This window comes from Phaseolus vulgaris, chromosome 7 (assembly GCF_000499845.2).
Source record: "Phaseolus vulgaris cultivar G19833 chromosome 7, P. vulgaris v2.0, whole genome shotgun sequence".
In the NCBI taxonomy this organism is placed as follows: Eukaryota; Viridiplantae; Streptophyta; class Magnoliopsida; order Fabales; family Fabaceae; genus Phaseolus; species Phaseolus vulgaris.
This window is the reverse complement of record NC_023753.2, coordinates 29,994,373-30,102,518: the sequence shown is the minus strand read 5'-3', so window position 1 is coordinate 30,102,518 and position 108,146 is coordinate 29,994,373. Positions and strand designations below refer to the sequence as shown.

Here is a 108,146-nt window from a genome sequence, read left to right as displayed (position 1 = left end):
ACATGCTATACAAATTAAAACTAGCACTGGATTGAGCTACCCAAATAAAGCAATTACTTACAAGTTTTTATAACTATTTTTTCCTTTAATATATAATGTCAACAAGATTAATTTCCTTTACTCTTGATTTGTGGGATTTTACCTACTTAAAATATGAAACACTCAAATCATATTTTATATATAGCCATGATATTATATATATATTGGTTATTATTAATAAATTAGTTCTATAACGATAAAGAGATAAAATATAACAACTTAACTATCTCTAATTATATCTTAATTATACTCTACTAAGTTACAAAAAAACATCAAATAACTTAATTCGATAAAAAAAACATATAATTTGATTAGAAGAGAGTATCGTATAAACATATGTAATAACGTGCCCACACTTCAACTCTATATCAATACTCATATTTACTTTTTTTTTCATCTTTATTTTCTTATTCTCTCACTAATTTGATAATGTGATAAGGCATGCCCACAAGCTACATTGAGTATTGTATTCTATCAGAGTCACACACTTCTCTTAAATGACATGTATACACGTATCGAACACCGACACTCGTACGACATGTATTGATAAAGTGTCCAATTAAAAAAAAATATTGGATTTATGACAATTCTAACACAATTTTAAAAATGAGAAATACATTAATTTTTATTATCAATTTATACAATTCATAATTATATAATATATATATTCGTGTTCCCATGTCCTACATTTTAGAAATGATACGTATCTCCATGTTCGTATCCGTGTCATATCAATGTCTGTGTCGGTGTCTGTACTACATAGATTGTATTCAACCTTGTTACTATTCACATCTCAACTCAAGCTCAAAAATATCAAATAATCTTCAAATGTGAAGTGTGAGAAAAGAAATAAAGGTAAAAGATTAGGAAAAAAAATTGGAGATTAAAAGCAAAGAGGGAGTTCTAGTTTTGGAATTTAATTAGAATGAAAAAAACAAGAAGTTTTCCAAATCATGGGTGCCTATCTCGTTGATACTAGTTTTCCTTGAAGCAAAAAGAATAATAGGGTAGAAGCACCCAACACCACAAGCAAGGTAGCCCAAAAGTAAGGAGAATTTCCCTATCTGTTAATAAAGCATAAGGAATTATCCAATCTGGACACACTCCTTTACTCATTCTATTTCTCTTAAATGTCTCTCCATGCTTAAAACTTTACAACTAGCTTTAAATTTAAAAAAACTTCTTTGATACATTGACAACCAAATAATAAATTATTTTAGATTATGGTTCAAAGTAAAAAGAGAAATAGTTTTCTACTAATATGTAAATCGATATGAAAGATGGAGAAATTTTGACTAAAAGTAGAAAAACAAATAATCTTCTTCTACTAAAATGTGTACTCATGTGAAGTAAATTTATTTGATAACATCTTTTAACCTAATCATTGAAGTATTGTGTCATTGAATCTTTTCATTCATATTCCATTATCTTTTTAATTCTAATTCATCCCTCTTTGGGGACTTGTTTATTTATTACAGCCTATATCATAATGACATGAACACACAGTGAGTTACAATTCTCTTGAGAGCATTCTCCATAAGAAGTTCTGTTTTTGCCTCTTGTCACACTCCATTAACTCAATCATGCTCTCTTTCAAGATTGGTCTCCACCTTCTGATTGCCTCTCTCGTTGCCTTCCACCTGCTTCCTAGTCCAGTAGCCTGTGATGGTGAGTCTCTTTCATTGTCTCTCTCTTGGAAATTGTATATAGGTGGGTGCAAACCTCAACCCTTTGAGCCGGTTTTATAGGGTTGAGTTAGGCTTAAAGTCCACTTTGTAACATGGTATCAGAGCCATTTTTGAGTCTATCCTAGCGAGTATTTGTTGGGTTTATCAAGCCACCATCTATAATATGTTATCCCCACGCACGAGTTGTTATCACTCTCGGCGTGAGGAAGTGTGTTGGAGATCCCATTGTATATAAGTGGGTGAAAACCTCAACCCTATGAGCCGGTTTTATGAGATTGAGTTAGGCTTAATCGAAACCACAAATGTATGTTCAGACATTCTTTCTCATGTTACTGATGATGTCCTTCTGCTTTGGTTTGTGTGGTTTCCATTGCAGACGAGGGGAAGAATCTGCTTCATGACGTCAACATTTACAGAAAAGTTATGAACCTTCCTGTTCTGGATGAGAGTGCCAAGGCTTCTTGCTTAGCTGAGGAGATCGCAGAAGATCTAGCAGACATGCACTGTGAAACCTTTCGTGACTACTACCCCACGCCTGGTAACAACTCCAAAATTCCCAACTTCCAGAAGAACTTAGCCAAATGCAGCATCGAAATCAACACCACCACAGATGGGGTCATCATGCCTCTCTGTGTCCCCAAGTTGAACCACGATGTTCTCTTTTCCAACTACACCAAATCTAATCGCTTCACAAAGTACCTCAATAACTCCAAGTACAACATTGCAGGGGTTGGCACAGAAGATGATTGGATGGTTTTTATTGTTGGCACCAACTCTTCTTCTGCAAATTTCTCCTCTTCATCTTCTCGGCTTGCTCATCTTTCCAAACCCCACTTGCTCATGCTCGCATTCTTCTTCACCACGCTTCTTCTCTTCTTCAACTAAATCGATTCTTTCCTTTCTTTCTCCTTTGCTTCATTCATTTCGTGGATTTTTCTTTCCCCTTTCTTCTTTTCTTTTTCTTGGTTGTTTGGAACAATTATTTTACTGTGATTTTGTGTATACGGGACTGTACTTTGTCACAAGTTCTTCATAAGCATGTGACCTTGCACTTCCTTGTAATTGTAACATGTATATTGGGATTTGACATGTTCCAAAAATAAAGTTTAAACTATGCATTTCATAAACATCTTTAATTTTGCAGTCTTAAATATACTAACCGAAGTAAAAGGACAAAGAAGAAGAACAAGGATGAATTTGATTGGCGTTTTTACAATGTGATGTTGAATGTAACTTTGAACAAGTTGTTGAAGTAGGAGTGTCACAACTTATAAGACTAGTTGTGGTTTGGAAGTGTTGAGGTTTGGTTTGAGAACATTGAAAAACTTGCACCTTTCATTTCACCATGTAAACCATCAAAAGTTGTTTAAATTCCCAATTTTAAAAACCCCTTTTTATATTTGAGGTATGAGGCTATAGAGAAGCGCCACATATCCACATCACACGATAGGTGCAGTAGTGCCACTGGCATTACATAATTCACACGTCATACTTAACCGCACCATTTTTCTTTTTGCAACACAAACGCGAAAACGTTATTAACATCCAACGCAAGAAACGGAATTGATAGCGAGTTTGTGAGCTATGGCGGAGGAGGACGACGACGACGAGAGCTTTGGCGACTTCACCTTCGCGTCGTTTCCGAGTCAAACCTTCCCATCCACCGCAAACGACAATAATCGCGTCCTCGTCGACAACGATTGGGGCGACTTCGTTAACCATTCCAGCCAGATCAACAACGACCTGTTAAAACCCTTCCCGGATCCCACGACCAAACACGTAAATGAGAATAACGGCGTCGCCGTTCAAGACGAGGCGGCGAAAAAGCCCAAGGGAGCTATTCCGCTCTCGATCTTTGGCGAGGAGGAGGAAGAGGAGGAGGAGCGCACTTCTGCTAATGATTTCCCCAACGGCGGGGTTGTCAAAAGGGGATCTGGTTCCAACGGGTCCGTTGGAATCAGTGATTTGATTTCCAGTTTGTATAATCACCAGCTTCCTCAGATGGATTCTCACAACGGATCGGTTTCGGTGTCCAATGTTGCTGCTCCCAATCCCTCGAACTCCAAGGGAAGCAAATTGAATTCCAATGAGGATGAGGAGGATGAGGAGGATGAGGATGGGTGGGAATTCAAGTCTGCGGAATGGGAAACTGGAATCAAGAGCCAGGATGTTAAGGTAATTGAGCGAATTTATTTAAGGTAGGGGATTATTGAAATTGAAGCTGAAGAGAATGCTGGAATTCATAAGTATGATTGAATTTTCTTTCCTTAGTCTCAGAACTATCGGTGGATATTTTCTATTGCTTGTACTGTGGAAACGAGGTTTACGATACGAAAGCTATAGTACCATGTAGATCTTGTGATTGCTTTTTATTTTTGCTAGTGATATGTGATTATTTTTTGTAGTTTCCATGTGAGAAGCAAGAGTTGATTCCCTAGATGAGGACAAAACAGGGTTGGAAAATAGTGCTAGTGGGTATCGATGAATTGTTATGTATGCTTAAATTTTGTGTTTTGGGTCGTTTTTTCAATTGCCGGTCAGCATCTATGATTTAAAGTGCATTAAGGGGCTATTTTCTTGGGCTAGAGATTGATTACATCACAGAAATACATACTTGCTCATTCATGTAATGAATTTTGTTTCCCTGATAATTTGTATTATATTTTAAAGGCTGAAGTGCAAAAGCATGATAATGGTGCTCTTGATGTTGGTACTGTGTTTGATTCGTCCAATGGGATTTCGGACAAAGCTGGCGGGTGGCACCTGGACTTTGAATTGAGTCCACAATTTTCTTCGCAAAATCATATTAACCCACAACCAGGTCTGAATAGTGAATCAAAAGATGTTGGAACTGGTTTTGCCATGCTCAGCCAAAGTTTTGGGGAGTTGAATTCAGGGTCAGGATCAAATCAAAATTTGGTCAGTTGTTTTCACATAATTTCCTCATTTTGTGTTACATTGTTCATTCATATTATTGAGGAATGTCCATTAACACCATCTGATTGTGGTTTTGTGGTATTAGAAAGCATCGGAGAAGGCTGACATTTATCCCACTAATATGGAATTACTCAATGACGGTACAATTGGTTCATCTCTTGCGTCAGTATCTCATCAATCTGATGAATGGAACTTCGGATTTAATTTCAATTCTAGTTTTGTGGGTGAAGACAATCAGAGTTCAGAGTCACACTTCAAAAGAATCGAAACCAAAAATAATCAGGCTGATAACAGCATAAACAATGCTTCCCCAACTAATATAAATGTTGATTCAGATGTCAATTTTTTTGAATCAGATGATGCTGTTACAAAACATGAGGTACTGAATCGGTATGATGTCATATTTTATATATCATGTGGCATTGTATAGGGTTTAATTTCTTGAAGGATTTTCAATCTTGATTTTTGAGTTACTTTGGTTTTATGAAAAAATTTCACGAGTTTGTCTTATGACTCATTCTTTTGTTTATTATTCATTTAAGTGTTCATACATTTTAAACATAATGTTATTGTTACTATTCTTTCTATTTGCAGAAGCCCCTAACAGGCTCAGAGAATCGTAGGGAAGCCTTGCCTCTGTCAATTTTTGGTGATGAGACACCAGATACTGATGAACAATCTGAGCCTCAAGATCTGTCTCACTATACACCAACATCCCCAATAAAGAACAACTGTAATAGCCATGTATCCAACTTATCTATCAATGACTTATGGAATTTGTATAATCAATCTCAAAGCGTAACTTCTCCAAATGTGACTCCAAAAGCAAGTGGAAATCAGATTCTTGCCTCGCCTGAAGTATCAGGCTCCAGTTTGGTTACTGGTAATGATGGTTTAGATGATGACTTCTGGGACTTTAAGGATGCTTCAACTGGATCAGGATTTACCCATGAATCTTCACAGCAAACTTCTTTTAGTCACGCATCACAAGTCAATGAGAATGGGTTGCATTCTTCCCCAACAGTTCTAAATTCTGCTTTGGCCAACGGCGATGATGATTTTGTGGATGATTCATGGGAATTTAAGGATGCCGTCTCTGAAACAAAAAGTCAAGATCACGCATCTACTCTAGATCACACAGATTTACCGCCAACCCAGTTATCAACGAAGTTAGAGCAGATTGACTATGCAGAGTTTTATGGCAAATTGAAGGATGAATTGTGCAATTATGTTCTGTCACATCTTCAGAATCTCAAGGTAGCTAATCTTCTGTGGTCTTTCTTTGTATATAATACTAAAATTTACTGACACTGAAATTACTCAAATTAATGTTCTTAGAAAACTCTAAATGTTGTTGCTCTTTCGGGTGAAGATGCTAAAGCAAAAGCTCTTCAGGAACAAATTCAGGTCAGTATATGAACTATTTTGTTATCTATTTCCTGTCTAATGTTTTGTACTTTTTGCTTATTTTTCCCTTACTATAGTAAATGTAAAAACTCTGGGAAAGGGATAGGTGAGTGGGTTTCTCTCCATGGGGGAAATGGGAGAATCCGGAGGTAGGTCTGGAAGGATTTGGCACAAAGCTAGCGGAACCCCAGACCTAATGCCTTTGCTTGTGACTGTGTACATTGGGTCAAAGGCCCCCCATCAAACATTATCGAGTTGAGCTATTAGCATTTTGTTATTGTGAATTTGGTTTTCTTCTGCTTTTGAATTTGTGTATGGATATTTTTTTCTTTGTTAGTCAAATGCACAAGCTATTAATAGATTCAGCACCGTTTCTACTCTCTTTTCTTCTTTTATAGGAATTATCCGAGATACTGCATCAGGATAATATGGGTGTCCCTACTGAATATCTCTCTGAGGATTATTGCCCAACAAATGTCTGCTTTAATGAACTTCTTGAAGTTTTGAAGGAACCTAAGTTCCAACCTTTGGAGTCCGAATACCAACTAGCATCAAGGTTGTTGAAGGTATGTCTATTTCTTGAAAATATTTTGTTGTATTTTTAAAGTTTGTTCTGTTGCATGTGCAAATAGTACTGACACTGTATCTGCTGAATGATTTTGATAGTTTCAAACAGAATATATGATTGAATGTCTGATTTAGCCATTTCTGTCAGTAGTGATGCACTGATATTTGTCTCAATTTTCCTTGAGATTAATTTAATGGATAAATAGTTAATATTTTCTTATTTTATTTATTGATAACATTCTTTCTTACCAGACCATTCAGCTTAACAACACTTGTACATTTGTATTTTAATAGGCTGAGAAGGATATAAAATCTGCTATTGAACTTCTGAAAGATACAGTATCCACAATAAGGCTTCTCAAGTTGGGATCAAGAGAAGAACAGTCTAATTATCTTACCATATGGTCCAAAATAGCTCTTGTTTGTTCTCAAGAGCTGAAGCATGGTGCTTATGTTTGGAAGCAAGCTGTTCTACAGAATGTCCATGACCAAATATTATCGAACCGAAAAGGTAAGCTACATGATTATGTCAAGCCTAATATATATGCTTCTGATGTAGATGAACTTAAGGAGTCTGGAATAACCTTTGTTTTCTGGGGTGGTGGGTTCACATAGGTGTTCAGTATATCATTGCACTCGGGGAAATATATAGAGTTGCAGAAATTATTGGAGCTTCAATCAAACTTCACCAACCTTGGATGTTATCACGTTCCATAGATCATAAAAATTTATGTTTCCTTTTGAACGAGTGTTATAGCATATGGTTGGCTTCAGGACTTCAAGAAGCTCTTTTGAATATATCAAATCAGAATAATTTTGAGCCAGATGAGATTTCAAGGGAATTAGTTGAATCCATTAAGTATATTCACGAGCTTGATGAACATGCACTTCGTAGCTATGTTATCACTGGAGAACAAACTACTTGCCAGTTGTCAGCCTTGCCAGCTGATTGCATACCAGGTATACGCACTATAATCTTGACTTTCTTTGAATGTAAGTGATTAAAATTGATTTAAAATGAATTTGGATCCTGTCCTGTTCATGCTTAATAGGAGAAGTCCTGTTAATAAATTTTAACCATTTATTGTGTTTATCACTTAATATATACGGTTAAAATAAAAACTAACCAATTATCTCACTAAAAGTAAACACTCACGTTCCCCATTCTTTTATAGTTTTAGTTGGCTTTTATTTCAACTGTTAAATTTTGAAATAAATATAATTAATGGTTAGGATTTTATTAGACAATATCTCCTGTTAACGCCAGACATGAGAGGATCGAAATCCATTTAAAATTACTTTTGGATAGAATCTTTTCCTTGCTGTTTGTTACGGTGCATAAAGGTGTCCAAATGCCCATTATTTATGATTAGGAAAAATATAGTGTGAAAATTTCTTAGCTCCTTTGGCATTTGCCGCATGGAGCTCCTTCAGCGAAATCTTGTTAGCTATAAACAATGATAGCAATTGAGCAGTTGAACTTATTCTCCGTTGATATTATCATGGAGTGAACCTGCAGAACTAAAGTACTGAAAAAAAACACTTCACATACCCAAAAAGAAGTGAAAATAAGGTGCACGTGCTGCAGGATCAATGTTGGAAAGAGTCTTTCTGTATTATGTTCGAATAGTTTATATCTTTTTAACACCAATTTTACATTTGCATTTAGTATCTGTTATGATCAATAGATAAAATGTGTGGAAATAACAACTACCTACCACTTTGGCCTTGTAATTTATTGTGGATCAGGGTTGAATTTGGTGACATGGAACGGGAAGCCTTACATAGTCAAGCTTGCAAACTTGTGGGTCAACCTAATAAGTTCAGATTCACCCCAGAAGTGACATCTGCCAATTCAAATACGTCTCTTCACAACGTGTGGACTATTTTACTTTTTCAGTGGTTGTTTTGAGTTTTGAGTTGCAATGAGTGAGATTGTGGCGGGATCCATTGTTTTGTTAGTGGGGGTGAGACCTTTGGTGCACTGACCGCAGCTGTAGTGAAGGGAGATTATGTATGGGATGAAAATCATCATTCTATGGAGTCGGACCAGGCAAAGTTACCAATTAAGTTCATTCTTTCTTCAGTAGGTTACCATTCTTTCCGGGAAAGCTTTAGAACAATAGCCGGATTTGTTACAGGTGTAAGATGTATTACTAGAGATAACAAAGAATTATATACTACGACAGAGTATAATTTTGGATACAATCCAGTTATGCAGATGGAATGATATTGCATAGTTATCAAATGATTCTGGTGTTGAAAAGTAACTGGGATTCTTCCCTTCACAATTTTACACAATAGTTTTTGGCATGATTTAAATTATGATTAGTTTTATTTAAATTTGAAAACCAAGTGTAATAATTGTCTCTTGTCCACACCTGCACTTACCGAATCAGCTCAATTGGAAAGGCAACCGCAGCAAATAATACGCTGTGTAACTGCTCTTCATCAAGGGCCACAATACTAAGTCGGTGGCAAAGAAAGTTAAAGTTGAAGATGGAACCAATCATTTGGGGATCAATTGACACATAGCTTGGATGGATGTATGTCCAAAATAATTTTTCAAACGTTGAACTTCAAATGCCATGTAGAACTGGTCAAAAACAGTACATGGTGGTTGTAATGAAAAAAGTAACATAACAAACTAAATGCAAAATGTTGTTACGCAAAGGAGGAATTCTAGTTTAGATTTTTTGTTTTAAATTCAAAATTCTTATTATTATTTGTTATTAGAATCTTAGAGAGAATATTTGGTGAAAGTTTACTCGGAAATGATATATTGTGAAGAATTTTTTAAAATATTTTAAATATTATTTTAAAAATTTATCTTTATTTTAAAATTATTTAGATAATAAAATATGAGATGTTTTAGTATGTTAATTAAAAATTTATAAATTATTTACGATACTCTTATATTAAAAATAATTAAAAAAATATATTTTATTATTTATGTATTTTAGTAGTTTATAATTAAAATATTATCCCTGATACTATGAAATAGTAGACTTCATAGAAAATACAAAATATGAAAGATTGTACAAATAGTAGACTACATAGAAAATACAAAAATATGAAAAATTGTCAAAAAAAAGTGTGTAATATCAGTTTAAAAAATACAAATTGTTAGATAAAATAAATAATCTTTAAATATTTATAATTATAAAAAATTTAATAATTTTTTATATTAAATTTAAATAATAATAGCTTTTATAGTTATTTTTTATACTAATATTATTATATAAATTTATTTATTTTATAGAAAATTGTATTTATTTTTATTATACATTATTATTTTTATTATTAATTATTATTGTTTTTTATAAAATATGATTACAAAATTGTAGCCTAATTAATTCAGAACTTGCATGAAATAAAATAATGAAACAATTTCCATGAAATATAATAAAGAAATAATTTCCAGAACAAATATAGGGTCATATTCGTAATATATTCCTATGTTAGCTGGTTTTTCCACTTCTTTCTTCTCACAACTTCCAAGAACTCCAATCCAATACCCCTTTCTCTACAAATCCTCTTCTTCATTTCTTCACAAATCAACAAATACAAACAACTCACTCATTCTCTTTTCTATCGTACTTACAGAGAAACAAACACAAGCTTAGAGTTAAAGTGGACACACGTAAATGTAGAATAATGGGAATATAACTAAAGAGTTGGCCAAGGTTCCAACCAGAAGAGGTGCAACAAATGCAAGTGCTCATGTTGCCACTAATCTCTCTTTCTCTCTTCACTTAACTTAAACCTAAGACTCAACCCTAACCTAATATTAGGTGGTTGCCACTAAACAATATGTTTTTATTAACAAGATAGTAAATGTTAATATACTTTTGGGTAAAATATTTTTAAATGAAGTGAATATTTGTTTGTAAATTTTATATTTTAATGTCAAAATTCATCATAATAAAGAATCATAGAAGTCTAATCTATACGTGATAGTAAAACAAGTTTAAATAATAAGAAAAAAAAAGGAGAGAATTGAAAAAAAAAATGATAAGTTGAAAATATAACCCCCCAATACTTAATATAAAACACTTTTAAAATAATCATACATATAATAAAATAATCAATGTTTTATTTTCAAAAATAATAGTATCAAATAAAACGCAAATATTCATATTTAATATCATCGTTATTAATCACTTAAGAAAGTTCTTTCTCATTGTTGATTAATAAAACACAAATATTCATATTTAATATCATCAAATAGAGAAAAAAATGTTTAATAGAAACTATATAATGCCTTATGATGGGTATTTTGGTAAATCTTATGAATCACTTACTTGTAGGAGTGACAATGTAGGGCGGGTTAAGCAGAACAATCTGCAAGCTGTTATGAAAAACGTGAGGCAGATCCATTATTTTGGCTTGCTCACTTGTTTAGACCCGTCTCGCATAATCTATAATCTTTGTGGGTCAAATATGAAACCGGGTGAGCCAACTCGCCTACCCACATAATAATAAAAATGATGTTTTTTCTTGGATCCCCTCAAATTTCTTCATGCACCCCATCAATTCCAAAAATTGAATTTCGAACACCAAAATATCTCTTATAGATTAAGGAAGGTAGAATGGTTGTTATGGAAAGGTTATTTCATAAATTTTTTTTTCTAAATTTTCATTTCTAGAATTGACTTTTATGTTATTGAAATTAAATTCCAAAATTGATTAGTGCAGGAAGTAATTTTATGGGGTGCAAGAAGAAACACCTTAATAAAAAATACAAAATTGTCTCCTCTAGTTTTTTTTGTTCTATATATATTACAAGTGCATTAATACTTTTTTTAATAAAAAACTATTTTTCTTATGCATACTAGTCCGAAGGCCTCTGAGTTATTCTTCATGTAGACTAGCCCGCAAGTTTGTGAGTCATCCTTTATGCGGGGCAGATGACCCACATTTTGTGAACTAATGCTGGCGGGCTAGTCCGTATTGTCACCCCTACTTACTTAACCTGCAACAAGTGTGATACCTTGGAAAGAACCCACACTTATACGGATTTTTAGGTAAATTTTTTGAATACATATATTTGTATATATTAAGGAATATATCAGTTATATGATATTACTAGTTATTAAAGAAATTATATATCAGTTATCATATGATATAATTAGTTATTATGTGATATAATTAGTTGATTAAATAGACATAATTAAGTTTTATATTCCTTTTCGGTAGTTACAATTTGTTTATATATATATATATATATATATATATATATTACAACATTTAATAATAATTCATCCAATTTGAAACCAATTTCTTTATTCTTGACAATATACCTAACCTACGTTTTATTTGTGGTTACCTATAACTCATGTCGTAAAACTCAGTCCAACTCAAAAATATAATATATCTTACTTCTCTTAGTTCATGTGAGTTACTTCATCTAGTTTGTAGGTTTTGTAAGAAGGATGTGATTTATAGAAATTAAAACTTATTTAAAATATAAACTATACATTTTTTAGTGTAGATTTATGAAGGTTAGAAATTAAGATAGATTTATGAAGGTTAGAAATTAAGATAGACAGGTCCATTCACATACCTTATTTTACTTAAAATTAAAAATATATTTGTAGTGTATGGTCGAGATCACGATTAGGCTTAGAATGACCTTATTACATGATTGAACATTTTTCCGATGTACTAAAAATACATCTATATAATCACAAAGTTTAACATAATTAACAACATGTTAGACTAATACTATAGTTTAACAATGATATATGTGTTAATAAGGTCCAATAATTCACAAATACAACTCCCATCTATAAATAAGTTGACTATGTAAATCAATATATGTATTTAATAACATTTAACACCTAACCATCAAATACTGAATATTAACTTAAATGTCCAAAAATATTTTATAAATACTCCTTTTACTCCCATCAAAATATAAACGTAAAAAAAACTATTAAAAATTGATAATAAGAAGTCCAACAAATAAAGAGTCTAATAAATATAAAAAAAAACATTCTCACTTGTTCATATAAAAGAGCATTATCTTATATTAAAAATTAGATAAAATAATTGATTATGTGTCTTAATTCCAATCCTAATATTTTTATTATTAACAATACTATTTTGTTAATAATAAAATGATTGCATCTTAAACCGAACACATGAATATAATCAATTACATTAATTTCTTTATAATTTGTTTTTCTATGATAATAATAAATATGATTACTAGACAGTAAAAAAATACTTGAGTTAATTTGATAGCTTTTTATTTCATAAAATTTAAATAGTGTAACTTCTTAAAAACTAAATTTCTATCTAAATACACACTGTATTATCAAATAAAATTCGTGCTACTCCTAATTACTTTAATGGTGTGCAGTTTACCGAATTAAAAATAATAATATTTACGAAATTGTTTTTATTACCAACCATACATCTATTGGAGTTTTATAACAGAGTTAATTATTCTACGAATTGGAAATAAAAATAATTTACATTGCCATAAAAAAAAGTGTTATGATAACTTTTTCTGGAGTGAAGAAATTAGAATAGAAAAACCCTCTTTGTTGAAGTCGTGAAACCCTTCTTCTCATTTCTTACATTCGGTGGTGGCGGCGTGAGAAAGAGTCATGTTGGACATCAACCTATTCAGGGAGGAGAAGGGCCATAACCCTGAACTCATCCGCGAATCGCAACGCCGTCGTTTCGCCTCCGTCGAAGCCGTCGACGAGGTCATCGATCTCGACAAAGAATGGCGAAAACGTACTCTCTCTCTTCACAGTAGCAATGTAACTAATCGATTCTCGCACCAATGTTATCTCTTATGTGCGCTTTTTTCAGGTCAATTCGAGTTCGAGAATCTCCGCAAGGAATTTAACAAGATCAATAAGGAAGTCTCCAAACTCAAGCGTGTATGTATCTTATTTTCCACTTTTCTATAATTTTCGTTTAATTAGGATTCTGATTCTGAATAGTTTCATTTCAATGCTGTTCTGCGTGTCAGGCTGGTGAGGATGCTTCTAAGTTCATTGCTGAATCGGAGGAGACCAAGAAACTGATAGCGGAGAAAGAGGTTGAAGTTCGGGAAACTCTAAATCTCTTGAATTCCAAGTTGGAAACTATTGGAAATCTCGTCCACGATTCGGTTCCAATAAGCAACGATGAGGTTTGTTTATTTTTTTCTTTTGTAATACTTGTTGTTAGTATTATTTTTCTTCTGTTTGTGTTTATTGGTCATATTAAAATTCCGGAGTCTTTTATGTTTAGGCCAACAATGCTGTGGTTAGATCCTGGGGGGAGAAAAGAGTGGAGCCTAAACTAAAGAATCACGTGGATCTAGTTGAGCTTCTCGGGATAGCAGATACAAAGAAAGGTGTGAATTTATTCTTATAGTGGTCAAGTGATGAGTTCTTTCTTTATTTTACTTATTTTGATGGGGCAACAAGCATTTTGGTTTTACTTTTTGAAGTAATGTTTTTTCACCCTACACTTTTTCTCCTCTTAGTAATCTACTTTCTGAACTATAGCTGTTCGTATGATTGGTTTAGCTATTGGACTAGTTCATGTTTTGTGTCTTGCTGACACGTTCTTGATTGCGAAAGTTAGGAGTATTTTGGTCTGTAACACAGTTTTGCATGTGGCAAAAAAATCTAATACTGCAGAATACGAACACTGTTAGATTTCAACTGTGGTAGCCAATGTTTTCCCTAGTTTGTGCATTCTGCTCCTGTTGTTCACATGCGTCCTAATCTTTTATATCAATTTGCTTGATACATAACAGGAGCTGATGTAGCTGGAGGTAGAGGTTTCTATCTCAAAGGAGATGGTGTTCGTCTTAATCAAGCTCTTATCAACTTTGGGCTTGATTTTTTGGATAAAAGGGAGTATACTTTATTGCAGACTCCTTTCTTCATGAGAAAAGATATAATGTCAAAGTGTGCTCAGTTAGCCCAATTTGATGAAGAACTGTACAAGGTAAAACTTGGTGAATTTCGACATCTGCCTATATCCACATGCAATTTGTGATTTTTAAGACCTCGAAAAATACTTTTGTATATAATTCTTTATATGTTGTGACAAATAAATATGTGCCTATTTGCTTTGTTGAATAATATCCATAATCTTTTAATGCCAAACTGCCAATATCCTTTTTGTACTGTATCGTTTAAAGTTTTAATGCTTACATGATGTTTGGTTTGGTCTGTTTTCTCCTTTCCATTTCAGTTGAAATGTTTTCATTTATAATCACAAAATGCGACCTTGTTTTTATTATATTTTCATTTGAAGAAAAATGGAAAAACAAGACCATTTTCTCCTTAAAACGTTTAGATCAGGCAGCAGAGTAAAAGAAACACAGTGTTTTTGTAGTTGTTATTAAGGTAGATAATAATAGATATAAAAAACAAATACCACCTTAACTGTTTTTTGAGTTTATCTAAAAATTTATAATGTTAGGTAACTGGTGAAGGAGATGACAAATATCTGATTGCTACAGCAGAACAGCCACTCTGTGCGTATCACTTAGATGATTGGATCCATCCATCCCAGCTACCGTTAAGGTAATATGATTTTTTTGCCACATGTTAACATTGGAACCTAGAAGACTATGTTACCTTTAACTCTGAAAATATGCTTTCTGCAGATATGGTGGATATTCATCCTGCTTTCGCAAAGAAGCTGGATCTCATGGTCGAGACACTTTAGGAATATTCCGAGTTCACCAATTTGAGAAAGTGGAGCAATTTTGCCTCACTAGCCCAAATGACAATGACTCGTGGAACATGCATGAGGAAATGCTGAAGAACTCCGAGGAATTCTACAAAGCGGTATGATACAGCTATAGTGCTCATCATTAAGCAAATAATGTTTTAAGTCAATTCTGTGAATGAGTTCAAATTTCAAATAAATATGTAATTCAATTTGGAAACAGAAACTGAATCCCAGGGTACCATTAATTAATGGGAATATATGCCGTTTGTCCGTGCTAAATATATCTAACCATGGGAAAGTTTAGTGCATCCCTTTATTTCTTTCTAAATTTTTTATATCTACAACTTCATTGTACATGGATGATTGTTTTCCTTCTGTATTGGCCAAGTGATGACTTAATTTTTCCACGTTCTACTTTTTGTGGATATCATTGCATGTAGATTGATGTATTGGTTGGTCTGACTATAATTGACTTTTTACTTTCCTCAAGTTATTTTTGTTTCTCATGTGATTAAATTTTATTTACTGCAGTTAAACCTTCCATATCAAGTTGTTTCCATTGTATCTGGTGCTTTGAATGATGCTGCAGCAAAGAAGTATGATCTAGAAGCATGGTTTCCTTCCTCTCAAGTTTATAGAGAGCTAGTGTCCTGTTCAAACTGTACAGATTATCAGGCCAGAAGATTAGAAATTCGATATGGTCAGAAAAAGGTTAGTAATGCTTAAATCAACATTTTAATGGATTCAGTAAGCATTATTCATTAACATCACGAAAATTTTCATTTCCATTTTAAAAACGGGACCTTGCTTTTTGTAAAAATCTTGCAATCTGCTTTTCTTTTGGATGATCATTTGGTTCCCTATTGGTCATTAGCATGTCAGCTGACCAGGCTTAAGGGCTGTGTGTTTGTAAGGAGAAACAACAGGGGGTAGGAGAGAGTGTTGACGTGGCAGAGAGAGGGAATGACATAATTTGGGTGAGGGGGTTTCTATTACATTGGTATGGTGTAAGGAGAAAGAGTTTCTTTTGAGGATAATCAAATTAGTTATGGACAGAGAGCATTAGCCCTCTGTAGGAGCTCAGCTCTGGGGCTGTAGGAATTCATTCCACTGTAGCCCTTCTTTGTTATTATTCAGAAATAAATCATTAGTGACTTGCTCCTTTCACCGATTTGTTCATTACTTTTCCTTCTTTTTCTGTAGTTGGTTCTGGTTTTCTAATATTTATGAAATCCATTCTGTGTTGAAATCTCTAATTTCTTACTTTTCTCGCAAGTTCATTGAAATTTATTTGGTAGGCAAGTAAAAATTTATATTTTTGAGAATAATCATGAGCAATGATGATGCTTCTTTGTGTTAAGAGTCCATGAGCAATTAAACTTTTAATTGATCATAGTGTGATGCTGAAAATTTTCTGTGAGTAATGTTTTATTTTAGCTTTAACTGATTCCAATCCCCCCCCTATACATGAATATACTTTAACAAGTTTAACTATTGGACTTTGCATCGGTTTATCTGTTTCAGAGCAATGAGCAGATGAAGCAATATGTTCACTTGTTGAACTCTACTCTCACGGCTACTGAGAGGACCATTTGCTGCATTCTAGAGAACTACCAGAAGGAAGATGGGGTAGAGATACCAGAAGTTCTCAGGCCATTCATGGGGGGAAAGACTTTCCTGCCTTTCAAGAACCAACCGTCTAATGAAGCCAAAGGGAAGAAATCGAAGGCCTAATTGCATTTTAAGTCAGTGATATTTTTGAAGAGTTTGTTCAGAGTTGTAGGTTATGATGACCCTTTTATTATCCACCACACACTGTTTACAACTACCTTTTCTCTCCCTTATCTTATATGACTCAATAGTAAATTGATTTTTAGGAGCACGCACAAATTTTTGGTCGTAAGTTAAACAGCATGATACACTCTGTAATTCATACTCTAAAATATTTGTGCATTTTTAATTGCATTTTGGGTGTTTCTATTCATTTTGCGAAATGGTTAAAAAATATAGATCCTGATGCCTCTGGTTTTACTTGAAACACGTCAGAATGTGTTTATTTTCGTTGCTTGCTAAACTTTGGTTATTTTGAGAAGAGGTTATTATTTGATTCGACATAAATCTTTTTCTCCCATAGGGGTTACGGGAATAATTTGATCACCATAGCAGAATCATGTGAAATATGAATATCAAGCTCAATTTGAGTGCTGTGCTGTACAAGTGCGAGGAAAATTATGGGTGATGGGATTAGAATTCTGAAGTCTGCATTGGTTTGTCTTGCAGGGTTTTGAAACACGTTCAATTTAATCGAGCTGCTCATATACTAAATCCAATTACAAATTTCGTGGGAAAGAGGAATGCGATCTGGAAAATGGGGGCTAGAGTGTTTAACCTAGTCTTGTAATTGGGGGAGGGTGGACTTGTGGGTTTTGCCGGGCAACCAATCTTCTGGTTTCTTCTTTACTATGGCCCTTGACGTTTATAGGTTTTACGCTCTGGACTGATTTTGCATGTTTCTCAATCTCTTGCTCAAAGCTATCATTTTAATAAAAAAAAAATTCAGAACCTCCTACGTTTCCTTTTTATTCGTGTGTTCTGGCATGGATTTCCCAGTGGTATGAGAATAAAGAGACACCCCAATTCTACAAAAAATTGCAAAACAGAAAAATAATTATAATTAGAGGAAAATTGCTATATATATATATATATATATTCCATTGTCTATTATATTTATATGTAATAGATTAAATATATTAATTATTTATAAGAAATTATTATTACATCTTCATTCTTATTCAATTTTTTTCATTTCTATTTTTTTTGTCTTTAATTTTCTTTGATCAATGTCTATTTTTATTATATTTTTCACCTATTTTTATTGTTTTCTTTTTTGTCACCACACATTTTTTTCTCTTTACGCCTTGAAATTATTCCTCTTATTACCAATTTTAACATCATTTTCAGGCAAGCTAGGGATCTAAATATTTTTTGAAGTTTATAAACTCAATTAAAATTCCTAAAAAGTTCAAAAAACCTACTGATGTACTAAACTATAATTTATCTATAACTATTCTATCCAATTTTGACGAACAATTTTAATGGGGTATTTTTATTTTAGAATATGTAACCACTGCAAAGTTCATTTATCATCCCATTTTTTCTATTTTACATCTTTTTTTTCTTTTTAATTTTAAAAATAGTATTTTAGGATAATATTATATTAAAATATCAACTACATTGCTTCACTTGTTTTTTAATCCATCTCTTCCTCTCCCATTAGTGATTGTAAGTTTGTCATCTTCTATACTTTAATATAAAATAGAATAATTTTCCTTGGTAGAAAAATAGAACAGGGTTATACAGCAAGAAGTTACTTTATCAGAAGCTGCAAAACAAAACCTACTAGTTCACCATCAGAGTATGCCATTTTTATTCTATTTAATTCTTATTCTAGTAATTGGCAGAACCTCTGGTGTAAATAATGGGGCGATTTCTTGTTATTCCTTCACTTTTTAAAAATCAGTGGAATTTAGATACAATTCATTACATAATACTCCGCCACTATTTTGGTATTGAATTTTTTCCTCAGGTATTTTGGCACAAGATTGGTGAGCTTGTATCCACATTTCAAGACTAAATAGGGTTCTTGCTTGAGAGACATGTTATATATGTAGTACACTGAAGCAATTGCTTGTAGTTATTCAACATTCAAATCATATTTCTGAAAATTAAAAACAACAAAAATTCTCTTCATTATTTACACTTCATTGATGCTGATAGATAATGACACTACTTTCCTTTCATACTGTTATTTTGAAGAGGTAGACCTTTAGTGCAACAGATAAAGCCAACTGTAATAGAAAAATGCCAGCAACAATCAAAAGCCATCGTTCTCCAGCTGACAGAATATGAGCCCGAAGGTTAAGTGCTACAAAAGTTGCTGACATGAACCCAGCCACCCCAGCAATCACCCATCTGAATATCTCCCATGGCACAACAGACAAACACTGCACCAAACAAAGGGATTGGAAGGTGCAAAGAAAAATCTCAAATTTCATATTTTCTTGAATAGCAGTCACTTACCAGTGCTGGAATAAAGATAAACAGGGAATATCCATAAAGACAAAGTAGTTGGACAAGACCCGATGGTACAGAGAAGTATTTGAGGATTAAATACAAACCAAGAGGAACAAAGGTGACATAACCATAAAACAAGCCAGCAGACCAAGTCACCAGATTTATGTCATAGTTCCATTCCTGATGCTTCAATTTGTGAGATATGTATGTCACAAATGTACCAATAGAAGCCGCTACAAATATTAAGGTAGTGCAAATCCAGAATGGTCCGTACCTGTTGCACATTTATAGTGAAATTCAAATTGTGTGCTTCCTCGTATATAAATACCTTCTATGGCAAAATAAAGTGCTTGTTCTCCAAAGTTCTAAAATAGTAGTTTTCCTATGATCCTCTATATCAAACCTTGGTAATTAGGTAATAAGAAACTCAAGAACAGAAAAAAAACTACAGTGAAATAACATGAGAAATGAAGCAAAACTAACCCAATTAAGTGGAAGAACAACCAAACTATAATTATTGTGGAAGGATACTGGATCCCAAAACTGGGGAGATATGCTTCAATAAACTTAAAAAACCAAAATGAGATATTCTTCAACATACTCACACAGGTAACCACAATAACAGACTTGATATCATGTTCTAAAAACTTAAGGTTATGTTTGAATTGATGAAAAGGGTGAAATGAAATGATAATATGAGTTTGAACTTTGCACTGTTAAAAATGTAAAGAAATGGAATGGAATTGAATGCATTTCATTTCATCTAATAACTATATATCTTCTTCCCCTCCAGTTTGGAGAACATGAAATGGATTCACACTTTCTTATCCTATTTCAATATAAAAAAATAGTAGATTTTTCAAACAATGGAAACGTAACTTCTTTCTACCCCATTTCATTAGCCATTCCATTTGTTGCATTTTTTATCTATCAATATCGATTTATTACTTGGATTTTCCTAACTTTTAGAGGAATTCTGGAGTTCCTAGTTTATACCAAATAGAATAAGAACCAATAACATGAATCTAATAATAGTTGAACTTGAGAACTAAAAGTTCTTATTTCAAGTTAGAGGTTATTATCTTCTTCAGATAACCTAGCTTTATGGATCAAGTACCTTTATACTTCACAATCGAATGACTGACTGATGCTAATGTTAATCTTAACTTCACTCCTCCCTGTTATACAAAGTGTTCTCTTTCAAACATGAAACTTAAGAATTATTAAAGGATGAAACAACATCACATTATTTAACCTCTGTCATCCTTAAGAAAAGAGTCATCAATGAAGAACTGTAGAGTTGGTGGTGTAGTGTTAATAGCCAGTGATCTGTAATTTGTTAACTAAAGAAACAATCAGAGAGAATAAAGTAAGCTTACAAATCAGGATTGGAAGCAGTTTTTTCGTTAAAAGCTCCATTGAATGGATAGAGTGAATCTTTAATTCGTTCCAGAACATCTATAGTGTCAATATCAAAGTATGGTTTGTAAGTAGCGAGTGAAAAAGCCTGAAACCAACCACTCTGCTGGGATTCATCAGAACCAGATACTGGTTTTGAAAATGTATCTGTATAATGCAAATAAAACAATTACACATTCTTGTTCCAATGCAAGTAATAAATTGCAACATAGTTATACAGAAAATGAAAATACCATCACCATCACGTGGAGGCCCTGAGCCACCAGTGCCACCACCAATCTTTCCTTGTGTTCCAGAAGGAGGAAATGTTTGAAGATTTGAATCTACATCCATCAATACAAAAATACTTTACAAACTAAAAACAATAAAATTAATGCATGACACACTAAAAAAACGTAAGTTTCTATGATTGAAAGATTCATGCAAGGTAATTTAATGATTTTATTTATTCAATGGCAAGGAAAACATGAATGAACCTGAGAATTTGAAGGGTGGTGGATCTGGAACGGCCTGCATGAAATGAAAAATGAATAAAAAATGGAACATGAATTGAATTACAAGAAGATTTGATGATGATGATTGTAACTCACAGGTACAGATCCTGAAACCTTTTGATTTTCAATGGAGGTGTAATGTCCAGACATCATTTTTACAATACTTTTCTTTCACTCCAAAGTTTCTTTCTTTCAATGGAGGTGTAATGTACAGATACTGTTCATGTTCATTCTTTCTTATGTTCTTGTTGTGTATTTGTGAATCTGATTGTGCAACTGGGCCCACCTGCACAATTGGATTGGGTCATGATAACTCATCAATAAAATCTACTCTTTTGTTTCTGATTTAAAATTTTACTATTGTGTTCTTTTTATCCATTGATTACAGGTCCAAAGAAAGTATATAGTAAAATGAGTGATGATATTCTAATGCTTATTTATTTCTTCTACTACCATTGTCCTTCATTTTAAATATAATTTTGGTACTCTTAATGTTAATTTTTAGTAATGAGAAGATAATAAAAAAACGAAAATAATTTACAGCATCAAGATAATTTCAAATTATCAGCTTTACTTTCTAAATTTTGTTTGGAGCTTGTAACTTTACATTTTAGCATTCTAGTTTTAGAATAAGGTCGTGTTCTGGTTGTGTTTCTTTTTTAAGCATTAGCCGCATTTTTATAGATTTTTGGGAGTATTAGTATAATCTCATAATTTCTTTAAAAAGTAATTATTCTTTTAACTGGTCATCATATTATTTACAAAACATAAATAAATTTGTACCTTTTTATGTTAAATATATTGGATTTTATCTATGGATATCTTTACTTAAAAATTCATAGGTTTGACAATTGAAATTATGATGGGATGATTTTTTTTAGAAAAGATAGAGGGAGCCACCATTGTTTACGGAGAATTACGGAGAACTGTAAAAATAAAAAATATAGCTTCAAAAAATTTGAGTTCAAGAGTTGTGATTTATCTTTATTTAAATTGTAAAATTAATATCATTTTAAAATATTTATTTTTTCCTTAATAAAGATATGTATAAAAAATATTTTTACTTTTTAGAAGTTAGAAAATAATTTAAAAAAATATTTATGAGAGTTTGTATTTTAGTTTTTAAAGTTTTAATATTTAATGTTTTTATTGTTCACATTGATTTATATTAAACATATTTCTATGGATAACATACCTGTCTTCATTATATCAATTTGTTATTTTCATTAAGTACAGGGCTTGTAAGAGATGTGGTGTATTTGATGAATCAACGTGTTTGAAGATTGAATTTGATCATGAAGAGTTAGATGTGTTTCTAGAGTGTATTGTGTTGATTGGGATAATTGTTGTTTGAAATCTTTTTGTAATACTTTAGAACTTTTGGTGATAAGATATTTTTTAATGGATTAAATATGTTTTTAACCTGTTAAAATATTCTTATGAGTCTGCAATATCTAAAAAAAACATTTTAATCAATTAGATTATTGTTTTAATTTATTGTAATCACTTAAAATCATGAACAATTTTAAGGATTTTTGTTTTAATATGTTAAAAATATATTTTTAATAAATTAAATTCTCTTAAGCTATTGTGAGATTTTGAACTCTTATGTTTTAATCTATTAAAATAATAATTTAATCAATTAATTTCACAAAATTGCAAACAAATATTTTAATCAATTATATTATTATTCTAATTTATTATAATTACTTAGAACATATGAAGCTTAAACACTCTTCTTAAATGACGTGTCTGTGTCGGACACTATCGGACACCAACACTCGTATGACACTCATAGGACACATATCGGTGAAGTGTCAAATTCAAAAAATATTTGTTGAATTTCTAACAATAATCGATGTAATATGTCTCCTTTTACACAATTTAAAATTTTAATCGATGTATTATGTCCCTTATTACATCGGTTCCTCAACCAAAACCGTTGTAATAGGTACTTTCATGGTGGAAATTACGTCTTTTTGTGCTATTTAATCTGTTTTTTTTTTTAATTTGATTAATGTTATTTGTGGTGATCAACTACCAACCTTCTGCATAACAAAGTAATTTTAGAAATTTTGAGCTTTGTTTTTTTCTTGCACTAGCGCAGAAATGCTAATCAAATTCGGTTATTTTACATTTACAAATGCGGCTATAGAGCCGCATTTGATAAGCATGCATTCATAAATCAGAGAGATACAAATGCGGTTATAGAGCCGCATTTGTAAATGCGATTTACGTATGCGGTTATTTCAAATAACCGCATTTGTATATTCTTCTGAATGAGCTGGGGGTTTTAGGGGTTTAAGATTTACGAATGCAGCTCTGGTAATAGCCACATTCGTAAATCACATTTACAAATGCGACTTTGGTAAATAACCGCATTTGTAAATATTGTTTTTTTTAAAATGCAATTTGTATTGTTCCTAAACCATATAAATTAACTTGCATAATGATTAAACTCAGCCAGACAAATACAAAAATATAGAGATAAATTGAGAGAATCAAAATGTACATTTACAAGTAATCAAATTACATAATAAAACCTACACTATTGATTAACTATGCTAGAGTTATAAAAAATTATGAAATATGTGGACCAAGAATCTCTGACATATGAAATGCCTTCCGAATTCATTGGTGTTTCTTTCGTGAATAACTGCATTGCAAAATATAGTTGACATAATTTAGTTTATATATATATATATATATATATATTCAAGAATTATAAAAATAATTTAACATATCATGTTATTACCTCTTTCCAACCAGTTTTAACAGCTAGTTTTATAATGGTAATCATTCATTGCATAATGTAATAGCCACTCTCATAGCTTTATGATTGTTTATTACACTATAATTCAATAAACTAATATGTTAGTATATTGATAAACAATGATAATAGAGAAAGAAAAAAATCACTAACCTTTATTCTTATGTAGTTTAAATTATTTGAACTGGATCGACCTTTTAGGATGTTATAATCACACCATGAACTGGTTAATACAAAAAACCTCGTTAGTAGATGGTTAATTAGTAACATACAAAGTTAAGTTTATACTGTACTTACGTATAAATGATATCCTTAAATTTTTGTGGGAATCTTCTTGTGTAGGGAACAGAACCACACATCAGTCTTATCAACCATTGATAAGACAAGTAACTGCCAATTATGCTTATATCATCCATGAAAAGAGTTAGTAAATATTTAAAACATAAAATAGTAATAATTGATGACATATAATTAAACTTACTCATTAATATAAGGACATAAATAAATTTGTTTTCTCTCTTTTTCCAGGGTGTTAGTGATGTATGCTTGAGTCTCAAATGACCTTGGTCCAACGGGATTAGTATACGAATGTCACGCGTTGTTTACGAATGTGTTTAAGCGCAGAGCTGCATTAAATAAAGAACGTTTTTTTCTTCTTTTTGCACTAGTGTTGAGTTCGGCAGTGCAGTGCATGAGATGTGTGTAAAGTCACTCTAGTGGAAGACACGATGGTCAAGTTCTCTAATGTCAATGTTAATGTAGTTAGTCACAATCACATTAAGTGGTGATTGTGATCTGCTAAAGGATCCACACAACAACATAATTTCCTTTAAAGCTCAATCGAACAACCTGAAAAAAAATATAAGGTGTTCCTTAAGTTTGTTGTTAAGAATTATCAAACTCCTTAAACTTTTGTTGCAATGACTGACTATTGAATTTGATCACATTTTTTTCTTCAAACTACATCTCCATCTTATGTAAGACCTCTTGATTGTAAGAGACAACACTTTTCCATGATGGTGGACCAAAGGAATCACGAAGTCTATAAGAACCACTATTGCCACACACGTTGTAGGTGGTATATTCGATACATAGTCATCGTTAAAATATCATCTCAAGCACGAGAAATAAATGACCTCTGAATAATCTGCTCAACTATTAAATATTGCAACATATGAACAATAATTAAATATAAATCTAACTACTCGAAATGTGAATGTTAAAGAAATGAGAATGAAACTATGTATAATTGTATTTACGATTTTATCAACAATAATTTGTGTTAACTATGAAATTACCTCCCTATCAATTTCGTCCAAGTAACCTTAGACTAAAGTGTTTTCTCTTTTTCATAAGTTAAGTTATGTTATTACAAATTTATATTTTCATTAAATAATAATAATTTTTTTTTATAAAAGATAAAATAGTTTAATTGAAAAATTATTTGCGTGCGAACATGTGCACTCACATTTTTATTACATTAAATATATATTTATTATTTTTATGAGTAATTAATTAAAAATTAAAGACAATACAATTTAAAAATGTATAATTTTATAAAAGTAGTATTAAAAAATTACATAACTGTTATTTTTAAAAGAAAAAAATCATTTTGTTATTTTAAAATAAAAATAAGTTATTCAGTTATTTATTTTATTAAATAAATAAATTGTTTTTACTTATTAAAGGATAAATTTTTCTAATTAAAAAATGATATTAGAAGAATATTTCCTTATACAATGGTATAAATAATTTATATAAAACTATATGTTTATGATTATATAATAAATGATATAAAATTATTTTACATAAACATGTGATAAATTTTACAAACTGATAGAACTATAATAAATTTGATAAAAACTACATAAAATTGTAATAAAATGATTTAAATAAATTACATAACTGCATTATTTCAGTGTATTATAAATTTATATAACACAATCTATAATAAATGTTATGAATTTATTATGTGAAAAAATAAAAAGATATATTTGTTTTTGGTGATGATTTTGTGTATAAAGATGATATGATTAATTTGGGGGTAGAAAAGTATACAATTTATATGTAATAGAAATAAAATAACAAGTTAATTAAAAAGTTATACAAAAGAATACATTTGGAAGGTGTGTTGAGAGGAAGAGATAGCGTAGAAAGGTGTTTATGGAAAAAGCCAATTTCCGTTGGTAGTGTGGTACAGTAGTCTGAGGTGCAAGAGAAGTAAAGGTGTTACAAATATTAACGGCTGAAGAAGTGAAGGGCCCAGACGGCCACCTACAAGCACCGTCTACTCTAGGGCACACCACCATACTTTCCTTTGTTAGGGTTTTTTCTCACTCTTTGGTTGTTCTCGACTTTTGCTGCTCCCATCACCCATGGCAAAACCCTCTTCTGGAACCGTCAATCCTCACAGTCGCACCGGAGTTCGTATTGTCGTAGCGGGAGACCAAGGCACGGGAAAATCCAGCCTCATCATCACGGCAGCCGCCGATAACTTTCCAGTGAATGTGCCACCGGTATTGCCTCCCACACGTTTGCCTGAAGATCTTTATCCGGATCGCGTACCTATCACCATCATCGACACCTCCTCCCGGTACGACTTGATTTTCGTTAAGTAAAGTGATGACGCGGTTCTTGATTGGAATAACCTATGTGTGATTCGTTTGATTCTTTCTCTAGTTTTAGAGCCCAAGACCGTGTAAAGATGATTGAAGTGATGCTTTTCTCTTTTTAATTTAAGATTCGTAGGCCTTATAACAGGTGATTCAAGTGCTAGGTTTTGTTGTTATTGTTGTAATTGGCTGTTAAATCTCTTAACGTTTTGGTAGTATTGTGTTGCATTTTCTTCCTTGAACCCTAAGAGCCATGTTGTAATGATCCAAATAAATGTACTCTTATGCTTATAGATTTGACTTGGGTTCAGTTTATTTCAAAATGTTGTTTTTTCTCTCTTTTATTTTGGCCAGAGAGATAAAAAGGGCTATTATATCTCAAAAAGTAGTTTCCAGCTAAACATGCACAAATTATTTATTGTTGTGTAGATGTCTACCCTAAATCTGAATGTCTCCATTGGTTCATTCTATTGTTTGTTTTTGGTATTGTTGCTATTGCAGTGCTGAGGATAGTGATAAAGTTGCTGAAGAATTGCAGCGGGCTGACACAGTAGTCCTTACATATGCATGTGATCGACCCGAGACACTTGAAAATCTGAGCATATTTTGGCTTCCACATCTACGCAAGTTAGAGGTTCTGATCTTATTTTAATTTTTTCATCTCAAAGATATACAACCGGAGCTCCTTTTTATATTTCTTTAGGAATTAAGAGGAAAAAGGGAGGCAAGAAGTAAAATATTCATAAAGTACGGATGGGGAATGACCCAAACAAATTATTGCAAATTGTTAGAACCAGATATGTTCTTTTCTCTTATGAAAAGAACTTAACTTGCACATGCTTGCATACATCTGTTCATTTCACAGCTTAATCAGATTCGCATAATATATTGTCTCTTCAGTTTTGGTGTATGTATGCCTGGATGTTGATATTTGAATTTAATGAACAGGTAAAAGTCCCAGTTATAGTAGTTGGTTGTAGGCTTGATTTGAGGGATGAAAATCAACAGGTGAGCCTAGAACAGGTGATGTCGCCAATAATGCAACAGTTTCGAGAGATTGAAACTTGCATTGAGTGTTCAGCATGTAGGCATATTCAGGTATATTTTGTACCAACCATTGGCTTGACATATCTTAATATTAAGGTGCTGATCAATCGTATTTGGATTTTATTTCATGCATTGCCTATTAAATTTCCTTATTGAAGGTCCCCGAAGTTTTCTACTATGCACAAAAGGCTGTTCTTCATCCAACAGCTCCATTATTTGATCAAGAGTCGCAAACTCTAAAGCCTAGATGTGTGCGAGCCTTGAAGCGGATTTTTATCCTTTGTGACCATGACAGAGATGGTGCCCTTAGTGATGCTGAGCTGAATGATTTTCAGGTTGCATTTCCCTTTTAATATGACAATTTTAAGCACCAAAATTGAGTCATTTATTATCAAGTACTATAGTCTGCCACCTTAGAGTTTGATTATAAGCATTTTTCTATTATGTTTATGACAAGATAGCTAATATATATGAATTATGGAGAAGCTAACAAATCATTCAACAGGTTAAATGTTTCAACGCTCCTTTGCAACCATCTGAAATTGTGGGTGTAAAGAAGGTTGTACAAGAAAAAATGTCTGAAGGGGTGAATGAACGTGGGCTTACTTTGACTGGATTCCTATTTCTTCATGCCCTTTTTATTGAAAAGGGGCGTCTTGAGACAACATGGACTGTGCTAAGGAAGTTTGGATATAATGATGATATCAAACTTGCTGATGATCTAATTCCACCTGTAAAACGTGCTCCTGATCAGGTATTTCTTTGGATGAATTGTGATTTAACATGTATGTGTATTGGGCGTGACACAGGTTTATTTGTTATACCTGTCTGAAATCAATTTGTGGATGACTGGGTATATTTGTCTTGTTTTGATTAAGATTGACTTTAATGTCTGCAGAGTGTGGAGCTGACAAATGATGCACTTGATTTTTTAAAGGCAATTTTTGATGCATTTGATGGTGATAGGGTATGTTAATTCTTCTTTTCAATTATTTTATGAGATGATTCTATTATGATATAAGTTGCAAATGGTAACTTGCCTAACTCTTTTTGATTTTGGGCAATATTATTTTGTTCCCCTAGGATGGGATGTTACGACCTCGGGAACTTGAAGAATTGTTTTCTACTGCCCCTGAAAGGTAGATTGCTTTTTGTTGTATTATTGTCTACCATTCCATTATAGATTACTCTGCATTAGTTTTTTCTTGAATTGGTAATGGGGCACTATGATCTGTTTTTCAAAACTTAAGATGTAGAACTGATCACAAGTGGGGTAAATTGTATCCCGAGGTAAATTCAACAACCTGAAACTGTAATATGCTTCAGCAATCTCAAGTACTGAGAAGTTTGAGTCTTCTTAGGGTTGAATTAGCATGATATATTTAATATTTATAGTATTCTGAATCTTAGGATATATTTATACAATATAATCAAGAAACAAAATTTCTGAAACATAACATTTTAGTTGAACCAATGTTATACAAGAGCTTTCAAGTATTTTCAAATTATATTAGGAATAAGAAAATCAGATCAGCATATCCTTTGTATCTTCAAAGAGTAAAGGTTAGAAGATAAATACTTATAAGATTTTAATACTGAGTCTCCCTTGTCCACTTGAGCTATGTTCAACCCCCACCTACCTGATGGGGTTTTTCCTTGGACCTTGACTGGTGCGCTGACTACAGTTCACTTAGCCTGGCCATACTTTAGAGTAATGTTATATCAAGACAAATAAAAAAACAAGCTAGGAGAGCTACTGAAAATTTGGTAAGAGTCTACTTTGTAATCAGGACAATCCATATACTGATTCACCTGTGAAACCTATATATATATATATATACATACACACACACACATATATATATATCCATATCCAATTCAAATCTGATGAAATAGATTGAATTTGAAATCTAGATTCATTTAGTTGGATCAAGTTAATTTGTTTTTTTAATCTAGTTTGAATTTAGATTTAAATTAGATTCAATCAATATCCATTTTGTTTGGATAAAATTGAGACTATTATTTCTGTTAAATTCAAATTAAGTTTATTTGAGTTAGTTTAGTTATATTTTTCAATAAATACTTAATATATTTCTCAAGATTAAATTTTAAACTTTGAGAAATATTGGGGACTCCAAAAGCCCATTATGAAATTATAATGAAATCCATAATGGGTTTTTGGTGGAAGCATTGCGGTCAAAAGAAATATAATATGTATATATAGATAATTTTAAAAAAAGTAATATAATTGTAATGCAAAAGTAATGAAAGAGACAACCATAATTAAATTCACATAACAATAACATAAAATCAAAACACCACAAATTTCAAGTTCAAAACTTAATATAACAACAAAACATAAAATAAATGTCTTAAATTTCTATTTATCTGACTCTTCTTCAATCCCAACATAAGTGATGAACATTGTCCCTACAAGGGAGCTCACCAAAATGTTTAATCAAACATTGTTGCTTTTGGTTAGTCCATGCATCTGACATGATGTAATAACCGTGTTTGCTCCACTACAATTTATGATCTTTCAACAACTTTTTAGTGTATTCAACCTCCTTGTTGAGAAGTGAAACTCTAATTTCATGACAAGTAGAAGCTTGAAAATGAGGTCCATAAGAACCTATAGCACCAATCATATCTTGAAAAGTCTTCAATCTTACAAGGTTGCATGACAAGACTGCGTGGTACCAAAATTAAACAATATATGGATGAACTAATGCCTTTAAATTTTTGTGACATGCTTCTTTAATATTACCTTGCCTTAGCTTTTCTTTTTTTCTCATCTCTATTAGTAGCTAGATTTCTATAAAACATATTCGCTGGTCCTTTTTTTCCACCACTATTTCTCCCCTTATCATTACTAGCTGTGGAAATTTCAACTTCATTTTCCCTCATTATTATCATAAGTTGTAGCTAGCTACACATAGGATTGATGGAGGGGTGGCTGTTTTTTCTTTAAATAATTCCAAAGCTCTTCCCTCACATTTTTTGGAGTCTCAGTGCAAGTAGCATCATTGCCCTTCTTTGCCATAATATGTTCTTCGGCTCTAGTAATTCCTCTTTTCATAACTTTTCCACAATAATTACAAACAATTGTATTTAAGTTTGATCAGATGACAATGTTTCCAACCCAGGTCATTTCTATTGGATGTTCTTGAAGCGTTCTGTTCATTGGCCATTATTGTTGATGAAAAATAGGTATATTTTTCAGAAAATAATTATAGTGGAAGTGGAAAAGAACAAAATTTTTGGAACAAGGCTGGCGCTGAACAAGAATAATTTTGAAAAAAGAAAAAGACTTGCAATTGGAGGCAGCAGCGATGGTGGTGTTAGCGATAGTGTCAATGGCAGCAGTAGTGCGATCTTCAGCGGCGCCAAAAGGCAGCATTTGGTTAAATTATAAGGTTTGCATTGGGCCGGGTATGGCCCAAAACCTTTTAACAAATTGAATAATTTGGTTGATAACCCAACAGAATAATAAGAAAATATTAGGGTTGAACAAGACAACAAACAGATTGAATAAGAGATTAGGGTTTCTCATGCGTTGCCGCACTCCGTTGTTTTTGCCTCTCTGCCTTTTTCACAATCTATGTGCCACACCTGCATTTCGTGATACAAAAAGTTGCTGCCATGAGAAACCTGCATTGCCATTGCCATGTGGCGGCAAGCTGCAAATCCGCCATGGTGCCGCCATAACAAATTTTCGATAACACTGGATCATATACAGTGTCAAGTGGCAGTTTTCTGAGCTGCCATTCTCAAACAGTACGGGATCGACCTGCCTTGAGACTAATTTGGGAATGAAAATATGAGGCAATGATGTTTAAGAGAAAATGATCTCAGCTTATTTGTGTGTGTATATACAAGTTCTTACATTATTAGAGATACAATGGAAGATATAGAGTTGGACAGAAAATAAGTTAACCTATTCTGGCAAGTTAAACTATTCTAACATAAACATTGTGCAACCGTCAAAGAAAATGAAATATTTGTGTTTTTGTGAATTATGTTCAAGATTATATGTGATGACTATCAAGAGATTATGAGGCTTATATAAATGCTATGAATTTTAAGTTGTTATTATGCTGTTTCTAGATATATTTTTCATTTTTTTTCTTTCGGTTTATATATATATATATATATGTGTGTGTGTGTGTTAGAAAAATTGCCATGACTTCTGCCATAGGTAGTTATCCACTATTGATTTTCAAGTGCCTAGACCTTCTATAGTTTGAAGCTGCATATTCTTTTCAGTGATGGATTGTCATTATTTTGGCTTCTTCGGCATTGGTTTGTTATTCATTTGAGCTTGTACTTCCGTCTAGCTTGTGTCTTTATATTTTTGAAGATTATTCAGTCACCTTGCTTCAAGTGTCTTTTTAACTTGGGGCCCAAGTTTTTTTGAGTTTCTCTTGATTTCGTTCAGAACTTCTGAATTGTTCATAGTATTATTTTGTTTTAAATTTTTTATCTTCTCTACACTGATCCCTCTTTGGAGTCTACTTGATGCTCTGTCTATTTCTGTTGTCCTAATGGTTAGTGTTTTATCCAAATTTTCTTGGTTTAGTTCAGAACTTTTGAAGACTTCTGAATTGTTCATAGTATTATTTTGTTTAAAATTTCTTATCTTCTCAACACTGAACCCTCTAATGGTTAGAGTTTGATCTAAATTTTCCTCATTAAATGTTCTTCCTGTGAATTTGATCTCTAAACCTGGTATTTTACCTTATAACACTCAACAATCAGGTTAACTTAACATTGATAAAAATGCCGTTCAAAATAGCTTTGTTATTCAGTTAAACCAGGTCAGGAGTCATGAGAGAAATTGGAGTTGAAGTATTGCAGTGTTATATGATATTTTATTGTTTTAAATTGCAGTCCTTGGATTGGAATTCCATATGAGGATGCTGCAGAAAAAAATGCATTTGGAGGACTATCGCTAGATGCATTTTTATCAGAGGTGAGCAAGTCTTTTATCTTTATCTGTGTACCCTGCATTTTGTTGAATGTTAGTTTTAAAAAATTGTTGGCTGCTGTTGGGAGTTTTATCAATTCAATGAATTTGTATGCATTGAGAATCAAGGTTGCTTAGTTTTACTTGTTCCATTATTGATACATATTCCCTTAATTTATATAATTTAAACATGTATTCTACGACTATATATCTGGTGTGTGTGCCTTACTATTGCTGATAGCATTTTATTTGCATTGACATTGAATTTTTTTAACAAAATATTTACTTTTTCTGGACAGTGGGCACTTATGACACTTCTAAACCCAAATTTTAGTGTGGAGAATCTGATTTACATTGGTTATCCTGGTGATCCATCATCTGCTATCCGTGTGACCAGGAGGAGGCGTTTAGATCGCAAGAAGCAACATTCAGACAGAAATGTTTTGCAGTGCTTTGTTTTTGGGCCTAGGAAGGCCGGGAAATCTGCATTATTGAATTCTTTTATTGGAAGGTTTTTCCTTTTTTTGTGTTACCTTGAAGCTTATTGATGTTATAGTTTCCAAAACCTTATACCTTATTGTTGTTGAATCAATAATGCAGGCCATATTCTGAAAGTTACAATCCAACCAATGAAGATCGTTATGGTGTAAATGTTGTTGATATTTCGATGGTAAGATACTTGGTTGACATCTTTCGATAGCTACTACTTACAGGACAAAAAAATTGTCTTTCTCACCTGTTGCAGTACCTGCTACCTGCTCCTATTTTATTCATTTTATATATCTGAACCTTTGTTTTGTCTCTTGTAAATCTTATCTTTTGCAGGAAAACAAAAAATATGTTGTGCTGAGAGAGATTCCTGGAGATGGAGTTAGGAGGCTCCTGTCCAATAAGGAGTCTTTGGCCTCATGTGACATTGCAGTTTTTGTTCATGACAGGTGACACTGATATTAGAGATTAAAGTTATGGATTATCTTTGTTTACTTTTGTGAAGGTCCATTAATCCACATATCTATTTCCTGTTCTCTGTTAGTATATGCACCAGTAGAGGATAAATTTCACTGTTAAATAACTTATTTAGAAGAGGTCTTATAAAGTTTTCCAGGCATTACAACATGTTTCTGATATTTTTAGTTTATATGCTATTTTTAGCATCGTAAGCGCTTGGAATAATCTGCTATGCATTTGGATGAGCTTCGTAAAAAGAGATTATAAGCTGAAAAGGAAATAATTTCTGGTTAGCCATTAACATTTGTGACTTTCAAACATAAGTTTTAAAACAGCTTAGAAGTAAGATTCTCAAGATTTGCATGTTATGCATTAATCTCTGATTAAAATGGAAACTCGTAAACTGTATTTTAAATTAACTTTCATTTCGTGATCATGTTGTGTAGACAACTCATTAAATGCTTGCAAAATATGTGTATATAGCTGACAAGATATTCATTTCAGGTCTGATGAATCCTCATGGAGAACATCTTCTGAACTCCTGGTTGAAATTGCTAGTCATGGAGAAGATACTGGCTTTGAGGTGCCCTGCCTGATAGTTGCAGCTAAAGATGATCTGGATTCATTTCCAATGGCTATCCAGGAGTCAACTAGGGTATTTATATTCACTTGTTCATTTGCGTTGTTGTGTGTTTATAAACTTTATACTGTACATAATTATTGGATAAGGAACTTTTGAAGTGAATATGACAATTTTTCAAATTATGATTTCAATTAACCTCTAAAAAGCAACATAAGTGCGATATAGTCTTTTGTATATGTATCCTTTATCATCAATAATTGAAGTGCATAACTTTTCTCTTTATGGGCAACAATTGTATATGTAATGGATGGATAATCATAGTCATGAGCATGGTTATCAAACTTGCAAGTTAACTTAACTTGTTCGAGTTTGCGTTTTTACTCACCCTTTCCAAGAAGCAAACTTGGTGAACTCGGTTGAACTCGCGAGTTAGCAACCGAGTTGGCGAGTCAAAAGGGTATTATTTTTAACCCAAAATGACCTTGTTTTAGGCTTCAGAAAACTCACTTCGTGTTTGGGTTCACATTGAGGTAAAGTTTGATGTCTCCTCCGTTTGTGGTCGCCTCGCCTCTCTCGTCGCTGGTCTCAATTCTAATTGTTTGCACTGCCGGCAGTGCTGCTGAGTGGTGCACGCCCATATTCGTGTTCTGTGTTCTCTTCTCTCTGGTTTCAGTGGGTTTTGAGTTGCATTTTGTGAGTGAAATAAAACAAATCTCTACAGTTAGGTTTTCTTTTAATTGAAAATGAATGGGAATTTGGAAGATTAGAAAATTGTGAGGGAAGGGCACAACACATCTGCTGCATTTTTAGAAATTTTTTCTTTTCAATTGATTTTTTTTTAATTTCATTCTTTTTATAAATCCATGTTTTCTTAAAAGTATGTGTGGGAGTGGATCAAATTCAAGTGAGGGCAATCCTATAATATTTTGTAATATTTGTATGAACTTTGAATTTATATTATTCTTATTCACTATTAAATATAATTATTTTATTAGTATTTTGATATTTTGTTTTAAATACTTTGATTAATTTATTGTTGAAATATTTTTTTCATACAAAGTAAACTCTTATGAGTTTACGGGTCGAGTCTACTGTGCTCCCATGAGTCTGACAACCTTGGTCATGAGTGTTTGAACATATTATCAAGTAAATTTTGTATTCTCTTTATCTTAGCTTATGTAATTGTGATAATAAGCAATTTCAATCAATAGATTTATCAACTGCAATGGAACTTTTGACATGTCCATGTGTTTTGTAGGTTAGTCAAGATATGGGAGTAGAGGCTCCTATACCAATCAGTGTCAAGTTAGGAGATTTCAACGGTCTGTTCCGGAAAATTGTAACTGCTGCTGAGCATCCTCATTTAAGCATTCCAGAAACTGAAGCTGGAAGAAGCCGCAAGCAGTATCACAGGCTTATTAATCGATCTCTAATGGCTGTTTCAGGTATGCCAGTTTTAGGTTGACTAGCTCATTCCGAACATTATGTCTCAAGGTTGTTTGAGTTTCAGTCTTGTTTGCTAACTAACAAAAGTCTAAGTGAGGGTGGTCCAAAAGAATATAATTAGAATATTATTTGATTTTATTTTAATGTCCTAAAATTAGATTAGGACACTTCTAAGGTCATTATTCACTTATTGACATTTTAGGTAATGAAAGAACGAAGGATTTAAGTGTTTACCTTTTGAGTATATTTGGCTAAGCATTTTATCATTTTAGGTTATGTTGGTCCGGGTGTTGTGTAGTTGTTCACTTTAATTTCCATATGTTCTCTCATAATTTCAGTGGTTTTATGTTAAGCTTGTATTGTATCTGAACTGTTTTTTTTTATTTAATTATTATTATTTCCTTTTTTCTATCATTTTTCACTTGAGTTGATCTTACTTTGTGTCTCTTGTTGGTTGGGTGTTTGCTTGGAATTAATTTTCCAATGAATTATTGTCATTGAACAGAATGAAATGGTAGCGACTGTGACAATAGTAGTTTTCCATTATCATTATTATTCATTTTTTCATCTCGGGTGGTTTCTTCTCGGGTAGATTTTGCTTGGAATTTAGGGATGGATTAGCTGATGGATCATCAAAATCAATGGTGGTGAGAAGGAGTCGCTGAATCCATACATAACAAGCTCCTGTCTTCGGAGCTCCTTTTCGTGTTTTTGTAATTCTGGTTTCAGCATGTTTCGACCATTTTCGTTTGAGTTCTGAAGTTGTTTCTCATTGAGGCACATAAAGAAGTAGAGTAGACTTTATTTAGAGCTTTGATGTGATAAGCAAGCAATCATCTTTCGATTATATGCTTCCTCCATTTGTTTCAACATTTAATGATTTTTCATACTCATCATATTGCAGTTGGAGCTGCAGTGGTCGTAGTTGGCCTGGCAGCTTACAGGGTATATTCTGCAAGGAAGAACGCATCTGGTTGAAAGACACCTTTGTCAATGCAGCCTGCTCCTGGTTAGATATGTCAAGTTCAACATTCAGTTGGCTTTTTTATGCCACCTGTTGTAGAGTTTGCTATTTCTATTTTACTTCTTATAAAATCACTATCTTTAATTTTTGCTTGCCAAGGAGGAATTTAGCATTTTTTTTCTTCAAATTACGGTATGTTTCTTTTTTATTTGTTAGGGGCCTCATGGTAGTAGTAAAATACACAAATAATGAGATATCCTTTCAGGTCCAGTTAATCACTGGAAACTTGGAAAAAATGAAAGCATTGAAGATTGCAATTGAGATCCTTTTACCTCGTGCGGTATGGATTACAAATTATTTCTTTCCGTCTTGCAGGTTGTCAGATATTCTCAAAATCATGGTTATATTCAGTGTAATTATCGTTCACAGTATATACATTTAGTGTAAAAAATATTACAATAAAAAGTAGGAGAAAAAGTTAATATAGAAATGGTTTTAGTTTTTTTTAATAATCATTCAGACGGGAAAAAATGAATTAAGGAGGTGAAATAAATTTACTATTAAAGGTGAATTTGGTTTATGCCTTTCAAATTGAATAAACGTGAATAGATTTTTAGAATAAGTGTAAAATTATAAGTGAAGTTTGAGTTGTATTTTAAATGTGTTATTAAAATCCGCAGGTTTTGTCAATTTATTTCGTTAAAGCTGTAATGTATAAACGTCAAATTGAAGAATCATATGTTCCGTGTTTTAGATGATGCATAATATATAAATCTAGTGCAAAGATGAATTGGTTGTAACGAGTGGGTAAATGTTTTAAATTGAGCTGAGGTTTTTCTTCTGTTTGTTTCTTCATAAAAATAAAATAATTAGTTTAGATAAACTTGCTAATAAATACTTGTAGAAAAAATGGAAATAATTAGAAGAGCCACGTAAATTAAGTTGATTTTTTTAATTTATCTTTTTTAAATTAATTAATAAATTTCTAACTATGAAAATTGCTTTCAAGGATTTAAATTATAGACAAACAATTTAACTTTTCTGTTGTGTTTTTAACAAGTTGTTTTTATGATGTTTTACTTTATTAGTTTTGTAATGTTAAATTATTAGATTTTAGGTTTACAATTTTTTAAACTTTTAAAGGTATTTTTTTTTCTAAACAAACTTTATGATATAACGTTTTATTTTACTTGATCTTACTGTTTTCCTTTTATTATAATTTTTAATAAAGATATGTATTGAAAATCAAACTTAAATATTTTTATTTATTTATTTATACTTTAACTTTGTAAATTAAAGAATATTTTTTTATTTTTGTGATTCATAATCTTATTTAAAAGAATCCTAAATTTTGTGTTACACAAGTATATTTAAATAGAAATATCTTGTTAGACTCATTTAAAAGTTTATAAGAATGACTTTTGGTTTATAAACGTCCTAATACAAAGATAAAGTTTTTCTACTACAAAAACGAATCCTATTAACAATTTTGAAGAAATCAATTTTTCATATTTAAAAATCTGTTGGTTACTCTTGTAATAAAACTATAACAAACTTTCATTAAACAAGTTGTGTTCAATATGTAATATACTTATTAAAATATTTATTCAAAAGTTTGTTCAAATTGCCATGTCATACATAATATTCAACATTTGTAGTTGGATTTCTGAAGCGAAATTGGGTTGTTGGGTCAAGACAGTAATTTCGAATTAAATGTCAGAATTGTTCTTTAAAAATGTATTTTAGATTATATTTTAGAATATACAATTTAGAATACAAAATAAATAATATTTTTTAGAATATACATTTCAGATACAAAATATATTATTAATGGTATAATCTAAAATACAAATTTTAAAAAGATAAAATTGGAATTTAAATTTATATGAGAGTGCAGTTTAAATTTATGCGGGTGCATAATGCAGAGCCCACACATAAGATGCATACAAATTTTGCAACTGATTGGTTATCCGGTCGTATCAGCAACTTATAAATACAAACTATTCAAGCTTGACTCAAATTATTCCTAGAAATGGATGAAGGGTAGGGATGGTCTCCAATTTTTTTTAAATATATTTATTTTTTAATCTACCACAACTATTAATAAAGAGGATCTTTCTTTATATTGTATAATTTTTATTTCTTTTATTCTTATCAATATAACTCATTTATTAAATTTCTTATTCATAAAAATTATCTATAATAAATAATAAGTATTCTAAAATATTATATACTTATAACATTATAAAATTAAAGAAAAAAAATTATTTTGTAATTCTTTTCATAATAATTTTTATTTCAATAAATATTTTTATTTTTAATTTATAAAAAAATATTTTTTTTAATTATTTTTATAGTATACGTAAATCTTACTAAAAATAGGTAACTATTCTTTTAATCTCAATTAACTACACATAATGAAAAAAACTATTTATTTTGTAGTTATATTTTATGAACATTTTTTTCTTAATTTTACTACTTTTTTATTTTAATAATTACTATAAGATTTTTTATTTATTTTTTGTTGTCGTAAGAAAAAGTGAATACAGATAAACGTGGACAAACATGTTTTTACTAATTATTTATAATATTTTTTTATTTAAAATTATTTTTTAATATTAGATACGAACTAAAAATATACAGGGTTTATATGTTATAGAAGCTAAAAAGAGTTATGTAAAAGGCTTAATATGAAATACAAAAAATAAAATTAAAAAATTTGAATCCTTTTAAGGAATGGAATTAAATATAATTATATTTCAGAAAGAAAAACATATTTAAATCTAAAATTTATAATATAGAAATATTTAATAGTTGGTACGTAAAGAAGGAAATCTGAACGAACCCGACCCATATACCACAAAAGTGAAGACTGATCCGAGTTTAGTTATGTTGACCCGACCCGAGTATTTTTTTTCTTCGAACTCGCATTATTTAAACGCAAAAAAAAAATATCACAAATTTAGCCCTAAACCCTGAACTAAAACCCTTCAACTTCGCGTTTGGGCAGTTTCGCCGCCGTCGCAATCGCCCTCCCTCACAGCATCGGTAGGTTGGTTTTCGCTTTCTGATTCTGCTTTCGCTTTGCATACCTCACTTTTTCTTTCGATGTTCTGCGTTGGATTGGATGTGTTGTTCTTTTTTATTTTCAACTTATTTATGTTTTCTCTGATTATTACTAAATAGTGGCGTTGATGGAGTGGATTTCCCCAATCTTCTTGCCTATTTTTTTTCTGTTTAAATGATCAAAAGGGCAATCCTATGTGTATTTCCTGTTCTAAACAAAAGATTAAGGTTTGTTTAATTCTGTTTTTTTTTTTTTTTTATTTTATTTTTTTTTTATTTTTATATTAGCCTTTGTCATTCTAGACTAAAGTTTAGGTCTTGGGGGAGAAGGGAAAAAGAAGTACTCTTCTTCCCTCTCTTTTGAGAAGACAGGGCTTGCGGTTGCTGAATTTTATTTTTGGAACTTTGAAGGAAGCTCATCGGTTCTTCTGCTCTCTAGATTAACTTTTTAATGAAGTTTTGTTCTGAATGCTTGATTGAGATTTTACTGTTGAAAATCTTGGACTTTACTCCATTTGGGTTCTTTACTAAAATTTAATTCATCCCGCCTGCACACAACGGCCCTCTGTACAACTATTGCACTGTTCATGAACTAAGCCATTATATGCTAGTGACTAGTGTTTCTTTCATGCCCTTGCGCTTTGTGATACCATGTTTATTCTTATATTTCTATTTATTTTGTAAAACGTTGTTGTGAAGTAGTTCAGTAGTTGTGTTGTGAGATGCCAGTGACAGCAGATTAATGTTAAGTCAACAGGGCATTTAGGTGCTAGGTTCCAGTACCATGTAAAATTTTGAAACATCTTTTGCTACCTATTTTTTACTGAATGAACACTGGGCTTTTTTCTATTAAAATAAAAGGAGATTTATTTTCCTTTCTTGATCCAATGTCTGCTATTATTTGTTTGTCATTAGGCATACAATTATATCAAGTTATTTGAATTGAAATAAGAATTTTTTTTGTTATGGTTGATATGGTATTATGCGTGTTATTTATTTGTTATCATTTATGTAATTATGTTGATTTTGGTTAGGGTCTGCTTATAGCAATATTTCCGAATTATGGTTTATTTCGCCCATTGATTCTAGGGTTTTGTGTCAATTTGAGTTTAGTGCCTCCTCTCCATCTATTGGTTGTGAAAGCTTTGTCCCTTATATCTTAAATGACATTCTGTTTTGGTTATAAATGCTATACAATACGACACTTTGTTGGTTTAATTTGAACTTTCTTTTCCTTTTTCAATGCTTGTATAGGTTTAATGGTGATGCCGTCGGAAAATGATGATACAATGATTGAGAATGAAATTGAAGATATGGGTGAGGAAATGTCTTCTGAATCAGAACAGGAAGAGGATGTGAAATTAGCTGAACCATCTAAAAATGCTGTATATAACAGAGATGCTCTATTAGATAAACTTGGAGATATCAGTTGGCCTGAGAATGTGAATTGGATACACAAACTAACCATTGATGTTGATCAAGAGCAAGAAGTAGATGTCAATGATGATTTGGCACGAGAACTTGCATTTTACACACAGGCATTGGAGGGAACTAGGCAGGCCTTTGAGAAACTTCAATCAATGGGTCTACCTTTTCTGAGACCTGCAGACTATTATGCTGAAATGGTAAAGACAGATGTCCACATGGAAAAGGTGAAAGGTAGGCTATTAGCAGAGAAACGAAAGATGGAAGAGGCTGATGAGAGAAGAAAGGCCAGGGAGACCAAGAAATTGGCTAAAGCGATTCAGGCTCAGAAACTAAAAGAAAGGGCTAAGCAGAAAAAGCAAGATATAGAATCTGTAAAGAAATGGAGGAAGCAGAGGCAAAAAAGTGGGTTTGCTGACAATGGCAATGATGCAGATACGGCTTTTGACTTTGAGGATGGAAAAGTATTTGAGAGGTCAAATAAGAAAAGGCCAGGAGTGGCTCCGGGGGATCGATCAGGAGGTAAGGCAAAGCAAGCCTTTGGTAAAGGAAACAAACAAAAGAAAAGAGATGGTAAGAACTCCAAATTTGGTTTTGGAGGCAAAAAGGGGTTGAAAAAGCAGAATACAGCTGACACCACCAATGATTATGGTAAATTCAATAAGAGTGCTGCTCCTGGAAACAAGAAGAGAAAGAGGTAAAATGCAATCTTTTTTTGTTTTATTGAGGAAGTGATGTCTCGGTAGAGCCAATGACCGATTCCTAGGAAATTTCATCTGCTTTTTTAATTTTACATTTTGGATGGATTTATGTTAACTTGATATCGACAACCAGCGATTCTTAAATGTTTACTTCAATCTTTGACGTTTTGCTAAATGATTTGTTTCTTTATGTTGTAGTTACTGAGTGAAGCAATTTAGAGTAGACATATCTTGTGTACTGTTTTGTTTATCTATTTATTTTATTTCATATACTCATTCCTTGGTGGATGTCAGAAACTAAGGATATTCTACCATATGGATTCCATACCTAATGACTTCATCCATTGAACAAGGTTAAAAGTGAGTTAGGATGTTGTTTCGGCTATTGCGAGTTTAATCGAGTATTTAACAGTTGTTATACAATAAGTGTTGCTATGGCTGTATATGGGAGAGAATCCCTCTTGATGTCTTGGAGTGATGTATGCTAGAGTTTTCAGGTCGTTTAATCCTTTGATCTTAATCTGGCCCTTGTGGGCAAATTTATATGAAAAAAATCAGTGCCAATGCGATAAGAAGAGGCGCATTGGTATTGGATAAGGATTTGAAGCATGCTTTTACTATTCCTTGTTTCTATTCGTAATTGATAAAGCAATTTTTTTTGGCATTTAGCATGGTCCCAACGCTGCCTCTGATGCGTAGGTACTCCCTCTGATGCTTGGCCTGATGAGAGAGTACGAAGGGTCAACAACTGAATTAAAAAATTTAACTTTTTTTTACAAATCTTTTATAATTACAGACTCTTTAAAGATTAGTTTTTATTTTTTTAATTACTTTATTGGATGAACCTTGTTAGTGAGTAAACTTTTAAGTTTTAGTCTATGGTATAAATTATTACTTTTGGTGAAAGAAATTCTCAGTATTTTAGTTTAATTTTGATTCCAATATTTTTTTTTTTTTTTATGAATCTTCAATCAAAATCAAGTGATTTCTTCCTAATTTGTAATTGTTATGAATGTTTTTGGTGTTTTTCGTAATTCTAAAATAGAAACAGATAAGAAAAAACCATAGTTGCATTCCAAATTGATCCATATTTTATCACAAACAGAATTACAATTAGAATTTGCATATTTCTCTATTTTATCTCTCAAAATATATATATAAAATACAATTTTTCTTATTTTTAGTTATATTTTAAAATTAAAAAAGTAAGGGTGAATTGTTTAAATACGTACTATTTACTATTTTTTCTTTAAATATTATTATTAATTTTATTTTTTTAAATATAAAGACACATCTCTTTCCTGTTCCTATAAATAATGATAATTTGTTAGTACAGGAGTCTGAATAATTTTTTTTACGTATGTATTTAAAAAAATATTGAATTCATAAAAGCTAATTCACATGCAAGGAGGCAGTAAAATTCTAAGAATAAAAACCATAGTAAAATAAAATAAAAAAACCAAACCTCCCTATTACAATTACGATAAAAAAAGTTGCAGTTTATTAAATCAAATACACTTTCTGCATAAAAATTAAAAAAAAAGCTAGAAAAATACATGTTCACATTTTCATTATATTAAAATAATACAATTTTAAAAATAATACATAATTTTGTAAGAATGATGTTTAAAAACATTAAAAGGATTCAAAATTTAAAAAAATAAAAAAAGTACATATATATATATATATATTTGTAAGACTGATATTAAAAAAATGTATACAATAGTTGTTTTGAAGTGAAAAAATTATTTAATTAGTTTAAAGGAGAGAGTATTTTTTAATTACTTATTTCAGTAAATAAAAAATATTTTTTATTCATTAAAACATAAAATTACCTAGTTAAAAAATAATATGAAAATAAATTATAAAAAGAGGTATTGGTTAGTATAATGGTAAAGATAAAAATAACTCAATATTTCAGAATTTAATTTAAATAACTCACTCCAACTAAAAATTGGAATTTGAAGAGAAATAAATAAATGAATCAATTATGATAATATTACTTATTTTAGAAACTCTCTAATAAGAGTGGTTAGCATTAACTTCTTATTAATAAAATTAAGATTTTATTATGAGTCTTACAAATATTTGTTTTTAAAATTGGAACCAAAATAATAGAAGTAACCTTTTTGTGTTTGGTTACGTGGAAGATGAGGCAATGAGACGTGAAGAAAGTTAACTAAAGTAACGTAGTTGAAGAGCAGAATAACTGACACGTCTAATGTGTTTAGATTATTTTACATTGGAGTGAATGTATGATTTTTTTTTTTAAGGTATAAAATTTAAATTTACAAATTTACTTTTTGTTTTTTTTGAATAATAAAATATGCATTTTTTTTAATTTTGAATTAATTAAAATTTTGTAATTATTTTCAATATCATTGAATATATTTTTTTAAAATACGAATATCTTATCATTAAACATGAATTTTTTTCATAAAAATAATAAATTTGTGAGGGATTGAAATTTTATATTTTTAAGTTAATAAAAGATTAAGATTCTAATTAATTAATTTATATATTTATTTTTTATATAAATAATTATATTCATTTTTATATTATAATTATATTTTATTTTTATTATTAACAATAAATAATAATATTAAATATTTGATATAAGTAGAATAAAATAAAATTATTTATTAATAATAATATCATTATTTAATAATTTTATTTTATTTATATTTATTATCATTATTTGAAAAAATTATTTTATTAATAATATCATTAAATATTTGTAATAGTTAAATTTATGTAATAATTATTATTTATATTTAGATAAATTTAATATTATTTTATTTGTATTATGTTAAATATATTATTATACAATAAAAAAAAGTAATCTTTTACTTTCATGTAAAATGTAAAATAAAAAATGAGGTAAATGAGAAAAATACAACTGCTTGCGTAATTTGAGGAGAAGAATGAAAAATACTATTCACACTCCTCCTTCTTTCACTTTTCCGTGAATCCAAACGAAGAATATCACTGCATTTTCATCCACCTAAACTGTAAATCTCTTAAAATAAACAAACCTTAAGAATAGTCCGTATATAAGTGAAGAAAAAAGAAAATAACATATAATTAATTATTTTTAAAACATAATTGATTATACGTTATTTTTATGTAATTTAGTATATTATATAACATGTTTATAACTTATATATTAGTTATTAGTATATATTTTTTATATTATAATAAAATGAATAAAATTAAAATTATTAAATCATAAAATTATAATTTATTATTTAATTTAAATTAATTTATACTGACAAAGATTAATATTTTTTAAATATATTACTTATAATTTTTTTAAATTTATTTTATCGGTCAAACCATTCATAAATTTTAACAAAATTCCTTAATGTATGTTGTAATAAGTCTCTTATAATACATACTCATTTGCATGAGTCATGTCAAAACTTGTAAATTTTTATATATTAACCACATTTTGTGAGTGAGAAGTTTAAGACTCTAATAAATAATATTGAAAAATACTTTATTCTTATTTTATCATCATCCTCATCCACATATATTTAGTACTTATTACTACACATGATTTAAATACATCACACATTTATGGAAAAAATGATATTTTAATAATTATATTATCATTCCACAATTTATACTTAAGATTATTAAAAAGATAAATTTTTATGATAATTGTTTTTAATGGAGTGCTAAGATTAAGTCTGTATCATTATTTGTAATTTTTGATGAAATCATGATATATTGACACACTGGTAACACACATTTGATGTTGCAGACGTGACAATGACGTGATAGAGTGAGATTGCACTCGAATAAGCAGTGTCAGTGCGAGCTTCAAAATATGGTAAAAAAGAATATATTACATCGGTTCTTAATAACAACCGATGTAATATATATATTTTTTAATTCATATTATACTTGTTTAAACCTCTAACCGGTGTAATATATGACCCATATTAAAAAAAATTGATTTTTTTTCATAAAGAGTGGGTGGGTCATAAACGTCACATAGGTAACCACTTACAGATACACGGGTAACCAACGTGTGTCACATTGTCACATAAGTAACCACTTACAAACACACGAGTAACCAATTTTGCGTGTGTCAGTATATGTGGAGGAACCTGTGGCTGGGTAACCAGTTCTAGTAGGGTTATTACATCGGTTAAGACATTTAACCAATGTAATATATGGTTCTTATTAAAAAAATCATTTTTTTTCATGAAGAGTGGGTGACCATAAACATCACATAAGTAACCACTTATAGACACATGAGTAACCAATTTTGTGTGTGCTACGAGTCATATATTATAATATAGAGTCAGTGTCATATTCTCACCAAATATCACATCTACGCCGTCAATTAATGCCACATAAACAATGTGAAGTCAGTGTTAGTAGCTAAGAGTGTTAATAAAACTTATTTCTCCATGTCAATTTCTGATAATTTTCGGTATTGTATTCTTCTTTATCAAAAGTATATTCTTGATCAAGAGTGATAATACTGACAAAAGGTTATTTGACATTTTGAATGTCAGTACTAATTTATTAGTAAAAAATAATAAATATTTTAATTTCACATTAATCAATCTATCTATAAAAATAAATGGTATATTAGTCGTACATCACACTTAATTACCATATTAATATTAGTATGACATCAAATAATATGACATCAAATATGACATTAATATGACATCAAATAAAAACGATAATAACGCATTCACAATTTTTTACACAATTACATTATAATTTTAATATTTTTTATATATTAATTTTAAATTTATATTTTTATTATATATATTTATTTTTAGACTCATCACATAAAAATTATATTAATGTTGTAAAAGTATCATTTTCCAAAACAAAATTATGTGTAAAATTCATTCGCATCTCGAGCATATGCGGTACAATGATAATAATAGAAAGAAAAAAAAAATAATGGATATGACTTTTGTGTGTGAAACCGTTTTTACCATATTTATTACAAGTGATGGTGGATAAGAGAGAAGTGAATTTGTGTTGATATTTGTTTGTTTTTCCATTCCAAGTTTTGCTGGTAACAATGGCGAAGGTCACCCTTCATTCGGGATGGCTTGCAGCCAGGTCCACTGAGGTTCATTTCACAGGCACTCAACTCACCACCACGCACCCTCCCTCTGCTTCCGCCCAACCGTGGATGGAAGCCGTTGTCCCTGGAACGTAATCTCCCTCTCTCTCTCTCTCTCTCTCTGGATGCAATGCAATGCATGCACACTGTGCTTTCTTGGTGATACTGATTCTTAACTTGAAATGATGTTTAATGATTGGCAGTGTTCTGGCAACCTTAGTGAAAAACAAAGTGGTGCCTGATCCTTTTTATGGACTAGGAAATGAGGCAATCATAGATATTGCTGACTCTGGAAGAGAGTACTACACCTTCTGGTTCTTCACAACCTTTCAGTGTAAGCTGGTAAGGATTATTCTGCTCTCTCTTATAACGCAATTTTATATCTGAAATTTCGAAAGTGCTTTCATATTTATTTCAATTTTTATGGGCTGCTACTTGAGTGAGCTTAATTCAAATATGATGCTTTCTGGTTTGATTATTCATTTTTTTTTTGAGTTTGACGGACATTGCCTTTACAGTCAGGTAATCAGCACTGTGATCTGAATTTCCGAGGAATCAATTACTCTGCTGATGTTTATTTAAATGGGCACAAGATGGTACTCCCCAAAGGAATGTTTCGGAGACATTCTCTTGATGTCACTAATGTTATTCATTCTGATGGTACTAACCTGCTTGCGGTTCTTGTTCACCCTCCGGATCATCCTGGGAGAATTCCTCCTCAGGGAGGACAAGGTGGTGATCACGAGGTCAGAAACTAAATTTATAAATCATATTAGTTAATTTTGTCCTTTTCGATTATTTAATTTCCTGTTATATGACAGTGTGTCAATTGTAGATTCTAGTGGTCGATAACTTCTAAAGTTTATTGAATTTTAAGAAGTAAGACTAGGAAAGAAGAGTGAATGATGATGCATGCGGAATATACAATTTATCTTTTATTTTGTTCTTTTTGTGTAGATAGGAAAGGATGTGGCCACACAATATGTTCAAGGTTGGGATTGGATGGCTCCTATAAGGTGAAATTGTTACTACTTGAATGGGAAACCACCGGAGTTCTTTTCGGTTAGCTAGGTTACGGTAACAAACTAGCAATATCCTTGTCATTATAATCAATGAAATTGATATTTTTTATGTGATTGAAAAATCAGAATGTTCATTTTTTTAACAAAATGGAGACACTTTTACTTTGTCACTAAGCTGTATTCGCAGTTAAAGTTTGTATAGAAGAGAATTTAGACTGAAAAGGCAAAATAAGGCATCAATGTATAACATGTTTATCTAATATGACACTGGAATTTCCTTTGGATATGTTGTTTGTATTTTCCTTTTATGACTTTATGATGTCCTTCCATGCACTGAAAAGGAAAAGAAAGTGAAACAAAATATAGAGGAGTTTGGCATTGCTTGTCGACTGAAGATGCAATATAAAGCAAACTGTATATCAATAACTAATGCAAGTGTTAAATATGATTGCAGAGATAGGAATACCGGAATATGGGATGAGGTTTCCATTTCTATTACTGGGGTGAGTTGTATGTATTAATTGCTTTGGATCCTTTCATAAACGTATTTTTTTCCCCATGCACTTAAAATTTACCAACTATCAAATTTCTTTCATCTTCGTCATTTTTCTATTTTTTTTCTATGTACTGTCTTTTTCCTTTGCTCTTAACTCCAAAAGAAAAAGAGTTTTGGTTTTCATATATTCTTCAATTCATGATTAAATACCTCTGAACTCCTGTAGATCCAATCGAATAAATGATTAGATACATTTTTGGGAAGTCACTGAGATGTCTGGGAAACAAAAACTAGAATAACAATACAGAGTAATGAGCTAAAGACATCATAAGAATTGCTTTATTAGTTTTTGCATTTTATGCATTCTAAACATTTTGTTCATCAGAGCAAGCTTTATTTAGAGTCGATTTATAGTTGACTGTACTTCCAGCAGTTCTTTGGTAGGATGATTCCTGTGTCTGTTTGCTGCAGCCGGTAAAAATAATCGATCCCCACTTGGTGTCATCATTCTTTGACAACTATAAGAGAGTATATCTACATGCCACAACTGAGTTGGAAAACAGGAGCTCCTGGACTGCTGAGTGTTCTTTGAGTATCCATGTGACAACAGAACTCGAGGGGAGCATTCACTCAGTAGAGCAGCTTCAAACTCAAAATCTTTCAATTCCTCCGACATCACGAGTGCAATATACATTTCCTGAGGTCAGTCTTAGACAGTTTAGTCCACTGTCCTAATGAGCCTGTCTCCATGGAGTTACACGTGAAGAACTTAATCATTAATTAACGATATACTTCTAGAAAAAAAAGAGTATATATTGTCTTGTTATTAGTATCCCTGGGCTGCTTTTGTGCAAACTTGTTTGTATGACTTATAAGGTCTATCTGAATGAATTTCTTTATGAACATTTCCTGGAGAAAAAAACAGAAATTTCTTTTTCCGTTCGAAGTTGAGGAAATTTGCAATCCTGGATTGATAATATTTTGTAGCGTCATTTTCTATTGACCCTGTTAAACTCCCGTAATATGGGGTTTAAGCTTTATCTCTTCTTTTAAAGGGCTAATGATTTACTTATGCAGCTCTTCTTCTACAAGCCCAATTTATGGTGGCCAAATGGAATGGGTAAGCAATCTTTGTACAATGTTATTATTAACATTGATGTTAAAGGATATGGTGAATCTGATTCATGGAGCAATCACTTTGGATTCCGCAAAATTGAAAGCAATATTGATGGTGCTACTGGTGGAAGGTATTATGGTGTTCCTTCAATGTTATAATATTTTACTTTTTCCTCAGTGGGATTAATTCACACTTTAAACTTCTTTTGCATATGTTTTGCTTCTTGTTTTTCATAGATTGTTCAAAGTTAACGGAGAACCAATTTTTATACGAGGGGGGAACTGGATATTGTCTGATGGGCTACTGCGACTTTCGGAAAAGCGATACAAAACAGATATCAAGTTTCATGCAGATATGAATTTCAACATGATTCGTTGCTGGGGTGGTGGCCTCACTGAAAGGCCAGAGTTTTATCATTACTGTGATTATTATGGTCTTCTGGTAAGATATATTAGACATTCATTCTTGTTTATATGTGCTTCTTAATATTCTTGTATACTTTTTATGCGCTTACTGCGTTACTGCTCCTTTGCTGTGTGCCTATGTAGATTATTAGTGTTTCTTTCCTTTTGAGTACGTGTGTATCGATATAGAAGTTTGCATTAGATTGAATGACTCCATCATCATAATTAAAGCAGGTTGGATTTATGATATCAGATTATTACAATATTGGGATATCCAGAGCCTCTGTTCAAATCTTATCATGCCCTTTTATTTTCAAATAAAATATGTTGTGAGTGTTGCTGCAACAAGACCAAATAATCATTCTAAAATTTACTGGTTTAAACATCTTCACCAGATAGGTTGAGTCGCGACAAGCTTTAGTAGGCCAGGGCCTGAATTGACTTTCATTAAAAACATAAAGCCCGAGTTTGGCACATTTACTTGTCATATATATCTTTTAATGGTCTGACCTGACTTGCACGAAGACCTACCCTAGTCTACAAACCTATTTAAAAGTTTGTTCTATTATAAAACTTTTAAAGTACTCAAAACTTGTTGTTCTAAATAGGTCAATTAATAGTTACAGTTTTCTTATATGATCATCTAATATATGCATTGTGTGTGGGTGTATATATGTGTTATATATATAACACTGTATATGCAATATAACAAAATAAATTACTAATTTAAAAACATTTTGTAATAAGATCCTTGAACACGGTATAGCATTATCATTCAATAATATTATAAATTTGATTTTTTTGTAGATCAATATGTTTAATAATTAATAAAGACAGATTAACGCGAGTTTAATATATTTATTTTTACCTACATAGTGTTAGGCCTTAAAGTCTTATTTTTTTAACCAAATAGGCTTTAAGACTAGGCTTGGTATACTTCTTAAAAAAGTCTGGCCTGATGTATGCAGAGTTACAGTCTCTATCACTATGTTACGTTCTATAAAACTTGGCTTACATAAGTGCAGTTTTAGTTTTGATAATTGATCATATTGCTGGTAAATGTTGTAGGTATGGCAAGAATTCTGGATTACCGGGGATGTGGATGGACGTGGTATCCCTGTATCAAATCTAAATGGTCCCCTGGACCATGACCTTTTCTTGTTTTGTGCAAGAGACACGGTCAAGCTTCTTAGAAATCATCCTAGTCTTGCCCTCTGGGTGGGTGGAAATGAACAAACTCCACCACATGATATAAATATGGCGCTGAAAAATGATCTGAAACTTCATCCTTATTTCAGACATGCAGAAGAAAAGGAAAAACCTGTAGGTGGCTTGTCCGAAGGGTTGGGGGATCCTAGCCAATATCTTGATGGCACGCGAATTTACATACAAGGATCATTATGGGATGGGTTTGCAGATGGGGAAGGGAACTTCACTGATGGACCTTATGAAATTCAAAATCCTGAAGATTTCTTTAAGGATGACTTTTACAAGTATGGATTCAACCCTGAGGTTGGTTCTGTAGGAATGCCAGTTGCTGCTACCATAAGAGCAACAATGCCTTCAGAAGGATGGAAAATACCACTGTTTAAGAAACTTTCCAGTGGTTATGTAGAAGAAGTTCCAAATCCCTTCTGGAAATATCATAAATACATTCCATATTCAAACCCAACCAAGAAGGTTAATGATCAAATTCAGCTTTATGGTGATGTGAAAGATCTTGATGATTTTTGCTTGAAGGTATGAAAACTTTATCCAGCTGGATCATTCATTATACATTTTCAATCCTCTTATCTTTGTTGTTCTGTTGTTAACTCTATTTTTTATACTATAATCTTTCCAGGCTCAACTAGTTAACTACATACAATATAGAGCTCTTCTGGAGGGATGGACTTCTCACATGTGGAAAAAATATACAGGAGTCTTAATTTGGAAGACACAAAATCCTTGGACTGGTTTGAGAGGTCAATTTTATGATCATCTTCTTGACCAAACTGCAGGTTTTTATGGTTGTCGATGCGCTGCAGAGCCAATTCATGTACAGCTTAATCTGGCTACATATTTTATAGAGGTAAGCATCGACATTGAACTTCTATTTTTTTGAATTTGGAATAAAAATAGAAATATCATTGAACAATGCAAAATTCTTTTCTCGCAATATAAATTGAAAATAAAATTGACACTAAAAAAAATACTCCCACTTCATAACTTATTATATTATTATTTTAATCATATTTTAATATATATTATTATATTATTAAAATAAGTTGGAAAGTGAAAGTGTTTTGTTTTATATGGTGTCAAAGAATCATTTTTTAATTTATATTGGCAGTCCAAATTAGCAAGTTAAAGGGATTATAAGAGTACTGAACAGGTAAAACTTGGAATAATCAAAATTTCCTTTGCAAGTTATTTGATGATCCAATGACGAATACTTTCTTAAAGGTTTTATAGCATTTTATTTTTCTTCTTTAAACAGTTAGTGAATACTACATCAGAAGAATTGTCTAATGTAGCTATGGAAGTTTCGGTGTGGGACCTTGAAGGCACATGTCCACACTACAAAGTTCATGAAAATCTCACTGCACTGCCAAAAAATGTAACACCTATTGTTGAGATGAAGTATCCTAAGTCAAAAAATCCTAAGCCAGTCTACTTTCTTCTTCTCAAACTCTACAACATGTCAGATAATAAAATTTTATCTAGAAACTTTTATTGGTTGCATCTTCCTGGTGGAGATTATAAACTACTAGAGCCGTATAGGGAGAAGAAAATACCACTCAAGATAACATCCGAGGTTTTCATTCAAGGATCTACCTACAAACTTCAAATGCGTGTGCAAAACACATCTAAGAAACCAGACTCAAACAGTTTGACATTGGAGCACGGTTCAACAGGTAGACAAAAACTGGAAACCGTAAACAGTGTGCGAGGAAAAGAGCAAGTTGGTTGGCTTACGAGGATACACGAATGCTTTGCCAGGAAAAGTGAGGGTTTGAAGGTTTCTGAAATTAATGGGCAAGATATAGGTGTTGCATTCTTTCTTCATTTTTCTGTTCATGCTTCGAATAAAGACCACAAGGAGGGGGAAGACACACGAATTCTCCCTGTTCATTACTCAGATAACTATTTTTCACTTGTGCCAGGAGAGACCATGACTATTAAAATTTCTTTTGAGGTCCCTCCAGGTGTCACTCCTCGAGTTTCTCTGCACGGCTGGAATTTTGAAGACAAGCCATCCTTGAAGGTCTTCAGTGATGTCACAGGCAACCTTGTGAATTGATCAATCCGAGTACTTCAAATGCATGAGAGCTTCATAAGTTTATTACTTTTCTTCCTTTAACCTGCGAAAGTTAGCATTCTGATACAACATTCGGGAATTCATATTTCCAAACTTATGTTGCTAAGACCAATATTTCTAGTACTTTGTTTTTCAAATTGTGCAATAAAAAAGCAAAGGGGAGAATAATCTTTTGAAAGGTAAGGCCCCTGGGAATGGAGTGAAGGTTAGGCTCCGATCATTTTATGGCTTGTAATTTGATAACATTCAATTTTTGCAAATGTCTTATGCTTCTAGCCAATCGTGTTAAAGAACTGGGAAAAAAGCATTTCTTATATACAGAGTAGGGATAAACACTTCACCTACAAAAGTGTCTCGCGCAAATTAGAATACATCACAACATGTAAACTTGCATCATAGTATACGATAATGAAAGTTGTAAGGTTTCTAAAATTAAGTTTAAAGGATCAAACATGTAATTGACATGAATGGGTGTGGGATGCGCTATGAAGAGAACTAGTATGAAAGATCAATCATCATATAGACTTCATCATCCTGCTAATTGAAGAGAATATGCCCGCCGCTTTGTCTAGCAAACCTTGCCCTTGCTCTGATTTCTGTTCTTCATCGTCAAATAGAATCTGCAACATGAAGGAAAAGTTACCTGAGAGATTAATCTATTGTAATATTGATTATAACTAGGAGTTATTCCCCAAACAAATCTGCTCTCTTTCCTTTCTCTAATGCTATTTTCATTATATTCAATTTCTTCTTTTCTAAGAAAATGGTTAGATAAGGCAAGGTAGTTTAGAATTGAAGCTAGTAACCTCAATGTCTTCAGCATCGGGACGGCTCTCGTATTCCTTGGCAAGCAAATATCTATTTGGCCTGTCCTTGTCATCACTGAACACTTTCCACTGTCTGAGTACATCAACAGAACAGGAAGAAAACAAAAAATCATAAATAATTTCAGCTTTGCAATTAACAGTGTATGATTTCATCAATTTTATCTCCATGGAAACAGAATATAAAAATAAGACCAGATTGCATGTTCAAAAATCAAGTGAACCAGATAATCCACTTACGAACTCAAAAGTTATTTTTTTATAAGTCGAGATAGGATGTCAATAAGATCCATATTTATATAACAATAACCTTATGAGATGGAATGGAAGACTTACCCTGGATAACACCTGAAGATTGCTCCAAATGGCATAGGTCGCATGAAATAGACAGTTGTAAAAGTGCTGTACAATAAAAAAATCAGAATTTTGTAGTCTAGTGGGATCAGAAAAACCAATTTTACAAAATAAACTGCATTAAGAATGAAAAGAACACAAAAATGAAAAGCACTCAAGGAACTTAACACATATAATAGCAGAAAAAACCAAGCACACAAAAATCCAACCCCAGTTGATGTAAATACCACTTACAGTCACTTGAAACTTAAGTAGTAAACCATGTAATGGCTCAGAAATTGTACCTTAGAAAGAAGCGCCTTAATTTCCGGACATTAAACCCAACTCCGACATCCTCACTAATCAGGCGTGGATTCCACATGATGAGGGGTTTAGGCTGCCATTGTATGTATAGTTTGAGAGAAAATTGTAAATAATACAAACATACATGGCATTGGCAATTTCTAAACTAAATGAAAGGTTGCTGAAATGGCAGAGAGGTGGCTATCTATCTCGCAGTTTATGACAGCTCTCTGGAACGAAAAATATGAGAAGTACCAACCCCTTGTCATATAAGCAGCTTTCACAAATTGTTTTACCTCATGATGAGGAATGTTTAGCACATTTTTCAGTAGACGGATGTTTAAATTTCAAGAGATCGCGAAAGTCAAGGGATTTACTGGATCATTTGAAAGATTGGATGCAATTTTCTCCACATATTCTAACATCTGATAGTCTGGAACAATCATAACCACAATCTCATCATCACCTTCCACAGGCTTCCGGTCACTCAAGCTGGATAAATAGCAAAAGAACTGAAATGTTATGGACAGCAACAGCATAGCCAACAAGTACTTTAGTAGCTAAGTGCAGTGCAAACGTCAGAATCAAATATATGATAGTACACCCCACGACTACTTTTCCGGCAGAACAAAACATACAGTGTTAATCTGAGCGCTGGAAGTTACCTTGCAAATCTAAATATAGCATCTTTCCACCGATACTGCAGAAGGGCTGCTGCACCAGCATCTGGAAATATGGCTTTAACTCTCTAACAATCAAATTCATGAAACTTAGCAACCTAGTTTACAACTTCCAAAATAAAACTACACATATCATAAAACATTAGCGAATTCAAAAGCACAATAGTTAATGAAGATAATACTCAGGAAGCATCTAGTTTGTGGATACTTATATCACAAGGAGAAAAGTTGGTGATCATAGCACAACCATCCCTTTTGTGTACTAGGTTACAACGGAGACCAATGCATTGGAGTGGAAATAGGACGCTATAGATGGCATAAATATTTTTGTGCATCCAATATTACAGAAACCGCATGGATGAGTTATGATAGTGACTCACTAGAAAGAAACCTATTCTATTTAAATGACGTGAACATATTAATACCACATGCAATCACATTATGAAGAATGTATGTAGAGGTAAGAAAGGTCTTAAACTTTAGGTTTGAACCAAATTCAATCTTACAAAAACAGACTTTTCCAAAAAGGATTGCATCCACTTAAATACTCTATTTTAACATACTGCAATTAAGGCAGCTTTCCAACAATAGAGAATAGAAAAACATTTCAAATTCAAATATTCCTTCATAATTTCATGTGCTGTAAGTTTATAACTACCGGAATACATCCCACTAACCTGGAATTTTGTTTTCTCAATGAGTGTATCCAAAAAGATCCTTGACAATTCCCAGAGTTCAACCTGCGCACCTTCGTCATCTAAAAATTGCAGTTGGGGGATTAAAAGTTCAACCTGTAAGACAGTTAAAAATAGTTTTAGGACAAGATGCATTTGGCGCTAAGCAACTGAAAGAAAACAATTATTAACTTTGATTGACAGACCAATCCCTCAGTAAACTGCATTCTCCATAGCAACATTTTTAAGCTGCCTCGGCTTAAACATTTAGTTACATAATATAAAATAATGAAAAAAATAATTTTGCTCTTACTTCTTCTCACCTTTAACATGCTAAATTTATAAAGTTATTGATCTTAACCAGGTTAAGTTGACTAAGCTCGTTAGAAGGATTGCCATGCCAAAGAAGATGCTCAGCACAACATTTTAGTGAAAAATCTTCATCCTCCAAAAAAAAATATAAAAGAAACATATTTTTAATTGGAACTGTTCCTAAACCAGCAGTGCAGAACTTGGAACAAATGACAATTTTGTGTGAAATAAAGAAAAGAAGGAAAAACATTTCTTCTACATACTGTGGCTCTCATCCCTCCTGAAGATACAAATAAGCCTGCGGCCTCGCTAGATTGCCTCACTGCACCCTCCAAGTCTGAAGGCAAGCAACTGCAATAGAAAGCAAGAAAGTGAACAACTTTTTTATACCCATTGGAATGTATATCTAACTTCATCAATCTACCTTTTTCCTATCCCCATATGACTTCAAAATATGGTGACTCAAAATTGACAGACACGCTTAAATTGCCTAAGAATGCGAGACATTGAGTTTCTAGAACACAATCCAGAACAAAACAAAACATCCTTCACAGAGATAAGAGTCCAATGTATGGAAAATAGTAACAGGATCCACCCACTGTTGCCTGAGACTTACAAAAATAATAATCTCCAAATTGTAAAGTAGTAATACCTGTCATCTTCCTCATCACCATCCTTAACAGAAGTAACAATATTTTCTTCTAAGGAGAATGGTGGATCAGGCTCTGGGGATTCGGTTTGGAACTTCTCAAACTTGGCAAAAACTCTGAAGGTGGAGTTCGAAGGGTGAAGGGAAAGGCCATTGTAGGCGCAAAGTAGAGGGTGTGAAAAAGATAAGGAAAAAGGTGTGGCTGAGGTTGGAAGGGGTATTGAAGGATGGTAGTTACAGTGGAAGTTGCAGGCTATGGTTGAAGAAGCCATTTATGTGTTGTATGTTAAGTGTTAATTTGTTCATTGCCCAAAGGCCATGGATAATAATTCACCAATATTGCAATTTGCTTCCAACTTCCTCCTTTCAAACCATGCCTTCTACTTCAATACCCTCATCCTTATAACTCCAATATAAAAACCAGATTGGTGTTTAAATAAAATATATTATATTCACACAAAAATGTTGGAAAAATCAAATTTTATTCTTCTTAAAAATCTTTAATTATTCAAAAATATTAATTAAGGCTTTAATGTTAAAATATATTAATATTAAGTCATACTTGACAGATATTAACTTATATGACATCAATTTTATAATGTAGAATTAATTTATAAAAAAAATAACAACAAATATGAAAATTATCAAATAAAAATCAATATTTAGAAACCAAAATAATTAGTTGTAATAGTAACTAAATTAGAGACCGTTTTAGAAACTAAAAAAAATTGATTTTTAAATTAATTTCTATTATTGTGAAATAATTTTTAAATTAGTATCTAATTAGTAATCAATGTTTTAATTATTAATTATTTAGATTTTAAATTTGGTAGAAAAACTTTGATAGTTAATTTGATACCAATTTAGAAATCATTTAACAATAATAGAAACTAATTTAGAAACCAAAAATTTAAACTAATTTAGAAACCAAAAATTTATTTACTCAAGAAGATCTTTAATTTAGTCACTAATACTTGATTATTTATTGTTTATAAAATTGGTTAGTGTATATAATATATAATCTGAATTTACAACTAATTCAAACCATTTAAAAGACTTTACACCATTTTTTTTTTTTTTTATGTTTCACTTGTTTAAAGTAAAAGTTTGACACGTAAATGTGGAATTTTTTTATAGGAGAAAAAGTTGTAGATAAATTGACACGCTTAAAGAAGATTCTGTAACCGTAAATTTAAAAGGCAAGAAAATATTTCGGAATTATTGTAATTATTTATGACTTGGATATTTTAATAATTTATATTTTATACGTTATTTTTTTTATCATAGAGTTATACTGTTTTTAGTTCAGAATTATTATATGATAAAATATATTAATATTAAGTCATTTCTGACAAACATTTTTTAAGGAGCACATCATAAACTTTATCAATTTTCAAATTATGAGTTTAATCGAGTTATATAACGTCTTGCAACTTTCACTAAAACGAGTGTGACCTTAGCCACCACTTACCAATTTTGGATTGCACAATTATTTTTTGTTTCCAAAAAATGACTTTTTAAATTATGCAATCTAGAAGAAAAAATAATTTACAAATTAGGTAATTCATAAGTTTTTTTTGAAAAAAAAAATGAATTATAAATTTTGTAATCCAGAATTCAAATTAGATAATCTAAAAGACATTTTTGACTTTTAAATTATACAATTAAAAAAAGATTAGATGAGAATTTTCATATTTATAGATGCATTAAAAAATGTATGGAGGTACAGGAAGCAATGAACTTAATGAAAACAACATAGCCCATTCCCACAAAAAGGTTGGGCTTTCGAAGTTTGGGTTGCCTATACCAAGGCCCAAAACAGGTGCGGACGCTCCTGAGAATTTGATATTGTCAAACGGCCGTTGTAGTTTCAAACTTTGAAATCTGAAAAAGAAAACAACGGTACAATATTGCTCTCTTGCTCCCTATTGCTCTCTTGCTCTCTATTGCTCAGGAAGTTGGATCTTGGAATCGTGTGTCACCATTCTCTCAGAGAACCATGAACGGTACTCTCACTTTCTCTCTACTCACTGATTGAATTAATCACCTATTCTTTGACGCAAATCGCCGATTCTTGCAGATCAATCCATTCAAATCCAAATGCTCGCTGAAAAATTCCACCGCTTCGTTCTTGACTGCGAACTCAAACAACCGTTGATCACTCCTGAATCAGGTTCCCTCTCTTTTCTCTATTCAACTTCCCATTTCCATTTGGAACGAACAAAAAGAAAATCAATTACCTTAATCTCAGCCAAATTACGTTGTTAATTCTGATGCTGGGTCGTTTGTCGATTTGTGGAAATTCGTCAGAGGATGTATCGAAGCAAGTGAACGAGAACTCAGACTCCATGGATGAAAACAGTGTGTCACATGGAACCCATGAAGCTTCTCCGGATAAGGGTCACACACTTCCCATATTGAAGAAAATACTTGATGTCGGCACCAAAATTCAGGTAAATCTTTAGTCTTATTTTAAACCCACGTTGAATCATGTCTCTTTCTTTTCCTTAGATTTCTGGATTCTCTGTTCGCATTCTGTTTATCTTTCGTAAACTTTATTTTACCGTATGGTTCATGCTTTAGGATTTGAAGAAGGATCATATAGCATTGTCTGATGAAGTGAAGCTCACTGTTGAATCTTTTCCGGGCACTGATGTTTTGAAGTCCGTGCAGCTTCTCGGTATGCTTCTAGTAGAAAACTACAAAAATACATGAAAAGTTGAATACTCTCTCTCTATATATATATGGTTAATTTTTTAACTATAATTTTAATAGCTTTTGGGATTTTCTTCTGGTATTAGGTGCTGAATATGAACTCTTAAAAAGAAAGTACCTGGATGAGTCCTCTGAGCGTAGGCGGCTTTACAATGAAGTAATTGAACTCAAGGGGAATATCAGAGTTTTCTGCAGATGCAGACCATTAAATGAGAGTGAAATTGCTAATGGGTCTGCATCTGTTGTCAATTTTGAGTCGTCTTCAGATAATGAACTTCAAGTCATTTGTGCAGAATCTTCTAAAAAGCAATTTAAATTTGATCATGTATTTGGGCCAGAAGATAACCAAGGTAACGAAAAAGTTGCATCTTTTATTGGTTTTGCAATGAAGAATTTTTTTTATGGAAAATTATGGAGACTGAACGCATTTTGTGTTATGCAGATGCTGTTTTTCAACAGACCAAACCCATTGTTACATCAGTATTGGATGGGTACAATGTCTGCATTTTTGCCTATGGGCAAACTGGAACTGGGAAAACATTCACTATGGAAGGAACACCAGAACACAGGGGAGTTAACTACCGAACCCTGGAAGAATTATTTCGGATAACTGAAGAGAGACATGGCGCAATGAAGTATGAATTGTCTGTGAGCATGCTGGAGGTTTACAATGAGAAGATAAGAGATCTGTTGGTGGAAAATTCAACTCAACCAACAAAAAAGTGAGTGCTTAGATCTCCCGAGTAATTAGCATTGTCGTTTGTAGCTCTTTTGTTCTAGAATTTAGCTGCCAATTAGTATATGATGTTAATGTGCTAATAAAAACAAGATCTGAGAATTCTTTTGACATATTGCTGTGCTGGATAAAGAATCTGAAAAGGATAGAAACATGACACTATTGTTTCGTGGTTCTAAACAAGGCACTCTTTTGAGATGCATAGTTGTATAACCATCTCTACATGTCAACTAATCTGCAACCAGCTAATAAACGAATTAATGTAGTTTCCAGTTTTCCTTCGCTCCTACCCAACTGGATGCATGGAATTTTGATGTATAAAATGTTTGGTATCACTCACTGATGAAGAAAACAAATTTCTAAACTTTAGATTGGAGATAAAGCAAGCTGCCGAAGGAACCCAAGATGTCCCTGGACTTATTGAAGCTCGTGTTTACGGAACAGAAGATGTGTGGGAAATGCTTAAGACTGGAAATCTAGTCAGATCAGTTGGATCCACCTGTGCAAATGAGCTTAGCAGCCGTTCTCACTGGTACAGCTAGATTCTTACAGAGTGACTCATTTTGACTCATTTTTTGCTTGTACTTTATTTTTACTTCTAAACTTATATGTATTGTATACCTTTGAAGATCTTAATTCTTAAATATTTTAATCATATTAAATTAAATAGTAGTTTTTTCCTTTAATAGATCATGTTTTAAGCCGAGGCAGTTACTTTCTTTAGGGCCAGTAGATGTAATATCTTTATCTCAATGACACTCACAGTTTTGGCAGAAGTGTTATTAATAATTATAGATAAATGATCAAGAGGTGCTTTTACATGCAGCTTGTTACGGGTAACTGTAATGGGAGAAAATTTAATTAATGGCCAGAGAACAAAGAGTCACCTTTGGCTAGTAGACTTAGCTGGCAGTGAGCGAGTGGGAAAAACTGAAGCTGAAGGAGAAAGACTGAAGGAATCTCAATTCATAAATAAGTCTCTTTCAGCGCTTGGTGATGTTATTTCTGCCCTAGCTTCTAAATCAGCTCACATTCCTTACAGGCAAGTCTCTTTTCCTCTCTTAAATACACTCGAACTGTGAATGGTCCTTATTCTAATTATTATTTGTGTCCTCTGGTTTTGACAGGAACTCAAAACTCACTCATATGCTGCAAAGTTCTTTAGGTGAGATTCCACTTCAACATTATGAATTTATGATCCTTTGGAAATGACTGTGTTTTGATTTCACGCCTGCAGTTTTATAACTGTTAGTGTTTGATATGTGGTCGAAATGCAGGTGGAGACTGCAAAACGTTAATGTTTGTGCAGGTAAGTCCAAGCTCAGCAGACTTGGGAGAGACACTTTGCTCACTGAATTTCGCCACCCGCGTCCGTGGAATCGAGGGTGGCCCAGCTCGCAAGCAAGTAGACCACACTGAGCTGTTTAAGTACAAGCAAATGGTAAGCTAGTGTGAAATTGTTCTAATAAACATAACCATGGTTTTTCAATTCCTGAAGCTCAGAAATTTTGTATAATTAAAGGCAGAAAAGCTCAAACAGGACGAGAAGGAAACAAAGAAATTACAGGATAACTTGCAAATTGCGCAACTCAGGCTTGCTGCAAGAGAACACCATTGTAAAACCCTTCAGGAAAAGGTATATTCTTCAGAAATGTTCATGCAGTGGAAGTTACTCAGACAATATGATGTTTATCTTTTCTATTCAAAGTGATTCATAATTTCATATACTCCGTGACAGGTTCGGGACCTGGAGAACCAGATAGCTGAAGAAAGAAAGCACAGACTAAAGCAAGAAAGTAGAGCACTTGCTGCTGTTTCAGCTCAACCGTCATTATCATCGCAACACACAAAAGCTCAGACAACAGTGACAGACAAGAAGCCACCACTGAATCCATCCAAACTCAGACAACCACTGAGAAAAATAACCAACTCCTTGCCTCCACAGTGTCCTCTAAGATCAAAGAGTTACACCACATTCATGAATGAAAAGGAAAACAATGTGAGAAGGGCTTCAATGGTCACCAATTCCGTGAGGCCATCTGCGCCATCAACAACAGGGCAGTTCTTTCAGGCAAGGAGGCGGGTGTCCGTTGCCGTGAGACCACCTTCAACATCAACAACGCAGGTCATTCAGCCAAGGAGGAGGGTTTCCATTGCCACACTACCTTCTCACACAACTTCTGGCATGTCAACTCCACTCCGTGCCTCAGCAGCATTCCGAGTTACCAGTGGAAGCAGTCAGCAATCACGGATAAGATGCCAAAGGAAAGATAGGTATTCAAGTTTGTTTGTTCCATTGCCAGAGTTGAGAGAATCAATGATGACAACACCATTGTCTGTAAGGAGCAGCAGCAAGTTTATGATGAACAGTCCAACACAGGCAGATTCCAGGATGATGGGGCCCACTAGGAATCAACCTGTTCTTGCTCTACAACGTAAACCTGTGGTCTGGAGTCCTCTGAAGCTAAGAACTATGAACAGAAAGTCATCACTCCTGCCATATCGCCCAACCCAAATGCAGTAAACATTGTTTTCTCAAACAATGTAAGATAGTGGAGCTTTTTTTTCTATAATGCCAACGTGTATAAATTAGTGTGCTGTGTTTGGTTTATGAATCAACCCAGATTCAATTAAATTTTTCTCAAAACATGTCATGGCAAATACTCGTGTATGTTCGATCAAATTTCTGATCTCACATTTAAGTTTTCAATTCTTGCTTTTACTCATTTGCGTTTTGAATAAATAAGTGTATTATGTGATCTTACATTTCAAAGGCAAGACCGTATCATTCATTCAATTATATTAATTAATAGTAACTAATAAAATTTAAAGATCACTAGCTATCACCAAATTACCACTCCGAAGTGCTTCTGCCAAATTACAAACATGCATCCAATGAATTTTGCCAAATTCAATCCAATAAAGCAATGACTCATTCCCGCACTAACCATTGCTAATCATGTCACAGATAACAAATGCACCACGGCATCATGTTCACAGTCATTAAGCACCTCAACGACTCCTACAAATGCACCACAGCATCATGCTCATAGACTCATTGAGCACCTCAACGACTCCTATAGGAGGTGAATTTTAAATTCACTTGAAGTTGTGTAGGTGAAACACGTTTTCTTGAGATCGGGAGTTGTCTCATGATTCACGACTTCAATTAATTAACTTCTAAACTTAACAAAGCTGTGAAGATATCCCAAGATGTTAAAATAATAATTAAAGTTATCATTTTCTATAATAACTTTAATCTCGTAGATTTGGAGTTATGTAGGTTTGAAACAATTTCACTAAATAAGTTTTTCTCTACCCCACAACTTATTCATAATAACAAAAATGAATTTCACTCTTAACATAAACTTCCTTTGAATTAACTACCATCAATGTCCAAAGGATGCATTATTAACTTGTTGTGCGGATAAGCTGTCTAACTTATGATTTATTCATATAGACTCATTTCATTGGTATAATAGTCTTTCACCTAGTCTATTCTTAGAATTTTAAGAATAGGTATAGTCTACCTATGTTTCGTTTTTGTTAACATATGGGTTTTGGTCTAATTCTCCCATAGTTTTTTGTATTTTCTTTCTTTTTCTTTTTTCTTTTAATAATACTTTTTTTCATGTGATGGTAGATGATTGTTGTTACTTGGGGTGTCAACCTAGTTGAAATGTCAAGTTTCATAATGATGCCTTCTTTTTACGACAAGTGCACTGCATTGTCAGAAGTAATAATTTGTCCCTAAGAACGAATATCAACCCTGCAAGTAACAGTTGAATTATCAAGTACAATTTTCGCTTAATATAAAACATAACAATTAAAAGTGTGTTGAAAGTGTTGTGTTGACGATGATTAATAAGAAAACAAACAAAGAATTGGTTGCTTCAAGTTGGAAAAATAGGGATTAGGTTTCATCTTTCTCACTCTCATGTATTTTTATTAGTTTGTTTACATTATGTTCTTTGATTGAAATTGGTGCCTGTATAAAATTTATTTATATCGAATCCTCGCATATTTATACAAACAACTTAGAATCAAGCTCAAACGTTAATAACAATCAACATTTCAAGTTTATTCTTAGAACTCAAATATGTTAAGTATTGTTTATTGTTGTTTAGATCGGAACCCTAAAAATACTTTTTTAGATTTAAGATTCTAGATCAAAAGTTAGAAGCAAAAAAACAACACTAATAATCAATCAAGAACAAAATATTATATTATATTTAAATATCACATCAATACATAAGAGTTCGAACATATTACTCTAAATCTCAAAGAGTAGAATCAGTCACTCGTAATGACTAGTACACGCAAGGATGACATGAAAAGAAGATCCAGGATGTTTCTCTTTGACAATTTCCTCCTCTAATGTTTCCTGCTCCTCCTATTCTTCCAATTAGATAACAATTCACTCAATGGTGTTTTCCTATCAATTTGACACACTAAAGTTTAGCCTATAGCCCCCTATTTAACCTAATTTACTAGGGGTAGCTAACTTCCTACATTGCGGTGATGAGCTAAGTGACAAAAACATAAAATTGTCCAATTTCTCTGACAGAGTGGTCTTTAAGCCTAACTCAACCCCATAAAACCGGCTCATGAGGTTGAGGTTTGCACCCACTTATATACAATGAAATCTCCAACACACCCCCTCACGCCGAGACTGTCAACTTGTGTGTGGGACTATATATTATGGGTGGTCCGATAGCGGCCCGATAGCGGGTGGCCTAATAAGCCCAACAAATACTCACTAGGATAGGCTCGAAATGGCTCTGATACCATCGTTGCTGAGTAGAACTTTTTTGCTCTTTTTGTGCGTTCCGGGCCTTACAACTTTCTCCTTTTAACTTATTTTATTCTCTTTAACACAGTTATCTTCATTCTTCCCTAAAAACCTGAAATTAACACAAAATTTGGGAATAAAATTCTTATTCAAATAAAGATCATAAAAAATGTATAAATTCATAAATTAGAGATTATTTTATATGTAATTTAGCAATTAAGACTCATAAGTGTCTATATTTTAATATGAAATATTACTGAAATTAGACACGTATTACTCTTCCCAACTTAGAATCTTGTTTGTCCTCGAACAAAGTAAATGAATATAATTGAATTTAAATATCAAACAACTTAATTCACTAAACAACAAATCAAATTAGAAACTTATGACGTTCCAAATTCAAATATAGAAAAATATAAAAACAATCAACTTCTAGGATAAAATCAAAACAATATAATGACAATTCATTAAGAAATTACTTCTCATATGCTCACAGGTAAGTGTTTCTCTCTATTTTCACTGAATCATAATAAATCATAGTTGCTTTTCATTTCATCTTCCTATCATAAACATATTAGAAACAAGAATCTTGATGTCTTTTCCAAGGTTGTAATGAGGTTAGGCTTCCAAAAAGTATTGGTTTTTCAGTTAACAAAATGCACATCTTAAAGAAGAAAAACATACCTACAATCCAATTATGGAGAACATATATGTTATCTATTCACAATTTTTTTTTAGTTCACACTTTTCCTCATTTTTTTTTTCTACCTTTTCATGATTTCCAACACGATTTTTTTTTCTTTTTTTCTCTCTTTTTTTTTCAATAGGAATATATTCTTCCTATTTTCAACTTTCAACAATCAGAACCAACCATTCCCTTCTCTATATGTACTGCATCTATGTTCTCCTTCCTTAGACAAGTCAAAGGGTAGGGAAATATATATCAAAGGTTAGGGTGCTATAATAACAAAAATTCTTGGCCCAAAGGGGATATAAAAAAATGGAATTCTAATAAGATAAAGGTTGGCTATTTGGCCTTGGGTTCCTAATTAACACAAATGTCTCAATCATCTTCATGCTCTTTTATGATGTAACACAAAATAAAAATTAAGCAACTACAATTGTCAATTCATCAGTAAAACTCTCAAAACTGTATAAGGTTCTCACACTCACTTGGTTTAATTGGCCTCATTCCTTTATGTTTTGTCATTCTCTGTTCTAATCAACGATCCTGTTAAATTTTCATGTATCACAATTTCAACTACATTTGAATAGAAATTCAATCATATTTTCCTTTCTAACCTGTGTCTAATTCATCTCACTATTTAATATTTAAACACAAATTCCTTTTTTCCACATATTAACATTCCAATTCTTTTTTATTTAAGAAAAATAAACTAGAAAACGAATTAAATTAAAACTTAAATTTATTCAAGAAAAATAATTCAAGACATAAAAATAACCAAAAAAAAGCAGCTAACAGAAAACTAAAGCAAAAAGTAAATAAAACAAACTAAACAAATAAGCAAATAATCAGAAAACAAAACAACCGCAAAATAAATAATATTAAAAAAAATAACTGAAAAGAAAAGAAAATTAGAAAGATAAAACCATGTTTTTGCTTAATCCTCTTTTCCTAAGAAGTCCTTCATCTCTGTTTTAAAATCTTCATCTATTGTTCTATATGGCCTTGCTTCATTTGCTGGATCTACCCCCTGAATAATAGAACCTGTCCTCAGGCCAAAATACTTAAGTTCAAACTGATCGGGAGACATATAAGGATTGGGTTGCCTTTGAGATTATTTTTTTTGCAAAAAAAAAACAATTGCTTGAGCGAGATTCCCTGGGAGAAACTTAATTTTTCCGACATAAAACTTACTTTAGCTAGAATTTGCTCGCTTGAGTGATAATTTCGTTGTCAATCTCGCTCAAGCGAGATTCTCGCTTGAGCGAGATAACTCCCGAGAACACCCCACTTTTCGTCATTTAACTTGCCTGAGCGAGATTTGACTCACTTGGGCAAGAATCCCTGCAAGAAAACATGTCAAAACAAAGATAACAACACTACATAAAACTAAAATGTGGACTGAGTTGTCTCCTAGTAAGCGCTCGTTTAACGTCATATAGCTTGACGCTTGTGTCTTTAAGGGTCATAAAAAAGGATTACCGTAGTGAGTTTTTCCTGTTCATTACCCAAGTAAGGTTTTACCCTTTGACCATTTACAACCCAGCTTATGTGTGATTTTGGTTCTTCTAACTCTATTGCTCCATAAGGCTTGACCTCTTTCACAACATAAGGACCTGACCATTTAGATTTTAATTTCCCAGGAAAAAGTCTCAATCTAGAATTGAATAAAGGCACAAACTGACCGGGGTGAAAATTTCTTTCCACAATCTTCTTGTCGTGATATTTCTTTGTGCATTTTTTTATAAAGCTTTGAAGAACTATATGCCTTTAATCTCATCTCTTCAAGTTCTTGGATTTGCAATTTTCTCTTTCCCCAGCTCCTTTAACATCTAAATTTAGTGTCTTTAATGTCCAATATGCTTTCTATTCCAATTCCATCGGAAGATGGCAAGCTTTTCCATAAATTAGCTGAAATGGGGAAAGGAAAGTAGGAGTTTTAAATGTAGTCTTATACGCCCACAAATTTTCATCAAGTTTGATCGACCTATCTTTCCTTGATGCAACAACCGTTTTCTCTAATATTTTCTTAATTTCTTTATTAGAAACTTATGCTTGCCCATTTGTTTGTGGGTGGTAAGCTGATGCCACCTTATGATTAACCCCATAATGCTCTAACACTTTTTTCAACTGGGTATTACAAAAATGAGACCCACCGTCACTTATCAATACTCTTGGATAGTGCCAAATATGCAAAAAATATTTCTTTTAAGAAATTTAATGATTGTCTTAGAATCTGTATGTCGTGCTGGAATTGCTTTCACCCATTTAGAAACATACTCAATTGCTACTAATATATATTCATTTGAAAAGAAGATGGCAAAGGCCCTATAAAATCAATGCCCTAACAATCAAAAACCTCAATTTCTTGAATATTTTGTAATGGCATTTCATGTCTTCTATAAACGCTTTCTGTCCTTTAGCACCTGTCACATCTCTGTACTAACGCATGTGTATCTTTAAACAACGAGGGAAAAAAAATCCGATTGAAGAATATCTTTTATTATCTAATCACCTTCATTTACTTTTAACCAATTGTGATAAAATTAATCATATTTAGTTACATATATACTTTTACATGTGTAGTGGGTGGGTATTGGGAGGAGAATTGTTAACTATATGTGAATCTTTATCCTTTATGTTTTTGTGTTGTTTTAAAGTTACTATGATAACCAAAGTTCAATCATCGCATATTTTTCTTCAATTTTTTCTTATTATTACATGGATTGGGTGAAAAAAAAAATATGAAATTAAACTAGTTTGAATATATCGTTGTCAAAACTGAAAATGGGGGAAATATTGAAAAGTCCTCATCAAATTTAAAAAAAAAAAAATCTTTACGGTGGAACATAGAAGTCAAATAAGTTAATGGCCAAGTAAAGTTCTTACTTCGAATTTAATTGAAATACACTTCGAGTCAGATTTAGATTTATTTATTTTTATTAATTACAACAAATTATTACATAAGAAATATTATTATTTATAATAATAATAATAATAATTTTCTACCAACGACATATCCAATTTAAAACTCCTTTTAACTTTTAAGAAAATGAAAAACTGATTCAACTTTGGAACATGAGATTTTAACGTTTATTTCATAGTTAATGGCATGATGTACATTATTTATAAAATATTTGAATATATATTGCTTAATTTATATAGAAAGGAAATTAACTTTAAACTTTTTGTAGAGTCAGCTTTATAACGTTTTATTACAAAGCTTTGTTGACAAATGGAAGCAGGCCCACGTAATCATCTGTGGGCCCAACCAAAATAGGGACAAAAAGAAATAGTTGCATATAGCCGTTGGCGTTGATTTAGCTTGCTTAGGATAGAGTGATAGACATACATAGATTTAGTCGACCGTTGGAAAACAAACGTTACACAGAGTTTGTGTTTGTTGGATGTCAACACCACTTAGGAGCCAAACTCTGCAACCAAAAGCAAAAGGGTTTGGTAAAGTGTCTTCCTATTAGAGAGAGAGAGTGAGAGTGTGTGAGAGAGAGAGATTCAGATCCAATCTTTGGTTGGGTGGGCACTAGGTACAAGTTGGAGAGATTGTTTCTGAGAAAAATTCTGGAGACCCACCTTGTGTGTGCTTGATTTCATTCCTCGGATATTCCGAAGATGGTTGCAAGAACCCCACAAAAGCAGAAGAAACTTTTGGCGGCTCTCAATCCTGTTCTGATTAAAGAAACTCTAAACAAGGTAATACATGCTAATGCCAGTGATTTTTCCTCATGAGACCAGATAAATTTTGAACCTTGTGAGTGAATTATTGTGGGTGGTTGAAGGTGGATCAATGCGTCGCTCGGCTGCAGGAACTTCAGTACACTGTGACTGGTGGAACCAAGGTGGTGTCGGGGGTGAATCTCAGCCCTCGCAGCACAAGAGGTTATCTCAGAACAAGTCTCAGGTGCAAGCAAGAGTCACTCAGGTCTGCTTTCGATTTTGCTTCAATTTCAGTTCATAGCAAGAGTCACTCATCATGAGTCTGATCGCCATATTGTAGCTTTGAACTTTGATTTTCATTTCTATGTACCAATCAATCAGAAATCATCTTTGGTAGTTACTACTATGGACGGTGTTGAGAGACTTCACATGTGTGATACTTTGTAGATGAATGACATGTATTACCATTCTTAAACTTTATGCCATTTGTTGTTGCAAATTGTAATTTTTTATGTATTCTTGCTGTGATGAAGGATCAAGAATGGTGCATCAAGGAGATCTCCAGTGGGAAAGTTTCCATCAAACACAGGTTTTGTTCGTTCTCTCTACTCACTAGCAAAGAGAAATCTTATCTTTACTTGGTCTTGGACATGATTAAGGAGAACATGGGTTAATTGGCTTTCCCTTTTATTATTGTGATCGTTGTTGTGAACCCTTATGCAGGTGAATGGAAGAGAATGTCACTGCCTGCAATGCTTGTAGGCGAAACTGTTGGAGAAATTTTGCAGGCAAGTCAGTTTGCCAGGGAAATAGTCTCAGCAGTTGGAAAGAAAACTGCCCCAGATGACCCAAAAACTCCGATGTCTCAACGGAGCAAGAAGAAAGCAGAACTTGAAAACACACAACTGAGGGCCAGAAGGAAGAAAGAGAAGCAAACCAGAGTTCAGAATGATGGTTCTCCATCACTTCAAAGAGCTCGCTCCAGAATTAACTTTAAGGTTTCTCCTCCTAAGGTCAGAGAATTTGATAAAGAAAGCAACAGGTATATGGCAAATAGGGTGTCTCCCAGGAATAGGCCATGGGCTAGAAAAACTGTACTATTCCCCAACCCTTTGTTCCTTTCCACTCACTCTTCTTCACAGTCACAACAGCAACAGTTTTGCAAGACAAGGTCACCTATCATTTCAAGAAACAGAGGAACAACATCACACAAATTTGTTATCAAGTCTCCATCTTCACCACCACGGCAGCAACAGAACAAGTCCCCTGTCGCATTAAGAAATAGGAGTGGAACACCTCACAAGTTTTTGATCAAGTCTCCACCGTCTGCTTCCAAATTTCATTCCAAATTTCAAGTCCCGATCAAATGCCCACCAACTGTTTCTATTTCACCCACAAGACCTGTAAGGTTGAGCAGGAGTCCTCCCAAGAGATCATCATCCACTGCATCTAAATTCCGTCGATCTTTCTCTCCTTCAAGAATTGCATCCAGATTGGTTTCACTTTCACCCTTAAGGAGCAGGAAAAGTGTACAGAAAAATGATGGGTTTGTAAGTGGACTCAAACAGCGCCCACCATCAGTGCAATTCCCTGTTAGAGGAATCTAAGAACTCGCCATTACTGCATAGCACTCTCGCTATTTTCTTGTACTTTTGTCACCATGTCGATTCTTATGTCTATAATTCTGCTCTAATGGTTTTTCCTCTTTGGTGGGTTTCAGATGATGCCATGATTTTTTCTTTGATGTCCATAGTATTTTTTTCCTATTCATTTCAATTCAATGCAAGATATTCCTTTTCCCTTCAGCAAGAATTTGTCACTGTCAGAGGTTCTTTTTAGTCTTTAGTATAGTACCCAAAACACATGCACCTAAGCCAATTTATGCAGAAGTATGTTAACTTTTGTTTTCTTCATAATAATAAAAAGTTAAATATTATTATTAAAATAAAAAGTTATTAAATTATAAAATAATTCATAAGAATAAATTATTTTATAATTTTATTATAGATTATTTATTGATGATATACATAATACTTTCTTCATCCTTGATCTAATATTATTAAATTTGTCAATAGCTTATATTATTCTTCTAAAATAGCTTATATATTTTTTTCTACATAAACTTATAATATGTTTAAATTAATCATCCTTATCTTTCTACTTAAATCGCAATTTGCCACTGGATATTCTGCAAATCTAACAAGAGAATGAAAAAAATTGGAATGCAATGTTTGTTTTGTTACTTTTAGTTATAATTAATTAAGGATATTTATGAAAATAATAATCAAGAAGACATACCATTAGAGAGGGGTCCTATGAAAAGGAAAAAGATTTTTATGAAATAGAATTGACATGTTTTTCAAATAATAATAATAATGTGATATAAAAATTGTAGGTTCGTTATTTTCTTTATGGCAGTGAGATAAGACGTGCCCTTTTCTCCCCCTACACACACACGCCATTCATTGTATCTCAATTTCACTCCCCGATGGGTTGTTGTTGCGACGAAGACGACGGCGACATTTTCCGGCAACTCATCAATTCCAATTTCTCCTCCTCATCCTCCTCCACCGCCAACGCCACTGTGATCTCCCCCATGAATTCCCATTTCTCGGCACTCTCCTCCACCGACATCCTCCGCCTCATCTTCCAGAACCTTCCGATCTCCGATCTCGCTCGTGCCAGCTGCGTCTGCCGTCTCTGGAACTCCGTCGCCTCCCAGAGGGAGATGCTCACCAGAGCCTTCGTCGCCCCTTGGAAATTGAACGATATTATCGGCGACCCACTCTCTGGAAGCTTCTGGAGAGACAATTCCCTCGCCAAATTCGCCATCTCCCACCTCATTTCGCGCGGCGACACCGTGGCTAGCCTCGCCGTCAAGTACTCCGTTCAGGTCCGTGCCACCTGTATACAAGGGTTTACCATTTTTCCGGATTAAGTAAAATAATAATATTGAGTAGTTTCCACATTACTAAATGCACCCATACTATGTTGTAATCCTAGGTTGCTAGGTTTTCATTTATTAACTGAATTACGGAACTTACAGTTACTGTTTGGAGCATTTTTGAATGCTATTGACTTAATGTAAACAATTATTCCCTTGATTCTTTCATCAAGGTTTATATAAACATGTTAAAACACAGCTCCAAGCAACCCACCACAGCACGTTACAGCAACAAGTACATGATAACACATCTCCAAGCAAAACAACAGTCACCCATTTAAACAAACTAGCCATAGTCAAAGAAAAATACAAGAAAGAATCTAACACAACCCACCACACCAGACCCCAAAACCCCCATTCAATAACTAGGACAATTCCCTCAAACAGAGCAGAGATTGTACATGCCATTAATAAAAAGAAAAAGGAACCTCTTTGAAACATAGCCTTTACATTGATAACATTGGATGATATTTTTATGTTTTGATAGGTAATGAACATAAAGCGCCTGAACAACATGATAAGCGACCATGGCATATACTCAAGGGAAAGGTTATTGATCCCTATTAGTAGTTCTGATATTCTGATTAACAGAACATGCTTTATTGAGCTGGATGTCTATGCAAAACGAGAAGTGGCTGTGCTGTATCCTAATGATGTACCGGACACGAGGACTTCCTATGTGTCAAACAGAGTTTCCTCGGAAGAAAGCAACAAAAAGGTGGTTGATTCCTTGAAGAGAAGCATGCATGTTGATAATGAAACAGCTCAATATTACTGGTCTGTTTCAAATGGTGATCCACGAGCGGCACTTGCCGAGTTTTCTGCAGACCTTAAGTGGGATAGGCAAGCAGGCCATTCATAGTCTCTCTTAAGGTTACCTTGTTATTTGAGAGGTTGGTGGCAAGTGGAAAAATTATTTAAGAGGTTGCTTGGCAGTCAAATGGATAAATAATTAAGAGGCTGTGTTGCAGGCAAGTGTATGCTTCAGTAGGTTGCCTCTTAAAAAATCTGTTCATTCCCCTCTGATTGAATACTGCCTGAGTTGTTAATAGATTGTCATATTTGCTTGTGAAACTAAAGTCATATAGTGTTGCCGTGTGTAAAAGATTTCAGCCACTCATGTGGTAAGGTGTGTTCAGAATTTGTGCAAAATTTAGTATAACTTTTTTATAAAAGAAATTGATGGTCATTATATGCTTGGCGCGGAAAGGTTTGATTTTATTCACACTTGTAAGCATTCACATTTACCACTTCGGATCAGAATTTATGCCAAGAATAGGCTGTTCGAACAAAAAGTGGATAGGAGGATCGCCTGTTTTCCCTTTTCCTTCCAGTACTTGTGAAATATGATAGTCAGGGAGAGATTGGACAGACTTTGAGCCTTTCAGAAGCTAAATTAATACCATCCAATGACTTTATAGATAAGGGTGTGTGAGGAATCAGAATCTATTTGTGAAGCGAATGTTTGATATTCTATTCTCATCCTGTCTTTTTGTAACAGCTTATGTCTTTATATGAATTACTGTCTTTTCTAAGTTTGTGCTGTTGCTAGAACCTTTGAATGGAGAATGTTGAATCGGTGGTACTATTAACTTGATTGATTTTTGATGTTTGATTGATTTCAAGTCAGCCATATGCCATTATAGTACGACAGGTCTCCTCTCCTCTTTATCCTTGAAAGGAGTTGCTTCTTTTATATTAGCAATTGATTATTTTCTATTACCTGTTGGTTTATGTTCACTACTGCAAGAAAAAGAAGCGAAGAGAAGGTGAGGGCGGCCTCCACTCTGTATCAACACAATTCGTGGATGTGGAACTACACCTACAATGCTTGGGTGATAATATGACATTGTTTCATTTCTTATCAAAATAAGAAGTGAAATTTATTTATTTGGAATAAAGGTTTTGCAGAAGTTTTTCACTACGAAGAATGGATGTGAATGCTTATATTTATGAGATAAAATACTTTAGGGTTAAATAGAATGAGATAATTATTGTTTTCCTAGGCCTAAATTAAGGTGCTGAAAACATTGATTCCAAATGTTGAGGTACAATGTCGTTATATGCATGGAAGGGGAGGACTTGAGAAAAATTTGAAAACAACAATTGAAGCAAAATACAGAAGGGAAAGTGATACCAAAACACGCACAAGACAATTATCCAAAATGATAAAGATCAAATATTAAGAATAATAAGTATCCAGAATGATAAATATCTAATATTAAGAATAATAAGTATCCAAAATGATAAAGATCTTAATAATCACAACACAAAAAAAATCACACTATGTAAAAAAAATACATTAAGTTTTCAAGTTGTTAAGCTGATTAATTCTTGAACATAAAATCTCTCTACAGTTATTCATACCATTAATAAGCTAATTCATACTTCACACTTAAGTGTGATAATGAAGTTAACTAATTAAATAATCTACATTTGTTCATACCATTAATAAACAAATTCGTACTTTACACTTATGTGTGATGATGAAGTTAACCAATTTAATATATTATTTATCCTCGACGAACTCATTTATGTATATTCATATGTAGACTACCATAGCCTTAAAATTCACCAAAGCGCTGTATGTCTCCTTTTGGTATACCAATACACTCAAAGTAGGTGAATTGTGAAGGTTTAAAGTGGAAAGTGAGGTTATATCTCATCCAACATTATTCAATGAGACTTCACAAACAAATTTACTGGCATGGTAAACTTGCACTGTGGAATTCATCTCCATAAAACTCTACTAAAAACATTACTCTCTCTCTCCAAAATTTCGATCTTCAATTTATCCTTCCTAGATTTCGGTTAGAGTTGGAATACCTGCAAAAAGGTACTATGATATTCAAGTTTATACTCGATTATGTATAATTTGAATAATAAATATTATTAGAATACATATATTTACTATCTTTCAACATATAATGTACTTTCAACATGAATCTTTACTATTGAATCTGATTTACCAAGTTAATATTAATATTAGAGTATTATACATGTATCACACATATAATATTTATGCTAAACATATTATTCGATAATACTTTTTAATTTTCCAAAATATACTATATTATAGAGGATTCGATCGTATCATAAGAGTATCCAATGTATACAAACAATAAAAAATTCCAACGAAGATGACCGTTCATATTTCAACCTCACTAGAAATTTCGGAAGAATCATTTGAAGTATTGCATAATTAATGCTAAATAGACCTATTAAATAAACTTACCAAAAAAAGCAAAAATAATCCATTTATCGAAATTTCCTTCAAAATTATGCTCACTCTTTTGGGTGCTAATGTTTCTGCCAGTTACCATCTTGTGGTGAAGCAGAGAAGAAAATATGAGAAGAAGCAAAGTAACGCGTTATTAAGAGCCAGGCTTGAGCACGAAATTTACAAATCTTAAGCTCCAATATTTAGAAAGAGTGAGAATTTAATTCCAGCATTAATTCCATTGTGAAAAGAACATTGCTAAAGAGCCTGGAACATTGTAAAGTGCGAAGATCACTATAATAAAAAATAAAAAGCATCACATGAGAATATTGTAAAGTCCAACACCAATTCTTGAAAGATTAACGATTAAAGAGTAAAAACAAAGATTAAAGAGTTCCAAAAAAAAGTAGCATTTGAGAATATTGTAAAGGAGAGCCAAGCCTCGGATATCGCAAAGTGGGAACATCAAAGCTTATAAAGATACACAAGAACCAAACACAATTTTTAATTCTACAAAACTTACACCACAAGTTATATTTTCATATTTAAATATTATTAGTGGAATATATATATATATATATATATATATATATATATATATAAATCAGATTTACTTTAATAGAAAATACTCTTTTAACTAAACATGTTTATGAATATGAGTAATATTTTATTTTTAAATTAGATACATGGATGCGTGGTACATATTTGTTTGGTGTATATTTATGTACTAACTTTATTTTAAATTAGTTTATTAGATAATTTAAAAGATTATTTTCATTATTCTCTCCCATTGATTGTGTTTTATTTGATTTTTTTTTCATTTGCATCATTCTTTTATTTTTCTCAGAATGTTTCAATTCATTCCGTATCTACTCCAACTAATTCACTCAAGTTTTCACACTACTTTTCATTTTATTACAACATCAATTACACATTTTTATTTCTTTATATGGCTCTGTTCAAATAATATATTATATTTTAAAAAAATATAAAAGTGAATTTCATGTCATTTTTAAGACATGTATTTAATTATTTCTATTCTGTTTTAATATTTTTTATTCATTATACTTAAGAATGTATGATTTTCAATTTCGAGTGTGTTATAGCATAAACCTTTTTTAGTTTGTTAGGTAACATTAAAACTTATATTTTATTTTAGTTTTTATTGTTAGTTTTATTTCAATTAAAAAGCTATTGTTTTGTTATACAATTTTTTTTCACTCTCAATGATCCTCAATGTACTTTCTCTTTCAACATTTACAAAATAGAAGTTATCCTTGCACTACAATTTCAATTACGTTTATTTTTTTTATAATTATTTAATATTTTTGTAATTATTATTTGATATTTTATTTTAAAATTTATACTAATTTCTTTTTTTATATGTCACATCAGAAATAATATATTATTTTAACATTTAATTCTTAATGGTTTTATGTTCTTTATTTATTTTTAAATATATTTAATTAATATTTGAGACAATGCAATAAATAAAATAGAGATAAGAATGAAAAAAATCATATAAAATTTTTATTCATTTACATAGACATATATATATATAATTTAGAATATGGTTAAATAATATATTAATCAATTATTAATTTCACATATTATAAAAATTATTCATAGATATATATAATAAAAAAATATCACCAGTAACATAAACTTGTAAACTTGAATTTTCTTTTTTATCGGCTCGTAAACTTGAAAGTTATGCTTTAAAACTATATTAAATAAAATAAATTGTCTTATTTCTCTTTGTAATAACATCTAAAACACTTAAATGTAAAAGCACCAGAATTTGACAAATAATATCCAAAAACACAAAGAAGAGAAAAGAAATAAAAATAGTCACATTTTATAAACTTATCAATCCTTTATATGGATATAAACTTACTCTATTAAAGAAAGTCAATACATAGTTTTTAACTTTTAAATTATCAAATGAATATAAAGAGAATATTAATAAAGTCATTATTACTTTCAAATAAAAATACTACTTAATATCGAAATTATATATATTATAAAAAAAATTCAGAGCAGCCCTTCAAATTTTCTCATAACTTTTCTAGGTGGCTATAACTTTTATGAGTTCCGGAAAAAACACGAAAAACTGGAAAAACTATATACTACGTTTCTTAAATTTATACTTTATTTACTCCCTATTCGTTAACTTTTCTGGAAAATGTCCTCAAAAGTAATGCTATTTGTTTCTTTACAATTAAACACGGTTCATTTTCGCAACTTAATGACATGGGGCCGAGACTATCAAAGTAATTAACGTACCTAAACCTTACCTATCTCCTTAATAACAACACTAAAAATGGATTAAAAATAAAATAGTATTTCATAATATTAATCATGTTAATACAAGTATGTGGATACAATTTATCTTTATAAATAAATTGATGAACATCATATAATTATGCATTTAAGAATATGGAAACTGTATGATAGTGAGTGAAAGAATAGATTAACAAATTCTTATTATAATAGATTTTAAATAATTTTGATATCATGTTAAGAATTAAATTTTAAGTCTAACTCAATCTTGTAAAATCATCAATTGTAATATGATATATAAAACATTCAAATTTATATAATAACAACGTCATAATAGTGTGAATATATATTTTTTCTAAATGTTATATTTTAGGGTTTAGGATTTAGCCTTTATAATAACAATCTTAATGTCAGGTTAAAGCTTTAAAGTGATTAAATCAATATATTTTTGTAACAAAATATTGTTTTTTTAGCAAGGCTACTTAATGCTATAATCATATCTTAAATAATAAACTTGAAGTTAAAACTTTAACATAAGCAAGTGATTAAATTAGTTTTACCAGTATCTCTATGCATGCATGCTAATTAACTGTATATAAATTCATCTAATAATGCATAGTAAATAATTTATAATAATATTTAAGAAATATACAACAGGGACTTTTAATTGATTCACAAAATAGAAACTTTAGGGTAAAATTGCAGGAAACAACTTATTCATAAATATATTTGACAAAATAAAGCAGTGAGTTACTGAGTCAAAAAAGTTAACCTGTGAAATGAACATGTTCTTTGACAACAGACACTGTGGGTTAATTTTGTTCTCACTGTGTCTATAAAAGGCAAACAACATATATTGCTCAGTCACAAAAACATCTACCTCCAAGGTTACTGTTTCTTTGTGTTGGTTTTGGAGTTCGATTCGCATAATGTTTCAGAACATCGTGAACGTCTTCACCGGCGAAGACAAGCTCCGGCACCGGGTGAAAGGAACGGTGGTGCTGATGAAGAAGAATGTGTTGGACTTCAACGATTTCAGTGCCTCCTTTCTCGATCGCCTTCACGAGTTTGTGGGTAAACGAGTTTCTCTTCAGCTCGTGAGTGCCGTCAACGTTGACTCTGGTCAGTTCACTTCCTCTCTCATGCTTCCACCTCTCTGCTGAACTTGGATCTCTTCATTTCCCTCATCTCTAACTTCAAATCTTACTCTTAATATGTTCAAAACAACTTGTGTAGCTTCTTTCTTTTCAAAATCATTTAATCACAAGCTTCAATGAACCACCACACACTTCTCTTACCAGCTCTACTTTCTAGTGATGACAAAGTTTCTGACATAGTACTGTTTTTTAAACAGGTTTTTTGTTTAAAACTGAAATTGTGAGTGAAACTTAGGTTTCATTGTGTTTTTATGTTCTTCAAATATTTCATAAAAGAATTTGGAAGATGACCTGGTGTGGTGGTATGATGCATGCAAGTTTACAAGTGAAAGAAATTTAGAGGAAGGAAGAGGAAACTCGAACTATTCTGGATTTTTATTTTAAGAACTGAAAAAGATATAATCTTTTACTTTTCTTTTTTCGACTTCAGTGACATCAAATATCTGCATAAAAAAATTAGGTTTTTCTACATTTGCTTTTTTAAAATGAACTAAACTAGTATTTACCAATAAGAAGAAGAAAAAAGGTCGCATTAGATCAGATCCATATCGTGTATGCACAGGGTTTCAATGATTATATATGATTACTTTTTTTTATACTTTTTTCTTTCATTTTTATTTTCTCTGAAATTATTAGATACCAAAACAAGCATGTTTATGTGAAAATAATAATTTAAAATATGCTATTTTTTCTAATATAATTCCTGAGTATATAATAATATAATTCCTTACCACAAACTGTTTGTTATGAATGGGATTTAGGATTTCTGACACCTTGGGGACTCTGGAATAAAGAATGATTCGTAGTGCTGGTCAACTTGCATAGTCTTCAGCAAGACTATATATAACAGTTTATCTTATGCTTAATAATATTATTATAAATATACCACACATATTTCAACTCGTATGAAACCAAGAAATAATTGCTTGCTAATAATTGTTATCTTGGAGGCGAAAAAAGAAAAGACAAAACATACAAAATCAATTTTAAATTTGAATAAAATATTGTTCTGAAATACTTGTTTAGAAACTTTGTATACTGCTGTCAACGACAAGTTGGAAACAGATGCTTCCAAATTTATATGTTTGTCGGTGTATGGGGGAAAATTTATGTAAACATGTGTCTATGATCTCATCGGCTTTTGCAAATTACTCTTTTTTTTATCCGCAAGCAAATCAACGTAATGAGAAAAAGCCAAAACAGTGGATTTGTGAATTGTGACGTAGACCGAACGAAAATTACTTTCAGAATAGTGCCACTGAGTTGATAAAAAAAACGCAAAAAACAAGACTACTGCTGCAGTGTTTCTGTTCTCTGTTATCTATCTTTTTTATATAAACTTTACATTAATTTGTTCTATCATTTTCTACTGGTTTTCCCGAGTCTACACTCTTTTGTCACGCATATTTAATTTGTCGGTTAACTTTTGTTTTCTTCTTTTTTAAGTTCTATAGCATGAAATCTCTAGGGTTATTTGTCAGACCCGGGCCATGGAAAATGACTTCCTACTTCCCACCTACTACTACTAAAGCGAATTATTTAAACATTGTCTTTCTTAGATCAAGCAACCTGATAGGATATTATCTTGTATTGTTTAATCAGTTTACATCTTCTACACCATAAAAAGTAAAACTTTTCTATCATTGCTAATGTAGTCTTTACAAATAAGATAGTATTCTTTTTAGTCCATCATAGTATTCTTAAGGATTCATTGTCCTATAGTCTAAAATCATATTTAACTCCTATCATTTATTACAAATTTATATCAAAGTTGAAGTGTTATTTGTGAATATTTGTAGGGGATAGCAATGGCTTGAAGGGGAAACTTGGGAAGCCTGCTCATCTAGAAGACTGGATTACAACAATCGCACCTTTGACTGTGGGAGAAACAGCCTTCAAGGTTACGTTTGAGTGGGATGAGGAGATACGAACACCAGGAGCCTTTATTATAAGGAACAATCATCATAGTGAGTTCTACCTCAAAAGCCTGACACTTGAAGATGTTCCTGGCCAAGGTGTCATTCGCTTTATCTGCAACTCTTGGGTATACCCTGCTGATAAATATGAAAAGGATCGCATTTTCTTCTCCAACAAGGTACACTTACAAACACAGTATCATGCATGTACTCGCTAAATAGAATGTCACATTTTTATTCGTAATTATTGTAGTTCATTCTGGGACTTCTTGTTGCAAGTTACATATTTTGTACTAATTGCAGACATATCTTCCGAGTGAGACACCAATGCCACTACTTAAGTACAGAGAGGAAGAGCTGGAGAATTTAAGAGGTAATGGGAAGGGCCAGCTCCAAGAATGGGACAGGGTCTATGATTATGATCTTTATAATGATTTGGGAAATCCAGATAAGGGTCCACAACATGCTCGTCCTATTCTAGGAGGGTCTAAGGAATACCCCTACCCTCGGAGGGGAAGAACTGGTAGACCACCAACAAAATCAGGTAAGGCTTTATTTTTGTTGTTTTTTTATTCATTGGAGTCTGTTATTGAATATTTAGGAAAATAACATGAAGATGTAGCTGGGATCTTGGTGGAACTTAAATGTGGCATTGTATAATGACTAGAACTCAAGAATTTGGTAGAGGACGGAAATTGCATATATAGCTTGTGTTTCCATTGCCGAGTTATATTGTAAACTGCTCTTTATGATTGAGCTTATGTGATGTTAGTAACTTAGTAGTTATACTCGAATCATATAAGTTAGGCCCCTTTCATGTCTAGTGAATCACATTTGTTATATATACTGAAGTTAACTCAATTAACAGATTTATTATTATACCTCCCACAGCCCTTATTTATAGAACATAATATAATTTTATGAGATAGGTATAGTTACGTTTGACCACTGCCATATCTTGAGGGACTCATTTGTTGTAACTTTCAAATATTGTATATAGAGATGTCAATTTATTTTGTTGTTTTCTTGGCAGATCCTAAATGTGAGACTAGGCTGAATATTGCCTCGAGCTTAGACATCTATGTTCCAAGGGATGAAAGATTTGGTCACTTGAAAATGGCAGATTTTCTTGCCTATGCACTGAAATCCATTGTTCAAGTTCTAAAACCGGAGTTGGAATCTCTATTTGACAACACCCCTAATGAGTTTGACAGTTTTGAAGATGTATTCAAACTCTATGAAGGTGGGATTGAGGTGCCCGAGGGTATACTTACTGAAGTTAGGGATAACATCCCGGCAGAGATGCTTAAGGAAATTTTCCGATCTGATGGGCAAAGGCTCCTCAAATTTCCTGTGCCTCAAGTGATTGCAGGTGTAGTAGAAATGGATGACTAATATAGCATGTTCTTTGCAAGCAAAAACAAACCAAATCATGCATTTTGTAAAACAATACTATTTAAAAGTGATGTTCTTAATGATTTGGATTTTGGAACAGTGGATAAATCTGCATGGCAAACAGATGAAGAATTTGCTAGAGAAATGCTGGCTGGTATAAATCCTGTCATAATTCGTGGTCTCCAAGTAAGCCCATGTGTTTTTAATTGATTGTTAATGACTGGATTAAAGTAAAGAATTGTAGGATCTCTGTCATGATTGTCAAATCTACCATTCCTAATATATTTTAGAATCAATATCTAATGAAGAATTGTCTATGATTTTTTTCTCCTCACTGACATCCTAAATAACTGCAGGAGTTCCCACCTGGAAGCAAGCTAGATCCTAAAATCTATGGTAATCAAACCAGTACAATAACAAAAGAACACATCGAAAGTAACCTGGAAGGGCTCACTGTAGATGAGGTCATTTTGAAGATTGATAGGATGCTGTGTTTTTCAGTTTTCACATTAAGATGTTCTTAAACCATAGTTGTCACTGTCAAGTTTTTACTCTTAGCCAATGTTGAGATGCATACTAATTATTTGCATTTGGTTGAATAGGCAATTAGAGAAAGGAGATTGTTCATTTTAGATCTCCATGAGGCAGTGATACCATACATTAGAAGGATTAACTCTACTTCTACAAAGACATATGCCAGCAGGACAATTCTGTTCTTGCAAAAAAAGGGAACTCTAAAGCCCCTAGCCATTGAGTTGAGTTTGCCTCATCCTAATGGAGATGAACATGGTGCAATTAGTAAAGTTTACACTCCTGTGGAACAAGGCGTTGAAAAATCGTTCTGGCAACTGGCCAAAGCTTATGTAGTGGTAGTGGACTCAGGCTATCATCAACTTGTCAGCCACTGGTATAACTCAATCAGAAAAACTAAATACAATCTTAGTTTGTCTACTGTTGAAATTAACTCTAGATATCATACCTGTGTCTCAGGTTGCATACTCATGCAGTGATTGAACCATTCATTCTAGCTACAAATAGGCAGCTTAGTGTGCTTCACCCTATTCATAAACTATTGCATCCTCACTTTCGGGACACCATGAATATAAATGCACTCGGACGACAGATTCTCATCAATGCTGGTGGTGCTCTAGAGTCAACGGTTTGTCCATCTAGGTACTCTATGGAGTTTTCATCTGTGCTTTACAAGGACTGGGTTTTCCCTGAGCAGGCACTGCCTGAAGATCTTGTCAAGAGGTAAGTAAACCATTCAAGCAAAAGACCCTTGCCAATTATCAATTGTTTTCATCTTCTTGTCTAGTATAACTGGGATAACTTGGAATGTATCAAATTAATACATTTGAAAAAGAATGTTGTTGATCAGCTTATGAATATTTGGTTCTTTCAGAGGAGTGGCTGTCAAGGACCCAACTTCCCCATATGGTCTTCGATTATTGATTGAGGATTACCCTTTTGCTGTTGATGGGTTGGAGATTTGGTTTGCTATCAAGACATGGGTTCAGGACTACTGCTCCTTTTACTACAAGGAGGGTGACACAGTGAAGAAAGATACCGAGCTTCAATCTTGGTGGAAGGAAATAAGGGAGGTGGGTCACGGAGACAAGAAAAATGAACCTTGGTGGCCAAAGATGGAGACAAGTGAAGATCTGATTCAGACCTGCACTATTCTTATATGGATTGCCTCAGCTCTCCATGCTGCAATCAACTTTGGACAATATCCATTTGGAGGTTTCCCACCAAGTCGTCCAGCTATAAGCCGGCGATTCATGCCAGAAGAAGGAACTCCAGAATATGATGAACTGGTGGCAGATCCTGCAAAGGCTTATCTGAAAACAATTAGTTCACAGTTTCAGGCTGTTCTTGGCATTTCACTTGTGGAAATCTTGTCCAAACATTCTAGTGATGAGGTTTACCTTGGGCAGAGAGATACTCCAGATTGGACATCTGATGCAGAGCCATTGCAAGCCTTTGAGAAGTTTGGCAAAACACTTGCAAGCATTGAGGAAAGGATCTTGAGGATGAACAGTGATGAGAAACTGAGAAACCGGTTTGGTCCAGTTAAGATGCCATACACCTTGCTTTATCCAACAAGCAAAGGTGGACTAACTGGCATGGGGGTTCCTAATAGTATCTCAATTTGAAAGGTCTTCACTTTAGTTGTAATAAATAATAATAATAATAATGACCTTAGGGTTTTGGTTAATTTGCATTATGATTTATAATGTAGATTGTTTAGCCTTTTGCTTTGCCTTCATGAGATTTCTCTACGCTGAATCTCCTTATTCCTTGGAATCTCAATCACATTCAAATCCCATTATTCATCTCCCTTAACCCTCTGTATCATACATTACACTGAATTTCACAATGTCATGTTAATTCAAATATATTAAAAAAATTCTTATTCATTTTTCAAAATACTGAGGTCATGTCTTTCAAATGAGAAGAAATATGAATCTTAGGCAGAAAATATTATGAATAATTTTAAAATGAAATTTAAAATTCTTCTTCCAAAAACACGTTTTATCATAATATTAAAATCTTCATAAAAATATATTTTTTCTAAATTTAGATTGGGTAAATTGGTTGCCGTAGATTTGAAATGAAAATTCACTTGTATCCTCATCTCATCTTTGTTCATTATAAAAATTGTACTTCATCTTCATTAGTATTGGGTACGTGCCCATATTCGTATAGCCTAAATATTAATTAAATATTTTTTTATAAAAAAATTACAACATAAAACATGTTATTATTAAGATTTTAATGTAAAAGTGACTATTTTTTTTCAGAACTCAGAGAAAAAATTATATTAGAATAAAGTGTTAAATATTTTTTGTAAAAATGTCAACTAATTATATAAAAGAATAAATAACTACGCATAATTTAATTTTTTTACTACTAGAACATTTATTATTTTTGCTTGAAAAAGAAAGTATGTTGAAAATCTGAGTTAATTTTATGGATATTAAAGTGAGTTCAACAGTTGAGAAAAAATAATGAAAAATCATGTAACTAAGTTTTTCTAATAATACAAAACCAAGAATCAAGGAGTTATATTTTGGTTACCTAGTAAATTAAGGGTTTACTTTAAATTTATACATTATCGAAAAAAAATATATATACAATAAATAAAAAATAAAGCAAAAGTATAATTTGTGTAACATAAAACAATTTAATTCAATAAATAAAGCTTTATATTTCCTTAAATGCAACAATTGTTTGAACCAGGCACACTACACAAAGGAATAATGTATAATTGAAGTTCTCATAAAATGGAAAGTACTAGTGACACTATGACACTAGTGAACTTGATTGATGGATATTAAATGAACTTAGAGATAGAAAATGAAAAATTATATACTAAAAGAAGATCATTAAATCAAGTGAAACAAAAGATTAAAGATAATAATGAGAATAATTTTTTTTTATATTATCTAATAAACTAAGCATATTTTAGTAGTATAAAATAGATAATACGAGAGATGTGTACATGCTATCATACCTAAATTAAATATATCATATATTATGTATATTCTTATTTAAATTAATATTTTTTTCATCTTAACCTGTGTTATACAAACTGAAATGAAATTGATAACTTATCTCATCCATATTATAAATTGACGTGTTTGTAGGCTGTAGTCATTAGTATAACACAATAAAAATATAATAAACAAAAATAAAATTGAATTAAAATTTAATATTTTAATTAAATAATATTTAATATCTAACAAAATAAATATTAATAATACTTTAATAAATTAAATAATATATAATTTTTTTAAAATATATAAAATTTATATATAAAATATTAAGAACCATAATTTTAACTCCAAAAATAATAATATCACTTTTTAAAAAACATCATAAATAAAACAAACGACTTTGTCGGGTTGACTGGACAAGTGGTGAATTCAAAATGTAAACCAATTATGTTAAATGATGGCATGTTGGGTCTTAACTACCCATACATCCACTCTCATTCTCCCCAGTTACGTATATCCTTGTTTGTAATTAGCTTATACATTTACAACTAGGTGCATTTACTACTTTGGAGTGAAGTGAAACTAAATAGAAACAATGTATATAAATTTTCAACAGCCACTTGAAAAATAAATGAAGCTAGTAGCTGTTTGCACAAGTCCACAACCAGTCAAAGATTGGTATATATATATATATATATATATATATATATATATATATATATATATTAAACAAAAAGTTTGAAAAATAATTTTGGAGATAACTTTATCATTGAATATAAATAAAATAGTTTGTAAAAATGAGATAAAAACTGAACATATGATAAAATATTAATATTTATGAGGGGTAAAACAGGGAGGATATATACAATGTTAATAAAACATTAAGTAAGATCAATGCAATAAATTAATATTAACTAACTTTTCTTAACTCAGACAATTAATTTTGTTTATATTTAAATTCAGAGAAAAAATTGTTTGTAAAATAATATGAGAGTTTTTTTAACTACTGTTCTTGAAGGGAATTAATTTTTTTAGCTAGAGGTGTTTCTAGTTCCAATATTTTTTCTTCAAATTATGATTTTTATGCTGGCTTTTAAAACATTGATTTTATTTTCTACATTTTTTTATTACCCAAATTTTTTCATGCAGGGAAAATACTATTTTTTGGAACTAACTTTTGCGTATTTTAAAAGTATTAGAATTAAAGTTATCGACAAAAAATAAAATATAAATTTCTTTAGAAACTAAAAATTTTCAGTTAAAAATTTACTATTGATTCTTAATTATAAATTATATTAATACTCGTCAAAATTTTCAAATTTATCTTATTTTTTTCGATTCACACAATAACCTTTTAGTTGTTTTAAAAAATATCACATTCTTATGTTATTTTAATATTTTTAATTTTTAAAAAAGGTTTCATTATATATTTGCAACAAGTTGCTGTTATTAACATTAAAAAGCAAACACAATCTGTGAGCGTTAGTATAATTTACTCATCCCTTAATCAGTATTATTTATTTGTTAATATTCTTTAATGAACATGATAACGAATAATAAGATAAAATAGGATAAATTATTGTTATTATAAATAACAATGAATGGTAAGATGAAATATATTTTTTTACACCAACCATAAATTAAAACTCAATTCAAATTCACGGAAAATGACGGGGAAACATGTGCAATATTCTCTTCCAAAATTTCAAATATAATCAGGTACTGCATCCCCAGTGAGACGCATAATGTGGGCCGTTGATGGGAAGTAACTACTGACGTGTAGGGTGATGGATATGATAACACGAATCCGTATTCTCCCTCCTCGACCGTGCTGGTGGGTGATGCGGAGAGCGAAAAATCTCATTGGTTAATGCCCTCGTTTTATTCAAGTTTCGCGGCAATGCGTTACTCTTTATCTCTCTCTGCGTAAACCCTGCCACTCTCGTTTTCCTCTTCTTCTCTCGTGCTTCAGCGGGACTCGGAACCCTACGAGAGCGGTGAGTGTCACGGAACCATTTCTGCTTTCCGATCTGTAATCTAGGGTTTGAATTCGGAAAGGAAAATACAATTTGCCTCATCTTTTTGTTAATCAGAAGGAATTTGTCCGCTTATGCTCGCTCTTGGCCGTTTTTTCGTAACACGTTATTGTTTTACCGTTGCTTTGTTTTTTTTTTTTTTCCGAAGAAGCAAGCTGGTTGGAGCCGGTTGTCTGATTATTGAATTTGTTTCTTTCGAAAATTTGAATCGGTGTTCCATTTTGTTTATTTTAAAAATATTTGAGGTGGTCTGCGGTGAAGGTTTTGCGTTTTATCGGGACGATTTGAATGTTGTGAAGCGCGTTGTTAATTGCTAAATTCGACGTGATCGTGAGTTCAGCTTGGAAGATGCGGATCTTTGTTGCTAAGTAGTTGTGTTTAGCTTGCAACGATTTCAATTTGCTGTCTGCCCTGAGAGTTTGAAAATGTTTCAGGTGCATTGTGAATTTGCCGCTTATACCGTTAGTTTGTTGCTGGTTAAGATTGAACTGATGCTCGGTTCTCTTGGGGTGGGCGGGGTAAATAACTGTGGTTTCCTTATCTGGTTTGGACTTTGCTGTCTTAAGTAAAAAGAGTAGCAATATGATCTAAGTGTCTGCTTTATTTTTACTTTTTTTTCCTGAAAAATCTGAATGCCTGGTGTGAAGCAATTGAACTTTTGGGCCCTAATTGTTTTAATTCACGAGAAAGGCAGGGAAATTTATGTTCATTATTTCACTATATAACTTGGGGGAAGGGGAATAATGGAGGCCAAAAGAACTTGCACTGATCTACGCTTCCATATTTATTAAATATTCCATAAGTGAAATTCTTGTTGTTTCTATTGCATTATTGATTAATTCATTAGTGGAGTTTGAACTGGACTAACATTGTTGATTGTGGCTTTGTTTTTGGGTTCAGACATAAGGGCTCAATGGCACCAACAAGGAAATCTAGAAGTGTTAGTAAGCGGATTTCAAATTCAAGTGATGTTTCTCCTGAGAAAGATGGTGTTAATTCAAATAAAAACAAGCATCGGGTATGTCATGATCAGATGGTTTTTATTCTGAAACTAGAAGCAGTAGGACACATAAATTAAAATACATAAATACAATACTGCATCCTGCTTGGTATTATGTTTTTAGAATAGTTTTACAAAGAGGCTAAAGTGGCACTTCTTGGATTTCAGAATATTGGTGTTAGTATTTGTACATTTCACTTGAAAAGTTGTAAACTATGTTGCACAGGTACCAATATACAAGTATCTGGTAAGACTTGATACACATATATAATTATTTTTTGAAAATTATGACATGAGATGGCTATATATATTATATGAAATAGAAATTTATTTATGTTAGTTTGCTGTATTGTGTGAAATTTTTAAGAAAAAATACTACAAGATTCAGATTATGCTTTGAAGTACGGAATTAGAGAGAGAATGACTTGAATCTGTATCTTTTACTTTTTGAATCACTTGTTTTGATGATAGTGTGGGTATCCACAAAACATACACACACAGAAAATAGGGATATGCCAAAAATACATATGCAAAACATGTGTGTAAGTATTTGAAATCGGATATTGATATATAACCAAATTTTGAGTATCCATCTATCATACATAGTTGTTCCTGTCTTCCAAAGTATGTGAACAGAAAACAATATTTCTTCTATTGTTTTAGCCTCAAAATTTTGAATCCTTGTTAATGTGTGCCCTTTGCACAGAAGAAAAAGTTGACTGATAAATTGGGATCTCAGTGGAGCAAGGAGGAACTAGAAGGATTTTATGAAGCATATAGAATGTATGGGAAAGACTGGAAGAAGGTGCTCTTTTGTTGTGGTCTTTTTTTTCTTTCGCCATCCTGCTTGTTCATTAGGATATTCGAGGACAATTGGGCTTGTTCTCTCCTTTCCCCTATCATTATCATGCCAATTGTTGGTAGAATTTTTGTTACAGTTCTCTGTTCTTATTTATTTGGATTTCCAGGTGGCTGGTGTTGTACGAAATAGAACCACTGAAATGGTAGAAGCTCTTTACAATATGAATCGGGTAAATCAATATTACTGAGGCATACTCTATAGTCGTATTTCATTTTTGTTATGTACATTCTAACTTTTGTTTAAAAATTTATTTTGTGTGCATGCATTTTTAGTGTAACTGAGTTGACTAAAAATTTAGATGACAATATATGTTCAATTTCTACCTATGGAACCTAAGACTTTTGCCTCTACTTACTCTACCCTTATTTTCTTCTTCGCCATTTTTAACTGGGACGTTATTTGATATCAAGCTATGACTGTCCGTTCACCAAATTGTAATGGTTATGCCCGCATAACATGTTTAGGTCCTTGCTTCTAGTTATCGTGAATTGACTTACTAGTGTTGTGTAGATCTTGTTTTAAGTGTCATTGAATCTACAACTTGTAATCTACAGGCATATCTCTCTCTGCCAGAGGGCACGGCTTCTGTTGTTGGCCTCATAGCAATGATGACTGATCACTACAATGTGCTGGTAAGGTCAAAGTTGTTTATTTTAGTAGATTTTTTTCCTAGAAAGAAGGTGGAAACTATTCTATTGAAAACTAAATCAAAACCCCGTTCTCATTATTTGCCATGGTATCCCTTGTTATATTATAATCTTTCAATTTCTTTTTCCATCATGGCATTACAATTGATGTAATTCATGCGTACTTTTGGATTTGTATTTGTCTTGATATTTATTGAAATATATTAATATTTGTGAAAGCTGTGTTCTTCTATGTCTAGTTTCACCTTTTTTCCTTGCTCCCTCATGGTATGTTATATTGTGTTGACTATGCATCTATAAATTGTCATTTTCTGGACTTGAATTTGTCAGGAAGAGAGTGACAGTGAAAGGGAGAGCAGTGATGCACTAGGACCTCGGAAATTTATAAAACGAAAGCGGGAAAAAGTTCAGCTTAGTGTCTCTAAAGACCAGTCTCATTCAATTGCTTCCAGTGAAGGTTGCCTCTCTTTATTGAAGAAGAGACGCTTAGATGGTAAAATACCTATTGTGGGGCCACTCCCTCTGTTCTTTCCTCTTCCAGAGAACCATTTTTGGTTTGCCTTTCTATAAATTGCTTTTATTCCACCCAGGTGACAGAAGTTACTGTGGTTTTAATCCTTGCACCCGGAAAGCAGTAGACTAGTAGTTATGTATGTAACAAATGGAAACTGGCAAAGTTCTCCCATATTATACAAAAACTCCAATAAAGATTCTTATGAAAGATTTAATTTAGGTTTTGGACTTTGTTTTTATGCTGGTAGAAGGTCAGATGCTAGATATTAAATTCATTAAATAGTTTTTTTTACCTAATAGCTTAATTTTTTAGGAGAGTTGATCATGTTATTCAAAGCCTTTTGCAACCAAGTGACCAAGTGTTCAATCCTTGCTGCTTTCATTCATCTAAATAATTGAATTTTAAATAATGCTTTAAACCCTTCTTGAACTGCCCCTCCTTTTCCATCTCATTTCTAATGGTACAAAATGTGCAGGTAGAATATTATCATAGATTTCAACTTCTTTAAACCCAGATATCCTATATGGTAACATTATTGATTATTCTGACTTGTTAATCTTGCCCACGTTCCTTGTAATCATATTATGCAAAATATTCTGCACTGGATTGCAATATTAATGATTATTCAATTAATCAGGTATCGTGCCTCATGCTGTTGGTAAAAGGACTCCTCGTGTCCCAGTTTCTTATTCTTATAAGAAAGATTACACAGAAAATTATGTTTCGCCTTATAGAAGAAGCCTGAAGTCAACTACTGATGCCAATGATGATGAAGTTGCACATGTTGTAGCTTTGGCCTTAACTGAGGCTGCACAAAGAGGAGGCTCTCCCCAAGTTTCTCAATCACCACGTAGAAGAGTAGAGCAAAAACCCTCACCTGTACAGCGCTGGGAAAAGAAGGTATTAAATGTTCACTGCCTTTTTCTTCCATTATCTTGTATTTGTTGGCTGTATTATTACTTCAAGCTGTGCACGTTCAAATAGAATGGAATGGTAATCTTTGGGAGTGATATGCTTGTGTTTGATGCATTCTATTTTAAAAATGTAATTATTTTACAATTTGTCAACTAGCATCAAGTGTCAGAGACAACTCGTGCCAAGTTACACAATCTTTCAGTGGATGAAGAGTTATTAGATGGTAGTATAGAAAGCAGGGGAGCTGACAATAGAGAATATGCAAGAGATAATAGTTCATTGATGGATATGGAAGGCACAGGCACAGTTGAAGTTCTTCAGAAGGGGGGGAAATTTTACAGAAAGAGAGAGAGAGTGAAAAATGTTGGAAACCATCAGCTTGATGATGGTGGGGAAGCATGTAGCGGTACTGAAGAAGGGCTATGTTTTAGTTCACTAAAGGAGATGGTTGATAGTGAGGTTACTAATGAAAAGCTTGAAAAAATCTCTCCAAAAGGCGGGGGGAAACGAAACAAGAAACTCTTCTTTGGAGGTAATTCTGTCACTAGACATGTATGCAAATTGTTTGTTCGACTTTTAGTTGCTTTCCCCCCTTAGCCTTGGGTCAAGGTGACGTTAGACTTCTGTGAAATTGACTTTTCTTCTTCATCTCTGAATTTGCAACTTTTAATTACTTACTTTATTTGACAGATGAAACCCCTGCCTTGAATGCGTTGCAAACTTTAGCAGATCTGTCTCTAATGATGCCAATATCTACAATAGATTCTGGTAAGTATAAAGTGATATATTTATCCTCAATAAAATGTAATTGTAAGAGGCTTTTTCATGTACGTGCCACAGAGCAATATCTAAACCAGAAAAAAGAATCCAAAATCAGTTTTTTCACATTCAACACTAATGCACAGTTGTTGAACAATATATAAATATATATATATATATATATATATATATATTTGTTTAGATCAGTTATAACTGTCACAACACAATTGTCACCTCATGTAGATATAGTTTTCTGCTAGACACTTTAAATATACTTTAGAAACAGAAGCTTAGTGACCTTTTTTGCAATCATTCTAAAATTCAGAAATTCTATCACAGTTTTTCTTTCTCTCTCTCTATATTCAGTACCAGTTGAAATTGATTTGCCTTATTTTGGTCCATCTTCCTTGAATGTTATGGACTGTACTTTTAAGTTTAACTCCTTATTTCATACTTCCTCTGTTTTACTTTGACTGTTGAATTTTTGAAAGACCCTTTGTTTATATTTTACTGTCATTTTTCAAAGTTGAAGATCACATTAATAACTCTTTGTCATTTACACCTTTACTTTTCACCTAATCTTGTATTAGATTGTATATATGTATTTATTGTGATATAGAAATGAAAGTGGTAAAATAAAAAATCTTATAAATATTGTACTAAGATGAAGAAAATTTATTACATTTATTGGTTTTTCCAAAGGAACCTTAAACAACACTTAAAAAAGAAATGCAAAAAGTATTATTTGAGCTTCATTTTTCACTTATTTAACTCAAATGCTCAGACTGGAATCTACTTTTTGTTTCTGCAGTCGATCATGATTGCTGTTGTAGTCAATAGTGAGATTTAACAAAAAAATCATTGTTTATCAGACAAATCTAAAGCCTTTTTCATTTACCTTTCAATGTTTCACCCTTGCCCATCTAGAATCATCCATCCAATTGAAGGGAGACAGAATTTCTGCTGATAAAGATAGTAAGTCTGCTTTACCTGAAGCAACATCAACAAGCCATAAGAGACATAAACTTAAACGCAGTGTAGTGCCTGAAATTGAGGTTTCAACCTCCAAAAAGTCCAAGCTTGGAAAGGAATCGGCAAAGGATACCAATGTGCTCTCTGAATCAAAAGAACAACTTCCTTTTGTTGATGCAACATGGAAAAGGAAGCGGAAGTCTATGGTTCCAAAGGTAAATACATTTTTTGTATGCTTTATTGAACAGATATTATACAGAGTCTGTTCTGGTTTTGCTTATTTTCTTTTTCTTTTCAAATCAGTTTTCTAGTTGAGAAAATATTTTCTCTTGTAACAACTTGGTTTAATAAAAAAAATGTCGTTACATAAACTTGAGAGCTTTTTTAATAATTTCAACTTCTAGCCATGAAACAAACAGTATCATTATATAACCCTGCAGGGATCTTGGCACAGTGGCAGGGATCGTTCATCTTGCTAGGTGTCAACAAGCATTTTAGACAATTCTAGCAAAAAATTGTAGTGCTCTAGCTCTTTGACAAAAATATTCCTGAAAGTGATTGTTTAAAATTATTTTAGAAGTTTTGGAAATAAATGCAATTGTACCCTCAATAAAACATAATGTGTTAATAATTCCTTAAATACACATCCTTGTTTATACCAATTATATCCCAATAAAATAAAAAGCAGTTCACAAAGTATTAGAAAACATAAAATAACAACTACGATGAAAACCTTATTCTACTAAGGGAGATTTATTATAAGGATCACACTATACCGATGGACTTGATTAAATACCAAATCCTCAGATATTTTATTCACAACAAAATTCCTCTTCGCAGCTTCCTCCAATGGCCTACTTGATCTTTCTCTTCCTTTTCATAAAACTAAAAAGACACATTATTTCTACTCTCCTCGCTGGTGCTGGTAGTAGCTTACCTTACATGTGCAGACCACCTTAGTTTTTTTTTATTATCTTTTCCTCAATTGGTGTTAGACCAATATATGATTATATACATCTTTTTGTATCTTATTCTTTCATTTATGTCCACCTTAACATTCTCATTTATGCTACTCCTACCTTTTAATCTTGTTCCTTTAAAGTTCAACATTCACTAACAGAGAGTATAACTGGATTTATATCACTACAATAAACTTTCCTTTGTGCTTGGTAGGTACTTTGCAATCACAAATAATTCTTGTTTCCTTTATTCTCCATTTTAACCCTCTAGTTTGTTTCTTATGTTACATCCTACATAATTTTCCCTTCAGTTTGAAATTTGATCTTAGATATTAAACTTTTAAAAACTTGTGGTATGGCATTGTATGGAAAGGATTGAATATAAAAGAAAGTATAGGAGAAATAACAGGTCTTTATTTTATTCACTTTGGAAAAAAATATCCCTACTGCAGTACGAAGATTGAAGAATGTGTTTTACAGGAATTCGGGAGCCTAATCTCTCCCTTACAACCAGATAATACCTCTGTCTCAAACCCTCATATCTCCTCCTTCTTACTGTATACTACTGACTTTACTAATCCCTGGACATTGGGCTTTTTGGGCCCAATCCCTTGCTACCTCTTCTTGCATTAACTACTAATGCGAGGCCTGTTACTAGCAACATTTTCTCCCATTTTTAAAACTGAGTCATTTTTTTCTTGTTTCTCATTAAAATTGCAATACATATACTGTTACTCTTAGAAAAAAAACCCTTCGATTTGAAAGTCTGTCTCCAAAGCTCAATTTTAGAGTTAATTGCTTCTGTTGATTCCACAATCAAAACTATATCATGTGTAAAATAAGGCTGTACTTTCTAAAATATGTGGAAATGAAGAAATAATCCTTTGATGACTTTAATATAATATTGACATTAGAGATATTTCAACTCTTCCACTTAAGCTAAAGCTAACTAAGGTTGAAGATTGCTATAAGCATGTGTATGGTGTCTGATAGTCTTGCTGTGATGATATTTTTGCTGATTAGACCATTTCTCCTACATGGACAATCAAGTGTATCGTACACGAGTAATAGTTGCCATGATGTTTTTGATAGTGTTATTGCCATGTGGTATAATGTATTCTGGCCATCATAATTGTTTCTCTGTACATTCACAATTTTTTTTCCGATCCAATGAACTCTGGTCTGTTTGTCTCTGTTGAGTCTTAAAATTGTCAATTTATTAACATTTGAAACAGCTCAATTAGTGAGGGAAGGTTTGTTTGGCTGTAGGTTGCAAATGCAAAGCTTGATACTTTTCCAAGTGGTCCCTTGAAAGATGAGGTATGCAAGTCTTTTTTTATTTTTTCTGGATTATATATGTAAATCTCTGCAGTTTTGAAGCAAGTTTTATTGTTATTAAAAGTTTTATCCGTTCAAGCGATAGAAGAGTAGCTTGAATATTAATATAGTATGGATAACCTTGTCGATTTTAAAAAAGTAGTTTCAGGAATTGTGTATTCTATCTGCTTAAGGATAGCAAATGTTCAAAACTATAGTTTGGTGTAGTTCTGGTCTGTTTTAACTTCACATCAAAATATGGTTACTAGATACTGGATCAAAAACTCTGAACTGGGGTAATTTTGCTTTATATTTCTTCTATTAAGTCTGGTACCAATAGATGGCAGTACCAGAACAACAGAATTACATGGAGTGTTTGGGTGCATTTGGATTGAGGTTTAATTGTTGGCTATCTTCAACCATATTTTTCTCCGTTTATATGCCTATAGTTTTCAGTCTGTTAAGGCGCATTAAGTTTGGTGTCCATTTCGCCGTTTGTGTAATTCATTGATGCATAGGCACAAATAGTTATTTTAAGAAATTCATTGATGGATAGCCACACTATGTTTGGTATCACTAGGTATGTTCACCCTGTTTATATTGATATAGATACAAATAAGTATCAGAAGAAAACATGACACATGTGAAGCTAAAAAATCCAGTTTTTATATTTTCTTTTTTGAATATGTAATAATGTGTCCAATTGTTGTTGAAGTTATTTTATTTCCTCCTATCTTTGAATATGCTTGGAACAAATTATATTCTACTCATCAAAGTTATGTGTGCCTGTAGGCTTTAGATGATGAGAAAAAACCAGTGGCTAAAGGAAAACATGGTGATCAGGTTTTTATCCTACCAAAGCAATTGAAGACAGTTAAATCATCAGAGAGTTCCTTGTTTAGTGATCAGAAAGATTTGACAGCATCAATGGCAGAAACTCCACTTTTGAACGAAGTTAGTTTACCAACTAAACGAAGTAGACGGAAGATGAATTTACCGAGAACTTCCTTTGCTAAAGAGAAGTCTTCTGATTACATATTGAAAAGTCAACCTAACAAGCACTCTGCGGTGAAGGTACACATTTTTTCTTAGTTTAAAATGATTGTGTGCTTTAATTCTTTGAGGACTTCAATATTTTTTGTTTAAATAATATATTTTTTATAATTTGCAGGAGAAGCTTTCTAGTTGCTTGTCATCTGATATAGTTCGCAGATGGTTTATTTTTGAATGGTTTTATAGTGCAATTGATTATCCATGGTTTGCCAAAAGGGAATTGATGGAATACTTAAATCATGTTGGACTAGGGAATATCCCAAGGTTAACTCGCGTTGAGTGGAGTGTTGTAAGAGGGTATGTAATTCAGTTAAGGTTATTATGTTCTTCTGCTAAACCTTGTGAACAGTAAATGATTTATTTGAAATTGCCATACCATACTTGTTTTTTGCAGTTCCCTTGGCAAACCCCGGCGGCTTTCTGAACATTTTCTTCACGATGAAAGGCAAAAACTTGCAGAGTATCGAGAATCAGTGAGAAAGCATTATGCTGAACTGCGGACTGGTATTAGGGATGGACTTCCAACTGATTTAGCTAGACCATTATGTGTTGGACAGAGAGTAATTGCTGTTCATCCAAAAACAAGAGAGATTCATGATGGTAGTGTGCTTACCGTTGATTATGACAAGTGCAGGATTCAGTTTGACCGTCCTGAGTTAGGTGTTGAGTTTGTAATGGTAATGTGATTTCTTATTATCATGCTGTTTTTTAAATGTAATGGCCATTTTTCAATAAGTATGTGGGCACATTTGTTTCAGTTTAATTGTGGGGAAAATTTGCTTTACTTTTCTTTTTCAGAAATGGTTGATCCAAAGGAGTGATTGATTCCATAAAATAAGTTGAACCATGTGTGTCACACGTTGTTATATTGTAATAAACAATAAAAAAAGCTACCTTGTGCTGTAAAGCTCCTGCAATGCAGAGTGTCTAGGGAAAGGTTGGACCCACTATGTGTGTATTGAAGGCAGCCTTGCATTTGCAATAGGTTGATTTCAAGACAGCCTATCTTCTACATGTCACATTTTGGCAACTCCAATGAAGGAAATTGGTTTAGTATTTATTAAATATATATATATGGTCTTCGTATACCACTTGCTGTAAATAAAAAAGGAAAGGCATAATTAAAAGATTTTTCTTCCTGTTGAATAAATTAGCTTGATATTTTGAAGCATGAACTTGGTTCACTTTTTTTCTGCTTTTGATGAGTGGATTTTTGGTTCAGGACATTGATTGTATGCCTTTCAATCCATTAGATAATATGCCAGAAGCTCTGAGGCATATTGATGACAGAAAAGGCTCGCCTATAGAGCCACATGTTAATGGAACTTCAAATTTTGGCGGCTGCGAAAATCATTCCTCACCGGTTAAGGTACATACTTCCTCAAGTGCTTTAGTAATGCATGGAAAGGTTAGATGGCTAACACCTATCAATGTATTGGTATTATGCCTCAATTTGGTGCTTACTCTTTTTATTTTATACATTCATATACTGACATTATAATTTAGATTTAATTTTCTTCAACTATCTCATGTATTTTCACTTATTCAAGGAGTTTAACTATAATAATTGCTACTTGAAAAGTTCAACATTTAATGATCTGTTAACAGATGATTTTGTTAGTGTTAAAAATATTTGTTGACAGTAGATCAAAATTAAGCACTTAATTTTTTCATTGAAATATAAATATTTTTCTATCCTTTTATCCTGACATAAAAAGCAGTTAATGGTAGAGCTTCATAGTTTTTACTTTTAATGATTGAGAAATGTCTCACTATATCTTTTGAGTAGTGGACAAACATTCACTTATATTCCTGTTGTTTTGCACTGCAATGGTTAGCTGGGTGAATTTACCTGCCCAATACTTTTCTCAAGTTAAAAATATTTGGCTGAAGGAATTCAGAATAAAGGTGTTGTAATGGTTGTTGAATTTTGCATCCGTTTTGCTTGGATTGGCAATCCAGATTTCACTACTAATTGTGAAACATTGATGCTTGAAACATTTGAACAATTTGTAAAAGAATTTATTTTTTGTGAAACATTTTAACGGTTGTTAATTATGGATTTTGCCCAGGCTATGGTTGCTACTGTCGATAACTTCTGTGCACAAGCAGGTTGTGTTCAACCATGTAAAGTTACACACCATCAAGCTAAGGAAGCTGATATACATGCACTTTCTGAACTAAAGCGTGCTCTAGATCGAAAGGTTTATACTTTTTGATGCAGACAAATTAATATTAATGTGTTGTTTTCTAAATATTAATTGCACTGGTCTATCTCTATACGTAAATTTACATTGCTATGGTGAACTTGCATCCACTTTTCCGGTTGGCTGCTCTTACAGGAGACATTGTTGATGGAGCTTCGAAGTTCAAATAGCGACATATTGGAAAACCAGAATGGCATAGAATGCGTAAACGATTCTGAGGTTTTCAAGAAACATTACGCCATGGTACTGGTAGAGCTAAAGGAAGCCAGTGGGCAGGCATGTGGCTTCCAATGGATTATTTCTTTGATTACAACGTTCTGCATTAATCTTGAAGCAAATTTTGATTGGTTGTAACTTACAGGTTTCTGATGCTATGTTACAACTGAGGCAGCGCAATACCTACAGAGGAAACTCTCTGCCACCATGGATGAAGCCGCAAACAAGTTTCAATGTTCATGACGATCTTCCCAATATGTTGGATAGCTCTCTTACACAAGAGTTAGGGTCAACTGTTGTTCAAATTATTAAAGGATCCAGATCAAGGTCACATGCAATGGTAGATGCAGCATTTAAGGTATGTACTGACTATGGATCTTCTACTGCCTCCCCCTCTTGATATTTTTGCATTTATTATTATGAACTTTACATTGAATGGTTTTTGTGCATGTTTTCTCCCCACTATTATTCATCCAGCATTGCATCACTAGTTACAAATTTACAAACGATGATTTGTTGTTTGACTTAGCCACATATCTTTAAAAGCCATGTTGGACAAAAGTCAGATGTAATGGTAGGTCTAGACTGTAGTGAAACATGTTATACAATAGAGCATCGTTCAATTATTTTCTCAAGCTCTAATTTTTGTGAGAACTTTTGGCCCTTTTCGATATAATTCAGGCATTGTCTTTGACAAAGGAAGGTGAAGATGCTTTCGTGAAAATTGGGCAAGCATTGGATTCTATCAATCATCAACAGTTGGCCTCGAAGTCTAGGTTACCTCTGGTTAGGTCTCAAGAGCAAGTGACTGCAAATGGCAGTTTTTATAATCATAATCATTCAACTTGCAGTGTATCAGAGTCTATACTTAATGATCCATCTGGTGCAAAACTGCATAATTATTCGGACAAATTTGATACTGAACTTCCGTCGGATCTTATCACTTCATGTGTTGCTACATTAATCATGATTCAGGTAATTTCCCCTGGGTTATTGTAAATGTAATGAGTTCCTTGTTATACCAAGTACTGGCGGCAAATTCAGAATTGCACATCTAGCATTTTTGTGTGCACCTTGCCTTTCAACTGACTAATAAATGTTTATAGTCCCGTTTTTGTTCCCCTTCACCACATTGAGAAGGCAACCTACATTGGTTCTCTACATTTGTCTAAAGATTTCAAGTTTATTGAACAAATCTTGCTAACCAAAAAGAAATGTTTTTTTTCACTTGCAGACATGTACTGAACGGCAATACCCTCCAGCTGATGTGGCTCAGATATTAGATTCTGCCGTTAGCAGCCTGCATCCATGCTGTCCTCAAAACCTTCCTATTTATAGAGAAATTCAAATGTGCATGGGAAGAATCAAAACACAGATTTTAGCACTCATCCCTACTTGATTTGTATCGTATGTAGCTGCTGTACATATGATCTGAAGTATAGTTCAGATCACATACGGGCCCCTTGCCCACTTTGTCATGTCTTTTTATTGAGCTACAATAATTTCTTTTACTCCACACCAAGAGTCAAACCGTGGTAGTAGAAATCATGTTGTTCACTGCCCTATCTTTTTAATCTTCGGTGTCAAGTGGTGCTCCTTAATAAAAAATATTCAATAAAAATTATTTATTATTTTGAAATTTCTAAATCTTTTATATACTCTTTTATATATTAACCAAAAAGTAATTAATAAAAAACACTAAATGTTTCCTATCTGTTTTTGGGGAATATCTTAATCCAGAGATAGAAAAGCTAATAAAGCTTCGGTTAGACGATAATTGGGACTTTTAAACATTTTGATATAGTTTATTTTATAACAGCGAATCCATTTCTTTGCAGTGTCAAAGTAGACCTTGGGGTTTGGGGTGGGTGGGGGTATATATATTATAGGCAATTGCTTCCAGCACCATATCACTGTATCCGATTCCCTCGGAAAAGACGAAACTATTCTTAAAATTTTTTTTCAAAATATGTGTTCTGGATTTTTTTTTCTGGAACGAAATTTTATATTACAGATTTTTTATCTAGAATGAGTTTTTTATTTTTGTTTCTGAATTTTCATTTCCGAAACACAATAATCTCTTTTTTGGATTTTTCTTTCTGGAATGTATTATTTTTTAATTCTGGATTTTTTTGTCCGGAATAGAATTTTAAATTTTGTTTTCGGATTTTTATTTCCGAAACTCAATAATCACTTCTGGATAATATTTCCAGAATATATTATTTTCAATTCTGAATTTTTATTTCCAGAATAAATGGCAATTTTGGAAATTAAAAAAATATGTTGGGGCAGGTTAAAAATGATAAATGATTGGGTGTATACACGCGTATTCAAAAAATCATATTGCTTTATGTTTGTTGGTTTACCACAAAAAATAAAAAAACCAGAAAGAAAATGTTATTATATGAAAAAATAATATTAGATCATATAGACTATATTACGTATTAAAAATGTACATAACAAAACTTTATATATTATTCAAATACAATAGAAAGTTTTTAGGATGTAATATTTAATGTCCACATATCATGTTAAAGGTGGTGTCTTGATATGGTATATGAATTTGTTCATATTTCATTGGTGTTGAAATAGATCTCTTTTAAAAAGATTTAATTAAATGCATTAATTATCCTTTATCAATTGAATTTGTGACCTTAATTATGATATAAATTGTTAGGGTTTTCAAGGCGATCTATGTAGAGATCTAATAAAAATAAGCTATAAGAGATTACAACATCACTTATGTGTTTTTCTATTTCTTTTTATACGTTGCTCAATTTTTTTATTTATTCAAATATGAGATTCAAACTCATTTAAGTTCTTAATATATCATTACATAGTTTAGTTTAAAACATTACTATATAGTTTAAATGACAAAAATAGTATATAATTTAATGAGCAAAAATACTAAATGACAAAATTAATATATAATTTAATGAGCAAAAATACTAAGTAGTTTAATAGATGATTTTTTCTTAGTTTATCTTCAAGTGGTTTGATTTAGAATTACTTTTACAATTATTTATCTTGGATTCTAAATTATTCATTGAAGATTTTTTCTCCATCACCATTCTTTATTTAAAAAAGAAACAATAAGTAAGATTTGAATTCAGGAAAAGACTTTGTAAACATGTTAACAAACTTATTATTCAAAACTAATTTTGCAATCCTAACCTTCTCTAACATTCATTTGTGTTTAGTCTTTTCATGGTACATATGATATTTTGGCTATCGCACTAAATAGTCATAAAATTTGTTACAATACTCATCTTCTTCAACCATAGAGTTTCATTTACCTTTTTTAAAATCACTAGAACTTGTAAATTTTTTCTTCCAACAAATCATAGTTCCAAACAACATTAGTACATACTAAGAAAGTGACATTCTCACATCCACATTAACTACTTAATCTTCATCTATAATTCCTTTAAATAGTTTCTATGCCATGAGTAGATTGTCTATACATTAGACAATATAATATCATTTTGTTCAAATAACTCAAAACCAAAAAATTGGATAATAGAGAGTTTCATGTGACTCGATGGTTTAGAATGATCCATCATAAACTCTCAACCACCTTCTTCAAATAGTCTTGTTGAATTAAACATAATTTTTCTATCGTTTGATTAGTCTGTATATTCATTATGATTATTTGTTTGACCAAGATCTTTTACTGAATTGAAAGCTTAATTTTTTCTTTTAAGTCTTCTAATTTCATCTTGATATTAGTTGATCATAAAAATATAATCTACATACAAGATCAAGAACAACACACATATTTATTCTCTTTTCAAAACATACACACAATTATCATAGTTGCACCTAAGAAATCATGTCCATTGTTAAACTTCTTGTACCATTGGCACAAACTTTGTTTTGATTCATGAAGTGATTCTTTCTAGAGATAAAATATTTATTATTATGAACAAAATCTCCAAATTTTTGCAAGTAAATAGTCTCTTCTAGGTCTTCATGTAAGAACATTGTTTTGACATTTAATTGTTCTAACTTTGAATTATATTAATTAACAACTTACATCAAAGTTCTTAATATATTATAACCAACCCCCTCCACTTATGTAAAACTTTTCGTTGTAATCTTACCTTGAATATTTTCTTCTCCACATTTGATATTCCTTCATTTACATCTCACCACCTTTTAAGTTTTAGGTAGTTCCAGATGCGTTGGTGATATTATTCTTAAAGATACACATTCTTCTTTCATGACACATTGTCATTGTTGACCTTCTATACCCTCTGGGTGTCTTCGAAGTTTCTTGGTTTTGAATTGTCTATCTTGCCAATTACACTAAAAATATAACAAATAAGATCAATATACACATACCTCTGTGTAGGTATAATTGTTCTCATCACCTATAATGTGAGTTGTTAACATAACAATCCAAGTTGACACGTTCTAGCTTTTTAGGGTGAGAAGTTGATGATTTGTACTTGTTTTCTAATGCACCTTTTAACCTCTCTAAATGATTGATGACTTTTTACGACAAGTGCATCGCGTTTGTCAGAAGTAATAATTGTCCTAAGGACGGATATCGATCCCACAAGGAACAATCAATTATCAAGTACAATATTCGCTAAATATAACAACATAAGTTTAGAAGTGATTGGGTTGGCACTGATCAATAAGAAAACAAACAAAGAATTAGTTGCTTCAATTAGAAAAATAGGGATTAAGTTTCATCTCTCCCATTCTCATTTTTTTTATTAGCATGTTAATATTGAGTTCTTTGATTGAAATTGATCCCCGTAGAAAATTCATTTATATCGATCTCTCGCATATAAAATCCTTAAGAATGTTTTCTAAATATCGATCTCTCACATAATTTATGAAAACAACTTAGAATCGATTAACATTTCAAGTCTACCCTAGCACTCAAATATGCTAAGTATTGATGTTTAGGTCCAAACCCTAAATACCTCTCGGTCAGATTTAAGATTATCAATTTGTCACCAAAAGTTAAAAGTAAAACAACAATACCAATAATCAATCAAGAACTGAATATTAATATATAAGATATCACCTCAATACATAAGAGTTTGAGTAGATTACTCTCAATCTCAAAGGGTAGAGTTAGCTACGCATACTTCTAGCACACTATGGTGTTTTCCTCTCAATCTGGCACACTAGGGTTGAGCCTCTAGCCCTCTATTTATCCTAGTTTTCTAGGGTTAGGTAGCTTCCTGTGTCGTGCTAATGGGCTAAATAATAAAACATAAAAAAGGTCCAATCTTTCTTTGCATTTTTTTCCAGTCTGAGACCTTCTATCTTTATCTTTTTTGCTCAAATCATTCATCTTTAATCCAAATCTCCCATCTTCCTTAGAAATCTGCAATTAACACCAAATTTGGGAATAAAATACTCTTATTCAAATAAAGATCATAAAAAAAGTATAAATTCATAAATTAGGGATTATTTTATATGTAAATTAGCAATAAATCCTCATAAGTGCCTATATTTTAATATGAAATATTACTGAAATTAGACATATAATTCAAACTCACAAGACTCCATCTTGTAAGTTTTCTCCTTATTCTATCCACATTCTTATACATCATCTTCATATGTGTCTCATCAAATGTAACATTTTTGCTTCTGAAACATCTATCTTCTCCAGTTCTAGTCGCTACAACTAATATCCATTCATTCCTTTAGTGTATATAATGAATATACACTTTTATGTCCATGCTTCCAACTTATTCTTCTTATCATGTACAAATATCAATATGCCAAACACCCTTAGATTAACACAATTTATTGGTCCGCCACTTAACATGGGATCATAAAAATCAAGATAGACAATGGACACATTCTTCTAGTATAGATTACATTATTTGTAATTTCATCGAAAAGATTTTAAGCAAATAAGTTTCTAATAGCATACATGTCACTCTTTCAAGCAAGAGAAATTCGTGAATGTGTAGTTGTAATTGTCTTGTGCCTATTTATGCTTTCATTAGTGCAAAACTTGATAAATTGATTTGCAACAAATTTCAATTTATTGTTAGTACTTTCCACTTTAGGTTTGGTTACTTTTTTGTTTTCAAACAATGTGTACCACTTCTTGAACCATTGAAAAAAGTTTAATTTTAGTTTTGACGATGTAAAGTCACACCTTTCTATAAAATTGTTAAGTTAGTAAGAAGATAAGATTCTCTTCCATTAGTCTGAATTTGTGTTCAAAGAATATCTGTTTGATATTGAAACTTTATTGAATAGTATTTACCAATCTCAAACTTCAATCTATAAAGCTTTCTTAATGTGCACTAATTACAAAAGTCTAACTTCTATAAATGTATTGGTATGGGCGAGACCGAGATTCGGTCTTCCTGACCGAGATCAGGGATTCTTGATCGAGACCAGAGAAACCTGGCCGAGACGAGGGAAACCACCACAGACGGTCCGGTCGACCGACACATATAACCATTAACGCTCAAACCAAGGTTAGTGAAGCTAAACTATCATTAAGAATTAGGTAATGCAATCCTAAGTGTGATTCATTCCACTAATAAAGCCCAATAAGGTAAGCCCATTAAAATAATATAAATAACACACATTCAAAAGAGAAAGGTACGTCATTTATTATTGTGCCCTACCTGAGTGCCGATCACCCGCTTTACTGACTTGAGCGTCAGAGTGTCTTCTGCAGGTACCCATTCAATATTCACCCGAGATCGAGAGCCAAAGAAGAGACACGAAGACGAGAAGGATCTCAGTCAAACACCTAGCAACATGCCTGACCGAAAAATGAAGACGAAGACTTCAATAGTTCTATAGGTCTTATGTCCCTAGCAAGAACAATAAATTACCACTATCGAACAAGTTTCCAACTCTACCAAACCTCTTACTCACATCCCCCAATTATTTCCACAAATGACACCCGTTGTTGAATTTAAAATAATAAAATAAAAAAAGAAAATAAAAATAAAATATTAGATCACATGGGAAGATAATAGTGTTATTACATTGAATAATAATATTAGATCATACTAGATTTATAAAAGATAAATGTAGGGTATCAATAAGACTTTCTCTCTCTTTATATATATATATATATATATATATATATATATATATATATATATATATATATATATATATATATATATATATACCTCAAGTTTAATATAAAATGGTTAAGACATGGCATTATCTACTCTCTTGCCATTTGTAGACAAACTGTTTAGTTCACATATATATAAACCCTAAACCCTAAACCATTCAATCTGTCTTTCATCTATAGCAATGATACATATATATAACCATAGCATTAGAACCGTACAGAACCGTACATATTCTTTTTCTAACATAACATTTGTAATTAAGACTAATTATAGACCCATTAATAGTGATTATATTCCTATAATTAAGTCTAATTATAGACTCATTAATAGTGATTATATTCCTGTAATTAAGTCTAATTAAGTCTAATGATGATTTTGTCCGGTAATACCTCCCCTCAAGTTGGAGCATGTAAGTCTTGAATGCCCAACTTGACCAAGATGGCTCCAAACTTTTTAGCACCGAGAGCTTTGGTGAAAAGGTCAGCTAGTTGTGTATGTGTGGGCACATAGGATGGAAGAAGGCGCTTGTGAATGATTTCATCTCGAACAAGGTGGCAGTCAACTTCAATGTGTTTGGTGCGTTCGTGGAAGACCGGGTTTTTAGCAATGTGAAGTGCTGCTTGACTATCACAATAAAGACGAATTGGGTCAGGATGAGGAACATGTAGAGAAGCGAGAATGTCTTTAATCCACTTTAATTCTCGGGTGGTCTTAGCCATTGATCGATATTCAGCCTCAGCAGAGGAGGCAGAAACCGTTTGTTGTTTCTGGGTTTTCCAAGAGATTGGGGAAGTGCCGAGTTGAATAAACCATCCGGTGAGAGATTTCCGTGTCAGTGGACAACTTGCCCAATCAGAATCACACCACCCAAAGAGTTGTAAGTTGTTCTCTCGAGGTAGGAGTATTCCTTGTCCAGGATGCCCCTTTAAATATCGAACAACACGAAGAGCAGCTTGCCAATGCTCGGAGCGTGGATTTTGCATAAATTGAGATAAAGCTTGGACACTGTAGGCAAGGTCAGGTCGAGTGAAACACAGATAAATTAACCTCCCAACAAGTCTACGATAAGTAGCCGGGTCAGAAAGAAAAGAACCAGTAGCGGAGCTCAATTTGTGATTTTCTTCACATGGTGTAGTGGCGGGCTTCGCACCCAACAATTCGACTTCAGTAATGATATCTAAGGCATATTTCCTCTGACAAAGGAAGATTCCGTTGGGGGAGCGAGCAACTTCAACCCCCAGGAAGTACTTGAGGCGGCCTAAATCTTTCATATGAAAGCATTGATTTAAGTAGCCTTTAAAACATTGGATGGCAGTACCATTATTCCCTGCAATCACAAGATCATCAACGTAGACTAGCACAACCAACTGTATGTCATTATTATTAAGAGTAAACAGGGAATGATCCTTCGGGGATTGTTGGAAGCCGTAACGAGTGAGAGAAGAAGATAGTTTAGCAAACCAACACCTGGGGGCCTGTCGGAGGCCATATAGAGACTTTTGAAGCTTGCACACTGCCCC

The 108,146-nt window shown here is 32.3% G+C and overlaps 13 protein-coding genes across 18 annotated transcripts; 11 read left to right on the top strand and 2 right to left on the bottom strand.

Moving 5' to 3' along the window:
• The first annotated feature begins 1,521 nt into the window (after nt 1-1,521).
• Nucleotides 1,522-2,854, top strand: LOC137829838 (uncharacterized GPI-anchored protein At3g06035-like). Its single transcript, XM_068636797.1, has 2 exons — nt 1,522-1,707; nt 2,104-2,854. The coding sequence occupies exons 1-2, from the start codon at nt 1,623-1,625 to the stop codon at nt 2,610-2,612; spliced, it is 594 nt and encodes a 197-aa protein (XP_068492898.1). The 5' UTR covers nt 1,522-1,622; the 3' UTR covers nt 2,613-2,854.
• On the top strand, nt 2,789-8,886 carry LOC137829834 (uncharacterized). The gene is made up of 9 exons (XM_068636791.1): nt 2,789-3,902; nt 4,398-4,646; nt 4,750-5,043; nt 5,259-5,921; nt 6,003-6,071; nt 6,470-6,637; nt 6,933-7,149; nt 7,254-7,598; nt 8,388-8,886. Exons 1-9 carry the CDS (start codon nt 3,312-3,314, stop codon nt 8,480-8,482), a joined length of 2,691 nt encoding a protein of 896 aa, XP_068492892.1. The 5' UTR covers nt 2,789-3,311; the 3' UTR covers nt 8,483-8,886.
• A 4,204-nt stretch (nt 8,887-13,090) lies between these two features.
• Nucleotides 13,091-17,319, top strand: LOC137829833 (serine--tRNA ligase). The gene is made up of 9 exons (XM_068636790.1): nt 13,091-13,388; nt 13,467-13,537; nt 13,630-13,791; nt 13,893-13,998; nt 14,407-14,600; nt 15,081-15,184; nt 15,268-15,451; nt 15,867-16,046; nt 16,860-17,319. The coding sequence occupies exons 1-9, from the start codon at nt 13,256-13,258 to the stop codon at nt 17,067-17,069; spliced, it is 1,344 nt and encodes a 447-aa protein (XP_068492891.1). The 5' UTR covers nt 13,091-13,255; the 3' UTR covers nt 17,070-17,319.
• A 1,638-nt stretch (nt 17,320-18,957) lies between these two features.
• On the bottom strand, nt 18,958-21,534 carry LOC137828212 (uncharacterized). Its single transcript, XM_068634691.1, has 6 exons — nt 21,419-21,534; nt 21,305-21,338; nt 21,062-21,151; nt 20,789-20,975; nt 19,416-19,683; nt 18,958-19,339 (listed from the first exon to the last, which is right to left on the bottom strand). Exons 1-6 carry the CDS (start codon nt 21,473-21,475, stop codon nt 19,133-19,135), a joined length of 843 nt encoding a protein of 280 aa, XP_068490792.1. The 5' UTR covers nt 21,476-21,534; the 3' UTR covers nt 18,958-19,132.
• A 4,649-nt stretch (nt 21,535-26,183) lies between these two features.
• Nucleotides 26,184-36,979, top strand: LOC137829831 (mitochondrial Rho GTPase 1). The gene is made up of 14 exons (XM_068636788.1): nt 26,184-26,685; nt 27,206-27,338; nt 27,653-27,802; nt 27,910-28,086; nt 28,257-28,505; nt 28,650-28,718; nt 28,835-28,890; nt 32,642-32,723; nt 33,017-33,228; nt 33,318-33,387; nt 33,543-33,655; nt 34,170-34,320; nt 35,507-35,693; nt 36,599-36,979. The coding sequence occupies exons 1-14, from the start codon at nt 26,468-26,470 to the stop codon at nt 36,670-36,672; spliced, it is 1,941 nt and encodes a 646-aa protein (XP_068492889.1). The 5' UTR covers nt 26,184-26,467; the 3' UTR covers nt 36,673-36,979.
• Nucleotides 36,980-39,592: 2,613 nt separating this feature from the next.
• On the top strand, nt 39,593-42,047 carry LOC137829830 (probable rRNA-processing protein EBP2 homolog). 2 transcript variants are annotated; one of them, XM_068636785.1, is made up of 2 exons: nt 39,593-39,706; nt 40,979-42,047. In XM_068636785.1, exon 2 carries the CDS (start codon nt 40,984-40,986, stop codon nt 41,848-41,850), a length of 867 nt encoding a protein of 288 aa, XP_068492886.1. In that variant the 5' UTR covers nt 39,593-39,706; nt 40,979-40,983; the 3' UTR covers nt 41,851-42,047. The 2 variants fall into 2 exon arrangements, with proteins under 2 accessions (XP_068492886.1, XP_068492887.1); XM_068636786.1 differs by having other exon boundaries at nt 39,620-39,710.
• A 4,776-nt stretch (nt 42,048-46,823) lies between these two features.
• LOC137829827 (mannosylglycoprotein endo-beta-mannosidase-like) lies at nt 46,824-53,511 on the top strand. Of its 2 annotated transcripts, none has more exons than XM_068636782.1 (11): nt 46,824-47,043; nt 47,155-47,293; nt 47,470-47,697; nt 47,909-47,967; nt 48,428-48,476; nt 48,941-49,171; nt 49,547-49,716; nt 49,823-50,027; nt 51,059-51,730; nt 51,834-52,061; nt 52,470-53,511. In XM_068636782.1, the coding sequence occupies exons 1-11, from the start codon at nt 46,907-46,909 to the stop codon at nt 53,271-53,273; spliced, it is 2,922 nt and encodes a 973-aa protein (XP_068492883.1). In that variant the 5' UTR covers nt 46,824-46,906; the 3' UTR covers nt 53,274-53,511. The 2 variants fall into 2 exon arrangements, with proteins under 2 accessions (XP_068492883.1, XP_068492884.1); XM_068636783.1 differs by having other exon boundaries at nt 46,850-47,043; nt 47,909-48,028.
• A 65-nt stretch (nt 53,512-53,576) lies between these two features.
• On the bottom strand, nt 53,577-57,488 carry LOC137829829 (uncharacterized). Its single transcript, XM_068636784.1, has 9 exons — nt 57,070-57,488; nt 56,681-56,768; nt 56,109-56,222; nt 55,417-55,499; nt 55,129-55,243; nt 54,754-54,845; nt 54,452-54,517; nt 54,098-54,191; nt 53,577-53,911 (listed from the first exon to the last, which is right to left on the bottom strand). Exons 1-9 carry the CDS (start codon nt 57,336-57,338, stop codon nt 53,807-53,809), a joined length of 1,026 nt encoding a protein of 341 aa, XP_068492885.1. The 5' UTR covers nt 57,339-57,488; the 3' UTR covers nt 53,577-53,806.
• A 1,425-nt stretch (nt 57,489-58,913) lies between these two features.
• Nucleotides 58,914-63,295, top strand: LOC137829826 (kinesin-like protein KIN-14S). The gene is made up of 12 exons (XM_068636781.1): nt 58,914-59,072; nt 59,147-59,239; nt 59,377-59,519; nt 59,650-59,746; nt 59,868-60,131; nt 60,224-60,503; nt 60,888-61,049; nt 61,344-61,559; nt 61,645-61,682; nt 61,795-61,958; nt 62,040-62,153; nt 62,256-63,295. The coding sequence occupies exons 1-12, from the start codon at nt 59,066-59,068 to the stop codon at nt 63,039-63,041; spliced, it is 2,364 nt and encodes a 787-aa protein (XP_068492882.1). The 5' UTR covers nt 58,914-59,065; the 3' UTR covers nt 63,042-63,295.
• Nucleotides 63,296-69,325: 6,030 nt separating this feature from the next.
• On the top strand, nt 69,326-71,474 carry LOC137829824 (microtubule-binding protein TANGLED-like). Its single transcript, XM_068636780.1, has 4 exons — nt 69,326-69,705; nt 69,792-69,934; nt 70,203-70,258; nt 70,393-71,474. Exons 1-4 carry the CDS (start codon nt 69,625-69,627, stop codon nt 71,274-71,276), a joined length of 1,164 nt encoding a protein of 387 aa, XP_068492881.1. The 5' UTR covers nt 69,326-69,624; the 3' UTR covers nt 71,277-71,474.
• A 494-nt stretch (nt 71,475-71,968) lies between these two features.
• On the top strand, nt 71,969-74,148 carry LOC137829823 (F-box protein At1g55000). The gene is made up of 2 exons (XM_068636779.1): nt 71,969-72,562; nt 73,101-74,148. Exons 1-2 carry the CDS (start codon nt 72,158-72,160, stop codon nt 73,473-73,475), a joined length of 780 nt encoding a protein of 259 aa, XP_068492880.1. The 5' UTR covers nt 71,969-72,157; the 3' UTR covers nt 73,476-74,148.
• A 4,715-nt stretch (nt 74,149-78,863) lies between these two features.
• Nucleotides 78,864-84,856, top strand: LOC137829822 (probable linoleate 9S-lipoxygenase 5). The gene is made up of 9 exons (XM_068636778.1): nt 78,864-79,238; nt 81,073-81,368; nt 81,493-81,733; nt 82,223-82,561; nt 82,685-82,770; nt 82,941-83,048; nt 83,187-83,491; nt 83,575-83,838; nt 83,990-84,856. Exons 1-9 carry the CDS (start codon nt 79,046-79,048, stop codon nt 84,741-84,743), a joined length of 2,586 nt encoding a protein of 861 aa, XP_068492879.1. The 5' UTR covers nt 78,864-79,045; the 3' UTR covers nt 84,744-84,856.
• A 2,971-nt stretch (nt 84,857-87,827) lies between these two features.
• On the top strand, nt 87,828-101,183 carry LOC137829821 (protein ALWAYS EARLY 2). 4 transcript variants are annotated; one of them, XM_068636773.1, is made up of 20 exons: nt 87,828-88,084; nt 89,024-89,141; nt 89,830-89,928; nt 90,092-90,154; nt 90,540-90,617; nt 90,963-91,125; nt 91,784-92,046; nt 92,218-92,593; nt 92,752-92,829; nt 93,748-94,007; nt 96,021-96,071; nt 96,861-97,142; nt 97,240-97,418; nt 97,516-97,798; nt 98,344-98,490; nt 99,194-99,325; nt 99,464-99,604; nt 99,690-99,902; nt 100,226-100,519; nt 100,779-101,183. In XM_068636773.1, the coding sequence occupies exons 2-20, from the start codon at nt 89,037-89,039 to the stop codon at nt 100,941-100,943; spliced, it is 3,372 nt and encodes a 1,123-aa protein (XP_068492874.1). In that variant the 5' UTR covers nt 87,828-88,084; nt 89,024-89,036; the 3' UTR covers nt 100,944-101,183. The 4 variants fall into 4 exon arrangements, with proteins under 4 accessions (XP_068492874.1, XP_068492876.1, XP_068492878.1 ...); XM_068636775.1 differs by having other exon boundaries at nt 87,842-88,084; nt 99,464-99,571; XM_068636777.1 differs by having other exon boundaries at nt 87,915-88,084; nt 89,833-89,928; nt 99,464-99,571.
• Nucleotides 101,184-108,146: the final 6,963 nt, after the last annotated feature.

What these genes read in the sequence shown, in the direction of transcription:
- LOC137829838 (XM_068636797.1), top strand. Translation starts at nt 1,623, where the DNA reads ATGCTCTCTTTCAAGATTGGTCTCCACCTTCTGATTGCCTCTCTCGTT. An exon ending in TAGTCCAGTAGCCTGTGATG is followed by an intron (nt 1,708 to 2,103) that starts GTGAGTCTCTTT and finishes TTTCCATTGCAG; the next exon opens with ACGAGGGGAAGAATCTGCTT.
- LOC137829834 (XM_068636791.1), top strand. Translation starts at nt 3,312, where the DNA reads ATGGCGGAGGAGGACGACGACGACGAGAGCTTTGGCGACTTCACCTTC. An exon ending in CAGGATCAAATCAAAATTTG is followed by an intron (nt 4,647 to 4,749) that starts GTCAGTTGTTTT and finishes TTGTGGTATTAG; the next exon opens with AAAGCATCGGAGAAGGCTGA. An exon ending in GCCAGCTGATTGCATACCAG is followed by an intron (nt 7,599 to 8,387) that starts GTATACGCACTA and finishes ATTGTGGATCAG; the next exon opens with GGTTGAATTTGGTGACATGG.
- LOC137829833 (XM_068636790.1), top strand. Translation starts at nt 13,256, where the DNA reads ATGTTGGACATCAACCTATTCAGGGAGGAGAAGGGCCATAACCCTGAA. An exon ending in TTCCAATAAGCAACGATGAG is followed by an intron (nt 13,792 to 13,892) that starts GTTTGTTTATTT and finishes TTTTATGTTTAG; the next exon opens with GCCAACAATGCTGTGGTTAG. An exon ending in TTCGATATGGTCAGAAAAAG is followed by an intron (nt 16,047 to 16,859) that starts GTTAGTAATGCT and finishes TATCTGTTTCAG; the next exon opens with AGCAATGAGCAGATGAAGCA.
- LOC137828212 (XM_068634691.1), bottom strand. Translation starts at nt 21,475, where the DNA reads ATGATGTCTGGACATTACACCTCCATTGAAAATCAAAAGGTTTCAGGA. An exon ending in ACCACCCTTCAAATTCTCAG is followed by an intron (nt 21,152 to 21,304) that starts GTTCATTCATGT and finishes TGATGGATGTAG; the next exon opens with ATTCAAATCTTCAAACATTT. An exon ending in GCCTCCACGTGATGGTGATG is followed by an intron (nt 20,976 to 21,061) that starts GTATTTTCATTT and finishes TGCATTATACAG; the next exon opens with ATACATTTTCAAAACCAGTA.
- LOC137829831 (XM_068636788.1), top strand. Translation starts at nt 26,468, where the DNA reads ATGGCAAAACCCTCTTCTGGAACCGTCAATCCTCACAGTCGCACCGGA. An exon ending in CTGAGCTGAATGATTTTCAG is followed by an intron (nt 28,087 to 28,256) that starts GTTGCATTTCCC and finishes ATCATTCAACAG; the next exon opens with GTTAAATGTTTCAACGCTCC. An exon ending in ATGTTGTTGATATTTCGATG is followed by an intron (nt 33,388 to 33,542) that starts GTAAGATACTTG and finishes TATCTTTTGCAG; the next exon opens with GAAAACAAAAAATATGTTGT.
- LOC137829830 (XM_068636785.1), top strand. Translation starts at nt 40,984, where the DNA reads ATGGTGATGCCGTCGGAAAATGATGATACAATGATTGAGAATGAAATT.
- LOC137829827 (XM_068636782.1), top strand. Translation starts at nt 46,907, where the DNA reads ATGGCGAAGGTCACCCTTCATTCGGGATGGCTTGCAGCCAGGTCCACT. An exon ending in GATTGGATGGCTCCTATAAG is followed by an intron (nt 47,968 to 48,427) that starts GTGAAATTGTTA and finishes ATATGATTGCAG; the next exon opens with AGATAGGAATACCGGAATAT. An exon ending in GATGGTGCTACTGGTGGAAG is followed by an intron (nt 49,717 to 49,822) that starts GTATTATGGTGT and finishes TGTTTTTCATAG; the next exon opens with ATTGTTCAAAGTTAACGGAG.
- LOC137829829 (XM_068636784.1), bottom strand. Translation starts at nt 57,338, where the DNA reads ATGGCTTCTTCAACCATAGCCTGCAACTTCCACTGTAACTACCATCCT. An exon ending in GGTGATGAGGAAGATGACAG is followed by an intron (nt 56,769 to 57,069) that starts GTATTACTACTT and finishes TTTCTATTGCAG; the next exon opens with TTGCTTGCCTTCAGACTTGG. An exon ending in TTAAGGCGCTTCTTTCTAAG is followed by an intron (nt 54,518 to 54,753) that starts GTACAATTTCTG and finishes TTTATTGTACAG; the next exon opens with CACTTTTACAACTGTCTATT.
- LOC137829826 (XM_068636781.1), top strand. An exon ending in ATGTCGGCACCAAAATTCAG is followed by an intron (nt 59,520 to 59,649) that starts GTAAATCTTTAG and finishes TTCATGCTTTAG; the next exon opens with GATTTGAAGAAGGATCATAT. An exon ending in TATGCTGCAAAGTTCTTTAG is followed by an intron (nt 61,683 to 61,794) that starts GTGAGATTCCAC and finishes GTCGAAATGCAG; the next exon opens with GTGGAGACTGCAAAACGTTA.
- LOC137829824 (XM_068636780.1), top strand. Translation starts at nt 69,625, where the DNA reads ATGGTTGCAAGAACCCCACAAAAGCAGAAGAAACTTTTGGCGGCTCTC. An exon ending in TGCAAGCAAGAGTCACTCAG is followed by an intron (nt 69,935 to 70,202) that starts GTCTGCTTTCGA and finishes GCTGTGATGAAG; the next exon opens with GATCAAGAATGGTGCATCAA. An exon ending in AAAGTTTCCATCAAACACAG is followed by an intron (nt 70,259 to 70,392) that starts GTTTTGTTCGTT and finishes ACCCTTATGCAG; the next exon opens with GTGAATGGAAGAGAATGTCA.
- LOC137829823 (XM_068636779.1), top strand. Translation starts at nt 72,158, where the DNA reads ATGGGTTGTTGTTGCGACGAAGACGACGGCGACATTTTCCGGCAACTC. An exon ending in CCGTCAAGTACTCCGTTCAG is followed by an intron (nt 72,563 to 73,100) that starts GTCCGTGCCACC and finishes ATGTTTTGATAG; the next exon opens with GTAATGAACATAAAGCGCCT.
- LOC137829822 (XM_068636778.1), top strand. Translation starts at nt 79,046, where the DNA reads ATGTTTCAGAACATCGTGAACGTCTTCACCGGCGAAGACAAGCTCCGG. An exon ending in TGCCGTCAACGTTGACTCTG is followed by an intron (nt 79,239 to 81,072) that starts GTCAGTTCACTT and finishes GAATATTTGTAG; the next exon opens with GGGATAGCAATGGCTTGAAG. An exon ending in TGTGCCTCAAGTGATTGCAG is followed by an intron (nt 82,562 to 82,684) that starts GTGTAGTAGAAA and finishes ATTTTGGAACAG; the next exon opens with TGGATAAATCTGCATGGCAA.
- LOC137829821 (XM_068636773.1), top strand. Translation starts at nt 89,037, where the DNA reads ATGGCACCAACAAGGAAATCTAGAAGTGTTAGTAAGCGGATTTCAAAT. An exon ending in ATCATTCCTCACCGGTTAAG is followed by an intron (nt 98,491 to 99,193) that starts GTACATACTTCC and finishes GATTTTGCCCAG; the next exon opens with GCTATGGTTGCTACTGTCGA. An exon ending in TGGTAGATGCAGCATTTAAG is followed by an intron (nt 99,903 to 100,225) that starts GTATGTACTGAC and finishes GATATAATTCAG; the next exon opens with GCATTGTCTTTGACAAAGGA.